The sequence below is a fragment of the Acomys russatus genome, chromosome 7 (genome assembly GCF_903995435.1).
Source record: "Acomys russatus chromosome 7, mAcoRus1.1, whole genome shotgun sequence".
Lineage (NCBI taxonomy): Eukaryota > Metazoa > Chordata > Mammalia > Rodentia > Muridae > Acomys > Acomys russatus.
This window is the reverse complement of record NC_067143.1, coordinates 27,945,489-28,089,667: the sequence shown is the minus strand read 5'-3', so window position 1 is coordinate 28,089,667 and position 144,179 is coordinate 27,945,489. Positions and strand designations below refer to the sequence as shown.

At 40.9% G+C, this 144,179-nt stretch overlaps 2 pseudogenes; one reads left to right on the top strand and one right to left on the bottom strand.

The window, feature by feature from the left end:
* Positions 1 to 37,762: 37,762 nt before the first annotated feature.
* Positions 37,763 to 121,530, bottom strand: LOC127191926 (prohibitin 1-like; annotated as a pseudogene).
* On the top strand, positions 67,468 to 67,573 carry LOC127192520 (uncharacterized; annotated as a pseudogene).
* Positions 121,531 to 144,179: the final 22,649 nt, after the last annotated feature.

Sequence of the window (144,179 nt, the reverse complement as noted above, 5' to 3'; positions counted from 1 at the left end):
GGGCTCCCATACCGTGGGACCATACCCTTGGAAAAGGACCTCAGGACACAGACAGCCTCTGATAGTCTTCAAGGAGTGTCTTTATGCCCAATGTGGACACCATTACAATTTAAGCTGTGATTTGCCACCATTATGGTTGCTACAGTAGGACTTTATGCTTTTTCAAGGCTAATTTATATGTTCTTAAATTTGGATTAGTTTTCTGTTATAACAGAATAGCATAGATTAGTGGTGGTGCTCTCTGTCTCTGTCTGTCTGTCTCTCTGTCCATCTGTCTCTGTATCTGTGTTATAACAATAAAAACATATTCACTTATATTTCTCAGGGGCAGAAGCTCAAAACCAAGGTGTTATTAAGGGTGTGCTCCACCATAGGCTCTGGGGAAAACTTCCGCTGTAGCGCCAAGCATTTGTTGGCTTTTGGTTGCATTACTCAAAGTTCTGTTTCCACCTCCACATGACTTTCTTCTTCTCTGATGTCCATGTCTTTGCCTCTGTCCCTTACAAGGACATTTCTTATTGGATACAGGATCAGTCATGAAAATCCGGATAATTGCATCTGCCAACGATGCCTTTTTTCAAATAAAGTCATAGGTGTTACTGTGGAGACTCATCAACCCATTGGTTCTTCCAGGAGTCTCACACCTGTTGGTGTTTTCTCCCTTTCCCTGTGGTATGCAGGCTCTCCTATAACCACTGCTTCTCAGACTTCCCGCTGTAAACGGAACCGTTCAGAGAGCTGCTTACTCTGTTTTGATGTGATGTGAGCTGGACATTCTGCATGTGTGACTGGTTTCTAGGGGATCCTGTGTTGCTTTGGGGACCACACTTACATACGAGCTCTTCAGCCCTCACCTATGAGCCTGAACTGGTTACTCGTGTGTATGCAGGTATCCCACCCTACCCTCCCCTGCGCTGCCAGGGCTCAAGAGCTGTGGTTTCTTCCTTGCCAAGCACTCTAAGCTAACTGTGTGTGCCAAAAAGCTCATGAGAGTGGATGGAGTTACATTACCTTTGGAATAAAATGAAGGATAATTGCTGCAGTTTGGCTTTGCTGCCTCCCTTCTGTTGCATTGTTGACTGTGCGGAGGGCAGCCTGGTGCTCTCTGCTAACTAGGCCCCCATAACCACTGATATTTGACAATCAAGAGCTCATTTGAAGTATTTTTATTCATGCAACCAAGCTCTCCTTCAGGCAAAAGCAACTATTTAAGTAGATAACATCATCTGGGGGATCCAGGCCACTGCATTTATGAAGAGCAGACATCTTAGTAATGTTTTTGAAATCAAGAAGTGTATTTTCTCCTGAAAACTGATTTTTACTAAGAACATGTGGAATGAGTGGTAAATTCTCATTTCAAGGTGGTCTGCCTTGCTCTATTTCCCAATAGATGTCACTGTTGAGAGGGAGGGAGAAAAATTAAACTCATAAAATAAAACAAATATTGTTATAGGTCCCGCAGATCGCCCTTCCAAGAGACAGGGGTTCCTAAGGGCCTTCCCCTCTGCTGGATGCACTGGAGGAACAGAGAGGGTGTGGCAGAGCTTAAGAAGGCGAGAAGGCAAGATGCACGTCAATAGAAACACCAGCACACTGAGAAGCTGTAAGACTCACGAAGGTGGCCTATGGAGATGGGTGTGACCAGATTGTCTCTCTTGTGCATTAGCACTTGCAGGTCCTGTAATAAGCCCTGGGTTCAGGCAAACCAGGAAGCTTGGCCATCTCCTGCACAGGGAGGGGTGCCATAACAAAGTTTTTAAGTAGTTCGTTTGGTTTCTCCTCTCCTCTCCCTCCCTTCCTCTTTCCCCTCTTCCACACTGAGAACTGACCTTAGGGCTTTATGAAGGTGAGGCAGACACTCTACCACTGAGCTACATCTAAGAACTGGTTCCTTCTCTTCTGAGTTGTCCAGCACCACTGTTCCTTACTCCTGGGAGATATGTGTGTGTGTGTGTGTGTGTGCATGTGTGTGTGTGTGTGTGTGTGTGTGTGTGTGTGTGTGTGTGTGTGTGTGTAATATATATATATGAGACTCCCTGTGGTATCTCAGGGAGGGAGCCTCAGGTACCTTTCCCTGTAATCCAGCCTGAGTGTTGAATGCTGGGAACACTTAAAAGTTTGTGTCTAGAAATATTTTTAGAGCTTCTGAGCACTCCTCCATTTGGTCTTTTCTTCTTCTTCTTCTTCTTCTTCTTCTTCTTCTTCTTCTTCTTCTTCTTCTTCTCCTTCTTCTCAGTCTCTTTTTCTTTCCTTACTTCCTTCATCTTGGAAGTGCTGAAGATCAAACCGAGGGCTTGACTGTGCTAGGAATGCTCCAAGAGAGAGCTACAACCCCAGATCCCTTGGTGTGTTTCTACATGCTGTTTTATTAGCAACATTGGTGTATACTCACATGCAATTTTATTTCCCAGGATGTTATTTGATGTCATCATATTTTCTAATAATTATAACTCCCCATGGGGGAGAATCTGTTGGGGAAGGTGTGGATAACTCAAAATTGCATTTGAAAAATGATAGACTCTATACCGAAGAGAGGGATTGGGTACCTCAGATTCAGGAGTTCTGACTCTAAATTGGTCATGCCCCATTGCCAGTTTAAATGCTCTGCTTTGTATTCACACAGTAGTGCCATTTCCCATCCTTAGGCTTCCTATATTTGAAATTCCAAGTTCTGAATTAACTTAAACATTGCCACAACAACATATCTTACTTATGGTGGAATTAAAATAAATTACTTTCATTGCTTTTATTTCCATCTTTAGAGGCTTCGGGGCTGTTAGACCAATTGGGAGAATTTCCTGTGGAAAATTAAAGAGATTTAGCCAAGAGGTCAAGGCAAGATGGAAAAAGAAGTCATCTAAGCATCCAGCCATGCCAGTGTAGTGCCTGGGAAGGTGTCACGTTGCCTGCCTACAGCCATGAAGACTGAAGGAAAGAGTCAAGCCACTGCCAGGTGTGGCCACAAGGATCTCTTTGGTGGGGATCATAATCACACAGGCTAGAATCCGGGGTTCTTAGTCCATCAGTTCTGCACACGGAAGGCCCTTCCGGGCACGGGTAGGAATGCATCTCGAGAATGTTTAACAACAAGTGAGCTCCAGGTGGATGTGCATTTGCCCAAGCTTTAGCATCTCTAGATCCTAAAGCAAAGGAGTGTCCAGATGAAAGTAAGAATGATTCAGCTGCTGCTTCTCCCTACGTCTAAATTGTCAGTGGCTTGCAGGATATGTTAATTAAAACAAATTTTTGTTCTGACAAGATGCGCTAACTGGTAAGGGTGGCTGACAACCTGGGTTAAGTCCCTGATTGCACATGGTAGAAGGAAAAAGATGATGCTTACAAGGTGTCTTCTGACCGACACAGACACACCCACACCCATGCATGCACGCATGCTCAGCACGCACATGCACACACACATGCACACGCAGGCATACATACACTCACACATACAGGTGTATATACACACACAGGCAGATATGCAGACACACAAAATAAGAATATAATAAAATAATTTCTATAGCTCTCCTATGTAACTCTAACAAAGGAATTGTAAGCATCAGGAATTTTAAATGGAAATTTGACAATCAGCTTTGGAGTTCTTTTTTGTCATTTTAAATCAAAACTGTTACATGTTCTAGCTAATAAAATATTTTTAGAGTATGAATTATTTGGGAGATTTACAAGAAACAGATGGTACATTCAAATTATGATAATTTGAGTAGTGCTCACTACAAAGCCTCTTAAGATATTGTGAAGGGAACACAGAAAAATTGCTAGGAATAAAATTATACTCTGGGCTTGTAATACAGTGGAGAGTATCCTTAGATGCCTAGGGATAAAGGAATTAGTGCCAAGAAATTTTTCTAAAACCAAGGGTTAGTGCACTTGGTGCACAAGTAGGTGCTATCACCTAGGGACAAAGGGTATGACTAGTGTGAGTGACCTCATCAGGAAGAAGTTGGAGGAACACATGCCCAAAGCACATACCTTCCTTCAACTTAATGCCAATGGGCACCCAACATGGATGCCTAAATCAACCCAGGTATGTCTCTCAGGGCAGGAGCTAGAGAGGAGATGCCAGAGTGGAGCCCCTCCTGGCTCTTCTTCCTCCTCTTTTCACTCTTCCATCTCTCTACCTCTTCCTCCTTCTCTTCTTCTTCCTTCCCCACCCTGACCCATGCTCTTATGTGTGGGCTCAAACTAAGAGTTCCCTGCATGCAAGGCACATACTCTACTACAGAGAAAGACCTCTCCTTCATTCCATTGGTACCATGGCTGACTCACCATTGTTTCTGTCTCTGGTCAACTTCAGTATCAGTTGGGCCTTTAGTGAGCATCTCCAGGGTCCAGATTTTGCATCATTATTGTATCATGTGGTTTGTGAAAAACATTTCATAATACAGGACTTGTTTAGTTTTATGATTTGATATTCCCATTGCAGGTAGGTTCTCCTGACCCTTAAAGATCTTTCTGAATTACCTAGCTATCTAATCATGTAAACTGTTTATTCTGTTATTTATATTCTATTTCCAAAAGCAAAGTGCTCATTTTTTTCTCTATGGTCAAGGTATTCCATAAATCATCCAGGCTGGGATGTTTCCACAGTCATGAGGAAGTCGGCTGGTTTTAATGCAGAGGTAGAAGGCATTCCTTTGCTTCTGAATCGGTATGCATGATTTGCATATCCCATTATCTGCTTATTAACCAGAGTGCCTTGTGACAATGGCAGACTGTGAAATATGCTCACATGGGCAGTTAAGCAACAAGCTCTTAGGGGGTTGATCCTGCAATTACATCCCTGTAATGAAGAGGCGAAAAGCAAGGAGGCAACAATGGGATACTCAGCAATGAAATGGAACCAGGATCTGATGTAATGCAACATGACTTGCTCATGGTACAGGCAGAATAGCAAATGATCCGTGAGAAATTCAATCCTTGGTATAATCTTTTTATTATCTCCATTGTTTGCCTATCTGCCTGCATGCATGCCTTGTAGAGCACTATGCAAATTAGGTTTGCATTCTTATGTTGTTTCTGCTCATCTTAATTCAGTTTAATTGTGCTTTCTATATCTTAAGCTACTCTAGGTGAATATATGTCCTGGTAAATTCATCAGCATGGTGCTATATAAAGACTAAAGATACTACTATCACCACCAGACTGTTCTACAGTGTTGAAAGTGAATACAGAGAAACAATGTCTTTGAATATAGTGATAGTTAGAACTAAAAGAAAACATCTGGCATGCACCATGAGTTTTTGGGTTTACCATATAAGCTTTATTCTTGGGGACCACCTGATAAGTTAATCTTTTAGGCCATGTCTGCTCTGATAACATCAGGTGTACAGCAATATCTTCACAGGGGAGAAAGCTAACAGGTAATTAATCACTAAGGGTCAGAGACTCTGATGGGCAATATACAATACACTATCTGATTGGATTTCCATAACAACCAGAGGAAGCCATTCCTCTGCCAGTTTCTGCTCTACTAAAGCTCTTCTCAGCCAATCAGGATATTCACAGGGGACAATGAAGGGGTCTGGAGTATGCCTGTTAGCAAAGTTCTCTTGTCTCTGAGCTACTAGAGCAAAGGTGAATCTGAGGCTCTGGGAGTTCAGATCCTCCTCACTGCTTGGGACATTGCTACCCACTTGAATTTCCAGACCTGCGCCTCAGTTGGTCCATCAAAGAAACGCTTAGTAAGGAGTTGCATTTGCACCATCTGGTACCCAGGTTTACCCACCTCGGTCCATCCATCCTCCGTTATGGTAGACTGGTTTCCCTCTAGCCATCTCCTCACTGTGATGGGATGATGCAACGTAGACCCTGCTTCAGGGCTCTCAAACTATCTCATTCACTTCTCAATGCTGTTCTGAGAAGAACCCATTGTAATGGTTGTGTTAAGTATCAGGACCTGCCTGATCAGGCATTTGGAAACTAGGAAAGCCTTTTCTATAGTAAATAGAGTCATATTAAAACAGACACAGTGTAACATGAATAATTTCACTAATCTATTCACTGTTCTAGAGAATATATTTACTGCCAATAAAATTTAAACCAAATTCTGCCTTTGCTTAGAAAGAAACTTAAGCATGATTGGAAATGAGCCTTTGAAAGAGAGACACGAGCCTCACAGGCCACTGTGCCATTACAATCTGGCTGCTCTGCCAGGCTCCACTCAACTTAGAAGGTCAAATAGTTAACTTATGATAAATGATACTACACTGAGATTTGAGCCAAGGCAAAGAGTGTGGGAAAGCTTATAAGAAAACCATTAAGGCTCCACAATTACTGACCTGCAGGCACTCTGGAGTGACAAAGTAAAGATTCTTGTAATGCGTACTTTGGAACAAGCCAGAGGGCTTGTTGCTGGCCTAACTGAGGTTGGAATCCAGCAACACGACCATTGAAATTTCTCCCAATCCTGTATCTGCAATCCCTCCCTCTGAAATTTCAGATTTGCCTCTTCATTCTTTTTCTTTCTTCTCTAACTGGAGAGATGAATTGCAGACAAACCAAGTGTTGCCTTTTCTGTCTGATATTTTCTTTACTAGGTATTCATAGCCAAATAGTTTCTGATTTGAGCCTCAGATTTACTCTCTATTTGCCCAGTCTTCAGTTTTGTTATTACCAGCATGTTGTCATTTTGGTTTTTTTCTGGTGAAGTTTATATACTCACCAATAATCACACTCTAAGCCAGAAATGCCTGTGGGGAATTTAAAATGAATTCCACCATAAACTTGAGTATTCATATTGTTTCTCATGACCTCAGACTCTGCGCCTGTAATGGAGAGGTGCCACTCTTCTTTTAGAATTTAGTAAGTGTTGGCTACATGTCAGGAGCGGCCCGAATCCTCGGCATTCATACACACACTGTCCCACATAATGTCAAAGTCCTCCTACGATCCAGTCACATGCACTTCATGCAGTTCTTTGGAGGAGACACCAAGGCACAGAGGTATTAAATAATTTGGATAGAGTAAGATGGAAATGTAGGCACTGTGGTAAAGTACCTTCCAGCCTTAACATTGTTTGGATCAGTTTTTAAATATACATACGCACTTCAATTTAGCCATTAACTAAAATAAAAATCATTCTTTTGATAATAGGGGGCTATTTAAATTTTCTCAGGAAAGTGTGACAAGTACATTGATAATAGATATTGAGTTTGTTTTCCTGCGGATTAAGTCCTTCTGTCAAAAAGGAGGTGAGATGCTCTAACCTTTTTGCCTTTCCTCATCAAAGAAATTGCTGAATAACAATAGGACATGTCATATATGTTTGTCACTTACACACAAAAGAATAGGAGTATCAATAAAAACATTAAGCACATACATACATACAAGTGCATGCACATGTACACACACATAATATTTTGAAGTTTACTCTATCAATTCTAGTTATTTGTTTTTATACAGTACAACTGCAAAAACAATATTTATTCTACTGAGAAAATTGCTGCTTTGATTTTATTTAGTTTTAGTTTGAAATCCAAATATTTTGTACTGCTTAATTGAGCTTCTGATAGGAGGAATCCGTAAGATAGAGAGAGGGCAGGGGGGCTGAAGGGCATTCATTTCTTTTGCATTGTACATTGTAAGGAAATGACTGGTAGGTGATGACTTGCTGGGAGTTAGTTGTATTTTGCCATCACCCATGTATGCATTTATCCACTTATTCTGTCCTTTCGTAAAACTATGTTTCCTGCTTGTTGTTATGCTAGGGCTGTGTTGCAGTTTCTCCTGAGATTGAGATGCTCCATCTTGAAAGGAAGCATGTTAAGACAGAAGATCTTAAAAGGTAGATGAAACAGGATGTTGTAAGGGAAAGTGGGACATCCCATGCTGCAGAGAAGCTCCTTAAGCTCAGGAAGTAAACAACTCAGTGGCTTCAGGAAGTCCCTGAAACCAATCAGATTTACTAAGCCCCTCTTTAAACATAGAGAAGCAGTAAGGGGGTGCTCTCATATAAGCTGAGATGCCTGGAAGAAATGGAAAGAAGACAAGTTGTTGGAAAAGGCTTAGACCAACTGAAATACCCAGAAAGAACATTTTACAATCTGTTGAGCTGCCTATGGGCTGTATAGTGTGGTCTAGTTTTCCAGCTTTCTGGAGTTTATACTCATGCTTTGGTGGGTTTTGATGATGTAGCTGTCTTTGAGTTACTTCTGATCCTGTAAGTAATCCCTCATCTATATTCCTGTAGATGTCCCCAATAAAACTCAATTGGTTCACCAACTGGACTTAAGTGTTGTGTGTACTTTGATCTGCCATTGGTCCACTCTTTGTTCATGTCTCCCCCCTGAATAGTGCTGGAGAGGTGGCTCACCAGTCATGGGCACTGGCTGCTCTTTCAGAGGTCCTGAGTTCAGTTCCCTTCACTCACATGGTGGCTCACAGTCATCTGATCTGTAAGGGGATCGAATTCCCTTTTCTGGTGTGCAGACATACATGCAGACAAACACCCTTATACATAAAATAAAAGATAAGTCTTTTTAAAAGTAATAAAAGAATAATGTCAATATTATATAGCACAGCTAAAGTGCCAAAAACAATCCCACCCACATGGCAGTTGTTGGTCTAAAATGTGAGCAGAAGGTTTCATAGGCGTGGGATGCCACTCTTGTAGATACTTGACGAGTTTTTGTAGTCAGGAATGCAGTGTTAAAGCAGAAAGCTGCAAGTATTTTATGAGTTAAATAGCCACAACTATTTCTCCAGTTGTTGCCCTGAATACAATTTTATCTAATTCAGATTGTTCAGTTTTACTGTCTTAGAGGGAAGGAACTGACACTAATCAACGTAACCTTAGCCTAATAACTGATAAGTGCAGGAAGGTATGTTAACATGACTCATTAACAATTCTATTAAGAGATCTAACCCCCCAACTCTAGTAAATATTAGTGATTCAATACTAATTTCAATAATGAGTAAATAAATTAAACTCACTTACAATTTTTCTATTTACATAGAGAATTATATTTTGAAAAATATTTTTGCAATTATTGCTCTGTGGTTCATTCAAAATTCTACTGCATGCATGAAGAATATATAATTTCAGTCTTTGATGTGAAGAAACCTAAGTTGTGAGCTTTGGAACATTCTTCATACTCATCTCTTTGCCCCGGTGCTTCACACCAAACCTGTGGTGCTCAAGTACTCTGCTCTATAGCCAGAAAACTGCACTTGCAAATGTTTCTTGTGCTCTAGTTTGTAGACCACTGTGCTCTTCCATTGTATACCGTTCTAAATCGATATAGACTGCAGGGGAAATCTGGCTAGTTGCAAGCCCTTCATCAATTCTGTCTACTTGGCTGAATGAGGCTATGCAATATCCTCCAAAGGATTTGCTGCACATGTGCTAGTATTTCTCACCAGGTGCCCTCCTCTGTCTCAAGTCACTGATTCCCAACTAAAAAATCTACAGTCTGTTTATCCCAGGAGGGTACAGTGGTCATATTATAAAATGGAGTAAAGAGAGAGGAGAGGAGAGGCAGGGGGAGGGACATAACATATGAGCTAGCCTCTCCATTTTAGCCTACAGTGGGGGTGATGCAAGAGAAAATGACTCCAATCTGGAATCAATTATCCAGCATGATAGATGACAAGCAAGGAACTAAGCAGATGGAATAGGGGGTGAATAAAGGGATAACCCACCTGATCCTGATTACGTGCACCTACACTTGGAAATCTCTTTTTCCAGACATCTTGAATAGCTCAAGTCTAGGTTGAGGCAAGTTCCCAGAAACTCAAAGTACAAATATAAACCTCAGTGGTGAACAAAGGGGTTATGGAAAAAGAAACAGGGGGAGATCAGTACTCAACGAAGGCATCTGGAAGGAAATGTTTGACTTCTTATATTTTTCTATGTGCATGCTTGTGTGTCTGTGTATCTTCATGTATGTGTGTGCAAAACAGAGTGACAACCTTGTGTGCTTTCCTTAGGAATGCTGCCCATGCATTTCAAGACAGGGTCTCTCATTAGCCTGAAACTCAGGACTCAGGCCAGCAATCCTCCCTATCATTAGGGTGACAAGTGTGTGACGACCACACCCTGCACTTTTACATGGGTTGTGGGAATTGAGCTCAGGTCTTTATTTCTTGCAAGGTGAGCATTCTACTGAGAGAGTTATCTCCCCATCTAGACCTTACTTTTATGCCCATATACATGTTAGAGACCTGGCACCTACAAAGGCTTTATTTATCCTACATTTATGCTGCATTAGAAAAGGAATGCTGAGATGCTTTAAAGATACGATAGATGCTACTTAAAACATAAATTCAGGATGCAGGATGTCTTAGTTATTTTTCAACTGCTGCGCACAAAATACCATGACCAAGGCAACTTACAGGAGAAAGAGCTTAGTGAGGGGCTTATTGTTTGAGCATGAGAGCCCACAACCAATACACAGGAAGCATGGTACCAGGCCGGCAGGCAGGCATGGTGTGGGAGCAGCAGCTGAGAGGTTAACTTCTGATCCACAAATAGGCAGAGAGAGGTAATGGAGAATGGCATGGACTATTTAAAACCTCAAAACCCATCTCCAGTGACACATCTTCTCCCACAGGGCCACACCTCCTAGTCCTTCCCAAACAGTCCACTAACTGGAGACCGAACATTGAAAAAGAAAGTGAGCCTTTGAGTGTCATTCTCCTTCAAACCACCACACATGCTTACAGTCATTATTACATTTAAATGTGTTTAACTTGTTCTATTATTTACTGTGGTCCAGGACCTGAGTTGATATGTGGCCAAAGCAGAAGAGCCAGAGAGGGCACAGAATGAGAAAAATGATGGGGAGAATCTGTTGGTGTGTAACATACTAGAAGTTTGGTCATGACCAAAGTTATTTTCATGACTTTCAGAGGCATTTACAGCTCAGAAAATTGAGTCTCATAAAAGTTAGGCAACTAGCCCAAGCTCATCAATACTGCTTCAGGTGATGACACAGACCACAGACATCTGCCTGGCCATTGGTGGCAACACAGGCTACGGACATCAACATGGCTGCAGTAGGACCACAGACCCAGACATGGCCCTCTACAGCAGCACTGATAACAGAAGCCATGTTAATGTTTGTGGGTTGAGGTACCTCTAAAGGCCAAGTGGATGTCCGTGATCTGTGCTGCTGCTTGAATCCGTATTAATAATGACCATGGGCTGGGCTGCCACCAGGGAGCATGTGTTTCCTCAGAGGCCACATGATGTCCTTGGTCTGTGCTGCTGCTGAGGGCTATGATGGTGTCCGTGGCTCATGCTGCAGCAGAGGGCCATGCTGATATCTGTGGACTGTACTGTCTCCAGAAACCATGTGGAAGTCCATGACCCATGGTCCTGTTGACTTTAAAGGCCAAGAAAGCTACTTTTGCAGTAGTGTTGATGACCTCATACTCACAGTTGGAGAAGAGGGACATAGAATGCTTCTGGGACAACCATATCTCCACTCCTTCACCGTCCTCTAAAAAGTAGCAGCCTAGACAGAAAGCCATTGAGTAGAACTCTTAAAAATTGTGATAATGCTGAAGTTTAGTTCTTCACAATTGATGGTTTCTGGTGGGGGTGTGAGTGGGAGGAGTTACGAGGGTGGGGGTGGACCTGGGAGGAGTAGGGAAGACTAGGAAATGAGTGTGTTTGGGTGCATGATGTGAAATTCCCAAGTAATCAAGAATCAATAAAAATATGTTGGAAAAAAAGAACTACATTCTCAATGGCATCTTCAGAGACCAGGCTGCCTAGAGGCACCAACTTTTCAATGTTAGCTCCATAAGCTCCCCCTTTGCTAGTTCATATGCGTCATTCCTGTCCCAACTCATCTGCCCACCAAGGCTTTAGGTGAACAGGCTAATGATATTTTCCATGATCCTGAAGTGCCTGGTTCCAGACTTCAAATTTCCTTAGTAAATCTCATAGTTGTGAAGATCAAGGACATATGTAAAAATTCCTAGTGTCACAGTGAATAATCCCTCAATGATTCTTCTTCCTTGGCGTGCCAATGACTAGAGCCTGTGCATTTATTCATATTGTACAGTCTCTTAGTGGAGAAGGAACTCTGCAGTTCTGCACAATGGCACATATAAGTCTTTATGTGTAGTATGTACTCAGCAAGGGTGTATTAAATGATCCCATGTTTCTATCTTAAAGGCCAGTGAACGGTCTCTGTTGAGGTTAGAACAATGTTAAGAAAAGTCTCCCCCAGTCTGTAGCATTTTGTTCTCCTCTGGCCTGTTGCCCTTGTGAGATTTACCTTTTAACACAAGATTTATATCCTTAGATTTCTCCCGTTTGTGAGTCTCCTGAGAAATAAGGGAGTAACCACATTCCTGGGAACCCTTGTGGAAGTACACGATAAAGTAGAAAAATTATGGCATTTGGGGTCAGAGGACCTGGAATGACTCAGCCTTTTAATTTTTGCCAATGTAACCTGAAAAAAATTCAGTCTCAACTTTGGTTTCTTCAAACTTTACTTGTAAATAAGTAAATAAACAACAAAAACAAAATAATAATAATAATAATAAATAACAACAATGAGAATAATAATGTACAATTTGCTAAGAGACTCATAAAATTATTAATGTTTATGTGACACTAATGCTTGTATACAGTCGTCACTAACTGGGCTGGTTAATGTTGACACATGGAGTGAGAAGTATCCAGAAGACTCATAAAGGATGCCCTTGACTGTTTTTATGAGATACTTTACAGAAAGGGTGAACTGAAGTGAGTCCATCTCCACTGAATATGCTGCTGGGTGGAAAAAGGAAGCCAAGGAAGGCAGCTAACAGATATTCTTTCTTTCTGCCTCCTGGCCTCCATGAGGTGTGCTGCTCTGCTCTCCCACACCCTTGCTGACACCTTGGATCAAAACATATAAAACCAGGATTTAAAGTAAGTATTTTGCTCATATATTTTGTCACAGTATTTTAAAAATTGTATAAACATATTAATTTCTCTATATGCAAATACAGCAAATGTATGAACCACTTTGGAGTTAATGAATTGCATGTCATTAATTACCATGATATATTCTTGTAGTATTAACCATAGTTATTAATAATAACTGTACTCTGTCTGTATTTCAGAAAGTGTCTATGTTACCATGTCTCATTTTCCTAATACCCCTGTCCCACAGAAGGGACTGGACATGCATTTATTTTGTGCAGGATCATGACAGAATTCAATCAGACTATAATTTCTAGAATGCAAGGTTTTTTTGGAAAGTGGAACAGCATTCCTCTTTATAGTAACTGTAGACGGCTGGCGAGAGGGCTTGGCAGGTCAAAGCACTTGCTGACAATCTGAGCTCAATCCCCAGGATTTACATGGTAGAAGGACAGAATTGACTTCTGCAGGTTGTATTCTGTCTTCCACAGACCAGCTTTGGCATGCACATGTACACACAAACATACACACACCACCTCCACCATCAATAAATAAATGTACTAAATTAAAAAACAAATCATTTATGTATACATTAGTGCTTAAGCCTGACATTTTATTATTTGTTTTCTGCTTCCTCTTTTTCTAATTCTTGTTGTTGTCTTCCTGTGGAACACTTGAAAAGAACTTTAAAGCTCTAGTTTGATTTCCTTATACCTTTAAGTGTATCACTTGGCACAACTGCATGGCAATTGACCTGGGAAACATACATATAGATATACATATAGATGTGTAAACACAGAAATTTAATACCACTATTACTGATGTTTTTCCCACCTTCTATTTAGAACTTTATCTCTCCCTTTAACAAAGATAAATGTCCAAAGAACTTAGATATATTGGCCACACATTTCACATTGTTCTAATATAAGTAATATAAAATGTGACTCAAAAGATCACAAGGTGAATTTACTTTTGAAACCTGTAATGATTTTCCTCTATGTATGTTATAGCAGTGTTCTGATTAAATTTTTAAAAAGAATTTCTATTAGCCATTGCTCAAAAATAGGCATGTCTATAATAAATTATACTAAATTCCCTTGATTTAGGAACACTTTTATTTTCGTCTACCAAAACAAAGCTTCTGTGAGAAGAGCACAGGACTAATCTTTGGGTATAAATGTAGGGACTCAGGGGCAGTTCAATACTATGTCCATTAACAAGAACTATGTTCTCTCTCAGGTCCCATGTCCTAGCCAGTCAGGTGTTTTGCCCTGGCTAACAATGTAGGGCACAAATTCCATCTTGTGAAGTGATATTTAAATCTAATCAGAAGGTAGTTTGTTATTCCCACAATGTTTGTGCCTCTGTTGCAGCAGTGGGCATATCTTGTGTTATTTATTGTAGCTATAAGAGTTGACAGGTAAGTAAGATTACTGAACTCTTTTCTCGATCTCTAACATAAGCAGAACCTTTATCAACCTTGTTGCAGAGGAGCTGGGATTTCCCAACTTCCCAGTCCTTTAGCCAGAGAAGGTAGGAATTTCTTGTTTCCTTTTGCCTTTTTGTGTTTTGTTGGTGCTATGAAATATAAGTCCAGAGCATAGCATGTAAGCAGACAACAGTCTCTCTAGCTCGTTGCCATCTTTCAGAGCTCTTACACAGTTGTCTCGGCAATAATTTCCAAGGCATTTATAATAGGAGAATGTTTTGTCATTTACCAGATGTGTATTTCTTTTCAATCTGCCACATTTAGGGGAAAAAGTTTCTTTTCTGCTGAGTGATCTTCTGAGAAAGTGTGGTATGGACCAATCCCATACCTAGTACGAATAAAAAAAATACTTCAGACACATATACAGAGAAATATTAGCAGTAGTAATTTTAATGAGGGAATAAGTGGTGATTTTCAATTTTTAAAAGAGTTAATTATTTAGCTTTTTTCCAACACAACACTTTTAATGATTCTTTGAAAGTTTCATACAATGCACCTGATCACACTTGCTTCCCATTTCTCTGAGGTTCACTTTCTCACTCTTGTGCCTCCACGTTCCTCCCCCCACCCACAAGGAAAAAGAAAAAGAAAAAAATTACACCAAATACGATTTGTGTTGTCCACATACTCACTAGAACATGGTCAAATTCCCAGTGGCCAGCCTCATAAAGATACTGAGTCCTTTCCTACGCTCCCACCAGAAGCCATCAACTTTGAAGAGCTACACTTCAGCACCTTTATCATTGTTTTAAAGACTCTCTTCAACGACTTTCTGTCTAGACTGTTTCTTTTGGGGGAGGGGGAAGAGGTCCTTACAGAATTCTTCAGTGTCTCTCAGTCATCCACATCACTGCAAAAGAAGCTTCTTTGCTCAGAACAGCCAGTGACAGCATTTCCAGAAGCAACGTGGATCATGGCCATCGACAACACAGTCCTTGGTGACAGCATGAACCAGACACCAACATGGTCCCTGGTGGCAGCCCAGACCATAGGCATCAATATGGCCTCCAGAGATTTATTTATTTTTATTGTATGTGTGTGGGTGAGAGCCTGAGTACATATATGTGGATCACATACATGTCTAACAGCGACTTTTTATAAACAGTATTTATGTTTGCCTGTATTTAAAAATTACATTATAATAAACATTGATTTCTGTAGGATAAAAATAAAGGCTGTCTTATTACTTGTCTGGCTTTTAAAGTATTATAATGACAAAAGAATTAAGAATGATCACAGGGGAAAGGGGCTTAGTTTTGACAGGAGTTAGTTCGAGGGAGAGTGATATATTTTAAGTCCTTGAAGAACTGCCTAAGTAAAGAAAATTAAACTTGTGATACATTTCATTCAAAGGCATAATTTAGAATGAGGACACAAATTACAGGGAGGGACCTCTTGGCTTAATTTAATGGAGAATTTATGTGAAGCAAATTTGTTCATCAATATATTATCATTTGTCAAGCGTATTAAATAGCTGTGTGTGACAAAAAGTGCTTCAAGGTGACATTGTATCTGTTTTTCCAAGTGTGTTCTTGGCTCTATAATTATCTAATATAAGTAAGAATGTCACACTGAACTCTAACTGTGGGTTGGAAAAAACATCAATGTCCTGAAAGTTAAGGACTCAGAATGAGCAGTTAGTATGGCTCCTTTGCTATTTGTCCTTGCTTTGAATGGACCTCAAAACCTCCTCTCTCCTCCTTGGCATCTGCTCCTCTTTGCAGGGCTGATGGGAGTTTCAGGAACCGTTTCCTTTCCCCTTCTTCCCATTAGAGAGAAAAACATCAAAATATCACATACTTCATCTTCTGGTTCCTATTTTGTCCAAATCTTAATCCAGTTGGCACCTAGATGGGGATTCCCTTCCTGAGCATCTTTGTATATAAGAGCTTTAGACAGCATAAGAACATGACCCCAGTCACTCTTCCCTTGGAGGCCCTCCTACTCTCTTTCTCACTTTCCTTAATAAATTTTCCTTTGTCCAATAAAAGCTAAACATCATCATCATCATCAGCAGCAGCAGCAGCAGCAAAAGAGTGTGTCCTGAATTTCATAGGTATGAAAGAGGCTGTGGTCTTGGCAATAGAAGCATTGGGTTCAAATGCTTGTGCTATAGGCCGTGCCCTGTATGACACTGAGTTATTTGTGATGTCTCTTCAGAGGCTTTGGCTCTGGTGGACACCGCCCCTCCCCACCCACCACACACAGGGCGTTCAGAAGATGTTTGCTGAAGTAGTGAACACATGCAGCCCGTCGAACAAGCACGACCCAGCTTGTGGGGGTAGTTCTCAAACTGTGCTTGTGTCAACTTAGAGTACTGACAAACTGCTCTGCGGTCCTCTGTAAAGAGAGAAAGTAGTTTCAGTGGGAGCTTTTTCTTCAGTGCTTTGCATAAGCCTGCACACAGGTAAGCCCTCCCGCACAGGCAGCCAGCTTTGATGAGGAATTCTGGGTAGAGACTCAGCTTTTTAGGTGCACCCCAAGGATGGCTTCATCCGTGCAATCTGAAGGGTTTCTCATTTTGCCTCTGAGCGTAGAAAAGTCTCTCTGAAGAGGGACAATACCAAGGCCCTATTTCAGTATCACTAGAAAGAGCCATAGGCCTCCATCAGCCCAGAACATGAAAGGACCTTTGAACTCCCAGATGTTGCCTACATCAAATAAAAGTACTGAGTATTACTGTAAGCACATGTCAGCCTTAAGGACATTTTATTTTTCAAGTTGAGCATAAAGTCACCTGGGAACTCCAAGGGGGTGGAGCCAACTTGTGACCTTGCATATGAAGCAAGCTGCAGGAGAAATGCAAACAAACCCTGGCTGGCCTTTCTCCTTTGGTTTTTCAGGACATCTACCTCGTAGTATCTCCCTCCATTTAAAGAAAAAGTTTCTTAAATGCTAAGGTCTTACTCTAAAACCTATGATAATTTTGACCTCACTATGTAGCCCTGCCTGGCCTGGAACCTTAGGCAATCCTCTTGCCTATGTCCTATCAAGTGCGTGATTACAATCCTATATCACTACACCCAGGGTGGTTTTGTCTTTTCTTCATTTAAATGTAAAAAACGTTTTTGTGGACACAAGAATTCTGGAAAAAAGTCTTCAGAAAGTGAAGTCAATCATAAGAGAGAGAAAGAGAGAGAGAGAGAGAGAGAGAGAGAGAGAGAGAGAGAGAGAGAGAGAGAGAGAGAGAGAGAGAGAGGACTTGGTCAGACTGCAGTACTGGTAGGTATGTCCCTTCTCTCCCAGGCACTGCCCACACCTTGGCTTGATTTCTAATACAAAAGATTAGTTTTCATTCTTTGAACTGTATGTAAGTGGCGTTGTTCAGAGTGTCCTATTTGGTATCTGTCTTTCTTTTCTCTTCATTCTGTTCGTGATTTGTCTATAGAGACAAGCTGTTCCATCCCCTCCTTCTGTGCACACTGTGTGTGTTAGTTACTCTTCTCATTGTGGCTATCAAATACATAACAAAGGCAAATTAAAGAGGGAGGGACTATCTAGGCTCACAGTTTGGTGGCTGAGGAAGCCACCACAGCAGCTGGAGGCAGTTGTTCAGTTAGGAGGCAGGAAGAGATGAGTGCTGCTGTTCTGTTTTCGGCTTTTGTGCAGGCCAGGATCCCACCGGTATTTACGGGTATTTATGGTGCATCTTCTCAAACCAATGGAGGGCATTCCTCATGCGCATGCTCAGAGGGTTACCTCCTAGGTGGTTCCAGATCCTGTTAGTTCAGTTCAGTATAACTATCGAAGCCCCACAGTTAGACCCTGTGGCACATTTGGATGGGAGTGGCTGCGAGTGGTCAGCCATGTCCTGAATTTCTTGTGAATTCATGTCTTGTGAAGTTCTGTTGAGGGCACAACTATGGTGGGATTGCTGGGCTCTGCTGCACAATTATTTTGAACTGAGTTTGTCAAAGAGTTTTTCAAAATAGTTGAACTAATTTGTGGTCTATCAGCAGTGTGAAAGTCTCTTTCTCACAGCACAGTGAGGCTCAGTAGAGTGTCATTTTTATGTTAGACATTTGAATGCAGTATTAGCTATGGTTTTTACTCATAGTTCTCTGATGGTTAATGTATTTGAACATTTATATAATATATATAAAGATATATAACAAATATACAAAATATATTCATTTTTGTATATATTTGTATATACAAAAATATATTAATTTGGGACTCCTCTTTTGTGTAGTGCCTGTTTGATATTTTTCTAATATGTTTTGCCTGTGTTTAAAAATTATGTGAATTTGGCATATGCTTTTAATTCCAGTACTTGGTAAGCATAGGCAGACAGATCTCTGAGTTTAAGGCCAGCCTGGTCTACAAAGTGAGCTCCAGGACAGCTAGGGCTACACAGAGAAACCATGTCTTGAAAAACAAACAAACACTACTCCCCCCCCCAAAAAAAGAAAACCAACAAAAATTATATGTTTAGGTGCTCTGTTTTCATGTACATCTATCTGTGCAGATATCTATGTCTGATGAGTGCAAAGGCCAGAAGGTGGCTTTGGATTCCCTGAACCTGGAGTTACAGACTGTCGTGAGTGACTCTGCAGGAGCTGAGAATCAAGCCCAAGCCATCTGGAAGAGCACCCAGTGCTCTTAATCCCAGAGCCATCTTTCCAGCCCCATGTTTATCTTACACGAACGAACAAACAAAAATTGCTATCAGTATAAGGTGGGAACCCCCATTGTCTCCTCTTCATTAGCACTTGTTTGTGTTGTTATGATTAATTCTTGTCCCAACCTGACGTGTGTGAAACGAAACCCTGCCATTCTTGTAAGTCACAGCTCATTTATTGAGTGAGACTTAGCAAGTTCCCCTCATCTACTATCCATCAGGGTTTCTTTACAAGCTGCTCCTTCGTACATCTCCTACCCTTTGATTAACCTGTCAGTCATCAATGTGAAGGTGCTAAATAGTAAACAAGGTTAGCTTAGAATTGTAGGTTTATTATTCTCACAAGCACTGTTAAAAACTGAAGCGTGGAGACAACAGAACAGGTAGTTACTTAAACATGATTATACCCATTATGGTACTTATTTTGTCTGAGGATTTTTGCTGTTTTAGCTAAATTAATGTGTTCTATATTTTAAGTATTCCTAATTATTTTTGAAAATTGGCCATCATTGATAATTTCTATCTTTAGCTTGAACTTATTGTCCCTTTTTTTCATTTGTTTAATCAAACTAGAATATTTATTATAAACTCTTTGGCAGGGCACTTTATGACATCAGTGTCATGTTCAATTTGTTCATGTGCCGTTAATCATTTCTGCTAGACATTCTAGCTTGTTGATTTCATATATATTTGCCATTTTGGATTGCCAATTACACTTTTTGTCCTTGACACCTGCCCTCCATCCCCCACAACTTCACCTCTTTAAAAAAAAACCCTTCCTACAGAGACAAAGGACAGGAAAAGTTATTTAATTAAGGCAAATTTGAGTAGCACGTGCTGGTGATTTAGTAAAGAGATATCGGTATCACTGAAGTCAGCAAAAACAAAACAACCAAACAACCAAGCCAAACAAAACAAAACAAGAACAACTGGGGTTACAGGCACGCACCACCACACCATGCTTACTACCCTGTATTGTAAAGTACAAATGAAAGGCTGATTTAGTCAACTACTAAACCTTCTTGGCATAGACATACTTAGCCCAAATTCACAGAATGAATAAGTATTAGGTATTTAAATATTGTGATATTGCTGTTATTGACTACACTGGACTATACTTATCACCCTACTCCCCACCCCCCCGGTCCCCACCATCTTTCTCTGTGGTGTGTGAGCATGTATATGGCAGGTGAGCATGAGGGGAGGCCCGGTGCCCTTCTGTATCACATCCCACCACACTCTACTGAAACAGAGTATCTCTGGAGATAGGCAGGTGATTAGCGAGTCCCAGGGATCCTTCTATCTCTATCCTCACCATCACTGGAGTTATAGGTCCACACCAAGTTGCACATCTTTTTTTCTTACAGGTGTGCTAAGGATTTGAACTCAAGCCTTTATGCTTGCAAAGCTTGCACTCTTCTTTTTCTTTTAATGTTTTTTCACATTGTTGTATGTGTGTGAATGTTGTATTTGCATGCATGTAAGTGCGCTTTGTCTATGACTGACAACCATGGAGGGCAGAAGAGGCTGTTGGGTTCCCTGCAACTTAGTTGTGAATGGCTGTGACCCACCATGTGGGTGCCAAGTCCTCTGTTTGAGCAACAAGTACTCTGCACCACCGAGTCATCTCTTCAGCCCCAGCAAGCACTCTTATCCACGGAGCCATCTCTCCAGGCCTTTTTGCCTTTACCCTGGTTACCCCTACTTTTTCTTCTTAGTGTCCAGTCCTACCCACCTATCTCTCAGTGTCAGATCATTAGGCTTTTCACGTTTTACCTTTATTTCTACCTATTGAACCTAATTTACAATATTTTCTTAAGTTCTTCCCTTCTTTGGTGAGGTCAGCATCTTTGGAACATTTCTATTTGTTGAGGCGTAGAATCAAGCTGCTTATCTCTACATGACCGACTGCCAACCTGAATCAGGAATTTGACTAGAGAATTAAATATGGCAACTGTAACATTTAACTGCGTAAGAAAGGCTGTTATCAGTTGATTGGAATAGATGTGTTTACTCCGCTGTTTCCAGCTTGCTACTTATCAGTTCCAAGCTATTTCCAGTTCTAGGATTTTACTGATGAGCAGTATCTTTCGCTGGCTCAGTAACCTTCTTGATAATTACATCGAGTGTTATCAAGCGTTCCAACCAATGGCCTTTAGAATCAGCATTATATTCTTATACTGACTATTACTTAGAGTAGCAGTTATCTTTTATCTATGAAGAACTACAACTTCATAAATATTTACCTTCTTGAAAAAATTGCCCATGCTAAAAAAAATTCTATCATGTGCTAATAAATTTACTGTAAAATTGCTATCAATTTATTCTTTGAGATGGAAAAATTGCTATGAATGTTATGAAACACTATTCACTGCTCCCCAAGCATAATATAATATTTCCTATATCAATAATATTGTCCTGGGTTTTGTTTGCTAAGGCATTTCCCTGAGCTGAAAAATATTCTTTATCTTGTCTTACCAAATATGTCTACTGGTCCTTCATATTTCAAAACAAATATCATCTCCTTCACACAATTTTCTCCTATGCATGAAATCCTGCCATTTGTCCTTTATGGTGGTATAGGTCTCTTGTTAATTTTTTAAAACGCTTTTCATTGAGGAATAGGTTTGAGCAATTATATCTAGGCAATCTGTATTGACTTCATATATCACACTTCTCAGACACAGCACCTTGCGTCTCGAAGAAACCCACATGACAAGGCTCAGAACATTGAAACAGGAAGTACCACGTGCCAATCATGAGGATTATGGGTGACTCACATTCCTTTTGTTTGCTAATGTTTTCAAAATGGTTCTAGATTGGAGTCACGCTTACGGTCAGTTTAATAATCTGTAAGTTGTCCATTACCTGACTTTACTAGATAGGTGGCTTGTTGCTTTGAAGTTATGCCATTCCACATGATCGTGACCTCTGCCTGCATAGCAGGTTTTTATCCCACATCATCAGTTACGGACATCCCCACATGGCAGGAGTAGATGCTGCCTGCTTTAGGTAGTTTCTGATAGCAGTTTCTTTATCCCATTTACAAAGTGGAGCTTTTCAGTTCAGTCATCTTACCCATCCATGAGAGCTAGGATCTTTGTTCCAAAGTTTTCGTGTCCTCTCTGTTATTGTAATTACACACCATACCCTTCGCTTGAAACGCTGTCACACACCCACTAGAGTTAAGGGTCACTTCCCTGCTCTGCTGATGCTGGAATTCTCTGGGGAACCTGTGACTCAACTAGAAGTTATAGGCCTGATACAAGTCATTCACCATATTTGTATGGTTTGGCATGCCAAACCCAGTAAAAGTAAAGTGAACCGGGGTTAACCTGCAGACACGGAAACATGAAAAGCAACATTTCCATTTTGAATCATTGAGATTTTGAGATTGTTATACAACAAAATATTAACTGGTACATCTTCCCATTACTCCTTTGCATAAGGTGTTCACTAGCTTCTCCATGCTCGGAGAACACCATGGTGCTGCTGTGGCCTGGCCCCACCTCCCTCTTCTATAGACTGTAGATTCTTCTTGGTTCCTCGGACGCCACACCTTCTCCCTGCAACTTGTCTTCTGATTTTCTGCAGCGGGGTCTTTGTGTATCTCTCCTGTCTGACTACTGTCTTTTCTCATTTGCTTTTTACCCAACTTATTTTTCATTTTCTTGTTCTCGGTTTTCAAGTTATTCCAAAAATCCTTTCTTGACACAGTCAAAATATAAGACATTTCATGGTAAGTGCTCATGGTTGCAAGTGTCCCACTTTTGTGAGATTATTATAATTGCCACAAGCTGTGTAGCTGTTTAATTAGAGCATGTCCTTATCAATAGTCTAGTTCACAGGGGGAAAAGGTTTAGTTACTTTTGTTTGTTCTTGCTGCTTCATTCCTTTCTGGTAGTGGGATTCAATCTAGGTCTTTGTGCATGCTTAAGAAACCCTGTAGCATTGATCCGCATCAGCCTTCTGCTCACTCTTATCTCTGATGTGGAGCCTGATGCAGGCAGGGACTAACAGATCAGTTAACATTTGCCCAGCAGGTCCAATAGATGAGTTATGCTTCCTGGTAGGCATCCTGTCTCGTTCCTGTCTGCATTCAGCCTCGTGGTCTAGTGAAAAGATCAATAATGGATTTAACATCGAAGATTCTGAACCGTCCTTCAGCTGATAGACTGGGTCCAGATGCCTCACACCCATCCAGTCATGACCAAGTCCGATAAATATATTGCAGCTTTGATAGTCATGCTTAGGTGGGACTTTGGGAGTACTTTCAAAAAAGTAAACATCTTAGATGCAGAATAGTCGTTTGTTTGTTTGTTTGTTTGTTTGTTTTAAAGCCTAGTCTTCTATTGGCTCAAAGGCAAACTTTAGGCAAGTCATTTAGCCAAGGCTCAGTGTTTTCATCTGTTGGAAAAGAGCAGCTCACTTCTGAAGGCCACAGGAAGTATTTCACGGACAAAAAGTAGACAGAGGAAAGTGGGCTGTGGACTGCAGTCTAGGTGGGCTGCTCGCTCTTATATGCTCTTTTCCTAATCTCAGGAATGCTTCTTGTTTCACATGCATTTTTATCCTTATAAAATTGGCTCTTTTTTTTTGTTGTTGTTGTTGAAATAATAAGGGTCTTAAAGGATGGCTTTAGACTGAGAAGATCATGACAGAAATGGGATGAGATGGACAGTGGAGGGAAGGTACAGGAATGAAGATGATCGTCTCTGCTGCTGCAGAGGGATACTCCCAGAACCCTTGCCACTCCCCTAGCAAGAACTAAGGCCTAAGGCTAGTCACCAAAACCCACTCTGACTGCACTGCTGAGTGGCTGCAGCTTGAGCCTTCCCAGGTGCCATTTTTAGTTTTTAATTTTAGACTCCTCGGTGCTTCACCTGTCCCTGAGATGCTCCCCCAACAATCTCCATTCTCTTTCCCAGTCCTATCCCAGCCCCCAGTCCTGCTCTCCCTACACCTGCTGCCCCCTTACCTTCCCCACACCCTCTCTCAGTTCTCACTATCCATCTACTTCAGATGACTATTTTATTTCCTCTTCTGAGTGAGAGTCAAGCTTCTCTCCTTGGTTTCTTTGGTTCTGTCAATTGTAATGTGGTTGTCCTGTACTTCATGGCTAATATCCACTTATAGGTGAATACATAACATGTGTGTCTTTCTAGATCTGGGCTATCTCATTCAGGATGATCTTTTCTAGCTCTATCCACTTGCCTGCAAATTGTTTGATGTCTTTGCTTTTAATAGCTGAGTAGTATTTCATTGTGTAAATGTACCATATTTTTCCCAGAGAGGGATGTCCAGGTTGTTTCCAGTTTCCGACTATTACAAATAAAACTGCTATGAACATAGTTGAGCAAGTGCCTTTTGGTATGGTGGGAAATCTTTTGGGTATGTGCCCAGGAGTGGTATAACTGGGTCTTGAGGTAGATCTATTCCCAATTTTCTGAGAAACATCCAGATTGAGTCCCAAAGTGGTTGTACAAGTTTTCACTCCCACTATCAATGGAGGAGTGTTTGTTTTCCTTTCTCCACATCCTTGCCAGCATGTGCTGTCACTTGAGTTTTTTTGTCTTAGCTATTAGACAGGTGTAAGACGAAATCTCAGAGTTGTTTTGATTTGCATTTCCCTGATGACTAAGGATATTGAGAACTCTCTGTATCCCAATTTTAATTGAATTATTTTGTTTGTTGATGTCCTATTTCTTGAGTTCTTTATATATTTTGAATATTAGCCCTCTGTCAGATGTAGGGTTGGTTAAAATCTTTCCCCAATCTGTAGGGTGTCGTTTTATTGTATTGACAGTGTCATTTGCCTTATAGAAGCTTTTCAGTTTCAAGAGGTCTTGTTTATTAATTGTTGATATTAAAATCTGAGCTGTCAGTATTCTTTTCATGAAGTTGTCTCCTGTGTCAATGAGTTCAAGGCTCTTTGCCACTTTCTCTTCTATTGAACGTCTCTTGAATCTATATAACTGATTTTTTTGCTGAGGTGTTTGATCCACTTGGACTTGAGTTTTGTGCAGGGTGATAAATATGAATCTATTTGCATTCTTCTACATGCAGACATCCAGTTAGACCAGCACCATTTGTTGAAGATGCTTTCTTCTTTTCATTGTATGGCTTTGGCCTCTTTGTACAAAAATCAATTGTCTATAGGTATGTGCGTTGTTTATTTCCAGGCGTGCTTTAAGAAGCTTTCCATCCTCATTGGGAAGGACTCAGTGCTCAGGACAAAAGTTCCTGCTGAACTTTTAATTATAGAAGATCCTTCTCCTTGTCAGTTATTGCTCAGGCTTCCCCATTAATTAATCTTTAATGCAATCAATTGGCTGTCTGTGCAATGACAAGGGAAGGAGGTAAACACTGTTCTCAAATCAATTGAATTCTCATCTGATCCAAGATTTTGTTTTCAGAGTAGGTGGGAAAACAATCAAAAGCCTTTTGCTGGGTAGACTGCCAGTGCCTGGCTGATAAGGTTACTGAACCCCAAAATATTTAGGCAACCACCTCTGCTTGTACACATGTTCATTGGATGCTCTTGTTACAGTGGTCTCTTTGGAACTGGCCCACTGGTTTGTTTTGGATCAGCGATACAGTCAGAAAGCCAATAGCACTGGGTCTCAGTCAGCTCGTTCTCCCCTTCTTTCTCTCACTTACTTTTGTTCATGTTGATTTTGTTGTTGTGGTTTACATGGACCAAAATCACTAAGAGACAATATGGGAACCTAATTGTAATCCATGCAAGGACTCCAAAATCCTCATCAAAATGGAATCAGTGGTGAGCCATTTAGTAGCGGTTATGTGCTATGGCTCCATCCATGGTAGTAGCTTAGTGTAGTACAAACTAGAGGTCCATAGAGTGGGGGACAACATTTCCTGAAATCTCAGTAGAAAGCAAATCCTTGGGACTCACCCTTAACTTCTGAATCAGGAACTCAAGAGCAGCCTAAGGTTTTGGTTTAAGGAACTTTCTAGTGCATTCTGATGCAAGCCAGTGTTTGAAACCCACTGGTGCAAGGCTGGGTTTAGTTCGTATGAGGGCTTTTCTTCACTCAAGGGAATAGAGTCTTGAAGAAAGATGCAAGAGGTGACTTGCTGCAATGCAGTGACTCTGTTTGAGTCCCTAACAAATATGAGAAGTAACTTGTTCTTTCTTGTTCCCGAAAGCCCGTGTATTGTTGGTGTTCAATAGCTTTTGACCTCTGGCTGTAGAAATGATCACTTTAGTTTCTTCAATTCATGTTGTTGTGCCTAGTTTACTAAGATAAATAATTGGTGCCGGGGATTTGTCTCTAAGGAAGGAGGATTGGCCAGCTACTGGAAGCATTGGGCAAGCTACTCCATCCATGTAGAGAAATTTTCCTGGTAACTTGCTAAGGAGAGATGGCAGTGGCAGGTAGGGTGCTAGCATCAATCTTGGAAAACTGGAATGTTTGGAAAAGGAGGTGACAGGGATGCTCTGACTGGTGTTGTCTTGACTCATAGTAGAAGATAGAAAGGAACAGAGCTGGTGTTCACTCACCTGAGGACATGAACACCCATGACCTTCTGCAGGAGACAGGACACAAAGTCTATTATAACCTGATCTTCCTTCAAACAAAATCCCCAGTCTCTAAACCCTTCCCAAGACTTGCTGAGCATCTTAACATTCAAATCTTTGCAGGCATGTCAGGACCCACAGCCAGCATCACATTGGTAATCAGGGAGCAGTCATCCTTTTTTTTTTTTTTTTTTTTTTTTTTTATTAACTTATTCTTGTTAGATCTCAATGGTTATCCCATCCCTTGTATCCTCCCATTCTTCCCTCCCTCCCATTTTCCCCTTATTCCCCTCCCCTATGACTGTTCCTGAGGGGGATTTCCTCCCCCTGTATATGCTCATAGGGTATCAAGTCTCTTCTTGGTAACCTGCTATCCTTCCTCTGTGTGCCACCAGGTCTCCCCTTCCAGGGGACATGGTCAAATATAAGGCACCAGAGTTCGTGTGAAAGTCATACTTCACTCTCCACTCAACTGTGGAGAATGTTCTGTCCATTGGCTAGATCTGGGTAGGGGTTTAAAGTTTACCGCCTGTATTGTCCTTGGCTGGTGCCTTAGTTTGAGCGGGACCCCTGGGCCCAAATCTGCCTTTCATAATGTTCTACTTGTAGGTTTCTAGGACCCTCTGGATCCTTCTACTTTGCTATTCTCCCATGCTTCTCTCTTCTAGAGTCCTCCCCTCTGTCCCAGTTTCCTGGTAAGTGAAGGCTTTTGTGGGACATGCCCCTTGGGCTAGTATGCAGATATAAGTGAGTATATACCATTTGAGTCTTTCTGCTTCTGGGTTAACTCACTTATTATGATCATTTCTAGCTCAATCCATTTGTCCACAAATTTCGGGAATTCCTTGTTTTTAATAGCTGAGTAGTATTCCACAGTGTAAATGTACCACAGTTTCTTTATCCATTCTTCCACTGAGGGACACTTAGGCTGTTTCCATGTTCTGGCTATTATGAATAAGGGTGCTATGAACATGGTTGAGCAAAGTTTCTTGTTGTGTGCTGGAGCATCTTCTGGGTATATTCCAAGGAGTGGAATAGCTGGGTCTTGAGGAAGCCCTATTCCCATTTTTCTGAGATAGCACCAGATAGATTTCCAAAGTGGCTGTACTAGTTTGCATTCCCACCAGCAATGAAGGAGTGTTCCTCTCTCCCCACATCCTCGCCAGCATGTGGTGTCGCTTGAATTTTTGATCTTAGCCATTCTGATGGGTGTAAGATGGAATCTCAGAGTTGCCTGCTTTTGTATACATCTCTGGACCACGTCCAGGTGTGCCACTGCCCACAGTGTGCTGGGCCCTCCCACATCAACCATTTATCCAAAAATGCCCCCACAAACTTGCTTACAGGACAATCTGATGGAAGCGTTCTCTTGGTTGAGGTTCCCTCTTCCCAGATGATCCCGGCTTGTGTGAAGTTGAGAAAACAACAACAAAACAACTAATGTGGCTGCTAAATTCACAGTAGATGTATCTCCCTCTCAACACACATTTTATCTCAAATCCCTTGTTGTCTTCCTTTTTGATTCATCTCTTCCTTCCTTTCTTCCTTCCTCCCTTCCTTCTTCTTTCTCCCTCTCTCTGTTCCTCCCTCCCTCTCTTTTTTTTCTTTCCCTTTTGTCAAACCTAAGGCATTTCACAACTGCTCTGTTCCCACCTTCCATCTTCCTCCTTAGCCTTTCTTCCTCTTCTTTCTTCTTTCTATAATTGCAAAAGCCTTGCATGGATACAAATTGATATTGATGAGGTCTCTACATGAACTCCTTCCAGGAACATACACTGGTCTTGCTTTCTATTTGCATATCTTATAAATATTTCTTCATAGAACATGAACACCCACTTAAAAGCATAAATCAAGTGATAGATGTTTTCATTAATGAAAAGGGAAAAGGAAATTTATTTTATGATAACCCATCTATACCAGGGGCAGCCATTACTTTGCAAAGCCTTTCCACATTAATGGGTACATCAAAATGAGAACTGTGTTCTGTGTAGGGTCCTATGGTAGTGGGTGGTAGCTGTGAAGCTAGGCTGTGGTAAGTTTTTGTCTTCCCGTACCAGTTGTTAAATCAAGGCTATCCTTGAGACAAAGAAAACTCATGCTTGAGCAAGCTCTGGTTAACTAGAGGAAATTTCAATAGAATTTATACTCAAGCTGTTTCCCTCTAGTGTCAAATACGCTCTTCCCACAGTGCTGCTTGGATCATTCACTACATAGAAGTTCAGTCCATTGGCAGCTGTCCATATAGACTACTTTGTGGGAAAGCTTTCAAGGAGAATGATAGTGGGACAAATTACAACCTTTGCCTCCGTGGTTGTTCTTAGGCTACAAGGAGCACTCCTCACCTCCATTCGTATTACCCACTGTGATTGACTTTACCTCTAAAAGCACTCTCTGGCTTAGTTTCCCCAATGAGGGACTCAGACTCATCTCTGAGTGATCAAAACCACTGTCACTATGGCCTTCCCTGGCCATGGATGTTTTTCTTGCCCACTTACTGTCCAAGTTAGGAAGGACAGTATTACAGTGCTCTACAGTGCCACTCAGGCACCCGCAAACTTTCTTCTTACCGACACACTGTAATAGTAACACCCTGGTTTTCTGTGGATTGAGATTGTTATCAGGATGTCAGTGTGTTCTCGCTTCTCTTACTCATTCATTTATTTCATCTCATTAAACCATTTAGATCAAAAGTATCAAGGACATAACATCTTCTGAGTATGAACCAATTGAGGTCTCCTAATTGAGAAAAGATCAGGGCCAAGACGTCTATCGAACAAAGAGACATCTTTTGTTTTTCTGCTTTCTTGGCATGATGAACTTGAAGTGGCAGGCCAGCAGTAAGAGCTGTGTGTATGTGTGTGTGTGTGTGTGTGTGTGTGTGTGTGTGTTCACACATATATGTGTATACAAATGTGTATGCACATGTGTGTGTACCTGAATGCAGAGGCCAGATGTTGGTATTGGGTGTCTTTCCATACCCAGAATTCAAGTAAATCCCAGTTAACAATAATTGATGCATCTTGTAGGGTAAAAGAGATGTAGTGCCACCAGCTTACCACTTGGAGCAGATTGAAGACATTGTATGATGGTGCTATTTTCAAAGTTCAACTTTAGCGTCTGAAGCCACGGATTCATCAGCAACAGTAGTTAGAAGAACACCAATGAGTTATAGTTCACGATTTGGGCTTGTGTGTTATTGCCTCCATTTCTGCTAAATTGATTTCTATTTTGCAGCTCTTATGCCTGGACTGGGGTATGGTTGATGACTTCCTGTCTGCTCTCTATAGGCTTGTTTGTGTGATTGTTTGGTCCCTAACTTGTGGCGTTGTTTTGGAAGGTTATGCAGGCTTCTGGAGGTGGAACATTGCTAGAGGAAGAGACTCACAGGAAATAGGCTTTGAGGTTCAATAGCTTAGCCTCCCCTCCTGTCCACTGGCTTCTTAACTGCTGAAGCAATGTGGCCTGCTGCCTTCAGTTCTTAACACCTATGTGGGTCCTTCATAACAGACTGGATAATTTTGAATTGTGAGCCCAAAGGAATACTTCCTCCATTGGATTGTTTCTTGTCAGGTATTGGATCACAGCAATGAGAAAACTAAAGTCACCAACTAGCTGTCTTTACCCAGTCAGTCTGTCTGCTTGATTGTTTCTACGTTTTCCATGGCATGTGGCTCTGCTTAGCATGAACATGCAATACAGATCTCACCACACTTTGTGTCTAACTGACAGATTTATTTGTATGGCTCTTCCATTTGATCTCCTTGTTCTGGGAGACCACTAACCAAACAGACTGTCATCTCCCACTAAGAAACCCATAGTCCTAATCTCAGGGTCTCACTCTATCCCAGTCAGCATCTAGAACTTAGTTTTTAAAAATTAATTCATTCATATTACATCTCAATAGTTATCCCATCCCTTGTATCCTCCCATTCCTCCCACCCTCCTGCTTTTCCCTACTCCCCTCCCCTATGACTGTTCCTGAGGGGGATTTCTTCCCCCTGTATATGCTCATAGGGTATCAAGTCTCTTCTTGGTAGCCTGCAATCCTTCCTCTGAGTGCCAGCAGGCCTCCCCATCCAGGGGACCTGGTCAAATATGGGGCACCAGAGTTCGTGTGAAAGTCAGTCCCCACTCTCCACTCAACTGTGGAGAATGTCCTGTCCATTGGCTAGATCTGGGTAGGGGTTCAAAGTTTACTACATGTATAGTCCTTGGCTGGTGCCATAGTTTGAATAGGACCCCTGGACCCAGATCTGCCCGTCATAATATTCTTCTTGTAGGTTTCTAGGGCCCTCTGGATCCTTCTATTTCCCCATTCTCCCATGCTTCTCTCACCTAAAGTCCCAATAGGATGTTGTCCCCTCTGTCCCACTTTCCTGATAAGTGTGGGCTTTCATGGGACACGCCCCTTGGGCTAGTGTCCAGATATAAGCGAGTATATACCATTTGAGTCTTCTAGAACTTAGTTTTAATCAATTTTCCAGAGTTCTTTTGCAACTTTTGGAGCTCCATGACAATTATAATTAACTCTGGAGCAGATCCTCAGGCTTTCCTGGCCTCTGGCTACAGCAGATGAGAGTTTCTTTGCACACTGCCAAGGGACCCTTGGCTCCCATGCTTGATTATAAATTAATAACTAATCATTATCAGCCTTCCCTTTGTTTTTCTCAGCAGAAATAGAAAATTCATAAATTTCATTCTTATGATCACTGTTTCTTTAGGAGGCTTCAAGCAACTGAAGTATTATACTTACCCACCCTCCCACTCTCTTTTACTCTCACCCAGTCCAGTTTATACCACGGTAAGTTTTCGCATGCCCTGCTGTAGCATATAGGGCCCACTTATTCCATGCTGTCACTGATTGTCTGCCAGCCAGCAAGAGGTAGAACTACAAAATCCCATTAAAATTCTTTCTCCTAGGGCTGATCCTGGTAGTGCTCCCATCAGTTGGCCTCCTAGTTAGAGAGGCTCTCTCCCATTACTCTGAAAAAAATTTTAGTGGGCTGCTGTGTCAGTAATGCTGTCTGTAAGGGAGTAAGGGAGACAAGACTTGGGCAGAAGCATAGCTCCCCAGAGGAAGAATTATCCCAGAGAAAAGTGGAGGGTTGCTGGGTTATTTACAGAAGCACTAACTGTCCAATCACCATACCTTCTCTAGAAAAATCTTTGTACTTCTTGGGGAGAACATTTATGTGAATTAGGAACTATAGGTTGGCCACCACTTAACAGCTAAAGTAGCCCTGTTTCCTTAGTGGGGACAAGTTCAAGGTGCCTTGTGGACCACCAAAACGTCATGTAGTGTCAGACCCCTATCTACATAACATTTTCTCCTAAATATATATACTTACTTTAGTTTATAAATTAAGTACAACACGAGATTAACAACAACAATCTTATTAAAATAATTAAATGACATAATTATAAAAATACAGCACAATAAAATGACTTTTAAGTTCTGATTGTTTCTGGAATTTTCTTTTGTTCTAAAATTCTCATGAATGTGTGTGTGTGTGTGTGTGTGTGTGTGTGTCTGTGTGTCTGTGTGTGTCTGTGTGTGTGTGGTGTAGTTCTGGGTGCACAGATGCCACGTTGTGTACATTGAGGTTAGGCGATCAGGTGTTGACCCTCATCTTCCACTCTGAGACAGGCTCTTGCTTTCTTACTGCGCATGTCAGACTAGCTTTGCCTGTAAACTTCTGAGCATTCCCCGCCTCTGACTTCCATCTTACCTAAGGAGTGTTGGACTTACAGATGTGAGCTCTGATATCTGGCTTTGGCTGGGCTCTGGGAATATCTACTTGGCTTCTTATTTGTACACAACAAACACTTTAGCCACTGAGCCATTTTCCTAACCCAGTTTTGGAATTTTCTAGTAAGACCAAGGTTGCATCTTGGTAGCTCAAATCGCAAAACATCCAGCGCAGGGAGAGTATTACCGTATTGTTGTGTGCACACTTGTGGCTGATTCGGGTTTATGATTGTTATTGTTGCAGGCGTAGTAAGCCACCCTTTGGGTTTAAGTGGAAGTTAACCGCTTTGAATTGGAGTATTTCTATTTACTTGTTTTTGCTTGCCGAGGAAGCCTCTCTAAGTTAATTATACTTAAGAGAATAATATGCTCCCAGCTGGGGATAATTAGGCAGTCTAATTAACCTTTTAAGAAAAGCAAAACATAGCTTTATGGTGGCCATATCCCCTTCATTAGGTTAGCATGGCTCATCTTCGCTGCTGTGGTTGAGGTTGCTGATTTGCATATCATTCCCATGGTATCTAGCCTGTAGCTTGTAATGAAAGTACGTTTTAGGATACACTGGAGACTGACTTAATGGAATTGGCCACATTGCAAGCAGAGATTCTTTCTATGGGCTATGGTCCCCTCTTCGCATTTGCTGCAAGGCACTTAAAGGTACAATTTAAAGTGGAGAAAGCTTTTTGAGTAATCATTTTTTAATAATTAGTGTAGGAATAATTTGGAAACGCTCCCTTGCAGCACTTTAATAATGTAAAGTATGCTATTTCTAGAATATTTAATGGAAAGAAAACTCCTTGGAGAGTGTGGGGAGTTAAGAGATCTTTAAGGATGGCTATTTAATTGTGGCCCAGAGACTTCTTTCTGTTATTAGGAAACACAGCCATAAAGCAAGATAAGGCCCCATTCAGATTTCACAGCACCACCCACCCCTGCTAGACATATGAGGAGTGGTAGCTAACATAGAACCCAGGTGCTGGTAAAAAAAAAAAAAAAAAAAAAAAAGCAGTGTTATGTTTTGTTTGTTTTTTGTTTTATCACAAATGGAAGGGGGCTGTCCAGTGGTTTCTGCATATAATTGCTTTGACCAAGTGAGGGAATGTGCAACAGACATTTAGAATTAAAAAAACAAACAAACAAACAAAAAAACCAAAAAAACCCACACACTACTAGAATGAAATCAACTAAAATGAGCCTCCCCCCCCCCCCCCCCCCCGACCCTGGGAAAAATCTGTCTTCTGTTGGTTTATCAAAGAAAAAGACTCCCCAGCGTCAATATAGGAATCACACTGGTTGGTACCTCAGTTGTACCTCAGTTGGCACCTGCTTTCTTTTGTCAGAACTGAAGTCCCCACAGAGGCAATTCTTTCCTCTACTCAGGCTTTTCCCATCCCATCTTATTCAGCTATTCTCGCTCTGAATTCTTTTGGAGATCAGCATTCAAGACACATTCTAAGCGTGAGTGGCCACTCTGGTCTTCAGCATGCTTCCTCTATACCCAGGTTTGTGATACGGACCAATTTCTAGAAATCTGATAGCATCACAAACTGTGCTCTCTTCCTTTTGTTTGCCTAAAGCAGGAATCTCTCCTGCCTATTGCCAAGGTGTTTGTGACCTTGGCCTGCCCGTGTCTCTGTTCTGCGATAATTTAGTCACAGGTGGCATCTATCAGGCTAGTCTTATACAGGGCTTCCTGCCCTAAGTAGGTAGGGGCTTTCCTGTGTCAGAAATGCTGCAGTTAATGATCATGGGCTTTACCACGATACAGCAAGCATCCGCTGCTATGGTTTCATAGACAGTCTGTAACAACCTACAATTTCTTCTTACCTGTGAAGGGAAAAAATAGTGAGGGACAGACCTCTCTGCTTAACTCCCTCCTCAATTATTTTAGAACAAAAGATCTGCCTGTTTCTGTCCTGCGCACACTTCTCATCTTTGCCTTCTTAGAGTGTGAGCTTTTCAAGGGAGCTTGTTGGGAATTCGATAATATTTGAGCTTCCTTTCTTCTACTTAGTCTCACTAAGGCCACATTATAAACTAATTAGGGATTTGCTATTTGAAAAAGTTGTAACAAGTTTGCCAACAAGAGCGTTGCCTCATCCCAGTGCAGACATCAGCTGCCGAGCGTATGTGAAATGAAGTTGATTTGCCAAGGCCTGCCTGCCTGCCTGCCTGCCTGTTTTTATCTTTAGAACGTATTTCTCATCATAGGAAGCATTAATGTCTGCTATCTAGGGCTTACTGTAATGTAGATGACACTGTCAGCATCTCTTTGATGGCCCCATGAATGCACTGTTAGCTGGGATCAGAGTCAGACTTAATAGCCTGCAAGACTGATCCCAAACAAATGAAATTGGGTTGAAAATAATTCTGAGCTTGGCTGCAAAGGGTAGATGCGTTGTGGCTGGATGCAGATTTTCCTGGGGGAGAGAGGGTTAAGTGAATCATGCAGAGAGCTGTTACATCACCCACTGCAAAAATACATCAGTGTGTGACCAAGGGCAGAAAGGAGAGTGGCTTGGGAGGGAGGTGAAAGGCAGAGAAGTGAGGTCTCAGGATGGCTCAGTGGGCCAAGGGCTGTCCTGCAGGTGTGAGGACCTGAGTGTGGATACTGGAAACATAGATAAGACCAGATGTGTAGTCCCAGCACTCCTATGGTGAGATAGGAAGGGGAGTCTGGAGACTGTCCAGCTAGCCTGTCATATACAATGGTGAACAAGCACCTTGTCTCAAACAAGGTAGAAGGTGAGGACTGACACATGAGGCTGCTTTCTGACCTCCACATTCACACCTTTACACTCTCTCTCTCTCTCTTTCTCTCTCTCTCTTAGATTTAAAAAATTAAAAAGCAAAACTGCGTATCTATCCATTACCATCAAAGCAGGGGCATAATTGGAAGGCTGTCCCAGGCTATAATTTGTTTTAAAGTCAAAAAAGGTCTATTTTAGTAGTGTTTTGAAAAAGAGAAAATATAAAGAAAGGAAATAGATCTGAGATTGTAGATAGGTGTTCACATGTTCATCCGCTCAGACCGCGCTTAGCGCCTACTGTCCTCCACGTGCTGGCGCTCTCACAGGAAGGCAGCCACCCACCCTTCTCCCTGGAGTGTAGAGTCCATCGAGAGAAAGAGAACTTTCAACTTTCCACTGCTTGCCCGGCATTTAAAGCCTACTGAAGAAGAACGATACAAAGCTAATTATACAGTTGGATATCCTGGATGATTTAGAGTATCTGGTAAAGGTCAGATCAGTATCAACCAAAATAATAAAGTGATAAAATGTTATAAAGTTAGACAATGCGATAAAGGAAAAAACAGACAGAAAGCGGCAAATGGATGCCATTGCCGGTGAGATTATTTCTGCAGAGCAGGGAGCTGCCTCTAAGATTTCTTTTGTCCATATCATGCATTTATGAACCATAATCCATTAAATGAAATAATTAGGGCAAAAGTTTATATTGCTAAAGGGTCTTTGATTAACTGATATGTCTCTTTTAAAAGATGAAAAACTCCTCTAACGAGTACCTTTATTCTTTTGCTTCCAAGACTGAACGTCACAAGGGATTGCAATAAATGCACATGTATCGGGTAGGGTATTCCCCAGAGAATATGATCATTTGTATAGCTAGTGGCGACGCCTTTAGAAACACGCATTTATAACTGCAAAACAGAGCAAGAGCTATACACAGGAGATCTAAAATGAGTTGAGCACTAGCACTCCAGCTGCGGAACTAGCTGAGGTGTGAATGTGTTGCTGTGGTCAATCTGTGAGGGAGGAGTCTCAGTCACTGAAGTGTTATCAGTTCCCAGTACACCCTGCTCATATGCAGATGTGTTCACATTAACATGGAAGTCTTTCACTGAAGAGCAGAGTGAGTCTCCAATTTACCACAGTCAACATAATGTGCTCATGGATCTTCTCAGGGCAGCGAAAGAAAGGCTCCACTTGAAGATCTTGATTGTTCTTAATGAGAAGTAGAAGCAGGTGTGTGACATTGTGTATGGGTTTCAAGGTGCATCCTTGTTCTGACCATTTGGGGAGTCATATAATCCCTATGTTAAATTATCAAAGAAGGTATTATAGTATGTTAACAAATTGGAAAAACATGTCTTAGTTATTAAGAAACATGTGAACAATTCTGTTGTTAATTGAGATGCTTTAAACACAATGACATTTTAGTTTTGCATATATACATATGTACATACACACCACACACACACACACATATATATGTATATACATATTTTTTATTTTCAGGGCCAGTAATGTTTCATAAGCAATTCATTTAATTTGTAAATTATTTCTCAGTCAATATATGAACCTGAAGTAACCACTGAATTAATTTGCAAAAACAAAAATAATTTCCTGTTGGGATAAAAGCTTGAAACCAAAGAAGGTTAATAAGCTGGACACTCCACATCAATGGGAAATGATAACTCATTCTGCGTCCTATGACAGATGAGACAAGTTAATTATTTCATCTTTCCTCTTTCCAAAGCACTCGGGCTTGTCAAATCTTTTTCATACTGTAAAGCAGGCCATGAGTGATACAAGTAATCCAAAGACACTGACGCCATTCATAAGCAGTCCTTTCTCTTTAAAGAATTACCATTATCATTGCTGTTTGTGTGAATACATGATGTATACGCATGGTGTGTATGCGTGCCATGGGGTACTTGTGGAGGTCAAAGGACAACTCTGCGGTGTTGGTCCTCTCCTTCCACTTCTATGTGTGTGAGTTTCAGGGAGTGAACCCAGGCCACCAAGCATTCTAGACAATCACTTTTACCCACCGAGCCATTTCATTGGCCTTGTAGCCATCCTCTCTATTAAGGGCATTGAACAGAAGATGTGGGAGGACATTATTATGTAGTTTAAATAGTGTAAATTAGGTTTGAGTAGGTCTTTTAAGGTTATAAATTCTCTGCAAATGTTGACTGTCCAATTCCCTGTGGGTAGAAAGGTCACTACACTCGTTAGCAAATGGGTTTTGGAGTATATTTGTAGGTAGAGATCCTTCTGGAGAACAGGCCAATGAGCCAAGGCACACTGTGTGTTCTGAGGAGGTTCAACATGATGGGGCACTGTGCCAGAGACAACCTGGTTCCTAAGAAAACTGAGAAGAGTCAGGGTACTTGGCACACACTGAATATTCGTGTGTGTGTGTGTGTGTGTGCGTGCATGTGCGTGTGCATGTGTGTGTGTGTGTGTGTGTGTGTGAGAGAGAGAGAGAGAGAGAGAGAGAGAGAGAGAGAGAGAGAGAGAGAGAGAGAGAGAGAGAGAGAGAGAGATTGAGATTACTTTTATTATTTTCACTCTAAGCTAGTCAGGAAATTTTACATGACTTCTGGGGTGGGGCATAAGGAAAGTACATCCACAAAGATTGGGGTTCAGGCCAGCTTAGCCTGAGGGGTTCAGGCAGGGAAGGCCTCACAGAAGCATATGGAGGGGCAATGTGTACTTCTAGCTCAGGCTACTTGGTCAGGCTGTCACCTGAGGTGGCCTGTGAGTTGGTGAATGGCTCTGCTGCTTTGAAGAAATGGTGGCTCCCTTCTGCTGCTGCTTAGCCTTTTTTTTTTTTTCTATAAATCCAGCCCTCTTTGCTTCCTGCTGAGCCACTTATTTGCCTTCCATGGCTTCTGTGAACTCCTTCCCGAAAACTAAAAGTACCAGGAGGAGTGCAAAGAGGTTGCTGCTTGCTCAGTGAGTTCATTGTTCATGTGCCCGGAGACCAGCTGTCTCTGGGTAATCTGTTCTCTGTCATCAACGTGAGCCAGCGCTGACGTTAGGATCTCAGTGACGACGGACAGCATCACCTGCTCCTCACAGTCTCTCCGATGCTGGTATAGATTCATGGAAGCTGGCTGGCCAGGGGCTGGAAGAGGATCCGAAGTGTGATGCTGACACTCTGCAAATTTTTGTGACCACTGATGACTGGCACCTTCCGGGGTGGAGAACAGCAGTCAGGGATACTTTGTTTTGTTTCTGTACCCAAGCAAGGGATGAGAAAGTGAGTCTGTTCTTCTGCCATGATGCTCTGTGCTTGGTGGAACTAGTCAAAGATGACAGTTCTGTGACCAGTATTTACACTGTAAAGAAGGCGAATATACCAGACCTCCTGCTATCGCAGACAAGACTGAACCTGCCAATGGACTCTTCCACTTTGGCATCCAAGTTTCCTTCTGTTGGACTCACTTATACCTGCTTTCACTCTGACTGCACATCTGAATGTTTTTCTTGAGCTCTTCCATGCGAGGAATAGTCTAGTCCAAAGGAAGCAGTATGAGATGAAACAAGAAAGCATGGCATTCCCTCAGGAGGACTGACCCTTGGGATACTTCCTCTGGCAAACATTCATACTTAGCTTGTTGGAACCAGATGGAGCAAATTTAGGAAAGCATTCTTGACCCGGACAGAAGAACACACAGAAAGCCCCAGGATATGCTGGTGTGATGTGGCAAGCTAGTGCTGGTATGTTGGTCTCATTGGGTTCAGGGAGAAGGACTGAGATAGAAATGGGAAGGCTAAGGGTGTCATGCAAGAGTGAGATGATGAATCTCAAACCGTGCTAGAAGCCATGATGCACACTGAGACCATTAGATAGAAAGGGGTCCCAGGCTCTGGGGAGAAGGCTCCATCTGTAAATTACTCACTTTGGAAGCATGAGAAACTAAGTTCAGATAATCAGTGCCCACATAGAACGGCAAATGTGGTGGCAGGTGCTGGTAACCCCATAATGGTGAGGTGGAAAATGGGGACAGAAATTATTTGCCCACTTGGCAAAACTCCAGGCCAGTAAGCATTTCTGTATCCAAATAAAAGGTGAATGACTCTTGAGATTGCCCCCCTCCCACATAACACACCACACCACACACACATGTGTTTGTGTTCACCCAGACACACACAGCAAATAGAGGAAAGAGAAGAAAGACCTCCTGAATTTTGTCCAGAAAAGTTCCCAGCAAAGCAAAGGCTTTTTAACTTTTTCCCTTTTTTGGCCCCAGTGTGTGTGTGTGTGTGTGTGTGTGTGTGTGTGTGTGTGTGTGTGTACAAACATGCAAGAATGTATACAAATCAAATATATTCTGATAATAAAGGAAAATTATTTTAAAACAATTCATGTAACAATTTATTAAAGAAGAAAACAAGTTTGCATTCGAGAAAGATGGGTGTGCTTACTTAGTTTTACAGAAAGAACTAAATCTCAACCAAATATGTGATACTGCAGGGCTCACAGCATCTTCCACATTTTTCAGTTTATTGACATCTTGATTTTATAACCATCAGTGCTTAGACCTCTGCTTCACATGGTTACACAGTATAAAACAGCAGAAGTATGTTTAGGGCCCTTTGAGAACTTGTTGGAAATTCTGTTCTGATCCCAAGATCCCTTACTTTGATTTCTATTGCTGTGATAAACACCACAAACAAAAGCAAATGGAGGACATTTTGGCTTACATGTCCAAAGTCACAACACATTATTAAAGGAAGTCAAAGGAGGATGTCAAGCATGGCAGGAACTTAGAGGCAGGAACTGAAGCAGAGACCAGGGGGAAAGGCTACTTTTCCTGGCTTACTCAGCTGACATTTTTATTGAACACAGAACTACCAGCCCAAGGGTGGTGTAGTCAACAGTGGGCCAAGCCTCCCCAAATCAATCATTAACTAACAAAATGCCCCACAGACTTGCCTACAGGCCTATCTGATGGAGACATTTTCTCAGTTGAGATTTCCTCCTCACGGATGATGCTATCTTGTGTCAAGTTGACAATAAGCTAACCAGCACACAAGCTGCAATTAATTTAGTGAAATCTACAATTCAAACAGCAATTTTAAAAATCAGATTTCTGAATACAATGCAATTCAGAGGTATACTAAATTTGATACTTATAATCAGAGGAAAGATGAAGGGAAGATATTCAAAGTCTTTGTTTTCTATAATTAAACTATTACTTTTCTTAAGAGCAGAAAATGTCATACTCTACACTTGATAACATGCAATAATCTTGAATGTGAGCCAAAATGTCCAGGCAGCGTTTCGTAGCATTGTATGGCAGGGACATATGCACATTGCTAACTGTGCATGCTGTATGTTCAGAACCACAGCTGAGAGGCAGTTTTGGCCGCACCCTAGGTGAGCACCTCGGGAAACACCTCAGATTCATCACACGTTTCCTTTACAGTTTAATTTTTGATTGTTGAGTGTTCGTATCAATTCAGAAACCCTTTATTATTGCCCATTTTTCTGTGACCCTCTCTCTTGAGTTACAAGCATCCCCATACAGTTGCAACTCATAATTTAAGAATCTGGGTCCTGGAGAGTACCACACTCTGGTAGTCTGGGGAGCCAGTATTATTCATTAATACTAGGAGATATGTGGAGCATGCAAACGAGACCTTGATTATAAGGCCCAGTGCTTTTCAACACATTAATCTGAGAATGCACAGTTCGTTCACTGGGCATGCCACAGGCATGGATGGAATTTTTAAAGGAAGCAGAACCTCCTACTATGTAGCCTTCATATGCTCCCTCAACAAATGAAAAATTAACCTCTTGGAATCATTCATTATGAAAATTGAGTAAAGGAATGATAATTAAATCTCCAAGTGATGGCTTGCTGATTCCTGTGGTATGGGATGATTAATACCAGCTGGTCAAGGGCAGAGTAAGGACTCCCAGCTTCCCAAAGGGGACGCTCTGCTTGGTCCCACCTGATACCTGCTCTTTGGAGATTGTCCTTACGAGACATGGGAGGAATAATGGAACCCCGAGCCCCACTGCTGGGTATGATTTTTTTTTTTTTTTTTTTTTTGCCTCCTTACAGCATGGATGGCTTCAACATTCCTCTAGCGCTTTCAAAGATTCACATTTTCTTTTTTCTATATCATTCAATATATCCCATTTCCTGAGATGCTTGTGCAAATCTGAAGTATAACAGGCAATATGAGAACTGTATAGCCACAGTCACTATGATTCCGAATACAAAAAGAAAAGCAATACAAAGGACTCATCCATTTAATCTTTATTTTCTCTGAGATTACTCACCACCTTTGTCAAGGGCTTTTGTAAAGGCATGAATAGCCTACCTCTCTATTATTCCATAAATCCCCATGAGACAATCCACTTGAATACTTCTCTGGTCTTTTGTGGGCAGGCTATGAAGGAGGAAGGAAAGGCATGCTTTACTGAGCGGCGAGTCTCACTCTGGGCAATTTGTAGGTGCAGAAGAGGGTCTCATAAGCCTCTTAGTAGACTTGACCTCTCTCACTTTTCAATACACTTAGGGTGCAGTATATGTTACAATAACGTCCTCCCTGTTCCACGGGATTGTAAGACTTCTAAGGAAATGGTCAAACTTAACGCTGAATACAGCTGCATGCCACTTAACGATGAAGATGCAACCAGAGAAAAATCAGTAGGTGATTTGTTGCATAAAATCATTGAATGTGCCCACACAAACCTAGGTGATAATAGCCTGTGATACAATTAGGGTATATGAAACACTCCCCCCCCCATAAATAAAAATGCATGTATACGGTATACATGTAGTTTGCTCCTTTTGCTCCCAGAGCCACATTGAATATAAGCATATAAGATTATTCAGCACAACAAAAAATGATGTAACCACGAACCGTGGTCAGTTAGATACGGGAGGCTGCTGAGCACAGGCTTGCTTAAAGAAAAGTAAGTGGGAAGGTTTTTTTTTTTTTCCTGTCCCAGAATTAGAAGTGCACATTAAAATGCAGCATTCCTTCTAAGTCTCCTTAAAAGCATCTTCCATTGAACAGATGGCCAGGAGGGGCAGAGTAGAGCTTCCTCTCTGAGGAGCTGGGAGCCCTTGCTTTGCCCTTGATCATTTTGTATTAATCACTTGGCACCGGGGGAGATGGCACAGCAGTCGAAGCACTTGCTGCACAAATAAAAGGACCAGAGGTGCTCCAATCCCCAGAACCCAAGTAAATGAGGGGAGGTGTCCTAGTTATTGCTCTATCACTGTGCAGATGCCATGACCAAGGCAACTTACAGAAGAAACAGCTTATTGGGGCCTTACAGCTTCAGAGGATGAGTCTGTGACCATCACGGCAGGGAGGATGGGAGAAGGCATTCAGGCATGGCACTGAAGCAATATCTGAGAGTTTCCATCATGAGACACCAACATTAGGCAAAGCGAGCTATCTGGGGATGGTGTGGGCTTTTTTAAACTGAGAAGCCTGCTCCCAGTGACAAGATCACATTCTTTCCAAAACAGTTCTCTCGACTGGGAAGCAAATATTCAGACATAGGGACCTACGGGGGCTGTTCTCAATCCACTCCCTGTCCCTCAGAAGCTCATGGCCATATCATAATGCTAAATGAATTTAGTCCAACTTAAAGAGTCCCCAACTTCACAGTCCCAACACTGTTTAAAAGCCCAAAGTCTCCTGTGAAATTCAAGGCCATCTCTTAATTGTAACCCCATGTAAAATCAAAAGGTAAATTATGTACTTCCAACACACAATGGCACAGAACGTACATTAGCATCCCAAAAAGGAGAAAGAAATTGGGGCCTAGTGAGGAAATGCTGGGCCAAAGCAAGACCAAAGCCCAGCAGTGTAAACATCAAACTCTAACTCCGTGTCTGATGTCAGAAAGACTCCAGGGCACCGCCCTTTCACCTTTGCCGACTGTAACACACTTCACTCTCTTGGACTGGGTCTATTCCCTGTCTGCAGATCTTCCCAGCAGACACCCCACAGCTCTGGAATCTCTAACATCTTGAGGTTTCCAACACAATCCTGGCTTCACATTTACAGCTTCAGACAGTGGCTTCTCAGGCCTCCATGCAAGGATTCCTCTGTCACATACCTGGACTCAGTGGCTTTCCTTAGCCAAAGAGAAGGACTCTACAACCCCTTTACTTCTGTATCTTTGATGATTCTAAAGCCAGACCCATGTGCCTGATGTTGCCAAGTTCCTTCCAGCTTGCTTTGGATAGAGCCGGGCCCTCTCCCTGAATTAGACCTGCAGATGCTTTCCTTTGTTGTTGCTTTCTGGACACAGGAATTTCCTTAAACCTTTCCTTTCACAGAGTGTAGGGTTAGCTTGGTTGCATTGAGGTTGAGACAGGATTGATGGAGCAAGATGGCTGTGGAGTATAGCAATATTGACAAGTTATAGCTCTGGTTAAGAGATTCCATACACTAACCTCTCTCTCTCTCTCTCTCTCTCTCTCTCTCTCTCTCTCTCTCTCTCTCTCTCTCTCTCTCTCTCTCTCTCTCTCTCTCTCTCTCTCTCTCTCTCTCTCTCTCTCTCTCTCTCTCTCCCTCTCTCTCTCTCTCTCTCTCCCTTTCTCTCTCTCTCTCTCTCTCTCTCTCTCTCTCTCTCTCTCTCTCTCTCACACACACACACACAGAGCTTGTATACACATTCACCCACATAACATGAAAACATACATACACATATACCACACATATAATATGAAAAAATGATATGGTGTGAGAGTTAGAGTTGATTACCAAATTGGCAATAGAATCACCTATGGGACCAGCCTCCAGGCATACCTGTGATGGCTTATCTATACTAGATTAATGAAAGTGGAAAGCATCACCCTACAGGAGGGCACTACCACTAGGGTTTGAATCCTAAACTGCATATAAAGAAGGAAGCTCGCTGACTGCAGACACAATGTGACCAGCTGCTTGGAGTTCCTGCTGCCTTCGTTTCTCTGCATACCCTGCGTTCTCTAACCCTGAGCCAGAATAAGCCCTCCTCCCTTGAACATCGTTCCCTTCTTCCATCTCTCTTAAGATGCTTTTACTAGGGTATTTAATCACATCAATGGAAAAGAAACTAAGACATAGCAACTACAGAAACCACCAGTATGGCCATTCATTATCTTTATCAAGCACTGTTTACTGTATGGAATGGTGCGTGCTGTGCTCCCACACAACCTGCAGCGCAGTTGGTCGTTGATACCAGCATCCCTACAGACACATGAAAGATGTACAGCATATGGTCTGCCATACAACAAGCATTATTACAGCTACACGGTTACTAGGCAAGGGAAATTTTGTCAGTCCCATTACAGTGTAATGAGGCCACCTGTCTAAATGCAGTCTGTCATTGATTGACATGTCCTTCTGCAGCATGTAACTGTCAGTTTGACAGACTAGCTGCAACACAGCACCAAAGCAAATGCACAGGTCTGCCTTCTCACCGTCCCAGGGGCTAAGACCTATGTCCAGCACAGTTTTGTCTCTTATGTGTCAGTGGCTTTAGATAGTTCCCTTTGCCTTGCTGCTTCTCTGTCTTCTTATCTGTAAAAGAGATATGTTTGTGGTTAAAAACAACTGCCCTAAAGTGGTGTGGAACTAGGGGAAGGGCTAAAAGAGAAACATGAATTATTATCTCAAGAAATTCTTAATTTGTAAGAAACGAGCTCCAGAAATTACAAGGGCAGCCAGATTTAATCAGGAGTCCCCACAAAGGCAATCAAGATCAAATGAACTGTAATTATGGTAATCAGTTCATGAACTTTCATGTCATGTTCCTAATTTCAAATATTATGAAGTCCTGTATAGTGAATCAATCTGTCACTGCGAAGATAATAAAATGTTCATGTCTGATGAGATGTGGTAAGTTTGAGGGAGAATTTGTCATTCCTTTTCATCAGAAGCTTCATCGAGGTCACCATTTTTAAAATTTTAATTAAAGTGAATGAATCTTGTGAATCTACTTTTTAAAATAAATTTAATATAGTTAGTTACAACTCCCCTTTGAGTTCTTCCATGAAGTCTACTTCCTCCAAGCAGCTGTAACTATCCTCAATGGAATCAGGTACATATCTGTCTGTAGTTTTGATTTTTATGATGGTCTCTTGGGTGTCTGAAAAACATGCTTAAACTGTAAGACTTGAGCAGGCAGTGACAGCTATCCACCTGTCCCATCACGTGGCCCCTTTGAGTTGAATCCTGACTCTGTTTCCTGTGGTCTGTGTGCATCATACAACTTGGCCTTGGTTACCACTCTCTTCCTTTGCTTCTGAATCCCCAGCTTTTTTCCATCCCTGGCTGGCTCTGCTTGATGTTTTCTCTGCCTGAAGCACTTCCTCCGATTTTGCCTGGCCATCTTCCATGGGAAATGTCATCCAAATGTCACCGCTTCAGCACGGCTTTCTCTGATTGAACCTATTAGAATGAGACTCCCATCCCCTGGTACCCTAAATGGTTGTTCCACTGTCGGTTTTTTCTTAGTGTACATGTCACTGTGTGACTCATCTTTCTTAATACATATCAATGTCCAACAAGTGTACGCATTTGTTGCTTATTACCTGTGTTCTCTCCGTGATCTCAAATCTCTAAATACAGTCATCAAGAGCTATAAAGGCCTTGTTTTATAGGTGAGGTGTCAGTACCTGTTATATGAATGTTACATGATCAGTCAATGCTCAAAACTTATATTTCAATTAATTCAACAATGAAGCACACACATTTTATTATAAAACTAGTGTTCAGGTCAGTGTTTTTCATTCGTAGCACCACAGTTTGGCATTGCATAAAGGAGAGGTCTTCTATAGCAAGGGACACTCCTTGAAAAAATAAAACTCCATTCAGAAGTAGGCAAGAGGTACTGGGTCTAAGTGTTCCTTGGTCCCCTAGTTCCTGATAAGGCAGAAGGCTCATAGGGCTCCTGATTTCCTAACTGAAGCCTGTCACTGAAAGTTCTGTCCTTAGAGCCAGAGATATGGGTTGGCAGTTTAGAGTAGTCCTCCAGACAACCTGAGGTTTTTTGCTAGCACCCACATTTGACAACTCCTGTCTATAAAGTCTAGAGATTTAAAGGCCCCCCTCCCCCAATGCAATGTCAGACTTTCCATATGGATTCTTTTAACACGGTCATGTCTGGTAATGGTGCCTTCAATGAGCTCATTACTTAGCTGTGTTTACTGTTGACAACTTATCATTTGACACCATAGGAAGGTTGGTGCTCTGCAGGGAGCCTCTTACAATGCACAAGTCTCTTGTGCCATGGCTGTCTGTCTCTATTTACATCACAGCACTTCTGCAGTCACTCTGGGTTTCCCCCCAATGTATTAGATTTCCACTTTATTGGCACCATTTCAATAAAAACAATGACATATAGTTGGTGTATATTATCCTTCTGAAATCTCTGTCTAAACTTCCTTAAATGAACTTCACAGTTCTATTTTTCTATTTTTATTTTATAAAATGTGTAGATAGCATTAGGAATTGGCATTGTCACACTGTCACCTTAAAGGTATAATATAGCTTTATTGAGATATAATTTTGTTCACTGTGAAAAATGGCCTCACAGAAAGAGAAGTCTGAATTTTATCTTGGGTCCTAAGAGGCATTTTCTAGTTGTCTGCAGTTTCCTGAGTAATAAAGTAATCTTTGTTATTCATATTGACTCCCTCAGCCTGCACCTGTTCTCTTATATTAACGGGAGGATTCCCATACCTTCTGACAACATAAAAAAGATACAAATATATCTCTGTATTTCTCTTTCTTCTTTTATTTTCTTTGCATTCTGTGTGCATGTGTGTGCGCACGTGCCTGCGTGTATGCACGCACGCGTGTGTGAGACAAGTTCTCACAATGCAGCTCTGCCTGGCCTGGAACTGTAGTTGACCTCTAATACACAGAAATTGGCCTGCCTCTGCCTCTCAAGTGATAGGATTAAAGTCCCAGGAAAATATATTAATAGATGAAAAATCCAATTGCTTAACAATCCACCAACACTTGCCATTGTCTGTCTTGTCTGTAGCAGTACTGAAATGGCATCTTTGTTGTTTGGGTTTGGATTGCCTTGGTGACTAATAATATTAAATACCCTTCAAGTGCTTCTGACCACATGTGTATCTTTTTTTGAGAAATGCTATGTATTTTTTCTCAACTATATTTCATTGGGTACTTGTTTTTCCATTGTTGAGTTATAAGAATTTTCGACCTATCCTCTGGAGCTAAATGATTATGAGATACAGGATTTGTAAATATGTTTTCACATTATGTGGATTGTGTTTTCAGTTTCTTGATAATATCCATGGAAACACAATTTCTAAAAATTGATGAAGTCACACAGCAATACACATATAATATACATATATGTGGACATATAAGCATGTGTCATTTAGTAATGGGAACACAGTCTGAAAAACATTGTGAGTTGATTTCATTATTGTGAGAAAATCATATGAAGTAAGTGTACAGACTGAGATGGCTGTGAGATGTTTGATGACAGAATTTCAAACTGTTGTGTGTATATTCTCCTGACTGCCGAATCCTGTTATGTGGCACATGACAGTTATGACTTGTGCTCCAGTGTCACAGCTAAGAACACATTGCCTGGGGCCAACTCATGAAAAATTTCTTTCATTTTTCTAAGTTTTCATAGTTTCAGGTATGATATAAGATCCATTTTGAGGTAATTTTCCCAGATGGTGTGAGCAGAGGTTCCAAGTCATTCTAGTTTAAATTTTAACAACTAAATTTTAATTGGCAAATAAAACTGCACATATTAATATAATCTATTATGAAATATGTACACATGGTAGAATGGGTGAAGTGAGCAAGCACATGCATTGTTTCACATATGTTTTGTTGAAAGCACTTAATTATGCTCTTTCAGCATTTTCAAGGCTATTACACATCATTATCAGCTATAATCACTATGTTGAATATCATATTTTTTTTGATATCTAGTTGTCTCAGCACCATTTGTTGAAAAGAATGTTTCCCTCATTAGCTCATCCTAGCACACTTTTCAAGAATAATTTTACTAAAGTTCCAATTCCTTTAGCATGTTTATTGATAACAGATAAATACAAATATTTGTTTCTGCATTGCAACCTTAATACTGATGTATTTGTGTGCCCTGTTCTAGTTCCATGCTGGAGAGCTCACTGTAGCTTCATAGTAAGTTTTTATTTCATTTTTAAAAGATTTATTTATTTATTTATTTATTTATTTATTTATTTATTTATTTATTTATAGGTATATGCTGCTCTGCCTGCAGGCACACCTGCATGTCAGAGAGGGTATCAGATCACATTACAGATGGTTGTGAGCCACCATGTGGTCTCTGGGAATTGAACTCAGGACCTTTGGAAGCGCAGCCAGTGCTCTTATCCACTGAGCCACCTCTCCCACCCTCATAGTAAGTTTTTAAGCAGAAATGTTTGAATTCTCCATCTTTTTCCAGATTTTGGCGTTTATTTTGTATCCATGAATTTCCAAAAGAGTTTTCGGAATACCTTGTGAAAATTTGAAAAAAAAACCAAAAACTTTTTCTGTGTATGGTGAATTGGAAGATCAATTTGAAAAGTATTGTTATATTGGTAAGATTAGGGTGCTGTGGACTGAGCTTACTCCATAGTAGAATGCCTTCGCAGCAGGAGGCCATGCTCAATCCCCGGCCTCAGCACCAACCAGAAGCAACAGCAGCTGCCACAGGAACAATAAGCATTAAATTGTCTGATATTTGATCATGGAGTACCACTTCATTTGTTTAATTATTTTGAAATTTCTTTCTTTTTTTGATGCCTTGATAAATGTTCTTTAATTAATATTTTAAAGCAATGTTTTAGTATTTCTTGTATATACATTTATATTATTACACATAAATAAAACAAATTACATACAGGAAAAAAAGAACCATGAAACAATTAGGAATTATATAAATGTTACATTCCTAGTGTTTTGGCTGTTTGTATTTGGCAACCTTCAAGAAAGCATCGTTCCTATCTTGGTGAGTCTAAAATTCTGAATGAAAATCAGTATCTATCATATCTCATCTCTATCAACTTAAAACATCAGCCTAGACCTAAAAACATCTTAATCCCTAAACAAGTAAGCTTAATTGTAAAACTAAACTACCTGGTCTTCAAGTCCATCAGAGACTTGAGAAGGAATAAAACTTAATTACCTGAGTAAACAGGAAGTGAAGGTTAGCAGCTTCCAAAATGAGAAAATGACAAAGACAGTTTGCTGCCTGAACTGTAACCCAAAACTATCTGTAACATTGGAAAATCACCTTCATTCAGCCTTTGGGTCCAATATATCTGACTGATGTATTTGTGAGGCAGGACCTATTGCTTACTCTGTCTTGGTAGAGTTTAGCAGTCGACTCTATCTGCTTCCAAGCTTGTCCTTTTTTAGGCAGAATTCTGTCTGTGGCAGAAATGAGGACATTTTGCCCAGTGGCTTGTTTGCCACATTAGAAGCCATCTCCATAAGGAGGTTCTTTGATATTGTTCATCTTTGAGGTAGGCTGGGAGTTAAGCTGTCTTGTTGCTAAAGAATCTTTAAAAGAATAAAAAAAAAAAAAACTTTAAATGCCGTATTCTGTAGGTCTCTGAGGCTTTTGAAGACCTTATCTAACTATTTTACTTTACATATCTTTTTTATGCTTATGTTAATGAGTTCATATTCTTTTTTTATTAATTTATTCATATTACATCTCGATTGTTAGCCCTTCCCCTGTTTCCTCCCATTCTTCCCTCCCTCCCACTTCCCCCCTTCTCCCCTCCCCTATGTCTGTGATTGAGGGAGACCTCCTCCCCCTATATATGCTCTTAGAATATCAAGTCTCTTCTTGGTAACTTGCTATCCTTCCTCTGAGTGCCGCCACGTCTCCCCATCCAGGGTACATGGTCAGAAAAGGGGCACCAGAGTTCGTGTGAGAGTCAGATCTCACTCTCTACTCAACGGTGGAGAATATCCTGTTCGTCGGCTAGGTCTTGGTAGGGGTTCGGAGCTTACTGCCTATATTCTCCTTGGCTGGTGCCTTAGTTTGAGGAGGACCCCAGGACCCAGATCTGCCTGTCATAAAGTTCTCCTTGTATTTACCTTACATATCTATAGAGTCATATCTATCTGTTAAACCCAGCATGCATATTCTTGTGATAAAACTAGACTAGTAGTTGGCATGACTACGATTTGATCAACTACAATTAGCTTGTATTTCTTCATTATCCTAAGCAGTCTGCAATACCACTTTCAAGGTAAAAAATGGTTGTTTTTTGTTTGTTTGTTTGTTTGGTTTGATTTGGTTTTCAGGTTGTTTTTTTTTGTTTGTTTGTTTTGTTTTGTTTTGTTTGTTTGTTTGTTTTGTTTTGTTTTGTTTGGTTTTGTTTTGTTTTGTTTGGTTTTGTTTTGTTTTGTTTGGTTTGGTTTGGTTTGTTTGGTTTGGTTTGGTTTGTTTGGTTGGTTTGTTTGGTTTGGTTGGTTTTGGTTTGGTTTGGTTTGGTTTGGTTGTTTGGTTGTTGGTTTGGTTTGGTTTGGTTTGTTTTGGTTTGTTTTGTTTGTTTGGTTTGGTTTGGTTTGTTTGGTTTGGTTTGGTTTGGTTTGTTTGGTTTGGTTTGGTTTGGTTTGTTTGGTTTGGTTTGGTTTGGTTTGTTTGGTTTGGTTTGGTTTGGTTGGTTTGTTTTGGTTTGGTTTGGTTGGTTTGGTTTGGTTTGTTTGGTTTGGTTTGGTTTGGTTTGTTTGGTTTGGTTTGTTTGGTTTGGTTTGGTTTGGTTTGGTTTGGTTTGGTTTGTTTGGTTTGGTTTGGGTTGGTTTGTTTGGTTTGGTTTGTTTTGGTTGGTTTGGTTTGGTTTGGTTTGGTTTGGTTTGTGGTTTGTTTGGTTTGGTTTGGTTTGGTTGGTTTTGTTTGGTTTGGTTTGGTTTGGTTTGTTTGGTTTGGTTTGGTTTGGTTTGTTTGGTTTGGTTTGGTTTGGTTTTCAGAATGCAAATCATCTCTCGTTGATTTATTCTTAAGGATTTTGGTTGTTGTTCCTGATCATGTTAATAGGATGCTTCCCTGAATTTTATCTTAAAGTTCTTTGTTGCTTATATATAGAAATAAAATGTTTTGCAATTTATTTTTATAACAATGGAGTAATCTAATTTTATAGTCACGGTGCATAGTTTAATGTTTGGAAACCACACACAGACTATAACCCCTTGCAGAAAGCAGGGGCTATGTCTCATTTTGTACTAGGCATGCAGTGACAAAGATATAGTTGCAAATAGAAAACCAGTAAATGTTGAGTAAACAAATATTTGTTGGGTTTCTTTCTCCTTCTAGCACATGCAAGCGTGTGTGGGGAACACAGAGGAGTATAAATGCATACTTTCTCCATTTAGTGTACTAATATGCTCTTGCAGTTAGGGTTTGCTTAGGATCACATCCCCGATAATGCCATGCTTCTCACTGATTAGGAAAATGCACCATATACAGGGGGAGGAGGTCCGCCTCAGTCACAGACAGGGGAGGGGAAGAGGGTGAAAGCAGGAGGGAGGGAGAAATGGGAGGATACAAGGGATGGGATACCAATTGAGATGTAATCTGAATAAATTAATTAAATGAAAAAATAAAATAAAATTTAAAAAGAAAATGTGCCATAGGCTTTCCCACAGCCCAATCTGGTGGAGGTATTTTCTCAAAATGGCATCTTCCAAAATGACCCTAGCTTGTGCCAAATAAAACTAGCTAGCCTATCACATTACAACTTTATTCAGCTTAGGTTTCCTGGTATTAGGTGTGGATTTACAGCAAAACACTGCACCCTTGATAGAATCTTGGATAGTTTGCATTTTTTAAATAAAAAGACCTATGAATAACAGTGCTTAACCCCAAAATTTGAGAGTGGGTTAGGACGGGTGACACTCTTCAACTTGATTCTTTTTTTTTTTTTTTTTTTTTTGAGGAAGTTATCTATCAGTTTTGGAACTATGCAGTGTTATAAACTGCTTGTGACTTGTCAATTTGACAAATATTGACTATATATCTATAGACCTGTCTTCTATATACCTTGAAGTTCATCATCTACCTGGAGTCATTGCAGCAGAGGATATGCCTACCTACTTTTGTTATAATATTGAAAAGTCACAAGCAATAGAGGATTCTTTTATAACTGTAGGATTTTAAAAAAAATGCATGTAGATATATGCATGGCAGATGTTTCTGGCCAGACAGTTGATTAATTTGTTCTATTTAGATAAAAATCTTAATACCTTTCAGAAAAAAGGAATTAGCATTTGAAGAAAATCTTGAAAGGAAAATTATCTTCATTAACTTTTTAACGTGAAAGGCAGATCATTGGGTTGATTAGATCTTTCATACAGTCTGGAATTATTAGGACTAATTTAAATTTTCTCTCCTCGTCAGCGTACCAATGCTTGAAGCCAAAATGTGGCATAATTTTAAATAGGAAATAAAGGCACTGCATTAATCCAATCAGAAGGCACCTTATGCTCTAAGGCACCAAGGAATGCTATTGAAAACATATAAATATGAGCTCCCTCTGAGAGCGACAATAGTGAAAACTCACATAATGCAAATGAGAAAATATGCAACACAATAAATGAGTCCATATTTAAGCAAGTGGGGACATCCTGAAGGAAACTCAAAGCTTTCTGGAAGTCATCTCAGAGAGGTATCTGAATCAATAATAATAATAATAATAACAACAACAACAACATGCTCTTTATTATTTGAAGTCTCATTACAATTCATTCATGTATACTCTTGAAAGCAGGTGTCTCAGCCACAAAAACACAGACAAAGGGGCACCCCAGGTCATTATCTGCATGAAATGTCTGCCATCGTCAGTGTCCCAGCCAAGCCGACTTAAACATTACTCTCCTTGGCCAAATTTTATAAACCTTGGAGTTTCCTCAAGTCTTTATGTTTGAGAAGTAATTCTGTGGTTTCCCTGACATTTTTTGTTTAAATTTCTGATTTACAAGCAGCTATAATTTTTCATTTAGCATTTTATTCTTAAAGGAAGGGGTTTGGAGTCTGAGAATGACAATGCTTCCATTCCTCCCACCACAGGTTTGATACTGTGTCCTGGAATGGTGCACATGGTGAAAGCTTGTTCCCCGGGCAATGTTATTTTGAAATGGTTGAAAGTTTAAGAGATGGGGCTTAGTGGCGAGTTCTTCCATCACGGGGCCAGGAGTCGGTCTCTTCAAGGATGATTGTGTGAACAGTGCCTTTCACTCTCTCCTTTGTATGGTGGTTTGAATGAGACACGTCTTCCATGTGTTCATGTGCTCAGAGATGTGATTCCCAGTTGACGGGTGCTGTTTTGGGAGTGGTTATAAAACCTCTAGGAAGTGGGGCCTTGTTGGAGGAAGTACATCACTGGGAGTGGGCTTTGAGAGCACATGAGTTTCACTCTGTTTCCTGCATGTAGACGAAATGTTATTGGCTAGCTTCCTGCTGCCATGTCATGTCTCACCTGGCACAATGAACTCTATTCTTCTGAGGCCAAAGTTCAAAATAACCCCTCTCTTGTCTGAGTTACTTTTGGTCATGCAATTCTATCACAGGAACAAAGTACTCCAGCTTAAGTCATGGGCATGGCTTCTTACACATACTATTTCTATCATGTGTTACCATTCATTGTCGTCATCAGAGGTCAAACTGTTAAGCTTGCAATATCTGGGATTTTCAGCCTGCCTAACAGTCAGGTAAACTTGGCTTCTTTATAAGTTAGTTAGCTTTAGCAATCATTTTGTGGTCCTATAAGGCTGACTAACAATAGGACCATCTTCAACTAGTATATTGGAATTCTGTTTAAATATGGCTTTGCTCCCAAGAGAGGGAGTCATTCTCAGTGTTCCAACAAAGTCTACCTGATGATTAGATTTTAGAATTCACCTTTTATGTTCTGTCAAAGCCACTCTCTGGCCTTTACCAAGTAGGATTTGATCTCATATTATTCAACTGAACTTTATATCAAAGCAGAAGATCCTGGCAGACAGAAACTGATTGGCTAGGAAAAACTGCCTTCTGTGCTTTTCACTTAGCCCATCTAGAGCAGGTCCACTTTCTCACCAGACAGTCAACATCTGCCAGCTTTCAAAATCTTTTGGAAAGGATGCTGAAGCAGTGCTCGTAACGGTGTCCGTGACTGCCAACATCTTCGGTACCGCCTGGACATATTTATGTTGCTATGCTCTGGTCCAGAATGAATCATATTGGTGCTTTAAAGGTCATCAAGCTGTGTATAATGTGGTGGACATTCAGAGCAGACACCTCCATCCATTATAACACACCATCCGATTCACTGGACAGTGGCATTTTCTTTGCCCTCACCCTGCCCTTTTTGTAGTTGGTGTTTTATAAGTTCTGACAGTGGACTGTGAGTAGAAATAACCCATATTCCTTCTATGTCAAAGCATTTTAGATCAGGTCAGGATCTCATAGCATTCTCTCCTTCTTAATTGAGGAGTCAGTTACTTGTTACCATTGCATAATAAAAATAAGTTAAGTCTAATAAATTTATATAATGTATAATATATACATTATATATAATATGAGCCATGTACGCAATTATGAATTATGTGTCGCAACATCATTAAAGGAAAGTGAACCACATCAAATGGACTTGAATTACAGATAGTATCTAAGCTAACATATCCAGGGCTGAAAAGATGGCTCGGTGGCTAGGAGATTGTGCTGGTCTCCCAGAGAAACCAGGTTCGATTGCCAGATTGACACAGAAATTCACATTCCAGAGGATTCTGTGTAGTCTTCTGGCCTTCATGGGCACTGGGCAGGTACGTGGTGTATATATTCACACAGAGACAAAGCACAAAACCATATAAAAGAAATAAAAATGAAATATTTAAACTAACACAGCCAAAGTGTTTTAAGTTAAACACGGAATCATTATAAAGGTGGTTAATAAAACATCTTACATACTTTTCATTGTAGTAGGGTCTCTGATCCACATTGTATTTTATTCTTATAACACATGTCTTCAAACCAACTACATTCCAACTGTTCAGACTCAACAACTGTCATCTTGGGTGTGGCTGATTGGAACAATACAGTTTTCTAGTATCAGTATGTATATAAATGAAATAAGAAGAAAACTATAAATATGTTATGTTCAGGGTTGCAGGATTGTTACTTTTTTTGAACACGAAGGACACTTTGTTTTGTTAGCTGCAACTTCTTGATCTGTCTCTTTCCTTTCTCATGGCTGTTAGAGCTGTAATGCTGTCCTTGTTGGGCTAATCACAAGCCATGGATCTTCTGAATTGCACAGCATGCTGCCATCTGAAACACTTCCTGGGTGCACGAGGCAGCCACACAGTGCTTTTATACACTGATATGTTAGGCTATTTTCTCTGCAGGGAAGGCAGCCAGGTAACAGCATACAATTTACACAGGCACCTTCCTGGATATTGAGTTTTTACCCATTTGTTCTCTAGAGTTTAAAAGAAATAAAAAGAAGTGAAGAGATAGAAATTCTTGAAATGTTACTTTCAATTTAGTTTAATATGTGTGTCTCGGTTCAGATTTCCTCAGAAGTCTACCCTAAGACTTCATTTAATATAAATAGTTCATTTGGGCTGCGCAGAGGGAGAGTGTGATACCGGGAAGGCAAGGCAGCAAATAGACTGTGCTCTGTGAAGCCAGTCACCATTGTGGACCACTAGTGTTTCATCAAGAGAGCAGGGAAATAATGTTGATCCGAAGGCTGGGAATTATCACAGCTGAAGCAGAGAGATAGGGAGTTTGTTTACCAACTCCTGAAAGCCATTGGCTGGTTATGGGCTACTCCTAAGTGATGCTAGTACCTGTTTTCCTGGCTAACAGCACACAGATATAGAACAATGTACATGGTCCCTAAAAACCCATCCAGATAAAAGAAACAGTGGTCTGGTGGAGGTGGCAAAACATTGATGGGTTAGTTTGACACAACTTTCAGTTCAGCACTGGCTAAAGTCATAGAATTTTAGTGTCATACTGACTGTTCTAGTCAAGGAAGCATGGCTAAGAAGAGAGCATATAACTGCTACTTGGCATGAGGAAAAATTGACATCTTTGAGACAAACATTGCCCAGGAGTGTGATGTGTAGTCTTGGTTGTCAACTTGACAACATCTGGAGTCAACTAAAACCAAATGGCTGAGCATGCTTGTGAAGGCTTTTTCCTCATTGGGTTATTTGGAAGGAGAAGAGCCACCCTACACCTATAGTCTACATGGGTCAGAAGACTCACTGTAAATCTAGCCTGTTGCTGAGGAATTCCATTGTTTATATTAGAACCTACTTCTTTAGGATTCCTATGTAGACTGAAGACTAGCAGAGGTCTAGGAGCCCTTGGGATTCCAGCCCCAGATTATGAGTGTTGAGACATCCAGCCCCATGAACTGAACAACTGCTATATAGGTGGCCTGTTGTTGGGCCGTTATGGAAAGTGGACATTTAGCAGTGTACCACCAAGTTACCATGTGACCTGAGCTGTCCATCATGAGCTGGCTGTTATCTGACCCATGAGGCTGTTAAATAGGACATGCACAGCAACAATTAGCTATCAAATGGAAGCAATATATATGTGATTGGTGCCAAGCTAGTCTTGAGAACACAAGAGAGTGGCATGGAGAAGTAGTCAAAATGGTTATGGTTTCTACTCCTCTTACAATACCTTCTGCTTCCAAGCATGCACGTATAGCCTCATGAGGTGGACCACATGGTTGGTTGACTGAGGAAGAGAAGACTAGGGGCTAGTTCATTGATGATTATTCACACTATCCAGTGCCCTTTCTGGAAAATCCCCAAAAGACACCAGAAGAAATTCTTCACAGTGGCAGAACTTGCAGTACACACAGTCATACATTTTGTTTGAAAGAGATATGGCCTGATGTACAACTGTCCACTGATTCAGGAGCTGGAGCCAGTGGATTGGATGAATGGATAGAGAACTGGGAAAAGCTTGAATGAAAAATTGGTGAGAATGACCAAGAATGGTAAGAACTATGTGGAGCGATCTCTTTGAATGGGTATATGCTGTGAAGATACTTATGTCCCGTGTAAATGCTCATCAAAAGATGATTTCATCAGAGGAGTTCATTAAGCAAATACAGAAGTTGACCCTGAATGCCTTTTCCTCCATCATGGCATTTTACACATTGCTTCTGGCCAAAGAACTCACTTTTCAGCCAGAGAAATGGGACAGTTGACCCACACTCATGGAATCTATTGGATACAATGTTCTCCACCATGTTGATAGAATAGTGGAATGGTCTTTTGAAGACACACTTATGGTGCCAATTAGGAAGCCTCGGGGAGTGGGGGTAAGGTTCACCAGAAGGTGATATATGCTTTGAATCAGTGCTAAACATATGGTATAGTTTCTCTTATAGCCAGAATCCTTGCATCCAGTAATCATGGTGTGTAAATGAAAATGGCTCCACTGACCATCACTGCTAATGACTCATTAGGAAAACGTTTGCTTCCTGGTCCTACAACCTTAAATTCTGACGGCCTAAAGTTTTGTGTTGTTCTTTTTATTTACTTGATTTATTTTGATTACATCTCAATTGTTATCCCCTCACTTGTATCCTCCACTTCCTCCCTCCTTCCCTCCCTCTTTCACCCTATTCCCCTTCTCTAGGTCTGTGACAGAAGGAGACATCCTCTTCCACCATATGGTCACAGCCTATCAAGTCTCATCCTGGTAGCCTGCTTATCCTTATTCTGAGTGCCACTAGACCTCCGCACCAAGGGGAAGTGGTCTAATATGGGGCACTAGAGTTCATTTCCGATTCAGTCCCTACTCTGCACACAACTGTAGAGAATGTCCCATCCATTGGCTAGATATGAATAGGGGTCCAATGCTTACTGCATGTATTGTCCTTAGTATTGTGCATGTATTGTGCAGTAGTTTGAGCAGAGTCCCTGGGTCCATATCTGCCCGTCATGATGTTCTTCTTGTAGGTTTCTAAGATCCTCTGGATCCTTCTATTTCCCCATTCTGCCATACTTCTCTCACCTAGAGTCCCAGTAGGAAGTCCCCACATTTATTCCAATCTCCTGGTAAGTGAAGACTTTCATGGGACATCCCTTTTGGGCTAGTGTCCAATTATAAGTGAGTATATACCATGTAAGTCTTTCTGCTTCTGGGTTAACTCACTCATTATGATCATTTCTAGTTCCATCCATTTGCCCTCAAGTTTCAGAATTTCCTTGTTTTTAAAAGCTGAGTAGTATTCCATAGTGTAATATACTATAGTTTCTTTATATATTCTTTGACTGAGGGACATTTAGCTTGCTTCCAGGTTTTGGTTATTATGAATAAGGCTGCTATGAACATGGTTGAGCATATGTCCTTGTTGGGTGGTGGAACATCTTTTGGGTATATTCCAAGGATTGGAATATCTGGGTCTTGAGGTAGCCCTATTCCTAGTTTTATGAGAAAGTGCCAGATTAATTTCCAAAGTGGTTGTACAAATTTACACTCCCACCAGCAATGAAGGAATGTTCCCCTATCTCCACATCCTTGCCAGTATGTGCTGTCATTTGAGTTTCTGATCTTATCCATTCTGATGGGTGGAAGATGGAATCTCAGAGTTGTTTTGATTTACATTTCTCTGATGACTAAAGATGTTGAGCATTTCTTTCTTTAAGTGTTTCTCAGCCATTTGATATTCCTCTGTTGAGAATTCTCTGTTTAATTCTGAGCCACATTTCTTAATTGGGTTATTGGTTTGGTGGTGTTTCATTTCTTGAGCTCTTTATATATGTTGGATATTAGACCTTTGTCAGATGTAGGATTGGTGAAGATCTTTTCCCGGTCTGTGGGCTATTGGTTTGTTCTGTTGATAGTGTCTTCTGCTTTGCAGAAGCTTCTCAGTCTCAAGAGGTCCCATTTATTAATTGTTGACCTTAAGGCATGGACTGTTGGTGTTCTGTTCAGGAAGTTGTGTCCTGTGGATGGCCTAAAGTTTTGATTCCAGATGTGGGATCACTCCTTTAGAGAACCCATAAATAGTGCATTTTTTCCTTGGTGTCTTAGTTAGGGTTTGTATTGCTGCTATGAAACACCATGACCAAAAAGCAAGTTAACTTACACTTCCATATTGCTGGTTATCATTGAAGGAAGTGATGTTTACCCACTAGAAAGGGAATTTCCTCATCATACAAGGACATTTGCTCAATTATGCTTATAGCACCTTCACTTGTAATAGCCAGAAACTGGAAACAGCCTAGATACTCCTCAACCAAAGAATGGATAAAGAAACGGTAGTACGTTTACACTATGGGATACTACTCAGCTATTAAAAACAAGAAAATCATGAAATTTGCAGGATAATGGATGGAACTAAAAAAAGATCATCATGAGTGAGGTAATCCAGACCCAGACATACACACATGGTATATTCCCACTTATAAGCAGATATTAGGCATATAGTAGAGGACAGCCAAACTACAATTCACAGACCCAAAGAAGCTAAGTAACAAGGAGGGCCCAAGGGATGAAGCATGAAGCTCAGTGAGACGGGCAAATAGAGGAAGTGCTTGAAGAGAGGGAATAGGGTAGGAGAGGGGGTGATGGGAGAAATGAGGGTTGAGATCTGATGTGGGGGGTAAGGGGGGGCAGGGAGGAGGACTGAAGGCTTGCAGTGAGAAGAGAAACTTTGGCATGGGCATCAGAGACAGGCTAGAGACCTACAACAGGGTAGGTTCCTGGGAGGATCTGGAGGTGACTCTAGCTGAGACCCCTATTAGTGGCAGACGTGGAGACTGAAGAGGCCACCCTCTAATTAGACAGGACTCCTAGTTGAGGGAAAAGAACATCAACCCACCCACAAAACCTTTGACCCAAAATTTACCCTGCTTACAAGATGTGCAGGGATAAAGAAAGAGCAGAGTTGAGAGAATGTCCTATTAATGCCTGTACACACCATGAAAGAGAGCCAACCCCTGACACTATTAATGACACTCTGCTATGCTTGCAGATTGCAGCCTAGCATAGCTGTTTTCTGAGAGGCCCCACCCTGTAACAGATAGAAACAGATGCTGAGACTCACAGACAAACACTGGTGGCGTACAGAGAGCCTTGTGGAAGAGTATGTGGGGAGAATAGAAGAATAGAAGGACCCTGAGGGGACAAAAGTTCCAGAAAAGACCAACAGAGCCAACTAAGCTGGGCCCAGGGGGCTTAAGGAGACTGAAACACCAGCCAGGGACCATATATAGACCAGACTTCGGCCTCCTACACATATGTCCCTAATGGGCAGCTTGGTCTTCATGTGTGTCTCCTAGCAAGGGGAACAGGCACTGTGTCTGGCATTGTATCTTTTGCTTGCTTGCCTTTTGTTCATTCTCCCGTGGTGGAGCTGCCTTGCCAAGGCCACCATGGTAGAGGATGCGCTGAGTTGTGACATCACTTGATATGTAGGATGTGTGTGTGTGTCTGTGAGAGAGAGAGAGAGAGAGAGAGAGAGAGAGAGAGAGAGAGAGAGAGAGAGAGCGAGCCATTTTCTGAGGGGTAGGAGAGTGGGGAGAGGGAAAGAGGGAGGATGAGTGGGACTAGAAGGTGATGAGGAAAGGGGTTATGATTGTGATGTAAAGGGAATAAATACATTTTTAAAAAAGAACAAAGAGTTCAAAATAAAATATAGCAATGCCATCCTACCAAAAAATAAGTAACGTCACTAAATCATTATTGTCATATCAGTATGTAAATGGTAAAGAAAAAAAATTTTTTTATTTTAAATCTCTGTAAACTGCTCTCTAGCTTAAGCACCATGTCCTCCCAAGGCCTTGATGGGATTGGATGGGACGTGATGGAAGCAATCACTACTTCTAATGGAAGTCTCCAACACAATCAAGAAAAGGGCTGGACTTTCTTAGACTGCTGATGGGAAGCAAAGGTAGCATGGCAGCCACTGGGAATGTGACTGGAAGGCTTGAATAGATGATGGCAACAGTAACCAGCAGAGACACCTGAGTGCTGTGGACATCTGGAGTGATATTGTACACAGCTGATACCCAGTCCAGTCTATGAGGCTGTAAGAGATACCTGATGACTTCTCCTTGAAATCTTCACTGATGAGAGGAAACATCACAGGAGAAAGGAATTCCTCTTATGAGCTTGTGGAAGCAAGAGCCAATAAAGTATGGCTCCCTATATGCTCTTGGGTAGGTGGATTTGCTGAAGATGGAGGCATAGTTCTCTTTTTCCCATCATTCTCTCCTGTTTAAGTGACTCTGAGATTCCAGCATCCACGGTTTCTCAGTCTTTCTTCCCTGTGGTGCAGCATAGCTGTGAGAGCTTCATTCTTCCTACCTTTATTCATACATAATACCAAAATGAGTGAATGAGCATCACTCACTTGGAGGGAAGTTTTTTTTCACCGGTATCCTGGTTGAGATTGCTGTCTGCATTCATGTTCCAGGGATTATGACAGCCTTGACTTTGTAGAAAATGATGGCAGTCATTAAATCCTGAGAGGATCTTGGGTAAAATGATTGACAGGCCTGTGGGGGGGGGGTCTCTCTGTGCTTGTGGTGGCTCTCATATCTTCGGGGAGAAAAAAGCCTTCTCTGATTCAGGGAAGATACCATAGAACCTTGACATCACTGTGGCTGCCTCTCTATGGCTGTTCAGTCCTGCAGTGTCACCCACTCCTCTCTTCCTTAGTATTCGTTGACTCTGTGATTTTTCTGATGACCCATCCCTTCCTTACATGTTGGTTAATCCCCCTCCCAACTCATTAAGCACTCCAGATAGACCACATTCTGTCCTTCTTCAGGCTGGTACCTGTCCTTCTTTCCATCCCTTAATTAAGTATATAATCTTCTTTATTTTTTGAGCCACCTTATGTATAACAGTGCATAGCAGAGTGATGCAAATGGCTATGGAGTTTTATCATCTTCCTGAAGAGGTGAAACTGAGGCTCTATTTGCAAAAGCTAAGGCACAGAATCAGCCTAAGTGCTTAATAACAGATGAATGGAGAAAGAAAGCGGTGTCTGTGTATGTTGTGTGTGCATGTGTGACACAGGTGTGTGTGTGTGTGTGTGTGTGTGTGTGTGTGTGTGTGAGTGCATTGCTGTATTGTTTAGCTGTAAAGAAGAACCTGATTTTGTCATTTACATCAAAATGGAAGGAATGGAGGACATTAAGTGGAGTAAGCAGCCACAGCAAGAGGTGTGCCTCCTGTGCTCTTTCATGTGTGGAAGCTAAAAATGTCAGCGTGAAAGTAGAAGTGGAATAGTCCTTACTAGAATTATGGGCAGGTGGGGGTGGTGGGAAAGAGTGGTGGGGTTTGATGGAGACAGCACTATATGCATTTGTGGAAATATATCACATCACCACAGCCATGGACAAGTAACACACACTGGTTAGTAAAAAACGAAGTGAAAACCACCACACCTGAGCACTATGAGCCTCAGGAGAGGTGAGCATTGAGAAGGATTAAAGTGGAGGCAGGCTGACCAGTAGGCACACTGAGCCGAATTTCCACAGTCAAGAAAGATACAATGCAGCAATTCTCTGACAGCAAATGAAAGGAGAAATTTTCAAGGGAGAAAAAGTGAGTTCATTTAGCTTGACAATTATTAGCAATTTACAGCAGTGGGTATGATTATAGGTGAGTGAAAATTCATGAGCTAAACAGTTCTTTCAAAGCCCCGGGAGTAGGCATGAGGATTTCTTTCCCTTTCTGCTCAATGACTGATATTAGACATTCAAGTCACTCTTCCTCACGTTCATTATGTGGGGCTGAATAGGTTCGTACAATCCTAACCTGCTGTGCTCGTCTTCTGCTAATCTATTCCAACACCAGTGGAATATTAATGGCTTGGGAGCATAACACTTTCCATAACCTCTGCTGTTTTGTGCTGTGATGAAATTAACCACAGTTCTGCACTTAATTACTTAGCAGTGGGCTTCAGCAGGAAAGAATTCCATTCTGTAATAACAAACTTTTGGGCAGTCGCACGCATAAGCAGAGCATGTTTGGTCCGTTCGTTGGCTATCCTGAGGGTCGGTTATCATTTCTCTCCCCATTTGAAGGAATGTCATAGGTTTAAGGCCACTGCTCACATAGCCTTAATTAACAGCAAGAACAAATGAACTGAACTTTAGGCATCTCTCTTTTTGGTTTTAAGATCTGCCATTTTTTTTTTTTTTTTTTTTTTGGCATTTTGTATTACAGTCACAGGTTATGGTGTCTTTCATTCTTTTCTTCCTCTTCCTTTTCTTTTATTCGACTGTAATTGGAGTTTAGGCAGGCTTTTTCCATGGATATTTTTCTTAGCCAAATTCCTCAGATAAAACTTGCATTCTGCTAAAAGGTGATGCATTTTCTTTTTGTCAAAAAGTGAAATTCTAATATTGTGCTGTTTTGCAGAGCTGAGGGCATAATAAGGACATAGAGGGCCAGGGACAGCATCTCCTTGACCCCAGACTACATGATTATAAGAATGCTGCCATTAGCCATAGAGAAAGCAGCTGGCTTCTTATAGGTATTTATATAGTAAGGAAAATAGAGATAGACAAATTCCCCACCCCAGATGTTGGGGTAAGCTGATATCTCATCTAAATTACAAGATTAGTTTTAGCAATTACTTTGGCGGCTAATAATCCAAGAATCTGGTCTCCAATGTATTTCCTAATACTCATCATTATCTCCCTCCAAGGCCACTCTGAAAGAGAGTTGTGTACATCACAGAGGTCAGAGAACACACCGAGGAATTCTCAGTTCCCAGGAAAATTGCAGGTTTTATTTTCTCCTTTTCTGTACCCACTTCAGTCCAGCAGCCTGACTTTTCCCTGTTGCAGGGAAGGGTTCACTAAAAGAAAGTGCTCTGCATCTAAAATTTTCACTTGAGAACAAACAAACAAACAAAGGGTTTTAAAATCGTCTGTTTTCTAGAAGAACAGTCTAGAGCTCAGAAATGGGGAGCCTCCAGTGTTGGAGTCTAGAGGAGTCATACAGACTCTCTTGGGTTGTATCGTCCATCCTTTGGCACCCACTCATCTCCAGGTAGTCATTAAATCTCAGGTAATTTCAAGAGGCAGCCAAACCAGTCATGTTCATGATAGGAAGGACTGAAGATTGGCCCTTGCCATGTTTATAACCTCTTAGCTTTGCACACAGTGTGCACAGCTTGCTGGGGTCTGCAGCTCAGTCATAGAGCTGCTGGTGAGTATAAGTGAGCTGTTGATTACACTTCCACAGATGCGTAGAAGAGAGACAAAACAAGATGTGTGTACGTGGGGGAACACAGCTTGTTGAAATGAGTGGCAGATAACATCAAGACTAGATCACCCCCATCTCTCAGCTAGTAGTTTAGTTTCAAGGGTTATTGATCCAAATTCCTGTAATATTTGATCCACCCCCTCCCCATTCTAACCCACCCCTTCTAACTGCTAATGCTGTTCCAGAAGGTAGGCTGTGTGCAGCTGGTTACCTTCCCCCCTATTTCCACCCTCTATAGTGTCAGGCAAGAAACACAAAATGCACAAATGCTTATGAATAATTCAAGTCCTGGAGAGAAGGCCACTTGATGACCCAACGCAAACCCTTCCCATCAATCGGCATTGTTAGAAGTAATCCTGGGAAAGCCAACCTCCTTCAGACGTGAGAATATAAGGCAATTCTGATTTGCAAGCAAAGAGGTCCTCAAATAAGAAAATCAATTTAAACCCAAAGTGACATTTCAGTTCTATTCAGTCAGCATTGTCTGGCTTGCATTATTTAATAGGCTGTATCTACAGTGACCTCTGAAGAGTTAAATTTCGCGAACAGCGGAGCCGAATGCTATCTATTATAATTTTGACTTTAATGACCAGAAACATGGGATTCATTACTCCAGAATGTCAGCTCTGAAATGGTTTTCATTGCAGCTCATCTATTAGAAAGGAGTGTGGCCTCAAAGATTTTTCTAGCCTCATTTGGGTCTTGTGACCCATTAGGTTAAGCATTTAAAACTTAAATCCAGGAGGAGCAGCTCTACCATCCTGCCCAGCCGTGGTGGTAGAAAGTGACACTGTAGCCGTGCATTGCAGAATAGTCCTCATCAGAGGCCATAAGCTAATAAGCCTCAGAGGCAACATGGACTCATGTAAACAAAGACATTCTTTCTAGACAGAAATTCTAAGGAGTTTGCAACAGAAAACACACACTTGAAAAAAATAGTCTGCTCTCTCAAAGTCCAGATACTTCCTAAACCTCACTGATAAAAAAAAGTTAAAGCTCCTGTGGTCATTGGGAAGATTCAAAACTCCAATTTAGTTTTGGGGATTCAGCTCACTCTGTGCTGAGTGCAGGGTTACATTTCTCTCCTCAACTACTACTTGATGGATCAGATTACCTATGCATATATGTAAGCTAAGAGAGTACCATTTCTCATACTCCCACTTTTTAAAATTGTTATAACAGAGAATGAAATTTCTATTTTTGTAAAAGACAGGAGTTGGAACACTCCCAAGAACAAGTTAGGTCAGGGTTTGACGGTCATAGGCCAGAGTCTACCTACCAGTTCCTGTAAATAACAGCCTCACAGGGGTATTTTTAGATGTTCTTTGAAGAATTTATATTTAGTTTTAATCATATGAATTTGTGTGTAACGGTGTGTGGGTCTGTGCATGAGTGCAGTGTCTCCAGTGGCCAGAAGAGGGCGGTGGCTCTCTGTGAGCTGTAGTTCCAAGTGATTGGGTTCTGGGAAATGGAGTGTGGTCCTCTGCAAGACCAGTGTGTGCTTTGAACTAATTAAGACGTCTGTCCAGGCCCTCCCTTTCCATTTCCTGTTGCTGCTTTCACTCCACAGTGGTGGGATTTGTCCAAGGTCACGAAATGGAAGTCATAGATAGACAACAAGACATGATCTCACTATGGCTTACTCTAATGCTTAGGCTTTAAAAAAATATTTATTTAATCACTTTACAGCCTGATCTCAGTGACCTTCCTCTCCATCCAGTTCTACCCTCACACCCCTCAGTGGGCTGCCACTGAGGCCACAGAAGGCAAGCCCAGCTAGGGAAAAGGATCCAAAGGCAGGCAACAGGGTCAGAGATAGTTCTTACTCCCATTGTCAGAGGAGCCACATGATGACCATGCTGAACATCTGCTACATATGTACAGGGTGTCTAGGTCTGGCCCATGCATGCTCTTTGGTTGGTGGTTCAGTCTCTATAAGGCCCGATGGGTCCAGGTTAGTTGACTCTGGGTCTTCTTGTGGTGTTTTATCCCCTATAGTTCCCTCAATCCTCCCTCTCACTCTTCCACAAAACTCCCTGAGCTTGATCTATTGTTTGGCTGTGGGTCTCTGTATCTGTTTCCATCAGTTGCTGGGTGAAGTCTCTTAAAAGACAGCTATGCTAGATTGTCTGCAGGCATGACAGAGTATCATTAATAGTGTCAGGGGTTTGCTCTCTCCCATGGGGTGGGTCTCAAGTTGGCCCAGTCCTTGGTTGGCCTGTCCCTCAATCTGTGCTCCATCTTTATCCCTATACTGCTTGTAGGCAGGGTAAATTTTTGGTAGAAGGTTTTATGGGTGTGTTAGTATATCCCTTTCTCCACTGGAAATCCCACTTGGCTATAGAAGGTGGTGAGTTCAGGCTCCATTCCCCCTATTAGGGATCTCAGCTAGGGTCACCCCATAGACTCCCAGGGGGGATCCCCTGTCTCAGAGATGCTCCCCCACTAATTCGGATTTCTCTATTTAGCTCTGTATCCCATAGTTTAATTGAATTATTTGGTTTGTTGATGTTTAATTACTTGAGTTGTTTATATATTTTGGGTATTAGCTCTCTGTTGGATGTAGGGTTGGTGAAGATATTTTTCCAATATATAGGCTGCCATTTTGTTTTGTTGACTGTATCCTTTGCCTTAAAGAAGTTTTTCAGTTTCAAGAGGTCCCATTTATTAATTGTTGATCTTAGAGTCTGAGCTGTTGTTGTTCTGTTCAGGAAGTTGTCTCCCATACCTAGAATAGCTAAAACAATCTTATACATAAAAGAACTTCTGGAGTTATCTCCATCCCTGATTTCAAGTTGTACTGTAGAGCAATAGTAATAAAAACTGCATGGTACTGGCATAGATCAATGGTACTGGTTGATCAATGGAATCTAACTGAAGACTCAGAAATAAGCCCACATACCTAGAGACACTTGATTTTTGACAAAGTAACCAAAACCATATAATGGGAAAAAAAGAAAGCATCTTCAACAAATGGTGTTGGTCTAAACTCAGTGTCTACATGTAGAAAAATGCAAGTAGATCCATATTTATCACCTTGCGTGAAATTCAAGTCCATGTGGATCAAACACCTCAACATAAATTCTGACACACTAAATATATTAGAAGAGAGCATGGGAATCAACCTTGAATTCATTAGCATTGGAGAGAACATTCCGAGCAGTTTAGGCTTAAAAAAAAAACCACCTACATGCATCACAGGTGTGGTTTCTGTGTCACATATGGCAGAGAGGAGAGGCTATGTCTATGTTCAGTGTTATGGCCTGAGAATGTAGAAGGACTAGTAGCCTAACAGTCTCTGAAAAAAAAGTGACCTTGAGATGACCACCAGTCCGGTGCTGCTACACAGACCCAGATGGCCAGACAGATGGGCCTAGGGAGCTAGTTGGAGACTAGAGGAACTCCACCTGGGACCAAGGGTCTTGGGCAGGAGTGAGCCCTAGACAGACCACCCTCTCATGGGACCACTTGGGCAGGCCTAGGAGCATGAGAAACCACCATTCTGGCACTGCACAGGCTTGCGGGTGGGTGGGCAGACGATGTCCAAGATGACCCTTGCCCAGTACCATAATGCACAAGTATGGCATAGCACTCCTGAGACCATTCCTGAGATGAACTTAGACACTCACAGACCCCAGGCACCACAAGGAGAAGCAAGTAAACAGTAGAGAAATGAAAGAGAAAGAGAAACAGAAAGATGTGAGCACAATGAAAAGAAGCAGAACTGGAGACTTGAGGACAGTGATGTGAGCCTGATGTGAGTAGTCAGTGATGCCACCTGGGACCATCGTGGAGTCCTGGCCTGTGCTGCTACCAGGGGCCACATCTGGGTTCATGGCCCTGCAGTAGCAGATATCTGTTACTACTAAAGGCCAGGAGGATGTCCCTGGTCTGGAATGCCATCCAAGGACATGCTGATCTCTGAAAGTTGTGCAGAACTGGCCCCACCACTCACCTGGATATCATAAGAAAGATGGCCCTTGGGGCATGAGAGCAGGAGAGTTGATGCTACTCCTAGCTGACTGCAGTATTAGAGAGAGCAGCCCATTCATTATGGTGAGTTGTGGGTGAGAGGACTTTGAGAATATGAGCCTGGGAGAGCTGGCCCTGCCACTCATCTCCAGAGTAGTGATATGGACAAGGGAAAGATACCCTCCTTCCCCTTCCCTGCTCACTACCTGAGGCAGGTGGGATACCTTGCATGAGAGCAGGAGAGCTAGACCTGCTCCTCAGCAGCTGCAGCACTCAGGAGAGTGGGCCCTACACCTCACCTGTGCAGTACAGTAGAGATAGCCCTGGTGGGGGTCAAGGGCTTTGGGTGAGCTGAATCTGAGACCCTGAGCACAAGAGAGCTGGCCCTGCCTCTTAGATGCTACGTGGTAGCCCAGATGAAGGAGAGATACCCTCCTCCTCTCTCTCCTCCTTTGCCACCTATAGCAGATGGGAGAGGTGGCCCTGGGATCATGAGAATGGGAGAACTGGCCATGTCCTTCACCAGCCACAACACTCTGGAGAGTGAGCCCTGCACACTGCCTGGGCAGCAGAGTAGAGCTAGCCCTGCTTGTGGAGGTTGCAGGTGAGTGGCCCCGAGGGCCTGAGATCAGGAAAGTCAGCAGGCTGATCATCTCAGATACCTCTCAGGCTCAGATCTAGGGCTTTGAATTGGCCTACTCCGACATCTACCCCATTGATGAACTGCTAGAGTGCATGAAGGAGCTGGTCCTACAGATACAAAACTACAGGATCTCCATGACATAGGGCAACAATAGGATATCCAAGAAGAGTCCCACTGAGGTTCCAGTAGAGACAGAATAGCAGAAGCGAGAAAGCTCATACCAGAGTCATTGCAATCAACGAACCTTAGCAAGCAAAGAAGTGTGGATAAAAGGGTATATTGTGGGACACACTATGGCACACTACAGCTTCAATGATGAGATTTTTTTTTCTCTGTTTTGAGGGTGGGGGTGCAAAGGTGGAGGGTGAGTATGACAGGAGGGGGACATGAGTGGGATTGGGGTACATGATGTGAAATTCACAAAGAACCAATAAAATGTTTTTAAAAATTAAGTCCAATTAGTAATTGTTGTCTTGTGTTTGTGCGCCAAGAGGTAGCTGGTCTCTGAAGACTAATGGTCTTCACATTTTACACTTAGCTTGCTGGCCGTGAGAATGAGGCAGCAGGCTGGATTTGGCTTGTGGAACATAGTTTGCCTAGACCTCTAATTCTGTTGTTTAGGTTCTGTGTTTGTAGCCCTCCTTCTAGTTGCCAAAGGCTAATTTGGTCTAATCTACTGGGAAACTTAGGAGGATTTGGAAATACTGACTTCCAGTAAAGCGAAGATAATATGGTTTCCTCCAACACCCACAGTGGAGTATCAATCTGTCCATCCCAGGGCCAGGCACAAGGGTGTACTTAGCATGTTACTAAAAGAATGCTATCATGAAGCCATCTTGTCTTGTGATATCCTTCTTTCAGGACACCTGGACAGACAACTGTTTCCCACAGCAGCACTTCTACTTATGTATCTCTGACTCTAATAAATACTGGAAAATCTATTTTGTAAATATCTGAAAGAGGCACATTTATTGCAGGGCATTGTGTTTATTCTGTATTGTTGCTGATAATGTATGCAGTGTCCTGGCACAATTGGCTTGGTTTGTGGTCAAGCTTTGATCCCATCCTGCCTAACATATGGACTTTTTAAAACTGAGAAACAGGTTAAAATATAAGCAAGCACAACATCAGCTAAATGTCGCAGGCTCATCATCTCTTGTGCTATCTTCCTGCCTTCCCAGTTTTGCTATTTTTCCAGCTCTTTTGGTTAATCTTAGACGTTTATCAAAGAATTTAGCAATTGGATGATAATCTCTCTCTTCCTCAATCCGAGCCATAATATTTGATTGTTTCCATTTCCAAGTGGACTGGCTCACATTGTGATTCCATTTCTTCCACCTCCTGGGTGCACCTTGGCTCCAGCTAGCGTTCATAGCCAGCTCCTGCCCCACCGTGCATATAGTAGCACTCAATGGTCCCTCCCTTCCCTCGCAGATCCTTATGGCTCCAAGCCTCTTGGGAAATCTCCATCAGAACAAGCTTCAGCCACATTAGGACTCTTGGGCTTGCACTCCTCTGCTTTCTATCCTGAGTCTTTCAATTCTTTCCCTTATTCCTCATTCAGGTCATTTACTTTTTCAGCATAAGGCAATTTACTGAAAGTCCTCTATGTTCTTAAAAGCCCATGAAACTTCTATTTGTCTACCATATTCAAGTTATAATTCTTCAATGAGCAACATTTGGGTTTCTGGCTTGTTATACCACCGGAAATAAGACACTACAGTAGAATCATTTTCTTTATTAATGTTAAGTGGTCAAACCTAGGGTCTCCTGAGTGCTTAGGTAAGCATTCTACCACTGAATCACACTCCAGTCCAAAGAAACAAGTTTTGAAGATTTTTTTCACTTGAAAAAAAATGTGTTTTGTAAAACTTACTTACTTTCCTCACTTTACCCAAGAGTATCAACATTTGCAACTAGACATTGCAAGATCTATCTAGATAAATTTGGTAATCACCAATTCTTTACATATTTCCTCATATATAATCTGGCTTGTACAGCTGATCTTGCTCCACAGCAATAGTCATTTAAATTCAATTTACCTTTCTTTCGGAACAGCTGAATTAAGTGATAGGGTCAGTATGGGAAAATAAATATATGGAAATCTGTTTTATGCATCATGGTCCTTTTTGGTTGTTAATATAACAGCAGTGTGTCATTTGGCATAAGTTCAAGGGATTAAAATGAATATTTTTGAGAAATAACATCTTGAAGCCTAAGATGGCAAACAAACAAATTTTAAAAATTACGAATATATAGAGATGGAACAGTCGGAAGAGACCTGTTTAAATTATTGACATTGACACTTATGTTCCTTATATGAATAACAGCATTTTTGCATGAGTGTGTGTGTGTGTGTGTGTGTGTGTGTGTGTGTGTGTGTGTGTGTGTGCATGCATGTGGAAGCTGAAGGTCCATGTTCAATGTCTTTCCCAGTCATTCTCCATGGTAATCTTTGAGACAGTCTCTCTGAGTGAACTTGACACTCACAGATCAACAGGCCTATCTGGTCACTGAGCCACAGGGATCTTTCTGTCTCTGCTTCCCCAGCACTGGGATTCCAGTGCACATCTCTACCTCTGCCTTTTAAATCCGTGGGTGATGGGGATCTGAACTCAGGTGTTTGGCTTTTGCAATGGTCATTCTATTGACTGAGTCAAGTACCTAGCCCTTAGCAGTTTTAGTTTGGAGAAACAATCACTTATTAACAGTTTTTTCTGTTAATAAAAATAATTATATTTTTTGTTAAGTAAAGTTAATAGCTGTGTCAAAAAATAGAAAAATACTTTTAAGTAATGATTTTTCTTTTGAATCTATTACAACTACAGAAACTTAATTAAAGAGAATGCTTTGATTGCCTTATTCACCAACCCCCATATCATGTTTCAGTAAGCCTTTTAACTTAAAGAATTTAATTTGAGTAGATTAATAGGGGGAGTTTTGGCTTTTATTTTAAACCATTTTTGTGACAAAAACTTTGAGATTAATATTAATAATAATAGATTGGATAACTCAATTCAAATATCCTTTAGAAGGCAGGTTGAAAAATACATAGTATTCTTTAAAAAGAAATGCTAGCTGAAAGTAGTTGCCGTGACAGAGCCGGGGCCTGGAGAGAAACTGAGGTCCAAAGGGCTGAATTCTGCTTGTAGGATCCCACTCAGAAACATATATTTAAGTTTCCTTGGTATTTTTTGCCAACACTCCTGGGGGAAAGTATGTGGTTTAGAAGGCTTTAGTATGGTCATTAATTGAGCGTAGCCTAAAAGATGAATATAGAAAGTATTCTGCATTATAGCAACAAAGAATGAAAATTAATACATAGAGATGTATGTTATATATTATATATCAATTAAAGAATTAAATACCTTGAAGTAAGTCACTACTGTAGTAGTCAGGGCTCTACAGGAACGGGACAGGTGGGATGAACAGATGTATGAAAAGAACATTCCTTGGACTGGCTTACCGGATGTGGTCTGAGTAGTCCAGCAATGGCTGCCTCACAACAAAAATGCTGAGACCCTGATAGCTGTTCAGTCCATGAGGCTGGATGCCTCAGTAGTTCCAATCCAGCACTGGAGTACTCAAAGATTCCTGGAAAGCTGCTGGTCTTCGGAAAGTAAAGTTTTCTTCTTCCATGACCTTTTGTATAGTCTGGTATGGTCTGGTTATAGGGTGAGCCTTCCTGCTTCTGATAATCTAATGAAGAGTGTCCCTCACAGGAGTACCCAGCAGTGTGGGTTTTAGTTGATTCCAGATGCAGTCTCATTCACAGCCAAGATTAACCATCACAGTTACCTCAGGTGTTGGTTACAATGGCAGAAAGCTGACTAACACAGATGGACATGTGGACAATTAAGCCACTGCCATAAAAAGAGATCCTGGGAATGGCTTCATGAATATAATGGCAATGACTCACTGTGAGGGTTGCACTTCAGAGTCACGAGCATGAGTGCTGGTTTCCACAAATATGGGAGATACAATTAGGTGCCCATGTGGGAAGACATAAATTATGGTCTCTACCAGAATTGATTCTAGTGGGATGTAGTTGTCCAAATGCCAACAGATGCGTGAAAATGATGCCATCATTATTTATGAGGAAAGGTCATGCTCAAAGAATAGGCTAGGGATAATAGCTGCCAAATTGGTAGATATGCAAACCGCAGATGACACCAAGTCTGGCAAGGCTGTGGATTGAGAAGAATTCTAATGTACTGTTGGTAGAATTCATGGCCATTCCTGAACATATCTTGACAGTATTTATTAAACTTAAACCAGGCAAAGCCTATGGCCCAGAAGGTCTACTGTTAGGTATAAACCCAGAACATAATCACATACCAGGGGCACAACAGAAATAGAGGTGCTTATTTTGTTGTCATTGAAAAAAATCCAACTTGTGAATAATTCCAGTGTTATTGAATGATAAAATAATGATTTGCTATATTTTACAATAATGTGTGCATATACAGTGGAATGCCACACAGTAACGAAAACAGAGAAGTTACATCATACAAATTGCATAAACATTCTAAATATGCTTTAATTAAAGAAGAATGCAGTGTGTAAATAAAGCTTATTTGAATAAAGCTTATTTAAAATAAAGCTTATTTAAAATAAAGCTTATAAAACAGGTAACTACATACTTTGGGTCACATATCAGAAAGAAGAAATGAACACTACTTTATGAATGCAAATATATTGTCAAGTTATCTTTGACAGACCCAGAGGGCTACTCATTGAGATTTGGTATATTGTATGGTTGAGATTGGTAGTACTCTATTAATGTCCTGAGCCAAGTATTGGATTTTTGCAAACTATTGATCTACTCCTCTTGTGTGTGAGCGTTTCAGCAGTATGTATTGTTCTCCACATGGGAAAGCTGTGAGACACAAATGAAGGAGCGTCTGTGTTTTGCTATGATTTCTCTCACTCAAGCAAACAAATACTCTATTCTGTTTTCTCTATGACTTCTAGCTTGAATTATTTTTTGTGTATTACTGTCTAGAGAAGTAGCTCCCTTCCCAAACAGCATCAGCAGCTGGGAGCCAAGCCACTGCTCATCTCATATTCAAACCATGACAGAGAATGAATTGACTGGAATCTTTGAGTTGGAACTGAAAGGTATGGGAACTTCATTCCTATTAGTAGACACTAACTTCAGCTGCTTCTGGGTTTTGCAATAAGATTCATTGTCTGTGTAGAGTATAGGTTATGGGCTAAGGATGGTAGAGTGTTTGCTTAACATGCATGAGGGTCTGGGTTTGATCCTTTCCATGGTATTAACCAGATGTGATATAATCCCAGAATTGTAGGGGTAGAAGCAGGAGGATCAAATGCTTAGGGTCATCTTCTGCTATGTAAGTGTGGTGGTTTGAACAGATATGACCCCCCAAAACCCATGTGTTTGAATGCTTGGCCCATAGGAAGTGACACTATTAGGAGGTGTGGCCTTGTTGGAGTAGGTGTGGCCTTGTTGGAGGAAGTGTGTCACTGTTGAAGAGGGCTTTGAAATCTCCTATGCTCAGGCTCCACCCATTGTGGAAGACAGTCTCATTCTGTTGCCTTTGGATCAAGATGTAGAACTCTCCGTTCCTTCTCCAGCACTGTATCTGCCTGTGTGCCACCATGCTTCCCACCAGGATGATAAAGAACTGTTTCTCTGAAACTGTAAGCCAGCCTCAACCAAATGTTTTTCTTTATGCTTATGGTGTCTCTTCACAGCAATGGAAACCTAACCTAAGACAGTAGGGATGATGGGGTCATCCTCAGATACTCAAAACCCCATCTCAAAAGAAAGTAGGTTATAAATTTGGGAAGTCTGCATATAGATTTAAAGAAACCCAGTAGTATCTCTACTGCCTGGCCTTAGGTGAATCATTGTTATCTGAGCAGCCTGATGGCCTAGTACAGTTGACATTTCATCCACCTTGCAGCACTGTTTTGCAGACACCTGCTACATAGCATTGAGTCAACAAATGAAAGGGTATTATCCATGCTAATATGATCAAACCAATAATTTTATTAACAGAGACCGAATACCCACGGAATAGCGAAAAGTTGCATAGAATCACATGACAGCACTAGATCTTTCAATCCTTCCTGCCAATCTCTTTGCTTTACCACGTCACAATCAGTCCTGGGCCAACAATTTCAAACAGAGAAGAAAGAAAAACAACTGCTTTGCAGCCCACGGTCTCTAAAATGTTCCAGGTGAATTTTATAAACTTAATTGGATTGGCAAGGACAAGATTTGTCTTAATAAGAAAATACATTCATTAAGTTGTAATGCACAACCCCAACCAGGAGACAGCTTGTGACAGATTGTACGAATAACAAGGCTCCGAATGACCGCCTAAGCGCACCTGCAGCCACCCCACCTGGGGCTGTGATTTCATTCCCCTCATAAACCAAGGCAAGGTCAGGCTTAGTCAGACTCCGATTAAGAAGCCCCCAGGGAGAGCCCAGGTGCAGAAGAAACTAATGGAGATGCAAGGAGAGATTGTGAGAAAGTCTCTTTCCTGTCCCAAAGCAGGCCTCACCCCATAGGGGCAGCAGAGGGATGCTGTGAGTGAGGTGGGAGGAGCCACCCCACCCAGCAGGGGGTCAACGTGCAGGAAGTGGGTTACATTTGTCTTCGGCCTTTGTTAAGACTGGAATCAGTGTATGTTTTCGTCAGGCAAGCCTGCCTGGCCTTGCGAATTTGTTCAGGTGCAGCTGTTTCTCTTAGGGGGTGGGAAAATAAACCTGCTCCTTTATTTGCTGGTAAGTGGGCCGTCCTCTGTGAGTGGGTGCCAGTTGGGTGAGAATGGATCCGAAGTTCCCCAGCCTTGGGAATGGCGTGAGAAGCCAGTTGACCTGGCTTTATTTCAGGTCTCATAATTAGATCTGCTTTTCTAAGTGACTCCCGCAGGTTCAGATTTTCCTTCTCAGAGCTGACCATGCAAAATGATCTCTGATGGTGGAGATCCATTCCAATCTTAGTTTGGCAAGCCACCTCACGCTAGATTTGAAACAGAGGTGTTGTGGGACACTCAATGCCACGCTGTCAAGATGTACTCTATATAAGGGGATCTGGGGAATTTAAGGGAAAAGGTGTTGAGAGGGCCATCGTTTCTTTAATGGTTCTGTGGATTTTAGGAAAGTTTGAAGTTTACTTCATATCCTGAAATTGCAGTAATCCCTCAGTGGAAATCAACTAGAATACATTTTGAATGAGAAAGGCTGAAGATGTAGCTCAGTGGTACTTTCCTAGTATATGTAAGGCCCCAGGTTCAGTTCTCAACACATACACACAGAGACAGACAGACAGACACACACACACACACACACACACACACACACACAAGCACGCACATGCACAACCACCACCAGCAACAAAACCAAAAACTCCCTAGATACTTGTCAACTGAATAACAGAATGTAGATTTTGAATAGTGCTGTAATCACGTCGTAGCCTAGAAGCATTTGTATAACCCTGGTACCTAAGGTCTGAAAACTTCTTTCTTCGTGTTGCTAGTCATTTCCCATCATGACTAAGTCAATGTTGGAGCTAGAATGTGGCTTCAACATTAGCTTGATCAGGCCATGGTGAAACAGAAGGGGAAGGGGACTCTTCAGGCTTCCTGCGAGGGGAGAGAGCTGAGTCACGCAGAGAAGTGCTCAGAGATGACTAGATGTGAGAGCTCAGTTGGTTTGTAATATCCACAGGTGAATGGGAAAAAAAGAGAACATGACTGCTGTTAGGTGTGGGGTGAGGAGATGGTTTATTATAGATATGAGGAAGAGCATACCCAGAGGCATCTGGAAGGATCCAGACTGAACATGACCATGAGGGGTGGGTGGTTGTCTTAGTTTGAGATTTCTTGCTGCGAAGAGATACCATGATCATGACAACTCTTATAAAGGAAAACATTTAAATGGGGTTAGCTTACAGTTTCATCATCATCATGGTGGGAAGCATGGCAGCATGCAGGCAGACATGGTGCTGGAGGAGCTGAGAGTTCTACATCTTGATCTGAAAGCAGAAGGAGACTAGATTCCATGGGCAGAGGTCGAGCATAGAAGACATCAAAGTCCACCCCCACATGGATACGCTTCCTCCACCAAGGCCACACTTCCTCCACCAAGGCCACACTTCCTCCACCAAGGCCACACTTCCTCCACCAAGGCCACACCTCTTAATAGTGTAACTTTCCATGGGCCAAGCATTCAAACGCATGAGTCTTTGGGGGGCCATACCTATTTAACCACCACAGTGATGGTGATGGTGGTAGAGAGCAGAGGAACCGGAAGCCAAGATACCAAGAATGAACCAAGAGACCAGGAAGCCAAGAGATGGTGTAGCTAAAATGGATGGGTTTTATAAAGAAGAGCAGCTCTCTAGTAGGCACTGGCAATGCTGAGAGAGACTTGTGGCCAGGATCAAATAGGCACCGCAGTTAGCAGTTTGTCCTGAGTTTGAGACCTAACAACAGGTAAGATACATCAAAGGTCTTCTCAAGAACCAAGCTGCTACCACAAAAAGAAACAGGAGAATCCCAAACTATGGTGCTGAAACACTGAGGTCAGGAGATGTAGGCATGGAAAAGTCAGGTGGTGTTTGACTCTGTTGGGGCACCAGTATTAGACATTTGTCTTTTAATTCTATTTGGTTTGAATTTTGTTTTGATTGGATCCATGGAGCACAAGCATGCCCACTTTGACCTCTTTATTTTTATGTTCTAATCTATGTTTTTATTTTTGTAGGATTACCCAGTCTAATGATTCCAAAATCTACCTTGAGGCTTGCATACTGATTAAAAGTCTATTTTATAAATCTTCAATTTTCTAGCTGATCTGTGTCCATAAACAACTAAAAATTATTTTTACCAAGGTAGAAGAATCTTAAGGGTCAGGTCTCTTTCAGTTTCGAGCTCCCCAGCCTTTAACTTTTCATAAACTCTGATAATGATGGTGATTTCGGTGCCTTATTGGCTTAGCGGGTGAAGCAACTGTTTCAGTTGTTAGAAATAAATCAATAGTCACTGAAAACACACTACGTGAATGTCAGACCCTGTTTATTAAGCAGTTGCCACTACACTCAAGTGAAATCTGGGCAGCCAACACTGGTCCTCCTTCTATTTATTCCCTCTCTTCCCTCCCTCCTTTTCTGTTCCCTCCCTCTGTGTCTTCCACTATCTGTTTGTTTTCTGTCTGTCTCTGTCTCTTTGTCGGTATGTCTGACTATCTGTCTCTGTCTGTTTGTCTTTCTGTCTGTTTGTCTATCTGTCTCTGTCTCTGTGTGTCTGTCTAGCTCGCTCTCTCTCTCTCTCTCCCTCTCTCTCTCTGCATGTGCTGCCTGTGCATGTGCCTGCATGCGTGTGTGCTTGTGTGTGTGTGTATAAAGAAAGGAAGAAAAGGAAATGCTATGCTTAAGTGTCCTATCATTGCCAAGAGATCCTGGCAGCCTCCTGCTCCAGCTCTCCTTGGACATCTTAATCACAGCCAAGAAGTCGTTTGGGAGTCCAGGAAAGGCACGTAACTGAGAACACAGGCTGAGGTGAGGTGTCAGACTGTGGGACTCCCATTCTGGATTCCACAATAATAAGCCCCGTCTGTGCTTTTGGTGGATTATCAGCTTCTTGGTGCTTCAGTTTCTCTCTTTGTGAAATGGGGCTAATGGTATATCTTAGCTAGAGGATTACGGTGAGGATTATGTGAATCAGCGCTTGGGAAGTTCTTAGAAAAGTGTCAAGTGGGATAACTTTACAGTAGTGGTTAGCAGTGATGGTACTTAAGAAGCTGATGAGAGCGATGGACCCTCAGCCCACACAACCACAAGCATCCATAGCCACAGGATCTGGTACATACTGATAATAGCTGTGCTGGGATACAGGGAAGCAGGGCTGTGGTGTGGTGGTGAAAAGCAGCTATATAGTAGATTTTGATCATGTGGCGCTCTATCCTAAGGACAACGACTTTTCAAGAGAAAAACAAAAGTTTACTGTTTTGTTTTGTTTTTGTCAAATATATCACCAAACACAAAATGAGTTCTTTGTGAGTGACCAATGCTACAATATTTGACAAGAGGCCATGCTGGACTCTCATGTTCATTTTTCAGAAACTGCCCCAGAGTCTCCGTAGGCAGGCCTGGTGTCCGTCTACTTGTAACAATACTGTATTCCGCTTGTGTTCACACCTCATTCTTCTTTAAAAGTTTTCATTCCTAAAAGATTCTGTTTCTAATACTGACCGTCTGTTGCTAACAGTGTGGCTACTTTAGGACTGAGGAAGATGTGAGCATTGCATAACTGCTACGTGAACCATGGTGCTCACTTGATTTCACTGTTTTGTTTTTAGAAGAGAGATTTACTCCTTGTAATTATATAGAAATATAAATGATAAATACCCCTTGCCCTATTAAAGAACAAAGAACTCAACCACAAATTCTCATTTTAATTATAAGGCGAATGATTCTGAGGTGTTTTGAGATCTGTGGCTGCTTTTTCTGGCCCCAAGGAGATATAACTTGGTTATTGCAACTAAATTAAGGATAGCTGAACACTACACTGGGTCTGGGCATAAAATACACTTAAGAGCTACTTTTACACTGCCCAGGATCTGATTGAAAACCATGCAGGAAAGCATTTGCCTAAACTGGGTGATAAAGTTTCCAGAAAGAGGTATTTGTGGCAGAAGGCGCCCAAAGGAATGGATGCTAAGGAGTCAGCTTTCTGTTGTTGTGAGAAAATGCCCGAGAAAGCCAAATGCAAGGAGGATTTATTTTGGCTGATTATTGCAGAGGTTTCATTCCAAGGTTGTCTGGATCCATAGCTTTGGCCCCAGACAAAGCAAACACCACAGAGGAGAGTATGTGGTACTGTGGGACTTCCCAAGACTTTCCGCTCATGACCCATTTTAACCTAAGAAAATTCACACAACCCCCAAAACACACATTTTAAAAAAGAGACATGTGAATCAAATGTGTACTGATAATAGGTCACAAAAATTCATTTTAAGGCACTTTTGGGTACAAATAATAATTTTCTCTTTTATCAAAGCACTTTTGAATACTATAGAAATGGATGTACTTGTTTATTTTTATCTGAAAAGTTTAAATCTTGGTTGAATATTTGACACAGCAGAATGCAAGGCATCTTCTTCAAATGTTTTCAGAATTGAGCAAAAGTGTGTGTGTGTGTGTGTGTGTGTGTGTGTGTGTGTGTGTGTGTGTGTACCATGTCTGTAGAAGGCAAAATAGGGAGTTATATGTCATATTCCCTGGAGCTGGAGTTATATGTAGCTTCTATGCTTCCCAAAGTGGTCTCTGGGAATTGAACTCAGGTCCTCTGGAAGAGCAGTAAGCGTTTGCTCTTAGTCTCTGGACCATCTCTTTAGGCTCTTATTATATGATATTTAATGATGAGAATGATGCTTTGCATAAGTACACTGTATAAGATGATAAAAACATGTTGGAAAAAAAATCATGTTGCAATCAGAGGGCAAAACTCACTCATTGGTGGAATGGAGAGATGCCTCAGTGGTTAAGAGAACTTACTGCTCTTGCCCAAGACACACATAAGGATGCTCATACCAGCATGCAATTACACATGTAAGGATTCAGTGCCTGCTTCTAGTCTCCATGGGCTCCTGCACACAGGTGGTACAAATATTTATTCAGACCTACAAATAAATAAGCAGAAGAAACTACAAAAATATTCACTGAGTTAATTTTTAAATGAAACCCAATTCTAACACAACCCAAATGGAATAATACTTATTTGATAGTTATATGCTAAAGAAAGATGCTATTTCCTACTTTCTTGTCTTTTAGATTCAGAACATCAGGTCTTTTGTCAATGCATTTTTGTACAGGGTGAGAGATTAGCATTGAGTTTTAGTCTTCCTCCTGTAGCCATCCAATTTGATCAGCACCATTGTTGAAGACATAATTTCTCCAATTTGTATTTGTTGGCTTCTTTGTAAAAAGTCAGGTGGCTGGAGGACTGTGGGTCTCTCTGTTATTCCATTAGTCAGTGAGTCTTTTTTTTTTAATGCAGTGCCATGCTTTTTGTGTTAGTATAGCTCTGTAATATAAGTCAAAGCAAGGAGGTGATAAGAATTGTTCTGGAAATGTGCTATCATGTTCCTCCCACACTCAGCAGATAGGAATGAGTTTACTGCAGATTACTTATTACAACTGGATATTGTTATTTGTTTATATGCCTCTATGGAAAAATATGTTTTTGCTACATGTGGCTTGTCCCTGTGTTTATATATAGCTTGAGCCCATGAGAACTTTACTCAGGTGATCCTTCCTAACCCTCGGATTATAAATTGTCCGGTGCTCTGAGTAAAGTTGGTGATTGCATGAGACTTTAGTCCACCTCATTTTGGGGCTCCACTCTCCCAGGTTCCAGCATCTCTAGAGCAGTGAAAAGATAAGATATCCATTTTTATACTATTAATCCCACTAATCTGTGAGTGCTGGAGCTCTTTCCTTCTTATTGTGTCTTCTTCATTTTTTGTCTTCAGTGTGTTGAAGTCTTTGTCACATAAACCTTTCACTTTCTTGGCTAGATGTCTTCCAAAAGGTTTTTTCATTTTTTTGTGAATGGTCTTTATTCCCTGAGTTCTTTTTCAGTGTGTTTGTAATTTGCATATAGAAAGGCAACTAAATTTCTCTGTGTTAATTTTCTACCTTACACCTTTGCTGAATGTATTTATCAGATGTACAATTTTTTGGTTCGAGTCCTGACAGTCTTTATGTATAAAAGCAAATTTTATACATGAGTTAATATTTGCAAATAAGCATACTTTGACTTCTTACTTTGTTATATGTATCCCATTCATTGGCTATGGCCCTAGCTAAGACTTCAAGTACTATGCTTGATAAAAAGTGAGGAGAGTTTATATTCATTTCTTGTTCCTGATTTTAGTGGAAATGCTTAGAATGTCCTTCCTTTTTCTATTCTTCTTCAACATGACTCATGAGAAGAAGAAGAAGAAGAAGAAGAAGAAGAAGAAGAAGAAGAAGAAGAAGAAGAAGAAGAAGAAGAAGAAGAAGAAGAAGAAGAAGAAGAAGAAGAAGAAGAAGAAGAAGAAGAAGAAAGCTATGTGTCTGTCTGAATTGTTGACCATCTCTGTTACCACATAGAGACATCTTACTTGGAGATTTTTGTAGAGTCAGTTAATGTAACTGTCAACATCTTCATAAGTCTATGACGAATCCCCAAGTGTAGAACCATCCTGTGACTTTCATGGCTCCTCTTCCGGTAACTTTTCCCAATGTCTCCAACTCCATTCCACCAACCTTGTCCAAGTCTCATGACTTCTCTGATGAGTCTTTCTGTTTCCTTTTGATTCAAACCCCACTTTAACTCAGCCATGTTGATTATTATGGAAGCATGTGTTTTCTAAACCTCATTTATTACTTTTGAAATAACAGTTTCACAAATACAAATTTCTTGGAAGTCAAAGGAAATAACAGTGTCACAGCCATAGGGAAGCTTTCCACTGAGATAGGGCAGAACTCATTTCTCTGGACCCCATACACCACATTAAAAAAAGAAGAATATGCAAGGTCAGATAATGTGATAAGTCAGTTCTTCATCCTCTCTATAATTAACTACATCCCAACAGTCTTTCTCCCCTCAGATGGGCCCCATCCTCTCTACCTTGGGACCCTAACTGTCCTATCTATATTAGAATGTTTAGTTGGCTCTTTTCTTTAACCTCTAAATAAACGGTCCAAGACAGAGATACCTACACTATCTTATAAATCTATCTCTGCCATGCCAGTCGAATTAAGCAGTATGTGGAATGTAAATATTTCTTGAGCATTTGCAGGGGATAGTCACTAAATTCATCAGGTATGTGGTGACACTCTCATCTATTTCACCTTGCTTTGACTCATGAAAATTAAAATACATACTATTTTTAGAACTAAACGTCTAACCATTTACTATGGCTTTTATGGCCAAGGACATTTTGTGACTATTACCTTCACCCACGAAAAAACACTGATGTGAGAATCATAGATCTGAAGCTAGAAGGTGTGTCTTTTGGTTTGATTCTTTTCATGTTACCTTTCATTCGTTTACACATTCATTTGTATAAGGTCTTTGTGGTTGTAGGTTTAGTTTCATTGTCTATAAAAGGAAGATATTCTGGGTCTGAAGAGGGTCTATTTTCTTGTGTGGGGATGGCTCCAGGTCTACTGCCTGTGCCCTAACTGATGATACCACACTTAGGCACATATATGGGCTCAGTATGTTAACAAAATAGCAAAAATAAAAATAAACTTTTGCATGTCATGGGTAAGTGTTCTAAGGCAGGAGTGTTTATCATTTCTTAGTCTCTCATTAATGAAAGAGAAGACGTAAAATTTAGCTTCTGTAGCTGAGGGCTGGATGAAATAGTGGCTCCAATGGGCGTTCTTTCCTTCTTGGTTGCTCATTCTTTTCTCATACACTTCTAGAAGTGTAGATTCCCTTCAGCCGTTGTCACCTGGTAAATTACAGCAGTGAGGAGCCCCTGGGCCATGGAGAAACTGTGTAGACAGCAATGCCTCGGCTAACTGTTTCACTTACCCTAGGGGACAGTGAGGATAAAGTAAGCAAGTGGTGACATCAACAGAAGTCTGCACCCAGACTTGCTTTTCTGTCTTCGTGTGAATACTCTTACTTTATAAACTTTCTTCAGCAAGTTAGAATATAGATGATTAGTAGGAATAATAATAGTTAGTACCTATATGACATTGCATAAGCTTTTAAAGGTTTATAAGTGTCAAATAACACAAACCGTATCTATCATATGTGTGGTTTATCTTGTGATCCAGGTACTCTGGCAGAGAATTGTAGAGTGCCAAATAAGTATGTGTACATGTGAAAACCAGTGCACTACAGATTAACAAATAGGATGCTAACAATCGCCTGGGCTATTTAGATCTATCACTTCCATTGTGGACTCATGGACGACTCCAAGTAGGTGCCATGCCAGGACCAGAAGAATACAGAAGAACAGTCATTTTAGAGACTAGAAAAAGCATCTACCATGTATGAAGGTGTCAAAGCAGAGCTGAATACAGTGTTCACTGAAAAATACTAATGAAACTGGACCACGATAAACAAGAGAAGGGACAGCCAGGAGAAGATTAAAGAGGACAAGGTCCTGAAGGAGAGATAAGCCTGTTTTTTAGGATCCCAAGTGTGGGATTGAAATGGTCTTGTGAGAGAACAGGTGAGGTTAATCCACTAAAAGACCAACCACCTCGTGGGGGAGCTTGATTGCTGCCAGTTGAAAAGATCCCATGAACAGACTCTGGGAGGAGATATATAAATCAGCTGAAAAATGGAGGAGGGACTTTTTGGAGACTTTGGATAGTTTTGGCTATTCATCGCTCTACTTCGAGACGCTCCTAGAGAGAACCGCCCAAGGGAAGGCTTTGTGGCTCCGGCTTCTGCTGAGGTTCTGGGTTCTGGTTACTCCAGGTTCCAGCAGAAAAAAGTCTGCTGGTTATGCCAGGAGAATTGCTCTTCAGAACTGATATTCTTACAGTTTTGTTGTTGTGTTCCTTAATCCTCATTTCCTATGGTTTTGGTTAGTTGGGTTATAAGTGATGTACACTTGGCTAATAAGTTGTTAAGAAAATATATTTATTAAGAAAAATTGAGCCTACAGGGCCCAGTTTATGAATGGCCTTGGTCATGGTCATCACGGTGGATTTAGAGCAGCACCAATCCTGTAGCAGAATGATGTTTGATTTGTATTTTCTACAGATTACCATGAGGCAAGGCACAGATCAGCTAGGGAATGTCCTCGAAGCTTACGTGGGATTTATCTGTTCCCTCCTCCATGACTTAGGGCCAGCAAGAATTCTAGTTTTTGCATTTCTGGGCATCTCCTCATGCTCCTCTAACTATTTGGCCGTAAGTCCAAATTGGTGCATTTATAAGCCATAATGTTTACTCATTTTGTTGAAGTCTTTTCTTGCACTTGCTTTATAGAAAAGTAAATCTACATGTTCAGCTTTGTGTCATCCCAATGTACTTTTCAATATGGCAGAAGAATGGGAGACTATCCACTTTGATGACTGTCTTGGTCAGTATTCTATTGCTGTGAAGAGACATCATGACCCTGGCAACTCTTCTAAAGGAAAACATTTCACTGAAGCTTGATTAGAGTTTCACATGGTTAGTCCATTTCCATCATGGTGAGGGATGGTGCCATGCTGACAAACATGGTGCTGGGAAGCAATTGAGAGCTCTACAGCTATCAAGAAGAGAGTGACTTGGAATGGGCCTTTTGAAACCTCAAATCTCCCCACCACCACCACCTTAAGTGACACACTTTCTCCAATAAGGCCATACTTTCTAATATTTTCAAATAGTGCCACTACCTGGTGATCAAGCCTTCGAGTATATTAGCGTATGGGGACCATTTTTATTTAAATTACCATACGGACTCTTCTGGAAGTGACTTCCTGCTCATACTAAGTGATGCTTTTAGGTGTCCTATGAAATCTCACAGATAAAAAACTCTTCAGCCACCATGCAGAATATGCACTCGAAAAGAAGTTCCCCTGATTTGAGAGAATAGCAATGGTCATAAATGAAAGATTAATAAGCTGAGTTATGTCCTTCTCAGATCTCTCCCTGAAGTCTTTAAGCCTAGTATCCAAGAAACTTGAAGATAATGATTTTAAGAAGTTGAGTTGAAGCACTTAGGATAGAACCTAGTCCAATATCACTGGTATCCTTAAAGAAAGAGATCATTACTGCTGCTCTGTAGTACAGCTTGAAATCAAGGATGGAGATACCTCCAGACAGGAGCACCACAAGAAGACCAACAGAGCCCACTAACCTAAGCCAGGGGTGAGGGGCTTGAGGAGAGTGAAGCACCAACCGAGGACTATGTGTGGGCTGGGGACCTAGGCCCCCTACACAGAGGTAGCCAATAGGCAGCTTGGTCTTCATGTGGGTCCCCTAGTAAGGGGAGCAACGGCTGTGTCTGACATGACCTCTGTTGCCTGCTTTTTGATTATTTTCCCCTGGCGGGGCTGCCTCTTGAAACCATAGGGGAAGAGGATGCATTCAGTCCTGATATGAATTGTTGTGCTGTGATGGGTTGGTAGGAGAAAGGTTTCCCTTTTTTTGAGGAGTAGGGGAGGGGGGATAAGGGGAAAAATGAGGGAGGGTGAAACCAGGAGGAGAGGAGGGAGATGCTTATAATCAGGATCTAAAGTGAACAAATAAATTAATTTTAAAAAATAGATCATGACAAGGACATGTAAAGATGGAGATCACTGACGACAAAGATGGCTATTTATAAGGCAAGTGTTAGGACTCCAGGAAATCAACCTAGATATACCTTCATTTCGAAATTTCATCCTGCAAAACTGAGAAAATGAATATTAATTGTTCAAGTCACCTGATTGAAGCATTTCTTAATTGTAGTCTAGCAAACCCACGGACATATTGATGTCAAGTAGACAAAAGGAAAAAGAACCAAGAAATCTAAAGAGACCAGCACAAAAGCTAACTCCACTTAATATGGTAGGCACTAATGATATGTCTGTTTTCACCTTTTTTCTTTGGAGTTTGATGTAAGACTGATTTTCTTCCCCATTTCTAGATGGTGGTGGTCAAGTGACTTGTTTTGGGCCATGGGATATGAGTGAAGGGCATGTTAGACATTCTATTGTTTCCACTGTGTTGATTGTTATAGATTGGGTAGATTGGTTATATATGAGAAAACATATCCCTTGCTGCTCATGCCACAGAGAGATTAATGTTAACTTCTTCCCTTGTATAATTTGACAAATCGTAAGTGACATGCTCATCCCACTGAGTACCTCCACCAGGTATGAGAGGAATAGGAGTCAGACTCTTCTAAGAAGATGTGCAAGTAGTCCAAGGTTATATTACAGATGTAAACCACATACCCAGCCCAAGCTTTAGCATCCCAACCTAAGGCTCTGTGTGAGATAAGAAGGAACAGCTCAGCTCACCTAGGGATGGCTGCTATCTGTGTGCTACTTGCATTACAGTGTGTTGACCATTTATTACCTGTCTTGAGATAACACTGTGATAGATGGTGTTTATTTGACGGTCCAGCAATAGCTCCAGAATGCTCACATGAAAGTGGACTAGTACAAACTAAATCCAAGCTATTGGTGTGTCCTGAACCTCATGACCAGGGTATGTGCATGCAAAGGCATGCTCAAATATAGAACAAAATAAGACTAACTGAAAAAAAAAAACCCCACAAAATAGGAGGTCCGTGTAAGGAAAAAAGAAGATTTCAATATACTAAAAACCGAGGAGCAAGGCTGAGCCTCAGCAAAAGCACTTCTCAGTGAGACTGAAAGTAGAACAGTGTCTAGTGCTTAGGAGTGAGGCACTCAAGCACTTCATGTGCAAACCAGGCTGATTATGCAAATGACTATGCAAATGATTCATGTTTGTACCCCTTAGAAAATGAACTCAGAGATGTGGGCACTAGGGCACTGGAAAGAGGTTCTGTGTTTGTGGTACCTAGAACAAGGGAGACCAAATTCTGCATACTACAAACTCCATGGCCACTGTGCAAAATATGCACTAGGAGGCAGCAGTAATGGTGCTGAGTGAGAGATTAATATGAGCTCAGATGTCTCCCTCCCAATTTTGTATGCTAAAGTCCATAGCCCTATGGGAACTAGAAGGAAAATCTGAAACATTACTGATATGTAGTATTTATTCACATAGGTGATAGGCATGAGTATACAATGAGTCTATATACTTTTGTCAAAATTAGAATAAACAGGCTAATCAATGGCATTAAATAGATTTTTCTATTCACCCACAAATGTAAATGAAAGAGCCAATCAGACACATGTGCCTAATACATTATTCATGGCAACCTAATGGCCTCAGTGGCAGCGGTGGTCCCTGTGTGGCTGGCTTTAGCTATCCTGCTTCCAGGGATGTCGATATAAGAGAGATAAGCTGCCAGGGTGACTTCAGAGGCATATAGAATTTTGATTTATTCCTTAAATTGTAGAAGTCTCTGGGTCATTATTTTCTAATCTGTCAAGAGACGTGGGGAAACAGAACACAGAAAAAATCCTTTAGAAAATTGAACTGTGTGAAAAGGGGGGTGGGGTGGGGTGATGGCAATGGTGTTGAAACATTCTTTGGTGAGGGTGAGCCAAAGGAGTAGATTATTTTATTTTGTGTCAAATTAGTTCATTTGTCTTGTATATCCCTAAATCCCGAGAAGTGTAAATGATGTCTGTGCTGTTGAAACTTGACTTTTAACTCAAACTCTTCCAAATTGGATTTTAGAGATCCCTTGTGAGAAAAACTGTTAGAAAGACTTTTCCCCTGGATAGTTTTGAGCATGAAATTGTCTTCCATGGATCAGTGGCCATGCTTTGTGCCTAGCTATGGAGTACGTTAACCAAGGGAACACAGACTCTAAAATGAAAAGTATGCTAAGCTCTTTTTTGTTTGCATTGCTTGAATCCACCTCAATCCCTTCTTATTTCAAACTGAATTTTCATTAGTCATATATTTATGGACTATAAAAAATGATACTTATTTCCCTGTGTGATAGGCATTGTTCCTCACTCGAGGGTATGCTGCTGATTAAATAAGACAAAGGTCTTGGCTCTTAAATACTCACTACAGGAGTCAAAACATAAAAAAATAACTGGAAAATAATGAATTACATGGAATAATTTTAAAATGTAAATACTTCAGGGAATAGAGCTTAGGAGTACTAGAAGAGAGGATGATCAGTAGTTTTGTAGAAAGAATCAAGATAAGCTTGACTGTGGCAATGCCATCTGATCAAATTCTGGAAAGTACATTGTCAAGGGGAGTTGCAAGCACAGCAAAGAGCTAGTACACAATCCCCAAGGCAGCCCAGTGTTTGTCCCAACTTGAGAACGGCAGGCTATCCCCAGATAAGAGGGAACAGGTGGGAAGCAGAAGGAGGTAGAAGGACGATGGTCTACCATGATTGCTGAAGACATTAGTATTTACTCTGTGAAACAGAAGGTTAATGCAAGGCCTTATGCCAAGAATTGTTATAAAGATGATGATGATAATGAGGATGATTTTTTAAAAATTCCTGTAGTAGTGTCATGTTGTGATTAGTAGCTATGTTGAGAATGTTAAGTTAATAACTTCTGACTTTAGCATATAGTGCCCTGCTGGCCTAGAAGTTTCTATTCTTCTATCTCAGGCTCTTTCAGTTTGGATACTGTGCTTTAAATGGTTTCTGAAACACATCTGTTGAGACCAAAGACTTTCTATCTTTAGTTTTAGGGGTTATTTGGTGTTTTTTTTGTTTTTTGTTTTTTGTTTTTTGTTTTGAGACAGGTTTCTCTGTGTAGCTTTGGCTGTCCTGGAACTCTCTCTGTAGACCAGGCTGACCTCAAATTCACAGAGATCCGCCTGCCTCGGCCTCATGAGTGCTGTGATAAAAGGCATGTTCCACTACCTCCTGGCAATCTTCATTGCCTTATAGTTGAAAATTACATAAATAAATTGATTGTTTATCCCATTTTTCAAGTGTAAAATATGTGTCTTGCATTTTAGACTCAACAAGATAGGAAAGATGTTTACTTCAAGTTTTCAAAATACGGATAGCCAAATCACTATGAATGTAACGTTTACATGATTCCTGATTGTTTTGTGGTTCTTCCTGCTGTATGTAGTTTTTATATGTGTAATAATATAATGTATATGTTTTAAAAAGAAACATAATGAAGAGATGGAAAAAATAAAAAAAGTCTGTCTTGCAGGTTATAGGTTGCCACATAAAATATAGGCTGTTTAGATATTTATAATTACATAATTATGTGTTTATGTTTCAAAGGTTATTTATTAAATAATAAGTTAACTGGGCACCCTGTGTTTTGTTCACCTGTATGGGTTTTGTTTGTTTGTTTGTTTGTTTTTACCTGACAACTCTGCTCAAGGTAAGCACACAGGGGTTGAGATTCTTGTAGAAATACTGAAGTGAAGTAATGAGAAAGACATAGTAATAAAAGAATTGCAACACTGATGTATGCTAATGAGGGAATGGATCTAGGCCATATTCATAAGAGGTTTCTGTTCCCCAGAGTAAGACGACCAATTGACTTGCACATGCATTCGGTTTCAGTATTCAGGTCACCTTCTTGTTAAACACCTGCCCACCAACACCTTACGCTAACAATTCAACAAACCTGTTACCCATAAACCCTAGTGCTCTTCTCGTGTTAGGAAACCAACAAGAGATTTGAGGATCAAGTTAAGCTACCAATGTCCACTTTAGTGGAAAGATAAAGAGTGGGAAGAAGAGGAAGAGGATGAAGAGAAAGAGAAGACGAAAGAACAGGGGGAAAGAAGGAAGAGGAGGTCAAAAGGGAGGAGAAAGAAGTGGAGGAGGAGGACAGCAGCACTCACGTGATTTGAATTTCTTTTTAGTTGGTGTTTTTGTTTCTGTCTGTACGATTGGTTTAATTATTTTTTTTCAGCATAATAAAAAAGGATAAAGATACAAGATTATTTTACTATATTCACAGTGTTAAGCTAAAACTGGGCTCTAGGCTCTGTGTGTAAGTCAATCTAGGACGCAAAGGGCTAAATAAGATTTCCTCCTTAAAGATACAAGAATTTCAGCTTCCCTTGCATTTAACAAACTTCATAGAACAGATACTGCAGGGAACAAGCCCTTGCTCTCCAACCCAGCTCTCTCAGCAAGAGTGAACCTGGCTGCTATCACATGGTCCCTGTCTCCTCCCCCCTCCACCGCTCCCCCCCTCACCCCCCCCCACCAGTGCTGAGGTATCTGAGGGGCTTAAGAAGGGCACATGGTGCCCCACTGAGGATGGCCATGCAGTGGCAGAGAGCTGTGGCTTAATGACAATGGTAAACACTAGGCTTCCCAGGCCAGGGTGCCCAGGGCTGCCCTGAAGTGTGGCACTGGTCTGGATCCTGACACAAGAATTAAGGCTGGAGATTCTGCCTTGGTTCCCATGCAGTGGGGTGCAGAGTGGATGCAGGATGGGAAGAACGTGATTTCCTATTCAGTATTTTGGACCAAGACAGTGTACTTGCAGATCCACTGTTCATCTGGTGAGAGCAGACCTTGCTCAGCTACACAAAGGAAAGTCACTGGGCTAAACCGTTCATCAGCAGGCAGGCGTGGACAGCCCCATGCCAAGCCATAGGCTGGGACAGATGGCACGTGTGTGGCACTTAGACCTGATCCAGGCTCTCAAGGGAATCCTAGAGTCTACTGAGTCCTGCCCACCTGACTGCTAATGGTGTCTAACCAACCCCCACATACTTGCTCCCATTCACGGCCAGGCCGAGTGCTGCCTCCTACCACAGCCACCACTACTCTGCATTCCAGAGAGAGCCACACCAGCCAGGGTCCTGCGCGGCCCACTGTCTTCCCTTCCTGAACCTACCCTGAGGTGGGTAGTCTGGTTGTCCTCAGACGATGGATGGCTGCATAGAAGCAAGTGGAGGCTCCTGACAGAAAGCGCCTTGTTCACAGATGGAGAGAGGGAAAAAAAATAACAACAAAAATATGTCCTTGTAAACTGGGCGTGGTGCGCACGCCTTTAATCCCAGCACTCGGGAGGCAGAGGCAAGCAGGCAGATCTTGAGGCCAGACTGGCCTTCAAAGCTAGTCCAGAGTCCAGGACAGCCAATCAGAAGTGAAACCTTGTCTGGGGGGTTGAGGGGGACAACCAACCAACCAACCAACCAAAAAACCAAAACCCAACAACAAAAACATTGCCTTTGTGCTTTGAAACCAGAATCTAAAACAAAAACAAACAAACAAAACAAAACAAAACAAAAAACGAACAAACAAAAAACCAGGCCAAATAAAACCAAAATCTACTCCTCCCGTGGAATTTTGGCTGAGTTTTATAGTATTCATGGGAAAAAAGACACAGTTTTCAAATTACTACATGAAAGAAGACAAGTTCGTTCTATGCCTGTGCCTGGATGTTTTACCACAATGAAGTTTTGAGATGAACGTAAAGCTCACAAGGAAACTCAGAAGATGCAAATAAATATGGCAGCCGGAAGCAAAGCTAGCATAGATTACAACATGCAGCTTTCCAAATCACTAGATACACAACACCAGAGGATGGTATTCAGCATGTAAAGAAATGGAAGTACAGAAGGCAATAATCAAGTCGTAATACATTTTGGAACAATGACCTAGAACTTCCACATTTGAAAATGAAAATAAAAATTAGAGACAGAGTCAAGTAATGGCAGACATGATTAGAATCCTGGAAGACGATGCTCGTCAGACCATCTAGGATGCTGTCAAAGAGGCAATGACTAGATGCAACACCCGAAGGAAGTGTTACTAGACAGAAAGGCTGGTACAAGGAGGAAGGGAGACCTTTATTAAAAGTTGCTTGGGAGGTAGGAAATAGGGTAAGGAAAAGTCCACTTCAGGAAGATTACATCAGCTAAATAGCTTTCAAAATTGTTTAAAAGATTGAATGTTAGATTTAGGTAGCATGATGAAATATGAGTAGAATAACAGTTTAATAGACCAGAAAGGCCTAGAAAGGCCTAGAAAGCACAGAAATCAAATAGCTCCAATTCTATACTGTTTGTAAGAAGCAAATTTATTCTCTCTCTGTGTGTTTCTTGTCTCTCTCCCTTTGTGTGTATATGTGTGTGTGTGTGTGTTACATGCACAGCGCACACACACACACACACACACACACACACACACACACACACACACTCCTGGAAGTTAAGCCTAGGGCTTTACACATGCTAAGCATACTTCCCACTGCTGAGCTATACACTCAGCCCCCTAAAAGCATAACTAAAATACAAAGATAAATAAAGGTTGACATTTAAAAAAACAAACAAATGACAAATACTGATTAAAAATACTGGTGAGTTAAATAAATATCAATCAAATAAAGCACCAGGCAAGAAATAGTGTCAAAGACATCTCATAATGCTAAAAGGATCGATTCAAGGGCAGAGTATGAAAATGTAATAACATTTACCTAATATTACTTCACATTACAGAAGAGCAAGTTGGCAGAGAATTAATGTGGGCAGCACCCTGGAGATATTCTGCAGGTAGGCTGAGTGAGAGCTTTGGCCTTTAGGGGGGAAAAAAACCTCCATCTGAAAAGATGATAACTAATGCTTGAGATGGGATGTGTCAATGCCTGAAGAACCTGGACCCAGGGCTGGACCCAGGGTAGGTGTCAGCTTCTGGAGCAGTGAAGCAAAAATGCTTAGAATCACCAAAGAGAACAATGAGAGAGCTACTCAGATGGAAGGAAGGTGATCTCATAAAGAATCTACAGTTACATCTCCTTGGGAGATCAGTATTCTGGATGGTAAATGTATTTTCCAAAGGCTAATTCATAGGGAAAAATTACACAGTACAAAAATAAAGATGAGATATGAGGTTAATGTTACAATGTTTTTGAATTATAAGAATGAGATTTCAAATGTTAATTTATAGAATACTACATTCAATACGTAATGTTAGTTTATACCTACTGAATATTTGTTTATAACTACTAAAATGGTGTAAAATACTATAAAACTAGTGAGATAATAAAGGGTGGTATAAGGAAATCCACTTAATGTAGAGCAAACAGAAACATAAGAGAAAATAGGACCATAGAAGAGTTGAGAAAAATAATAAGAATAAAATACCAAATATAAAATGAATTATAGCAATATTGTTTTTCAGTAAAAAAATGATTTAATATTTAAATTTTTAAAAATCAAAACATTAGGCTAGATTAAAAAGAATTGCATAATGATTTTTAAGAGTTTTGAGCCTCTTTACATGTATGAATTTGTAAAATAAAAGGTTGGAAAATAATTTCATTCAAATTTCAATGGAAAGAGAAACATTTCAGTAGTGCTAGAATAGACAATATGGATTTTAATGTATTGAGTATGTTTAAAGATCAGTTTTATCTCCTCATAACAAAATATCTAGCTTAACAAGAAGTTAGAACGTTCTAAATATTTATGGTCTTAGCCACACAGATTTAAAATATCATCATAAGCAAAATAGAGGGCTAAACACCATTGTTGTAATGTTGGGAGATAGGAACAGACTTCTCTGTAACTGATAGAACAGCAGACACTCATTAAGGGTAAGGAATACATGAATGCATTGTTATCAAACACAATCTAATTTACACCCAAAAGCACTGCAGCCAATATCCACAAACACATAGGGTTTCAAGAGAAGAAGGAAGATTTATTAATAAATAATGTTAAATCATATGCAAGGACAAACAATTGAATTCCTTACAGGAATTTTTCTTACCACAGTGGAAATAAGGTAAAGTCAGCAATAAAAAGAACACAATCTCTATTAAATTAAAGATAAGAACTAGTAAGTTTCAAATACTATAAAATGAGACACTGGAAACTGGGGGTGGGATTTAACTGAGAAGCTGGGAGACAGGGTCATATGGAAAGAGGACAGATAAATGGCATTAAGAATATTTGAAAAACATAAATAAAACAAATTATTTTGTGTTTCCTTAAAAATATATTATTGAATCCCTCTTGGGATGATAATGCTCCCCCACTCCCTCAAGAGCCACAGACTACTTAACAAAAACTCAGTGACAGGCATGGGAAATCTCACTTAAGTTTTTGATCAAAAGTTCAAGAGACTCCCCCCAAACAATATAGGCTATTGCCATTGCTCTTAATTGCCTTCCAGAACTTGAAGTAAGCCCTGATAGCTGAAGAGCCACTCGCAGGACTTGGAGGAACTGAGCTGGACGTGACCAGGTAGTCTCCTCTGAGGACCAACTCTCATAGGATCCAAAGGTGTTATGCAGGCTATCAAGGAAATGAAAAAACCAGATCAGTGGTGTTCTCTGACTGTAAAGCCTATAAATCACAATAGCCAGCACAACAGATATTCTCAGAGGCAATAGTGGCACATAACTTGGCAGCAAGCAACATCTGTCTAATTGCACTTAAGGTCCACTAAATATGAGAGATATCATGCCTGGTACTGCAAACCTAGGCAGCTACTCATGTCTGATGAGGTCATAGATTCTACAGGAGAGCCTATTACTGCCATTTTCCTAAAACTGTTTAATTTCTAACTTGATTCAAAAGATGTAGTCTTATAACCACAGATAAATATAGCTATCGTCAAAGAAGCTTCTTTTTGTGGCAGATGGAAAATATTACAGAAACTCACCCAAAGGGAGAGAACAACTTACTGTTGGATGCCCAACCCAATTGATAGAGCTATGTCCTCCACACCTAAGGCTCAGGGAACATCACACAAGATGGGGAAAATTTTTAAGAGCTAGAAGATCAGTAAGTTTGCTGTGAGATTTTATCTTCAGTATATAATAAGGATCTCAAAAATATGGTCTACTAAACAGCACCTATACAATGATAGTAGAAGTTGAGATGCCAGCATTAGCTCTACGCCTAAATAAAGAACAACACGAAATTAATGGCTGCTGAGAGAGGAAGAATAATTCTCCAGGGATAAGCCCCCTCATAGGTTATCCAATTCTAAGCAAGTATTCTTAAACAAATACACATATGAGCAATACTAAATGTACTCAGCAGGCTGTATTTGTGTGTGTGTGTGTGTGTGTGTGTGTGTGTGTGTGTGTGTGTGTGTGTGTGTGTGTGTGTGTTGGGAGTTTGTGTGGAACAATAACTAAAAAGAAGAAGAGGTCACTAATCCTACAGAAAGAGCATAGAAGAATTTGGAGGGAGAAATAAATAAGGAGAAATTATGTGAGTGCAGTACATATGTATAAAAATTATTTTTACGTTAAAAAAACCCCTTCAAAACATTTACGGATCAGCAAGTTGTGATAGCACAGGCCTTTAATCCCAGCATTGGGAGTCAACGGCAGGCAGATCTCTGTAAGTTCAAGGCCAGCCTGATCTACAAAGAGAGTTCCAGAACACCCAGGGCTATTACACAGAGAAATCCTGTCTCGAAAAACCAAACCAACCAACCAACCAACCAACCAACAAACAAACCAACCAACAAACCAACCAAAACAAACAAACAAACAAACAAACAAACAAAAACCAAAAAACCTTATATAGGATCAAAGTGGAAATCTGGAAATTGCATTGAATTCATTAGTTATGTTTCTCACTGACATACTAGAATTTCTCTGGTACCAACAAATTGAGGAAGGCAGAGTTGACTTGGGCTCATGGTTTGAAGATGTAGGCCATGAAGGTGAGGAGGACATGGTGCTAGACATTGATTACAGCTACAGCACAATGGCCGTGTGCCGTGGCTGGTTACATCGTGTTCATAGTCAGGAACCAGCACCCGGGCGGGAATCATGGACAGGATGTATCCCAACCAATAGATCCCAACGCTCTTGCAACCCTACTTCCTCCAGGGAGGCTCCACCTCCAGAAGCTCCTACAACTTTCCAAAACAGTAGGTGCCAACTCTTTAAACACATGATCTTGTGGAGGATATTTTACATTCCAAGCATAAAACCAAGTACAGAAAACACTTTGAACCAAATGGTACAAAAGAAAAAGAAGGGGGGGAGGGGGACACTATAGCCTTTTTCAAATATTTATTTACAGTCTTGAAATCAGCTATCCAAGCATCTCTCTCAAAGACGGAGAAAAACCTACAAAAAATTTTAAAAATAATAAAATCGTATAACAATGAAGTTAAAATGAACCTGTAACAGGAAGTTCAGCAAAGATTAAAAAATAGTGCTTCCCACAAGGTTATCACAATCAATAAGTCCATAGTAGAACAAACAGGAGAAACAGAAAGATGAGGCACAAACCATAAATACAGGAGTTAAAACTGCTTATTACTGTTTGGATATAATGGTATTAAAAAAAAAGAATTAGAAGAAAAATAAACTATTTTAGAAAATATAATATATCTGTATCCCAATATATTTGAACGTATTTGTTTAATGAGTAAACGTCTAAAGTGAACATTTGCATAATGTAATATCTACTAAAGAAATTGAACTGACTTACTCAAATCATCCTAGGAAGAAAATTACAAACTAAAGAGCTTTGCTAGAATTTGAAATGATACCCCAAACATTTATTAGTGAAATTGCATCAGGATTGTACAAATTCTTCCACGAAAAAAAAAAGGGGGATGATTTTCCTACCTTATTTAATAAAGGTTACTTAAACATCATATATGCCAAATTATATACATCATCATATTCTCCTAGTGAGAATCTATGAGTCTACAGGAACTGCAATAAAAAGAGAAAAAAGTTTCATCTTTTGCGTTAGTATATAAAAATACTTCAAGGTATTAGGATAAAAAATATAGAAATGTATACAAAAGAATATCATGAAAACCACATTTACTGAATCTTAGGAATGCAAGTTTGCCTTCGTATTTGAAATTATGCAACTTATTAGATTAATAGAAAAGTGAAAACCACAGACCAGATAACCATACATATATATTTTATAAAAATATTCATTTTAGAAAAATTAACATAATTTATAATAAGAACTCTAAGGGGTTAAAAATAGAAGAAAAAACCCTTAATTTAAATTACCATTATGCAATGTTCAGATATTAAAAGCCTTTGCTTTTAATGTCCTTCATGGCTATTTTTATTTTCAACTTACTAGCGACCCTAATCAACTCAATAATGGTAGAAAATGAAATAAAAGCTATGGAATTTGAAAAGACAAAACTCACTTTTAGAAGATATGCTTGAGATGTACAGACAATCCAACAACTCTAACATGATATAAATTTCTAGGGAGAATGTTTAAAACTGATAGATACAGTTTGGAGATACAAAACCAATTCTATGTTGAAATTAATAATAAATTATTAATTAAAACATTTTGATTTTACAGCATAATTTGTCACATTATCCAAAATATCATATAAATATAAATATATTGATATATATTTTCTTTAAAATTTTTAAAATTTAATCACTTTACAGCCTAATCCCAGTCCCCTCCCTCCTCTCCTCCAAGTCCACCCTCATGTCCCCCTCCCCCACTCCCCCTTCTCCTTCTTCTCAGAGAACAGGAGGTGCCCAAGGGGTACCAACCCTCCCTGACACATCAAGTCATAGCAGGACTAAGCACATAACAACACATGTTTTCACACTGAGGCCTGACAAAGCAGCCCAGCTAGGAGAAGGGGACCCAGAGGCAGGCAACAGTGTTGGAGACAGCCCTGCTTCTATTATAAGGGGACCTATATGTTAACCATGGTACACACCTGCTACATATATGTAAGAGGTATAGATCCAGTCCATGCATGGTGGTTCAGTGTCTGTGTGCCTTCATGGACCCACGTTAGTTGACTCTGTAGGTCTTGTGATATCCTTGACTCCTCCAGCTCCCTCAAACATTCTTTCCACGTGTCCACAAAAGCCTATTGTTTGGCTGTGGGTCTCTACATGTGTTTTCATCAGCTGCTGGACAAAGGTGTTGACATTTGCTTTATGTCCAAGTATAAGATCAATTTTGGAGATGGTTCTGTAAGGATCTGAGAAGAAGGTATTTTTTTGTGTGTTTGGATAGAATGTAGATAATCTCTTACGTCCATTTGAGCCATAATTTTAGATAGTTGCATTATTTCTCTGTTTAGTTTCTTTCTCGATGCCCTGTCCCTTGGTGAGAGAGAGATGTTGAAGTCTCCCATTATTATTGTGTGGGGTTCGATGTGTGATTTAAGCTTTACTAATGTTTATTTTACAAATGTGGGTGTCTTTGCATTTGGGGCATGGACGTTCAGAATAGATAAGTCATTTTGGTATTTTTCCTTTGATGAGTGGGATGTATTCTTCCCTATGTATTTTGATTTATTTTGGTTGAAAGTCTATTTTATTAGATGTTAGAATGGCTACTCTAGCTTGTTTCTTGGGTTCATGTGCTTGAAAAATCTTTTTCCAACACTTTGCTCTGAGGTAATGTTTATCTTTGTCACTGAGGTGTGTTTCTTGTGTGCAGCAGAGCAATGGATCCTGTTTTTGCATCCATTCTGTTAGTCTGTGTTTTTTTATTAGCAAATTGAGCCCATTGATATTGAGAGATATTAATGACCAATGGCTGTTAATTTTTGTTATTTTGATGTTGGTGGTGTTAATGCGGGTGTGTTTGTATGTGCTTTCCTTCTTTTGTTTTTGCTTGTGTGGAATTACTTGTTTCCTGTGTTTTCTTGAATGTGGTTAACCTGCTTGGGTTGGAGGTTTCCTTCTAGTATTTCTGTAGGGCTGGATTTGTGGATAGATATTGTTTAAATTTTGTTTTGTCTTAGAATGTTGAGAGTGTTCCTAGGTATCGTAGTCTGGGCTGACATCTGTGGTCTCTTAGAACCTGAAAGACATCTGTCCCGGCCCTTCTAGCTTTTAAAGTCTCTGTTGAGAAGTTGAGTGTAATTCTGATTGATCTGCTTTTGTAAGTTACTTGGCCTTTTTCCCTTGCAGTTTTTAATATTTTTCTTTGTTCTGTATATTTAGTGCTTTGATTATTATGTGGTGGAAGAATTTTCTTTTTTGGTCTAATATAATTGGTATTCTGTATGTTTCTTATATGTTTATAGGAATCTCTTTAGGTTGGGGAAATTTTCTTCTATGATTTTGCTGAAAATATTTTCTGGTTCTTGGAGCTGGGACACCTTACCTTCTACTTTCTTCTATTCCTATTATTCTTAGGTTAGGTCTTTTCATAGTATCCCAGATTTCCTAGATGTTTTGTGTCAGGAATTTTTATATTTTACATTTACTTTGGCTGATATATCGGTTTCTTCTATCATATCTTCTACTCCCGAGACTCTCTTCCATCTCTTGAATTCTGCTGGTGATATTTGTGTTTATCATTCTTGTTCTCTTCTCTGGGTTTTCCATCTCCAGGATTCACTTAGTGTGTGTTTTCTTTATTGTTTCTCCTTCCATTTTCATGTCTTAAATAGTTTTATTTATTTCCTTCACCTGTCTAATTGTGTTTTCCTGTAGTTCTTTAAGGCATTTATTAATTTCTTCTTTAAAGGCCTCTATCAGTTGATTATATTTTCCTGTATTTCCTTAAGGAATTTAATAATTTCCTCTTTAAAGCCTTCTATAATCCTTATAAATTTGGATTTAAGGTCAGGTCCCTGTGTGCTTTGGCTGTGGTAGGATATCCAGGGTTTGCTGTAGTAGGCTAGCTGGGCTCCGGTGGTGCCCTGGCTCTTGTTGATTGTGTTCTTATTCTGGCCTTTAGCCATCTGGCTGTCCTTGGTGTTAGTTAAATGTTCCCAAAGCAGGACTCCTTAGGAGGCAGGCAAAGCCTTGGGCCTGATAGTGGAGCTCAGGGAACAGCCTACTGCTCACCTCTGGTAGCTGTGTCTCAGTTGGATCTGAATGTTCTTGGGGTCCCACAGGCCTCCTAGTGAAAGGAGGGAGAGAAGAGGTTTTAACAATGGAGCTCAGGAGACAGCATAGCTCACCTCTGCTGGCCATGCTCCAGGTGGATCAGGCAGGGCATTCACAGAGAGGGCACTACTGATATATGTGGCAGGGGGCGGGGTGGTGGTGGTGTTGGTCGAGCTGTTAGCCCGTAGAAGGCTGAGATCAAACCATATAACAATGAGTTTGTGGTTAGAGACGTGCTGGGATCAAGGCCATGTAATGGGGGGGGGGGGTGATCTCTATTTCTGGCAAATTATAAGAAACAGATTAACCAAAACAAATGACCACTTTACAAGCAGGAAAGAAAGAGACATTTCAGAGCCATGTAGAATAAAATGAAAGAAAGATTTCGAGTTAACATAGGAAAAGATAAACCTAAGAGTAACAAATGGTGAATGAAGTCGGTAAGGGACGAATTCGTGACCAGGGTACCTAGTAGTAAAACTCTAATTAAGAGGCAGCTTAACCTCATATATCTAGACAAAGGGGTTCAGATGAATGATTCTGAATACATGGCTCTTCCATTAAAATCTAATAAGTTCAGAGTACCTAGCATTAAAAAAGAGAGCAAGAGTTAGTGGAAAAAAAAAAAAAAGAAATAAAATTAAACATTAAAAACAAACATACAGCAAAACTACAGATGTGACTGCTGGTGTGGGAAACTGACCTGAGTCCATAGCTTAAACCTTATAAGAGAATCACGTTTTGATGGTGGACTAGTACAATGGGTTATTTGATTCTGAGAAACAAAGCTGATTGGGAAGCTGACTGAGAAAGATTTTTAACCCCGAGGAGGTCAGAGTCTCAGCTGCCATCTTTTAAGTCCATAGAAAAGAAGGAACAACAGCTGGTTGGTGCCTATGACCCGTGCTTCCAGTTACTCGGGAGGCTGAAACAGGAAGTTCACAAAAGCAAGGCCTTTCTGCTTTAGGTGGTGAATTCAGAGTCAGCCTGGGTAACTTAATGAGTCCTTGAAAATAAAATAAGCGCATGAAAAGATGGATAGGGCTACAGCTCAGCTGTTACATGCTCACCTCTCTACACAGTAGCTTGCCTTCAGTCCTCAGAACTGCAAATGAAATAAACAAATAAACAAACAAGATAAAGTTATGAGCCAAAGGCTATGAGAATAAGATACCAAAGAGTGTGTCCCAGAGAGAAGCCTTGGGATACATCATCAGAACAGCTCCAAGACCCTGTGTTCAATGTGACTTTGCAGTTGCCACTGCTGTGTACCCACCTGGTCCCCATCTGAGCATCAATGTTGGCTGTGGCATCCTGTCCTTGTCTGAGCTTGTATATTATGTGTAGGAAACTTGAGAACACACGTGTATGGATATTTGGATCCCATCAGCATCCATGTGGGCTGGGAACCAGTCGCTCCACTGCTCTGGGCCATGCAGTAAAAGGTGATTCAGCTCTCTGTGCTCTGCTTTCCTTGTCTGTCAAATGCGAATTTAAGCAAGCAAGCAAACAAACAAACAGCACTTCCTAATCGAAATAACATTTGCCCAGGGTCTGACGTATAATTAGCCACATAATAAAATGGGAGGGGCTATCATTTTAGTCTCACATGACAGCACTGCAAGTTACAGCTCCTCCGAAAATGCTTTAATTGGTTAGCTAACTAGCTGGCAGGGCAGCTTTTGAGACAGGCTCTCACTATGAAGTCCAGGTTAACCTCAAACTCGCAATTCAACTGTCTCAGCCTCCCAAGTGCAGATATTGCAAGTACACAGCATCGTATCGGCTATTATAATTGTTTCAAATCCAGCAATGATATTTTGAACTAAGCACTGATCACTTTTTACCAGGTGTGGTTGGCCCAAAGCAAGTTCCTTCCCAGCCTTAAGGGTATTCTGTAATTTAACATTGTTTGGAAAGAGCACTCTGGAATTTTGTTTCCTTTGTCCACACTCGAGTGTCACTTTTCCTCCTGCAGCCTCCTGCATTTCTCAAGCTCAGTAGAAAAGTGGCAGCCATTTCTCAAGATGTCATACTTTGCTGCCTTTGTAAGTATAGGTAAATGTGCATGAAGTTGCCTGTGGTTTCAATAATTTCTTTAATATGCATGTTAGTGCCCCCACTCGTTTCCTTTCATGTTTCCCTGGGCTGCAAGCAGATAATGTAATTTAGCATCACATGCCTGTGAGGTGGATGATTCAAGAGACTGCCTGACTGGGGCTCACCTGCTGACTTGAATGAGTGTGTGTGTGTGTGTGTGTGTGTGTGTGTGTGTGTGTGTGTGTGTGTGACCCAGCAGGAAGCAGTGAGGAAATGAGTGCTAGCTGGAAAAATGTAGCCTCTACTAAGAATTCAGGCTGCATTGCTTGCAATCATTGCTGCCTCTCTCAGATTTTGAAATGTGATGAAAGAAAGAGATTGTATAAATCAGAATCTGTAAAGCTCAGACTTTTTAAAATATTAAAACATGTATTTTATTATTTTATGTGCATGAAAGTTTGGCTGCATTTATATCTATGCCACATGCCTACCTGGTGCTTACAGAGACCACAAGAAGAAACTGGAATTACGGACATGTAAGTAGTTACGTGGTTATTGGGAATTGAACTCAGATCCCTGGATGAGCAGCCAGTGCTTGTAACTGCTGAACCATCTTCTCCTCTCCCGATTCAGGGTTGGTTTTGTTTGTTTTTGTTTTGTTTTGTTTTTGCCCGATTCACAGCGTTTCCTTTCATTTTGCTCCATTATGAGGGGGTAAAATGAGACTATGAAAAGCAATGACATTTGTCAAAAAGTTAAGGAGTGCAACAGTGGAAGAAAGAGCCCCTGTCACCAGCATCACTAGTTTCTTCTGTCCTGTAATTTGGAGATTTGTAAAATGAACTGGCTTGCCTTTCCCTTATTAACATTATACAGCTGAATGGAGACTCATCTAGTTAGTGTGTTCAGTGTAGCAACTAACTCAGAAAGAAGGGAAGTGGTTTCAAAATTTGGCCTTTGCGGCTCTGGCTTGGGTTTTCCATAATTGGATACAAATACAAGGCCTGGAAGGGAATTACTGTGAGATTTAGCATGGTGTTATTTAATCATGTATTTAAATGGCGGAATTCTGTGGGTACCAAGAAACCACAGGGTTGGAAAGCATGTGATTACAGAAGCATGGCCTACTACCTGAACATCTGTGGCTGCTCACCTGGAATGTAGATTTGTACCAACTTAAATTTAGTCTCTCCATTCTTTATCAGGATGCTAGGGAATGTGTCTCACATGCCAGGCAGTGTTTGGAGCTAGACCGTGTTTCCCCTAAAGGTAAGTGAGCTCCTAACTCTTGATACCCATGCACACGACCTTCAGTTACAAATAAAGTCCTTGCCAATATAATAGAGATGTAAGTTAAAGTGCCCTCAGCACAAGGACTGTTCTTCTATAAGAAAGGGAGTAGGGAGATTTAACCAGACAGAGAGAAGAGATGCCACATAAAGTATAAAGTTAAATATAGAGAGAAGAGATCTGAGGAAGGCTAGGATAGTGTAGCCCGAAGCTCAGGAAAGCCAAGACATCCAGGAAAAAACAGACCCCCTGCCTACCCCTCAAAAAAAAAAAAAAAAAGATCAACTTACTTTCTTCTGCATAGCACAGAGGAAGCATGGTCCTATTGACACATGACTTTAGACCCCTGGTCTCTAGAACTAGGAGACAACAGATTTCTGTTGTTTCTACCCATCCAGTTTGAAGCACAGATATTCCCCACAAATGTGGGTTGAGGAAGGAATGAACAAAGGAACCAAATAGGTACTGCACAAAAAAGATTCCCCAAACAATGACAGAAATATAGAGGAGCTTAAATTTACTTAGCATTGGAGAAGCATAGATTACAATCACACAGAGTCCCACATCAGAATGCCACATGAGAAAGGATGACATATAAAGGTTCAAAGTGCTGTGAAGAAGCAGAAACAACTTTGAAAAACTCTTCAGCACAATCAATTCCAAATAACCGTGCCTCTGAACCCAGCAATTCCATCTCTAGGTGTGCACTGACTAGAAATTCACAAGTGTGTATTGGTGTGTAAATGTGCTCACGTACTGGTCATGCACAACTGGTTCAACCCAAATACACTAGTTGAACTGTGGTGCTGCATTAGTTAATACTGAACCTAAACTGACAGCATCTAGAATCACCTGAGAGACAAGCCGTGGGCCTATCTGTGGGGGATTTTGTTTTTCTAGATTAGATTAATTGAGGTAGAAAGGCACACCCTAAATCTGGTTGACACCATATGGGGCTTGGGGTCATGTATGGGGGTTGGAGGGAGGCAAAGGCTAGCTAAGCATGAGTATTCATCTGCCTTTGCTTCCTGACAGCAGACACAATGTGACCAGCTTCTCAGGCCACCATGACTTCCCACCAGGATGGACAGTATCCTCACACTGTGAGCCAAGGTTAAGCCCTTCTTTCCTTAAGTTTCTTTGGTCACGTATTTTGTCAGAGTAATGACAGAAGGACCTAATATAACATCTTTGAACCTGGTGAAAGTTGAACACATATTAGGGCAAAATGCATTAAATACATCAAACCTTGGAGACATCTAGTTAAGCAACTTAATGCACCAGCATATCCGTTGTTTGCTATTGTGAAAGGCTGGCTGATTGGTGCTATGGCTCATTGGTTCCCTCCGCATCAAGAGTACCACTCCACCTATCATTTGTTTTGTTTTTTTGTTTTTTTTTTTGTTTTTTAAAGGGTCAAATCTAAAGCACCACCCTAAGGGAGAGTTAGCTTAAATTGAGTCATCACAGGTGAGGCCAGTTCTGCTTTGTTCTGGCATCTCTGAGAAACTCCTGTAGAAAGTGCACTGGATGCCTTGAGGTAAATACAATCCTATTCAGGCTTTTCAATGTCTCCCAGAAGCATGGGGGTGTGAACCAAGATATCAATATCTAAAATAAGACTTGCACTCAGAGGAAGGATAGCAGGCTACCAAGAAGAGACTTGATACCCTATGAGCATATACAGGGGGAGGAAATCTCCCTCAGTCACAGTCATAGGGGAGGGGAGTAAGGGGAAAATGGGAGGCAGGGAGGAATGGGAGGACACAAGGGATGGGATAACAATTGAGATGTAATATGAATAAATTAATAAAATGTATTTTAAAAAATAAAATAAAATAAGACTTGCATGGAGCTATGAACCTGATGTTAAGGAAGCCTCAAAGAGACACTCAAGACTTTACAGGGGAGATGCCTTTTGTGATACATTCCGAAGAATGGCAGAGCATTTGCCTACGAATTACAGATCACAGGGTATAAGTGATTATTCCAGAGATGAAATTCGGATGTTGGAGAGAGATGAGAGGCACTTGGTCAAAGGAGCAGTTCCTACTTAGCATATGAGAGTCTTGAGTGGCAATTTAAGTGAATGTTTTATCAGGCAAGCTAGAGATAGGTTTTACATATCAAAGTCTGGTCTCTAGCTGATGTGCTGAAGATTACTTTGAACTTCTACTCTTCCCACCTCTAGATTCAAAATACAAGGATCACAGGTGTGTAACACCACATCCAATTTATTTGCTACTTGTAGGGCAACCCAGGGCTTCATGAATGCTAGATAAGGGTCCTACCAACCCAACTACATACCCAGCCCCTACTGGCAGCAGTGACTGTATATAGAACATAAACGTATTTAAGTCTCTCAGCATGTGCACATAAGAGCTACTATCATTTACATCAATAAAGAAGCCAGCCCTTGATTTAACCCAAAGGCTTTTCAAATGATGAATAGAAGCAATCACTATGCACTACGATGCATGTCTTTTTAGGATCTAAACTTAATCTCTACCCCCTAATTACAGTAATCCTCAAAACTGAGTTTGCTGTGTAGTCGTCTTGAGTGGATGGCAACTCTTACTTTGCACATGCATCTTTTCTGGAAGGTAAGACCTGCTGCATTGGGCCCCACTGACAGCCACTTCTGGGCTCTGTACCTTTACTGATAATTCCCATTCAACACCCATGGCAGGAATTCAGGTAGGCACTTTGTGTATCTTCCTTCACCACATTGGCCATTTGGCTGGCTTCAGCCTTTTATTTTTTTTCTCCTGTAGGGGTGCATCCTAGCCTTGACTTTAAAATGAATGGATATTGACCTGATTCAAGTAAATATGCTTTTTGACCTATTCCATATGCTTGTAATTTATCAGATGGTTGCAAGATAAAAGGGCACTCTGTAGAAGGAACTGTTTTAATTAATTAATTTAGTTATTCACTTTACATTCATCTGTTTCAATTGTTGTCTCAGAGGCTTACTGCCTCTCATTTGCAAACCTAGGCCTCGCTCTGGAAGTTTCTAATCTCCACACAATCTAACCTAGGCCTACAATGCTTTCAGTCTCTGAGAATTACTGCTTAATAAGCTCACCCTTTCTTGTTCTTTCTGAGCTCATAGTTGGCTGGTTCAACTCAGCTGTTCTGGCTCAAACTCCTCTCCCAACTGACTTATTCAATCTGCCTTCTCTCTCAGCCTTCAAATTGCTCTAGTTGGCCTCAAACTAACTCCAGCAATCTGCTCCAACCTCCTGGCTCCTTCTCATCCTCTGCTCTTTCTATCTTCACCTGCGTTCTCTCTGCAACCACCTGTCTCTATTACTGGCCCAGTAAGCCTGCCTCCTCTCTTTCTCTGCATTGTCCCTTAAGGAGCTTCTCTTTCCTCTCTTTTCTCAGGAGAGTTGGGCATATCCTATTCTGTCAAATCTTCCTCTGATTTATCACTTTTTTTGTCACTTAGTTAAACATCACTTTAAAGTGTGGGTGCTTCCTTCTACCAACTATCTTTACCTTCATTATTTGGGATTAAAGGTGTGTACCACCATGCCTGGACCTAAGTTTTTCTTAGGCTGGCAGATCTGCTTGCCTCTGTCTCCTAGATTAAAGGTGTGTTTGTATTCCAGCTGTAACACACAGACCCAGATGGTCTCTGGATGGTCTTTGCCAGAGCAGCCATGTTCTAAATTAAAATTCCTCTACAGCACTCATTATTCATTACATATGTCAAGTATTTCTTTTATTTCTTAATTTCTTTTACATATTGGCAGATGCACATCTTAGGCATTTAGATATCTTCCCGGTAATGTCTAGTCATAAACAAGTCTATAAAGCATGGAATATCAGCACCAACAATAAACAACTTATCGTTAGGTCTTTCAGCCATAGGTAGGTTAGAATGAATAGCATGGTGTCCTAGCCCAGCAAAGCCTAAGGAGACAAGAAAACTAAATGGACTATGGCCTCTAGATAGGCTCTTGGAAAGGAAAAGGACATTAAGGAACAACCAAGTAAATGTAGCTAAGGCAAGGCCTTTAATCAACAGTTGATATATTGGTGTTGGCTTATTCATTATGACAAATGTACCTCTACAATTTAAGGCATGAATAGCAAGGGAAACTAGATATGTGCCCCATGGGAACTCTCTGTAGCAGCTTTAGTATTTTTCTATAAACCTAAAACTATTCTGAAAATAAGAAAAAAAAAAAATGCAATTGACGCATCAGCCATCACCTTTACATCTGGGTGATCCCTCTGTCCCTTAGGTTGGATTCTTGACTTTTTAATCAGAGATTTTTCTGTTATTTAGAAGGAGCCAAGTTAGATGGCTTGGGGCAGCTTGGATTAGAAACAGCTGAATTCTTGTCCTGGGGTGCCTCTGTCAAATGTGAGAAATTGATGGATGGGAACAAATGAGGAAGGGCCCCTCCTAGAACCCTCCCATGGAAAAGTGAAAAACACGTGAGACTCCTGCCAAGAGGCCTTGAGGGAAATTCCTTCCCCAGATGAAATTTATTGACTAAAATAACTCAATCTCTGTCAGAGATAATCTGAAAAGCAATACTACATGGTGCATATATCACAAAGTCCCCTGGAAGTATTTTCAAGGTGAATATCTGAAGGAGTATTTTTCCCTATTTTTGAACAGAAATTTGTGTTTTTTCCATGTGAAGTAATACCCAATAATTTTTCAAGAATGTGAAAGTACTAAAATTAAAACAATGACAAAAATAAAATGGAATAACAGTGATTTTTTTGTAAAACCAGAAATAATAACTCTTAATATCGTGTACACACACACACACACACACACACACACATACACACACACACACATTAATTTAGATAAGTATTGATTGACAGAAATCTTGACGAAACATAACCTAAAATAAGTTACTTTATCATTACACCTCTTTTTCTTCAGGTTTGTTTCTCTCATAATCCTTGTCCCTCTAATTTATCAGATAGCTGCAAAAAGAAAGGAAACACATTCTTCTGTGCATGTGCTGGCAAATTCTTTTATTCCTAATTTTCTTAGTATATTGGTAGATGTACATCTTGGAGATTTAGGTATCTTTCTGGGACTATCTTGTCATCAACATTTTTTATAATCATGAAAACATGCCTTTAATACATCCTTCTTGATAGGAGTTGCAGATCAGCACCTCCTTTAGAAGTTTCCTTTTCATTCTCTGCCCCTCTAGAGCCATGCTATACGAAGGCATTACTGAAGAGTAAGGGAAGAACTCAGAAACATCACCTGTGCAGTGCCAAAGGATGGAAATTGGAAGCAAAGTGCAGCATGTCCCAGACACCTGTGGAATACAATCTCCCACATGGCCACTGGAGTTTGCACTAGCGGACCTCCTCTGTCATGGACCCCCTTACCACATCTGTCATTCTTTCATTAACATCTGTCTACATTATGAGAGTTTTCCTGGATCTACCTTGAATATCAAAGAGGACTAATTGTAGTGTGTGTGCAGATAGTATTTCTTTAATTTAAGAAAATTGCACGCTAGGAGTGGTGGTACATATTATAATCCCATAAGCCTGGGAGACAGGAGAGTGTCTGTGGGTTTGAGGCTAGCCTGCTGGTTTTCAGGCTCCCCTGTATGATTACGATTCTGAGTCATTGTGGTTCTGCCACCTAAAACTTATATGTGAGTGTGTGGTTTCTGGAGGTCAGAGAACAGCTTTTGGGAGTCAGTTCTCTCTGTCCATCATGTGGGTCCCAGGGATCAGACTCAGGCTTGATGACAGGCATTTTCATCCACTGAGACTCTCAATGGCCCCCAGTTAGGTTTTTTAAAAACACAATGTGTTTATTAGTTCTTTGAGAGTTTCTTACACGAATCCAATATACTTTGATCATATTCACTCTGACTTGTCAGCCCAACTCTTCACAAATCTATCCTCCCTTCACAACTCTGGTCTCTTTACTAATTCCTATTCCTCCTCCTCCTTTTCCTCCTCTTCCTCTTCCTCCTCCTCTTCCTCCTCCTCCTCCTCTTCTTCTTCTTCTTCTTCTTCTTCTTCTTCTTCTTCTTCTTCTTCTTCTTCTTCTTCTTCTTCCTTCTTCCTTCTTCTTTTCTTTTTCTATCATCCACAATGCTCAATTTGTGGACGGATCCATCAGAGCATGGCCAACCTATCAGTGGCATACCTTTAATGAAAACAATTCTTTCTTCTCCAGAAGCCATACATTGTCAAAAGCTCCTATGCTAGGGTGTGTCGCTCAGGAGCTGGTTCTTCTCTCCAAGCTGTGATACAACTGAGCTTATGCAGGTCTCATGCAGGCAACCACAGGTGCTGGGAAGTCATGAGTATGATAGTCCTGTCATGTTCAGAAGATAGTGTTTTGTTCTGGTTCTCCATGGCCTCTATCTCTTACAGTCTTTCCATCCTCTCTTCCACAAATGGTCCATGAGGCTGGGGAGGAGGGGATGCGATATAGATGTGCCACTTGTGGTGGAGCTCCCAACAGATGTTTCTTCTCTGTAGTTAGGCCAGCTGTGTGTTTCTACATTAACCACTATCCACTGCACAAAGAAACTTCTCTGATGATGTCGGAAAACTGCATTAATCTACAAGTGAAGAAATACAGATTTGGAGGGCAGTTTGGAGAAAAATGGGAGACAGTGGAGAGGAGGGTTTAAGTGATGAGAGGGATAGGAGGGTAGAGAGGAGAGAGAGGCATAGCTAAGAATAAAGATATTTTAAAATGCCGTATGGAAACACTTTCGTAAGCTTCATGCATATGGTTTTTTTTTTTTTTTTTTCACATGAAAGGGTTTAATTGGAGTTACTCTACACAGAGGATAGGGCTTCTTCCGGAAGCCACATGTTGGCAAATAAAAAGCTTAGTGGCAGGTATAGGAAAGATAATACCTCTCCAGCTGTTTCTCATCAGCGTCCTAGAGACCCACTAAACAATACAGGGTATTGCCAGTGCTCTTGGTTCCCACCAGACTCAATGGTAAGATCTCATTGTTAAAGATAGCACATACTTTAGTTACAGGGCATGGAGAAATCAAGGTAGTACTGACTAGGAAGGTTCCTCCCTGCTAGCTAGCTCTCATAGTGCTGGAAGGTGTTATACAGACTACTGGTGGTATATGTGTGGGATTATCAAAAAACACTTTTACCAAGCTATAAAAACCCTATAAACTGCAGTCACAACAGCCATTGTTAAAAGATATGCTTGCATGTGCAGTAGTGGTAAAGTTGTTATGTGAGTAACCAGCTACTCTCTGATTGGATTTAAGTTCTGTTCCTCAGGAGGAAATGCATACACGAATAGTGTAAATCTGGCAAGGATCTCATGATTGGGTAGCTCATAGGCCCTGGGGGTTAACTTATTATTATTATTATTTTGCTGGGGGATATAGTATCAGATTTGGTAAATCAGAAAGGATACTATGAGATACCAGAAAAGAGGGCCATTCTTATTTGTATCCTGATTCCATCACTTAATGTCTACAGGTTATTTGGTAAGTTATAGGACTCTGCTATAAGCTGACTTTTGATCTACACATTTCTAGAGTTGTTGGGGTTAAAGTTGGAAACTCTGGTAGCCCTAACAAACTATGTTTAGATGTCTTTCTTTAAGAAGCCAATGAAACAGACAAGCAATAATGAAAATCAGAAAAAAAAAAAAAAAAAAGAGTGGCAACAGGGGGAAAAAGAACTACTAACGAGGTGCAGTGACCCACAAACCCATCTTTGGGGTTTTGGCATGAGGTTTAAGTTTAAATAGAAAGCAAGTGGTAGATAAAATCAAATATTTCTCGTCTACCTGTGGTGTCATCTATCTTTGACTCATTATTGGTCTGGATAGTTTCTTTCCTCAAAGGTGGTCTGAGTAGTTGTGAGAAGTACTTCCTGAGAGACAGGCTCCTCTGAGGGCACCATGTATCAAACCTTTCCATACAAGACTAGGGGAAATTCCAATTTCTTCAGATCCGTCACCTCCATTGTCTGATAGCCAAAGGGCCCAAGTAACACCCTTTCAAATACCTTTGCTCTTGCCTGGATAGTAACAATAATACAAAGATTAAAACATCCACAACACTCATAAACTACTGCATGAGAGAGTGAAGTGACTCTCTCTTCTTAGAGAGCCTGGCATAAACCCTGGCACATACTTGCTGATGAGTAAATGCCAGTTGCTTCCTATTTCCCATCTGCACCCTGCATTTGTCTTTGCTTTGAGCTAACGCTGTCTCATCTTCTCAACCTTTACAACCTCTTCTTTTGTTGACATCATCAAAACGAGGAAGCCAATTTTATTTTAAATTCTATGTAGGGGGTCTTATTTGAGTGCTAAAAATTTTCATTTGAATCTCATTATTTTTTGTTTGTTTTTGAAATTATATTTTAATTGTAACATTTCTTCCTTTCCTTCCCTCCCTCTAAACATGCCATGTGCTCTTCCCCATGTTCCATCAAATTTATGACCTTTTAAAAATCAATTTCTGGGGCTGGAGAGATGGCTTAGAGGTTGGGAGCACTGACTGTTCTTCCAAGGATCCTGAGTTCAATTCCCAGCAATCACATGGTGGCTCACAACCACCTATAATGAGATCTGGTGCCTTCTTCTGGTGTGCAGGTATACATGCAGGCAGAATACTGAATAAATAAATAAATAAATAAATAAATAAATAAATAAATAAATCTTTTAAAAAATTAATTCCTATTGCATGCATACACACACACACACACACACACACACACACACACACACACACCACATATATTCTCAAATATAACCTGCTGAGTTCTCATAATGTTACTTGTATGTATGTTTTCAGGACTGACCATTTGGTACTGGACAACCAATTGATGTGTTCTTCCCTTGAGGAAGCTCTCCTTCCCTGCTCGCAGCATTCTTCTGTTGCCTCCACTTCTTTGTATTGAGTTGAGACCTTGGGTGCTTAGATTTTTTTTTTTTTTCTTGTTGGTTGGTCTTTATTTCATTTGAGTCTGTTTACAGTGTTTAAATTCTATATACCTTTAAAATAATCCTCTAACAGTTTTACCAACAAGCATCCCAAGCTAGACAGTTTAATGGGGAAATAGTTAATCTTTTCAGTTTGACCTTGCATAGATGTAGAAAATCAATGCATTTATTGATTCAGTTTATAATCTGACTGTCTTGGTACAATGCTATTCTTCTTTGCTTTCACTTTATTCTTAGTTACCAGGAATAAAATACAGATATAAAAGATATCTTTGAATTAAAAAGAGAACTGATTCTTTCTAAAGACAGAAGGACCATGTCCCTGAACTTAAAACAGATCTTAAAGGCTATTTACTACTTATGGCCAGTGACGATTCTTACACAAAATGTCAAAATCCTGGTTATCAGACCAGGCTCAGGCAAGGGAAGCTGTCTCACAGCCTGTGTGTTAAGACCTCTTCAGAGTCTGATTGGAGTGTGACCTACATCACATTAAAAATGAGTTTGTGTCCAGGATTACATCATCCCCATGAGAGGTCTCTGGGTTAAGGGTGAGAAGTCATGGAATGCCTTTCCTTTTAAACTATGGGCTTTACTACCTTATAGTATTTACATTTGCAATAGGTGATGAGAGAATTTTCAATAGTCTGTGTACGTCTTGACCCAAACAGGGATTGACTTGAGGAGTCCCTGGCCATATATGAATAGTTACTGTCCATGCCCCTGAACCTATTCATCATGGGACAAGTCTGAGCTCATGTCTGCTTCTTAATATGTGCAGAGTTCATAAATCCAACCATTTCAACTGTGGTCAAACCATTCTTTTTAGTCATTAAATTATATAGGGGATTTTATCATACATGCTTTGGCCTTTGTAATTCATCATTTTGAAGAAAGGACATGCCTACATGTTGTTGTAAAATAACTCCCAAGTAAATATTCTACTCTCAGAAAATACAGTGTTTGCTCTAACAGAAAGCCATAACAAACAGAATTAACTTTCCATTCTTTGATGTATAGCAAATGGTCTTGTCTTTCACTTTTGGAATGAGGTTAAAGGCTTTATATTAATTAATGTTCAGTGGGCTGCATAACTGGATGACCGATAAATTAGTATGCTGAGAGACCTCAAATGGGATCTCATTTTTAGATGATTTCAGGGTGCTGTGATTGTGTGCATCCAGCAGAAGCAGAGGCTGCAGGTTTTGAGAGTTGTGAATGTGGACATGAATGTCAAATGTGTCCTTCTGTTGCTACACTTTGACTACAGCAATCAGTTTCCTCCTCATCCCTTCACTGTGCCTTCGATTCTAAAACTCCAGAGCTCTACAGGGAACTGTAGCAGCCACCCAGGTGCTTTCATGGATCTTGGCAGGAGTGTCTCTGAAATGGTTTAATGGCCATAGAGAATTTCAGCGATGGGGAGTTCTGCCCTGGGACACTCCATTTCCAGAGGGAAGGTTTATTTGAAGAACCAATCACATTGCATGGGACAAACAGCTAACTTATTTGAATTCTGCATTGTGGGGTAGGAGCCTGGTTTACATACTGGGCGTGTGAGTGCTCTGTGGTCTTTGGCGGTTTACAGGAGCACCCAAGTCAAGAAAATTAACCCCACTCCTGCTTGGGTTGAAATAGTTGGATTCTGATCACTTTGCAGGACATTCAAGGTTTTCCGAATCTATCTTCAGTTTATATAGATATATATTTGGTCTCCATTCTCTCAGGCTATCAGGTAGCTTTACATCCTGGACACATTATTTGCCCACATGTCCTGCTTCCTGTGCATTTTCTTTCTCATTGGCTGCTGAATTCCTCTTCATTTGTCAACCTTCTTGTTGGAACATTTTCTCAACTATCTTCAACTCTACTCTGGCCTGGCTGGAAAAATGGCTCCTCTTATAATCCAGGGCATTTCCCTCTTTAGTCCACAGTTATAGGGCATGGGCCCAGAATTTATTAATTCATTGAGTTAGAAGTCAGGTTCTGCTGAGTCCACAACTCCACCTTCTGTCTGAGGGGCGGAGCCCTCTTGGAGGTGGTAGAAAGGGTTATGACTCAATAGTGGTGGCATGGCTGCTCAAGAGAGGGTCTTCCTGCCGTGTCTTTGTGGCGCAGATAAGGTACCTTCGGCCTAGGAATGTAGTAAAGAAACAGTGGTCTACTGCTGTAAAAAGAGAAACTGAATGCAGGTAAAGGATGCAAAGTGTCAAAGAGGGTATGACATTAATTGTCCTTTTAGTTCTAACTTATCATGGATATTTCTCTTCCTTCCCTCCTTCCTTCCTTCCTTCCTTCCTTCCTTCTTCCTTCTTTCCTTCCTTCCTTCCTTCCTTCCTTCTTTCCTTCCTTCCTTGGTTTTCTTTTCTTTTTGTGGTAGATAAGTGAACAAAAATCTATTGGATAGTGAAAGTAAAAACCCAATGTCATTCTCCACAGTTCTCCACTGTATAAGAATTCACTGAGATGTGGAAACTGGGCCTAGTTAATTTTAGCATGAGATTTTTCTCTTATTTACACTCTTGTTACAGTGAAGTTTATAAAGAAAGAAATGGATTAAGACTTGCTAGCAGATTCACTGAATGATAATATTTGTGTAGTTGACATTGACATTTATTTTTTATTTCCACAATAAAGTAAAAGAATTCTACCAGACATATGTTTCTGTTCAATTGTCCTTTCATTGAAGAAAATACAAGGTTTTATTTTATGGGTCCATATTCCTCACTTTTTATGCAATGAATCCAGCATCACGGATTCTCCTTGTGTCTTAGGGTTGCTGGCAACTGCAATACATTGATCATGAGCATCCTACATCCCTCTCCCTCCCCCCCTTCAGGATCTTATATTTCATTTTACTGCATTGCCCCTGTAAGCCTTTGAGGGAGATATTCTTATTTTATCTCATTTTAGAGGGAGAGACGTTTGCAACTCATATCAGATAGGCATCTGCACAACAGCTTAAGACATAAGGAACTTTGAAGAATTTGCCTCCAACTCCTTATGCCTATTGGCAGAAAGAGCAAATGTACTCACTAAAGCATAGGTCTCACATCTTATGCCATGCTGAGAATGAATAATCCTCATGAGAGTCACTCAACCCAAACTTATAAATGCTATCATGTAAGACTGGCATGGAAGCTTATTTAGATAATTTCTACTAAGAATACTATCTAGGAAGTCAATGCCAGGGGTGGGGCTTGAATTCCAAAATATAAACTATCTCTAATTTGTCTCAACTTTAATTTAAATATCTTCATTTTAAAACTAATAATAGGTCTTCCATGTGACCCAACTATACTATTCTTGGGTATTTAAACAAAGGACTCCATGCCAGCCAAGCACAGAGACGTGTGCACATTAGGGTTTATTGCAGCACTATTTATAATACCTGAATTATGGGCCAGACTTAAGTGTTCAACAACAGAGAAATGAATAGGGAAAATGTAACCCCACCCTCTCTCATACATACAGAGGAAAAATTTCAGCCTAGAACCATGAAGACATTTCAGTTTCAGTAAATATACTAAGTGACTTTAGACAATCTCAGAAAAAATGTCTTATCTCACTTATTGTTCCTAGATTTTGTATAGATACATAAATTGTGTATGTGTGTGTGTCTGTGTGCATGACATGAACATAGAAATAAACTAAGAGAACAAGACAAACATGAGGGGAGGACAATGAGGGGGCCTAGGCGAGTATAAGGGAGAATACATTCAAAATATAGTATACATGTACAAAACCAAACCTATGCATTTCAAGAGCATAACTACAGAAAATAAATAAATGTTATGATTTTAAAACTAGTTCAGGCAGAAAAAGATGAAGACTATGATTCTATCATGTGAAGTTTCTCCAGCAGACACATTTACATGGAAAATGGAAAAACAGCTGGCAGAGGTTTCTGGATTTCGTAGGAAGCTAGAGTCTAGCAAATATAAGGTGTCACTTCGGGGAGATGAAAAGCCTATGGAGGAGGGGCGACATGGATCACTTTCACAGTAGTGTGAGCAAACCAAATGCTATGGACTTAAAAATGGTTGAAATGTACCAGGCATGAAAAATCCCTTTTCTAGTAGTTGACCATGAGGGGATCCAAGTTACTCCCCAAGCAACATTGACTATTGCTGTTGCCTTTGGCTGCTTCTCAGCACTTAATGGTAAATATTTACTGCAGAAGAAGACAACCCATGCTTTGGACACAGAACTTGGTGGAATCCAGCTAGCTCTGACCCAGAAGCCAATCCCTTGGACTAGCTTTCATAGTTCCAGAGGTGATATGCATGTTGCCAGTGGAGAATAAAATCAATCAATATGATGCCTACAAGCCATAATGAAGACCAGCATGGCAAGATGGCCCAGTGGTGTTACAGTGGCACTTATATCTTGGCAGTAATCAACAGCTGTATAACTGGACTTAAGACTCACTCAGAGTAGATGGGAATTCATGCCTAGTACTGAAAAAGTGAGCCATTCTAACCACACATTACTGTTGAGTCCATGGACCCTAGTGAAGAACCTTCTACTGCCCCTTTCCCAAACTAGTATAATCCCTTACTACATTCCTAATACTCATCTTAACACCAACAGATGAGTGTAGACCTGACCAGTGATCAATGAAGCTTCTTTTTTGCAGTAGACTGAGAAATCCACAGTTGGTCAAAATACAGAGAACAATCAACTTGGAGGTTCCCAGCTGTAATGGATGTGTCTACACTATAACCCCTAAACCTAAGGCTTGGAATGTCACAGAAGAAGGGATGGAGAGATTGTAGGAGCTAGAGGACCAGGACATGTGCTTTAAGATGGTCTCTTCTATGTATGACAGGGAAAGTGCAGCCAGGAAATCTCAAAATATGGTTGCCTAAACAAGAACTGAACCATGACAACAGTAGGATATAGTGGAAAATCTCATGGGAACTCAATTCTAGCTGAAGAGCTATAGGCAAACAACTATTGATGAGGGCATGAGAATCAGTCTTAGTAGTTATCTAATACCAAGTAATTAGCCTTCAAAACATATACAGAAAAGCAACACTAAATCTGTGCAACAAGCTCTCTTTCTCTCTCTCTCTCTCTCTCTCTCTCTCTCTCTATATATATATATATATATATATATATATATATATGTATGTGTGTGTGTGTGTGTGTGTGTGTGGTGTATTCATATATATAGACATATATGACATATACATGCATGACATATACATATATGACATATATACAATAATAAAGCAAAAAAGAGCATGAATTTGAGAGAAAGTATAGTGGTGGTGGTAGCCTTAAAAGGAGTTGGAGGAAAGAGAGAGAGAAAAAATTATGCAAACGCAGTACATATGTAGGCAATTAATTTCAATTGGTAATGTATACTTTGCCTCAAAAGAAAAAAAAAAAGAGTAAACATTATATTTTTCTGTGTTGGTTCACTGGTAAAGTCAGAAATTGTTTATGAAGGCCAAGGATACAGGCTACAGCATTTGACTCAGAAGCACATCAAGAGCATTTTGCCTCAGAGACAGGGACCAAATAAACACATTTATCTTTTCTATCTTAGACCTTGTTATTCTATTATTTTTATCATAAAAGCCTTTCACAGACAACCCCCTCTTTGAAGCCTCTCCCTTTTTAAGAAAAGAACTATTTATCCTCCGATTATTTAAACCGAGAGCGTTATAAAGAATGAAACATGCATTGCTCAGTGGAAGACCAGTGTGCAGGACAGAGCCCTACCTCGATTTCACTAAAGTGATATAACAGAACCTTGAAGGGAGAGAACTAGAGTGAAGACCCTCTCAAGAAACACGCATCGCCAAGAAATGAGTGATGCAGGACTGGACCGCAGGTGAAGTGAGAGAGCAGGGTTGCAAATAAAGAGCTGGTGCTGGGAGATGAGACCAGTCTTCTGCCTGCATGCACCCAAGAGTGAGGAGCGGTGATTGAGAAGATGGACATAAATGATATGTAATTTATGTTTCCCTTGGTTTTAAATCCAGGGAGACTATTGAACTTCCACTAATTTTGGTTTTTCAGGCCTACGTAGAGAAGTCTTCTAGGTCAATTAAGTAGCAAGCTCACATTGTCTTGGTTTATGACCCGGCCTGCCGGGGTTCGACTTACACTCGGGAGGAGAATTCTCCTGTATAGGGACAGAACACAAGACACGAAGAAGAAGAACAAGTCTTTGATCAAGCTCTCAAATTTTATTTTTCAGGTAGAAGGTTTTATAAGACAGGGGGCAGGGAAGCATGTTGCTATGGCAACCCAGCTACAGGCTATCTCAAGATGCGAGGAATTCCAAGCAGGTCACAACGTTCTGCCATACCGAATATTTTGCTATCTTCATCTAATCTAACTGCTAAACTACAACAGGGTGGCTCCGTCTAAATCTTATCTTTAGTCTAACTGCCGAACCACGACAGGGTCAGCTGGTTTCTGGTAAATGACAGACTGCTGGAGAAATAGGAACCTAGGCTCTGACAAGATGGCTGAACATTGGCCATATGGCCCGTCCCCAACAGGTTTAACTGAAGGCTTGCATGGTTTGGAGAAGACACTGGTTGTATACTGTGGGACTGGCAGTGCCACAGGCTACACGTTGATCTGCTGTGAGTTCCTGAGCCAACAGTAAAGGATGATAAGTAGCACTGTCCCATTTGGAGCACCCAACCTGCACTGTGTCATTGTGTCAGAGAAAACATTATCTGCAGGGCAAGTTTTGTCTAGTGTCCATGTGGCAGGGGAAGGAACTGAGGCCGTGTGAGGAGGCATATTCCAAAGCGTTTGGTGAGAAAGGTACAGGGCAGAGTGTGATTGTGTCTGAGAATGTGGCCACGCCCTGAGGATGTTTTCAAAAAGGATCTAGAGTAGGGCTGATTCTTTTGCATGGAGGTAAGGCCAGCAGGACACAGGCCAGCCGTGAGGGGCCTGTGACCTGCTCTGCATAATGAGCCATGGGGCTGGCGAGGAATAAGGACACTGGCCTCAACACAGTGTGACCTGAAGAAGCTGAACCCTGTCTTGATTAGTGACTGCATAGTACATGAAGCCAAAGAGCATGTCATTTTCTTAAGAAAGACTCTAGGTTTTAAGAGCACCATCAGCAAGGGGCTTACGGAAGAATGGTTTAAAGGCCCATGATTCCATTCCAATACCCTACAGAGTGGGATTAAACATAGGACCCCACGTTTGCTAGGCGAGCACTCTGTCACTGGACTATATGCTCACCCCTCTTTTTTTCTTTTGAGACAAGGTCTCACTTTGCTGTCCAGGCTGGGCTTCAACTCCGTGTAGCCCAGGCTGGCCTTGAACATGTGATCCTCATGCCTCAGCTCCCCCAGGTAGGTAGGACTATATGGCTGCACCATCAGGTCTGGCTTTCTCTTTTGCCTTTTAAGCTTGGACTTTTTATGCTACATGTTAATTCCTTTTCTGGTCATGATGCTCCCCCATCTCAATTTTAGAGAAATAAGTGTCGTAAACTGTGCATAATGGACATGTAGACATGACAAAGCAGCTTTCTCCATCCACGCCTACCCTAGCTTGCTCTTTCAAGTACCGTCTATAGCCTTTGCTGCACACTTTTCATGTAGGTGCCATTTCTAACTCACATGCAAGGGAAACAGGCAAGGATATGAATTTTTCATATTATCGAACATCTTCTGAGTATTTATCATGGATGTTACTCGAATTTCTCCACTCAATTCTCATGAATGTTGCAAAAGGCTATTATTTGTAAATCCTAAAACTAAAAGGAGAAACTGAAGACCCAAAACACCAGTTTTGAGATGCACCACTCAGCAAATGAGTCTCTTTCCTCTTTGCACAGATAGTAAAAGATGCTGAAGACTACAGGGAATAGAATGAGAAAACAACAACAACATTTTTCAGGAACTCAAGAGAGGAAGAGGAAGTGAGAAAGAAAAGCTTCAGACACAGACCGGGTGTCTCCACCCACTGTCATACACAATCCTTGTATATATCTCTGCTAACCTTGTGTTGTATTTCTGTAACTGGAGCAAAATACCAGACAGAATAAACTTAAAAAGAATGAAGATTATTTTGGCTCACAAAGTCAGAGGTTTCGGGCCATGGTCATTTGGGCCTATGGCTTTGTGGAGAGAATTTGGCAGAACAAAGCCCTTCACCTCATGGTGCTGCATTGGGGAGGGAGGGAAGGAGCCGGTAGAAGGAAAGAAAGTGAGGGGTTGGGAGAGAATAGAAAGAGTGGGAGGAGGAAAAGAGAGGGGTTTATAGAGGAGATAAAGAGGAAGGTAAGGAGAGGGTAGGAGGAGAGAGGAAGGGGAGGGAGAGGGGAGGGGGAGAGAGAGGAAGTAAGGGGGAACAGGAGGAGCAGGGTTCATTATCCACTTCAGGGGCGCCCTCACCACCCCCCAACAGCACCACAGAGCAGGTGACTAAGCCTTTACCTCAGTAAAGGGATTTGAGGTCCTTTATGGTCCACACTGTAACATCCCACAATGCATCAGTACAGACAGTCCTGCCTGGCGCCCCTGTGGCTTCACTCTCCCAGGGCTTCAGACTCCTAGCCTCCTCGTCTGGGTGTTAGGCTGCCTTGCCAGGCCCCATCCTGCTGTGGTAAGTCAGCTCCAGATGGATCCCAAGGCTCATCTCTCCTGATCTGTATTCTCTCCCCTCCCCTGACTCCCCCTTAGGTGCTAGTGTTAAATGTTCTTGTCAGAAGCAACTATTTCCAGGCCATTAACAACAGAAAGGATGATTAGGGTGAATAATGCTTGCTGCCAGTCAGCGGCTTTAGTATTCAGAACAGACCTCTTCTCGGAGAGGAGTCGCCGCTGAGGGTATGCCACTTCCGGAATCCCGAATACTGTGAAGAAGCCCTGGTGGTTCACTGTGGGCAGGTGGAATGCATTCCCGTGAGCTCCCCAATCTTTGGGAGAAAAACAGAGGAAATAGGGATTTATTCGGTTTGTTATTCACAGACTTTCTCACCTTCCTTCCCCGACATGTTCCCATCCCCCACTCCCTCATGGGAACATACAACAAAGGTGTTTTAACTCAGGAGGCCCAGTGCAATCCATGCCCAGGTGAATCTCCACATCACCATTTAAATCTAATAGCATCTCCCCTCAAGTTTCTTTGAAAAATAAGGCTTACAAAAAGCGAATGCGTTCAAAGGACTGAGTACATATGCATAGATGCCATAGGCAGCTGTCTCTCTCTCTCTCTCTCTCTCTCTGTCTCTCTGTCTCTCTGTCTTTCACACACACACACACACACACACACACACACACACACCTCAAACACGACCTCTCTAAGCTGGATGTTCAGCTTGCAGACTCATGGAGAAGACTCATGGAGAAGAATTCACCATTAAAAGGAAAGGAGTTGAGATATGCAAATCTTATTAAAAATAAGGTTGTTCATGGGAGGTAAAGGACTTCTGAGATAACTAGGGAGCAGGTGATTTTAATTGTCCAGTGGGACTTGACACACAACTAACCTTGAAGCTCTCTGCTTCTGAGCTTTCAGGACCCATGTTAACTGTGTCTCTGCCAACACTCCTCAGTCTTTCCACTCAGTCTCTGTTCCTGGAATACACTGCTGAAGTGTGCAGTAGGCCTGCATTGTCAGAGCAGTTTGCAAAACTTTTGTCTGAGATTCATTCGCAAAGGAGGTTTCAGCTCATAGTATCCTTTCTAGGACCTGGAACACGTAGCTCTTGTACTTTTTTCTTACGTTTGCTTTTGTGAAGGCTCAAAGGCGTGGTCTCAACTGGAATGTGTCAGGGGTCCCATGGTGATCTGAAGGAGTCTCAGCTACTTTCTCTGTGACTGTGGTAAAACAGTGCAACAAAAGCAACTTCAGTGGGAAGGCCTTATTTAGATAGCGGATTCAGATTACAGTCCATGGGGCAGAGAAACCATGGTGGCATGAGTTGGGGGGCTGCTTGCACTGCGTCCACAGTCAAGCAGCAGACAGCAGCAAGTGCATGCCAGCTGGTGCTCACCTCACTTGGTGCATTTTATACAACACTGGGAATGGTCCCATCCACAATGAAGATGGATCTTCACACACACACACACACACACACACACACACACACACACACACACACACACAGAGCCATATTAGAAAGCTCAAGAAGTCATAGTTCTGCAGTTCCCTTTTTAGCCGTTATTGTAACTGGATACATTCAAGCAGAAAAGAGTGGCCAATAGAAGACCAGCTCAATTTAGCAACCACTGCTCTTTTTCTGAGTCACTTCTCATTGTTGGCATTAGGGAGAGTAAATTAGTCTTATCCCAGGATCCTCTTAATTATCAACTTAGGCAATGTGTCTTCCATATGTTTATCTGTGTCACTATAGAATCAAGAACACTGACTATCTGAACAGAGGAGCGGTTCATACATACTATTAACAGATGGTCTTCGGTAGTGTCGTGAGTTCAACTATAGTCTGCTGTATAGAGATCAAGGGTTTGAGGCCATGGTCCCAACAGACATGTTTGACATGCGTTACACATCTTCATCTGTATCTGGACGTTTCCCAGGCTCTATTTCATATGTTTCTTCAGCATGCAATTCCAGAAAAGGGGGCTTAGAGTTCACAAGTACAAGGGCATTAGTGCCCAGAAGACAATGTTGGCCAGAAGGATGCTGGGATCATTGACCCAGTCGCTTCTACTGCTCCTGGGAGGGCGTCACCCTTTTCATTGCCCTGTAGACTTCTCTGAATGCTTTTGCAATGCTCTAAATGCACACAACCCTTGGTCTAGACCCCTTTGGGAAGCAGGGTGGACTCCAGATTATGACATCCTCCCTTTCAACTTTGACCTTTCACCTTCCTTCTAAGCAGCAAGCATAGTACTTGAGTTAGCTTTCCAGTTCCTTCAAATTGTGTAATTTTATACTCATCTTCCATCTTTAATGCTTTAGCTGTGTCCTCCTCCACACCCATGTCTGCACCTCTTCCTCAGCGATGCAGGTGTTTGTGGGTACCGCTCTGCCTGCTCATCTGTTTGCTAACCCAGCAGACAAACTCATCACATTTTGAGGGATTCCTGATCAACTGTCTTGGTGGGGGCTAGAGCCCTGTTTCATCCTGCTCAGGCCCAAACAAGAAGTCAGTCTGTTGTTGATGGCTCCCAGCAGCTGGAACATGGTCAAATAGCCCAGGCTTACATAATTAGATATTTCTACCTGGGATGGTGAATTAAAACAATGGACACAAAAGCACAGATGTTTCTGTACAAATCTATCTCTAAAGGTGATGTGTCAAAGCTCAACTGAAGTAGCGTTGAGGAAGCAGCTCAGTGCACTCAGGGATCAAGCTCCTATGACTTTGGTTCTGCTTCTGATGTCCAGCCCTTGCTCTTTTATTTTTTTTCCCCTAGGATTCCATCACCCCCACTTTCTTAGCACTGTCCCACTAAAGACTTGTGATCCTAAGTTAAACAGAACCTTGTGACTAAGAACGCTGACCCCTTTCCTCCTAGAGTCTCAGCATTGCTTTGGGCTTTATGTTAAATAATTTCATGGGGAGCGTGGCTTTTCCCAGAGAAATGTGAATTATTAGCTCTTCTGAAATTTCTCTAAAATGATTATTACTTAGCTCTCATCACTGCGTTCTCTCTTAGTAGCTCATGGAATGCTATACACTCACTACTTGTACCCACAGGGGTTGGTTTCTGGAGCCTCTAGGATACCCAACCCTGAGGATGCTCAAATGCCTATGTAAAATGTCTGTAACTAACCCATACATATCCTTTCACACACTTGGAACTGTCTCTAGATTGGTTCCCACACAAATGCAAGGCCAGTGGTTGCTACACTATTGCCCAGAAAACAGTGATAAGGAAAAAAGTATTATGCTCATTACAGACATGTTTTTCCATAATAATTATGAACTGTGTTTGTCTGGATCTTTGGAGTGCTAGGATAGGTTTTATGAGAGATTGGGTAGGTTTTATGCCCTTTCAAAAGCTCTTGCATTTGTCACATACCTCTCTGAGCGATTCCAGTGAGACGCCAGCCCATTAGTGAGTGAGACTCTGCTCACTTTCCAGGTTGCTACCTGCAGAGAAATCTGTTTGGTACTGATCACCAAAAGATGTCTGTGATAAGATGTCAGGTCCCATCCCACGGGAAAAATCGAATCAGGGTTCACCTGAAAGAGGGAGTGGGGATTGAAAGTAGGATACAGCGACGCGAGAAATAACAAATCAAGTCAGGACATTTCTGATCAAGATTCACTTTATTGCCGACTAGCAGGAATATATATAGGACAAGGTCAATAGGATCTATTCTTATCTCGCTCACCCTAGCCCCCGGGCAAGAATAAAATAGCCTAAACTGCTCCCTGTAGAACTTCATAGTTCTCTGAGTAGTTCCTTGTAAGAACTTCCTAGATCCTCTGGGTGGTTCCAAGTTGAGACTTCTCTACTTCTTTCAAAGGTAAATAGTCCAAGGATAGCCTGGAACACAAGACCTCATGGTGAGGTAAAGGTCAGCAACTCGAAGGTCACAGCATACAGCCTAAGCACAGGATTTCTGACATGGAAGAACTTGGCTTGGGTCCCCACATATTTGGCCCGGGTCCCCACAATAAGACAGATAGGCGCTGAAGTTTAGAAGCAGAGGTCAACCAGAGAAGTAGTTATTTTGTACCTTCTGTGTTAGAGTCCTGAAAGCTGAATGAGGAAATTCTTAACAGGTGTGAAATCTTTGATAGAAATCAAAGGCAAAGGGAACATATGCTGTGCTGATTTGTGTCTCCGGACTCCATCTGATCAGTGTCAAAGCATCCTAGTTCCCAGAGTGATCGCTCTGATCACCTTGGTCTGTGCTGAGTTCTTTATCTATCCCTGTGATGTGTAACATGAATCAAGACAAGGCCTGCCCCCTGTGATCACCTGGCCATTTGTTCTCAGGTAATGGGCACAGGTAATAGGGATGCTCTGGCCCCAGCTTTGGGTGGCACCACTCAGTTTCTACTCTCTGTCGAGCTCCCTACCTTGAGACTTCTCTGTGCAAAGCCCGTCCAGTTTCTAGCAGCAGCCTGGAGAAGTAAGGAACATAAAAAGGACATAGGATTAGAAACAGAGGATGATTCCCTGGTTCCTTTCAGTATATTGCACACCTGCAGGTGTGTAATTAATTCCTATGCAAGGAGGAAGCGGGCAGCCTTAAAGGCAGTGAGGAAATTGTCTCATTTGTATTCTCCTTTCTGAGATAAGGCAGAGGTATTTAAAGGCTATTTACTCTCTCTCTAGTACTTGAAGGGGATGGATGGCTCTGTCAAAAGTGAAGATTTTAAGAATGAGTAATAAACCCACTTTAGAAGATAACTACCAGTAATTTGCCCCCCTTTCGTCTAAGATGGATTGATATCACAGGTTCAGGAATGACCAATGACTTGTGCCGCAGGGGGGCAATTTGCTCCTCCATGTCCTGGAGAAAGAGGGTTGACGTCAGGTTGGGCTTTCCCCTTGGTGCCTTACCTCTGGAACTTCTCCAGGAATCCAGAGTTTTCAGAGTTGGTGAAGGGAGTAGGTGATTTCTTCCTCCATGAGTTCTGCTTGTCAGTGGAGACAACCATCCCCAGGGCTGATGTTTTTCATCCTGACTCCAAAGCACAAGTCCCTTGGGGCCCTGTTGTCACTACTTAGTGAAACCCTCTCAGGAGAATTACATGTAAAAAATGTAGCCTCTACGGCTGTCCTTGGAATATTTTATGAAAACATTTTGATGGAATAACTTCAGGTTTATAGCAAATTATAGATGTACAACAATTCATATTTCCTTATTGGTTTTCCTAGTGTTAATATGTTTATTACTGAATGGTAGGGACAGGACTGCCCTGAGAGGTCTTAGGTAGAGCATAGTACAGAGGTCAAGGGTTAAAGGCTGTTGGAGGCATTTATAGAACTGAGGACAAACCGTGAGTTGCAGGACTGTTACAGGGAACAAGGAACATCAAAAATGAACCCAGAGTAAAGTCCTTGTCTGTTCATGAGGAACTTATCCCCGGACAATCTAGCCTTGGGTACCAGAGTGTAAAAGGTGCATAGCCTTTGGCCAATCAATTCAACAAATGGGATTTAAAAAATATTTTATTTTAAATAGTAAGCGTATTCATTAGGTACAAAATCAAATCTATACAGACTGCATGATTTAAATTCTCTCCTACACTTGTGTTCTCTAAAGACCAACTTCTCTTCAACAGTACCAGTGTTTTTGTTGTTTGTGTGGCTATTTTTCTGGAGACATTTACTCATTATAAAAATACACAGGTATGTACCTCCTCAACTTTGTGTGTGTGTAAATATTACATGTGTGTGGAGCATGCATATGTGTATGGGTGTGTATGCTAGTGTATGCACATGCACAGGCCAGAGAGAGGATGCCAGCTATCCCCAGAGACAGAATATCTCATTGATCTTGAAGCTCATCTTTCAGCTATGCTGGCTGGGCAGTGAGCTCTCGGGACCTTCCTTCCTCTGTTCCCAATGCTGGGCTTACAAACACACATGGTCATTCCTGGCTTTTACTTGGGTGCTAGAGATTTGAACTTAGGTCCTCTTGGTTGCACAGCAAGCCCTTTTCCCTACTGAATTAGTTCACTTATTCCTCCTGCTACACCTTTTTAAAAGTATAAGTTGTACCATCTATAGCTGCTCATTTTCTCTTCTGCGATTCAACTAAGGACCCTGCATCGAAAGATACAGAGATAGTCCTGGCCAACACAGAATGCTCCTTTCTTCCTTCCTCCACTCTCTCCCTTCCTTTTCAATTATACAGTAAAACTGGCATGCATTCAGACAGGCGTTGCATAGACCTGTATGATTTACACACATTACTGATTTATGAAGCCACCACTCCAACCGTGACCAGCATACAGAAATCTCACTTGTTCACACCGTTTTCCTTGGTGAACACTGATCTTTTCTCTCTTACCCTGTGTTGCGATAACTTTGTTCTTGTGATAATGTCATAGAAATGGAATCAACCTGTAACCCTTTGAGACTGGTTTTTTGGATTCAGTACCCTACCCTTCATTGCTAGGTGCATCAGTACCTTTAAATTACACTTCCCTTTTTACTGACTAATAAAATTGCTTGTGGATGGGCCATTGTTCTTTATCCATTCACCCATCAAAGGACATTCTGCTTGCTTTACTTCCTAAATTTCAAAATTCAGGAATCTATCATAACCATATATAATTATTTTTATTGAAAAATACTGTTTTTATTTTTTAATTAAAATATCTTATTTGAAACTTTTTTTTTTTCCGAAACGGCAGCATTTCTCTGTGTAGCCCTGGCTGTCCTGGACTCGCTTTGTAGACCAGGCTGGCTTCGAACTCACAGCAATCCACCTGCCTCTGGCTCCTGAGTGCTGGGATTAACGGTGTGCAATCAGAGTATGTTCTATTTGGTTTTCTAGGATCTACTTATTCGATGTGTAGGCCTATCTCATTTATTTCCCCTGCATTTAATTGAACAGATATATCTAAATTTATATGTCTGTCCCATTGTTGAAAAATAGTTACACGCCTTAATTTTTTGTATGTACCTATGAAGAATATTCGTGCATGAGCCAGGCAGTGGTAGTGTATGCCTTTAATCCCAGCATAGGCAGGTGGATCTTTGAGTCTGAGGCCAGCCTGGTTTACAGAAAGAGTTCCAGGACTTTCAGGGCTACACTGAGAAACCCTGTCTTAAAAACCATAAAAGAACATTCATGTATGTGGGTTAAGGGTAGAAGTCTGTGCACATAGATATGTATATATTTTTTCCCTTGAGTAAGGAATGCTGCATCTAAACTGGTTGGCCATGCTTACCTCCTGAGTACCAGCTTATAGAAACTTTGGATATTTTTTGTCCCTGTCAGCAGCTGGTATTACAGATTTTTTTTCAATTTTTGTCAATCAAATACGTACGATATAGAATCTAATTTTGGTTTTATTTTGCATTTTCCTGACTTTGAATGAGTTGGAACATATGGAGGCTGGATGCTTTGACAACTCTTGGTTCCTTTATGTAAAATGATTGTGCAGGAAATTTGTTAAATCCTTTGCTTATGATATGTGATTTTAAAAAGCTTTCATTATTATTTCAGTAAAAATTCTGAATACCAATTACTTCTTGGTTATAAATTTTCATTTATCATCTTCCAGTTCCATTGCTTCAATTTGTATGTCTCTCAAGTGTTTAAAATAAAATGAAGCCAGTTGAGTGGAGAGTGTGATACGACTTTCTCACGTACTCTGGTGCCTCACATTTGACCATGTCCCCTGGAGGGGGAGACCTGGTGACACTCAGAGGAAGGACAGCAAGTAGCCAAGAAGAGACTTGATACCCTATGAGAATATATAGGGGGAGGTAATCCCCCTCAGGAACAGTCATAGGGGAGGGGAATAATGGGAAAATGGGAGGGGGGGAGGAATGGGAGGATACAAGGGATGGGATAAACATTGAGATGTAACAAGAATAAATTAATAAAAAAAAAATAAATAAATAAAATGAAGCATATTTCTAGTGAATTTATGTTTTTCTTGATAGGGCGTGCTCTTTCAGTCTTTTCAAAATTTCTCTACTATCTCAACATCAAGAAGAATATTTTTCATATATTTTTTCCTTAAAGCTATATATTTTTTCATTTAGTCTTTTATCTATCTAGAATTAACAAAGAGATGTTTAGGTCATATTAACTAATAAAAGTTTCCCAGATGGTATTTCTTAAATTGTAGAATTAATAAGTTGTATAGGTAAGTGTTTAAGAAAGGCAGATCATCTGAATTTTGAGTCTCAGATATAGAGAGAATATCTTGTATATTGTATGGAAGCATTGTTTGTTAATTAAAAGACCTATCGGTAGAATAGATGGTGGGACACCCAGCAGGCAGAAAGGATTCTGGGATAGAGCCAGGTGTGGAGATTTGCCCTGGAAAATGTGAAGAGGACAGATGTATGGTACCTGAGTAAAGGTAACCAGCTATGTGGCAGAATGCAGATTACTATAAACATTATTTTAAGTTCTGAACTAGGCAGAGAGGAGCCTAGCTGTATGGCCTAGGTGTGTGTACACCACACACACACACACACACAGACATACACACACAGACACACACACACACACACACACACACACACACACACACACACACACACACACACAGTCTCATGAGTCATTATTCTGGGAGTTTGGGCCTGGGAGGAAAAGAGTTTGGGGCTGAGAGCAAAAGCATGCACCCTACTACTTGCCTACTTGCAGATTTTACTGTTTTCTTGTTGAATTTCCCCTCTGTATAAATTTCACCTTGAGCAAGCCACTTACCTTTGGACTTGGGCTTTATTGTCTGTACACTAAGTTCAATTTTTAAAGCAACTCTTATAATTGTGTAGTCTTGAGTATAAAATAAGCCAATATATATTAAGTACTAGAATTCCGACTAAATCCATAATTTTATATGGTATCAAGTAGGAGCTCAATTTTATTTTTCATAAACTGTTCAATTGTCTTAGCATTATTTTCAAATCTATTTTATTGACTCTAATTCTATATGCTGTACATCAGTTTTTGCACACACAAATACAATTTCTGTATTTCTGCATAAAGAATACATTTCTGCATATTTATTCTTTGATGAGAAGTCTTGATTATGATAATAAAATTTCTCTGCCTTCTGTAGAGATACATATATATTGTATATACACCCCCACATATCTACGCATATTATGCTAATCCTGCCTCTCTACTTGCTGATAAATATTTGAAAATTATCAAGACCCACGAAGAAAAGCAGCATATAAATTAGGATTACATTAAATTCAATAGCAGAGACCTGACATCTCTATGGCAATGAGGCTTACTACCATAAACTGAGCAGCTCTGTCTGTTTATATGTATTGTAGTTGTCATTTAAATGCATTTGCAATTTTCCTGAGAAGGTTTTGCACATAAGACTGATTCTTCATTTCCTTGTTTTGTGTCACCCTGACACTCACTGCTTTACTTAAAATTCAATTTGATGATTGGGTTTAGACCCACGACAAGCAGCTGAGGCACCTGTTTAACCAAAGTGCTCCTGGCTTCTGTGTTCTCTTAGCATCTCTCAGTCCCTTCTTGAACTTCCCAGCCCAGGGCCAGGGCTTCCTCTCTACTAGAGGATTTTTACTGTATAACCCAGACATTTTGGTTCTCCCTCCTGCATTTCCTCTCTTCTCTCTCTGTGTCTCTGTGTCTGTCTCTGTGTCTGTCTCTCTCTGTGTCTCTGTCTCTGTCTCTGTCTCTCTGCCTCTCTCTCTCTCTCTCTCTCTCTCTGTATGTGTGCTCCCACTTTATGTCCCCTCTCCCACTCCATCTCCCTCTGCTTGGTGGCTTCATTGGTGAATCCACCAGAGAGCTGATCCCAATAAACGTCCCTTTATACTTTAATTTGGATTGAACTCACTCATTTTGACCATGGAGAATACCTGCCAATTATTCTTTGCTATATAAACGCAACTGACTTCATATGATGCAACCTGCCTGGAGAATTTTAATAGTTTGTACTTCCATCTTTTTAGTGGGGGCTTTCCTACTTAAGCAATCATAGCTGTTTTCCTAACCATATCTCTGCTTTTTGTGTTTCCATCTGGATGCTTTCCTGTTTCTTGTCCTATTGCATCATCTAGAGTTCCCAGGGTTCTGTGGAGTACAAGGAGTGCTCTCAACCACTGGTTTCATATGAAGGGAAGGGGGTTTGTTCCTGGCTCAGTTGCATTTGCTGTGAAATTATCACCAGCCTCTTCTATCCTGTTTGTTCAAAGAGTTGTCTTTAGTGGTTTTGGATGTGAACAAATACTATTTCTGCACCTGAGGTTGAGCCATCTTTTTCTGTTTTAACTTTTCCTTAATGATTTCATACAGTATTTATACAATTTGTCTCAGGTATTTAGCAGAATTCTTTGAAAACTCTTTTCTTTCTAATGAATTCTCAAAAGTCTTGCTCTTGGTCTATTACAGAAAATCTACAACAGATAGTAACACTTACTTAATATCTATAATGACATTCTTCTTTTAAATATATTTCTTAATTGTGAGATGATTCCCTGCCCCATCCCCACCCCCGTCCCATCCCACTTCCATGGGTTTGTGCATATGAATACTTGGCCCTGGTTGCTTGCAATTGTTTGAGGAGGCGTGGCCTTGCTGGAGGTGGGCTTTGAGATTTCATTCCAGCTTTGCTTCCTCTGCTTCCTGTTTGTGGGTGCTATGGATCCCTCAGCTCTCAGCTTCCATCTCCAGCTACCATGTCTATTGCCTGCTGCCTCCACTCCACCTGCATGGGCTTTAATCCTCCAAAACTGTGAGCCCTACATAAACACCACCTTGTATAACCCGTCTTAGTCATGGTAGTTTATCATGGTAGCAATCGGAAAGTAGCTAATGAAGTGATTTTGATAAAAGTTAGTTCTCAAGGGAACTTTCTGTTTATAGCAGTAGTCAAGTCAACCTTACCATTACGGAGTTTAAAAAATGTTCTCATGTTAATAATTTCTATACATATATGAATATTATTTTTACTTATTTTATTTTTATTTCTGTATTTTTTTTTCATGTTACATGCGGAGCCAGGTCCCTTCACACGTAAGCATATCTCTAGCATTGGGCCTCATCCCACACCCAGCTCCTCCAGTTTTATTTGTCACCTTTACATACCTTGCTCTATTTCATTATTTTATTTATATTATTTCTCCCCAAAGTAATTCTGTTCTTGGCAATTCTCTATATTGTATTTTATTTAATTTTTTTCTCTCATTTCCTTTTGTATACTATTTACGTTTATTTTCTTTTTCTTCTGATTTTTATCTGCTTTGTCTAAATCATTTATTTTGCTTTATTTTAATACAGCCTGTTCAAGTGATAGATTTTTCCGTTAAATATTGGATTCACTCTAATCTCACAGAGTTTAAATAAATATTTATTTGGTCATGTAATTATTGATCAAATAACATATACATCAGGCTGCAGGTAACACACACATCTGGGAAAAGTCACAGAAACAGCTGGGTGGGGATGTAGGCCCCTCTGAGCTGCTGCTCCCCACCACCCAATCCCTTCTGCCTCTAAGTCTACTCCTGACAGTCTAGTAGGGCAGATGTAAGCCTTGGGGCCCAGCCTTGGTTCTCTCCCTCTTGGTACTGGGAACAGGGACACAACTCCTGTGCAATGTGACAGGTCCCATTTCTCAGTCCTTTTTTGACTCTTCCAGGTTCCACGGGAATACCAGTCTCTCCTAGACCAAATCAAGGGGCTTAGACCCAAACTCTGTTTTCTCCCATGTGGTCAGTCTTCACAGGTTTTTTGAGGTCTCCCACAGACCAGCCAATGTTCTGGGCCGTTAGCTGCCTGAATGAGACAAATCATTCTTCCAAGCGTTTTTCTAATTCCCTTTGTGATTTATAATTTGAGTTATTATGGAAATGTATTTTCTAACTTTTCAAAATCTATGTTTGTCTCAACTTTTCATCCTGGAAAATAACAATTTAAAGACAGCTGGGAAAAAATAAAAAGTAGAAGGCTGAGGAGCCGGCTCAGTCTGTAAGGGCGTGCCATGAAAATAATTTGGATCCCTAGAACCCTTAAGAGGCCTGTGCAGTGGTGTGCCTGTAATCCAGGGTGCTGGTAGAGAAGTGGGAGGCAGATTCAGGAGAACCCATCAAGCCCATGGGTTGGGTAACATGCTGCAAAGCAGTGTAACAGCAGAGAGACCATGTCAGCAATGCGGAAGGGCAGAGCCCCAACCTGAGCTTGTCCTCTGGACTCCACAGTATATGTGCGTGCGCATGCATATAGATGTCCAAACAAACTTGTACTTTTGTTAGTGTATTAGTTATATATGAGGCCGAAAGTACAATCATGGATATTGTCAAACATAATTATTAATTACATCAGATAAGATAAAAGAAAACTGTGGCATATTTAACAGTTATCAAGTAGATAGTGTAGTCAATGTACTGTTGTTTTTCCTCATATAGATTTCATTTTCTCCATACAGACTGCTCATACTGTGTGAGGTTTCTTTCTACTAGAATGATTTTTTTTTTCTTTGTAGTTATTTCATGTAGGATCGATGAGTTATTTGTGAATTTTCCCCAGTTTTAACTACTTAAAGACTATCTTGGTCTAAACTTAATTTTAATAGTATTATGTCCCTGGAAATTATATTGGTGGGGAACTCTCACCTTCTTTAGCTCTTTGGGTATGCAGTCCCTCTGCCTTCTGACGTCTCTACTTCTTAGTGAATGCCAGGCATTAATTGTATCGGAATTCCTTTGTGTGTGATTATTTTTCTCCTGTTGTTTTTAAGGTTGTATCATTGGCTTTGACTTTAACACTTTAAAGTGTCAAGGTATTTATCTGACTTGGAGTTTGTTGAGCACCTTGGGCGTGTGGTTGAACATAGATTTGGATATTTCTTTAGATTTGGCTGTGATTTCTTCAAATATAGTTTTTTTTTTCTATAATTCCCTTTGCAGATACAATGTCATACCTCAGTTTATTCTACTATTTTTGGAGTCACCATTGTTTTTTTTGTTTTTTTACTTATAATATGGTATAATCTTTGTAAATATATGTTAAATATATATTTAAACAAATTCAATTTTCTCCCTAATCCACTCAGACAATACAGCTCTTATTCTATTCATTTGCTACCCTAGGGTTTACTGCTCCCAGCATCCTTTGGATCATTTTTCTGACCCTTAGAACTGATCCATAAGTGGAACCAGGATTACAGCATTGATTGAATAAATGTGTAGAAAATCACTGAAGACATCTGTTGCTTCAGAGAATTTAGGAAGTAAATCAAGCATGTCTGAGAGAAATTGGGATGCCCCCCATCATAAATATGAGGCTATTACACAGAAAACAAAATTACCAGAGCTTGATTAGGTTTTATGGAGTTAAATTGAGTATTAGAAAGAAAAAGTAAGGGTCCTTTGAAATCTGAATATTTTTGTGGGAAAAATTTGTTTTATAATACACTGATGGAATTTAATTTCTAATTTTGCCATATACCAAATTTAATTCACCATTTTGTGTAATATTTACATATTAGAGCTATACTTTCAGTTTGATAAGTTCCATGTAAAAAGTGGGGTGAATGAATCAACTATTCTTGAAACCACAGTTTCCCCTCTGAACCTAAATTTATGATAGTTTACTCCCAAAGACCACCCACAGTCAGTCCTGAAGCCCCACTCAGTTTTTATTTGCTGGTTTCAGTTCAGGTGATGTATAATCCTGTGAGCAATAAGGAAAGAGATGAAAACAGTGGGGAGCTATTGCTTTCCAAGAGACAGAGGAGTGCACTTATATTCTCATCAATAAAATGTCGGTAAGGAAGAATCAGCAAATAATATCTAAGTACTTTATCTGGGTCAGAGTATGCATCAGCTCTCTTATGTTGTTACAGTAATCTCAACAGATTCTGAAATGTGTGTTATTAGTCCCACTTTAAAGAAAAGAGACAAGATTCTGGTAAGTTCCATAAGGTAGCTTAAACTAGCTGTCTTTGTTTCTTTGTGTCTTCCTTTGTTTCTTTGTTTGTTTTTTCTTTTTCCTTTTTCCCTCCTTCTCTCACTCTTACCTCCCCCCTCCATCCCTCCCTCCCTTCTTTCTGTCTTTCTTTCTTTTCTTTTCTTTTTCTTTTTCTTTTTTTTTGTTTTTCGAGACAGGATCTCTCTGTGTAGCCTTGGCTGTCCTGGACTTGCTTTGTAGTCCAGGCTGACCTCGAACTCACAGCGATCCGCCTGCCCTATAGTCCTCCCATAGGATCCCACTCTTTGAGAAGTTCTATTACTTCCTGATAGTATCACTAAAAGTGTCTAGCATATGACATGGGGCAGGGGGCTAATCATTGAAACCATAGCATCTGGTGACTGTCTCCTCTGATCTTTTCTCCTATATTCAGTGTTCAGAGGAAATCAAATATACTTGATTTCCTCTGCCCTCCCACCTTATTAATTATTCTTAGCGTGTAGAATATACTCACTTTTCATTTTCCTTGGATGGATATATGATGAGTAGGTGGATGGTTAAATCCCAGTGAACATTAAGAAAGCAGGAAAAAAAATCCTACACAGGTACATCTGAAATCTATTTTATAGTCATTATATTCAACTCACCTATGTAGCTTTTTCTAAGGGGCCAAACTCAGAGTTTTCTGGGTTTTTGAATCTTGGTTTACGTTCAGTAAAATTTACCCTTTTATGATGTACAGTTCAGAATATTTTGAAATACACATACAGTTATCTCCCTATAACTAGACTCTCAAGCATCAAATACTTGTATCCCTTTGACATAGCAAATCACCATCTTCTAAGGCTTTGCCTCCTCCAGAAGGTCACATAAATAGGGTAATATTGAATATAGGCTTTTGGGTCCGTTGTCTTCTCATTGCAGTAACATTTTAAAATCCAGCCATCTTGCTTTATGCATCCCTAGTTTGTCCTTTTTTGTTACTGAGTTACAGTGAAGAAAATGCTATGACTGCTTGTGCCTTCTGCAATGAACAGACATTTGCAATATCTCCAGTGTTTGGCTTTTATGACTAAAGCTTCTATGAACAATCATGTCCAGGACTTTGTATAGACATACATGTCTCTTTCTCTTGAGTGAAATTGCTTGCTTATTTGATGTCCTCTGCCTAACTGCCTAAGGAACTCTCAAAGTGTCTCCCCAAAGGCTACACTTTTTGTATTTTCCCAGGAGGATTTCAAGTGTTGATTTAAAAAAAAAAAAAAACACTACTGAGGATGGGGATATTAGGAGTGTTTTGAATTCAAACATTTTAAAAGGCATCTTATTGATATGATCTTCAGAAGAAATCCTGAGATGAGCCACCAAAATGATACAGTATATGGTCTTGATCACATTCCTTTTCCTTGTTAGAGAATTACAAAGTAGGAAAAAGTTGGAGCAGGTGGCAGCAGAGAGATCTCAAACACTGCAGACAGAATCAGCAGTGAAAGAAAGTTGTTTATTCTGGGGCGAGTAGACACATGCCAATAGCAGAAAGACACAGAAAAGGGCTGTCTGCAAAGCAAATGGATGGGGAGTGGGTGGGGTGAGGGGGAGATGGATGACCGGGCACAGGGACATGACTTTAAAAGCCAAAAAGTCTATTCACTTCTCAAAGATGGGATTTTAAAGTCTCTGAAGAAGTTTCCTCTCCCAATTCAGGGTTGGTCAGTTTGAATAAAGGCAGGAGAGCCGACTGGTCTGTAACAGTTGTGTGACATGTCCTGACCCAGCCCTGAACCTGTTGAGCCAGTCCAGCAATAGGAGCCCTATTGATAGGAAACTGAAGCTTATGAGGCCTTTGTTTTAAGTTGCCAGGCTTTTGTCTCACTCCAGTCAGGAGGGTGAGGAAGAAGTCGGCCATTTTGGAAATTCACCACCTTTATTTCCTAGCTGTGACTCTTTTCCGTACTGCCTGCCAGGGAGTCGGTCTCACTCCTGGTTTCTCATTGTTATGGTGGTTGTTGTTGTTTCTTTGTTTGTTTGTTTGTGGATGAGACAAGGTCTCATGTGTCCCAAACTTGCTTTGTAACTAAGAACGACCGTGAACTTCCGGTCCTCCTGCATCCATATCCCAAGTCCCAACTCCTGGGTTTTGTAGTGCTTGAAACCAAATTCAAGGCGTTGTGCGTGCGGGGCACATATTATACCCATTGAGCTCTGTCTCCGTGTCTCACTGTTGTTAAGTTGTATTTTTCCAGTATCTAATCACACGTTCTTCTTTAGGTCCTTACGCGTTTGTTTTGTGTTGGTTAACTCTTCCTAGGCATGGGCCCTGCCATGAAGGGTGGTTGCTCTGAAATGAGAGTCCACGGGAGAAATCTTGTCTTCCCTTTGTCATCAAGTATCAAAATGGTTTCCAACCCTAAATTTTACTGACCTGCTAATAGCTCTAAGGCATACAATACTCGTGATGTTTTATGACCATGGATTCCATGTTCAGTGCAGTAGGAAGCTGAACTGTGATTGTCACAGGGCTTCTATACAGTGCATGGGTGAACTCAGGACTTTTTTTTCCCTTATTTTACTTTGACTCTAAGCAGCAACTTAAAGATTTTTGTCTCTCTGGTGATCATGTTAATTTAAATATTTTTAATGTATTTTTGACATTATACTATAATCAAATCAGTCCCCCTTTTCCATTTCTCCTTCTAAACCCTCCCATGTACCCCTCCCCAATTATTTCAAATTCATTTCTTTAATTTTCACACACACATATGCATACACACTTCAGTGTGGAACTAATCATAATAATGTTAGTGATGTTACAAGGGATGATAGGAAGGAACTGAGAATTCATTATAATAAAAAATACATATTACAAGGAAAATAAAATAGTATTATTAGAAGGTGGAGTTGTATTAGCAAAAATATATGCTACAAGCTCTGGAATATTACTATTTTTCAAAACTGTGATTGTTATGTTAAAGGAAGAGTAAAAGTGAAACCCTAAGAACTCAAGTAAAACCAAAGAAAGCAGGAAACTAAAAGAAAAAGAATAACAAATGAATGTAACTAATGGAAAGGTATAGGCAGGGGAGGTGTTCTTGCAAGTATATAAATGATGGTTTTAAGAGCGAGTGGGGTTGAGGACAGTGTTCAGTGCATAAAGAAGCTTCAGGACCTGAGTTCAGATTCCCAGAACTGGTGCAGAGCAAGATGCTGCAGTGGAGGCCATAGGCTTCTAGTTTTCAAAAACCTACTTTATTTAGGGTTCTTAAACACTTCCACCTCCCTTCCAACCCACCAACCAGAGGTAGGAGAGAATGAAGGTTAATAGGAGCGGAGGTTGTGGACTGTTTAGAAGTAATTCTTTGGGCCAATTCCACTCTGCATTGTCAGAATACCAGCAGTCTAGTCCAAGAGCAAGTAGCAACATGAATCAGTAGCGGTGGCTCTATCCAGCAGAAACTACAAGGTTCTACTGAATTGGCCCAAGTCAGCTGAAGCATCCAAATTTAGTCAGTAAACTGTTGAAAGCCATAGAAGTGCAAAAGCTTCGTCTCACTGTCTGTGGGATTCTATTTATATTTTTTTCTAAGCATCATGTGCCTTCTCACAGGTCTGTTTTCAGCAAAATATCACATGCCGCCTCACAGGACAGCTTCCAGAAAAACATCACATGACACAACTGAGTTTTTGATGAACCCAGAAACTTCCTCTTCAGCAGGCCTACAGCCCAGGCACTCCTATGGTGTGAAGCTTGTTGGCTAATTACCAGCCTGCTATACATGTATATTTAGTGGCAAAAAAAGACCCTGTTTCAAGCAAGATGGAAGGCTAGGAACAAAATTTGAGGCTGTCATTTGGCCTCCACATCTGTACATACACATTGCTCACACACAAAAAGTCAATTATCTAAATATACCCATTAGACAGATTTTCACAGAGAAGTATAAACAAAATCAAGCAATATATTGTCTGTAAAAATCGTAGTATAGTTTTTCTACCCCTGTTGTAGCTCCCAAATAATGGCATGAGACCTATTACATCTATCACTAAGCCTTAAAGCACTAAGCTGGGCAGACACTCATCTGTTCTGACCTCATCGATGCTGGTCTGGACTATTTCCCAGTCACGTGCTCCATTACCTGTCATCGGGTCTTGCCCTGGCTGTTCCTGCTCCATCTTTGGCCTTGTGAGGACTCCCTCATAGATCCTGACAACCTTCCCCTTCTCCTCAACCTTCTCTGCTCCATCTGGAACCCTGTTCCTGGGATCAGTAGTCTAGCCCCAACTCTCCTGACCAGCTATTGGCTGTTCAGCTCTTTATTAACCAATCAGAGATGATGGAGAACACTTTTTACACAACATCGAGACAGAGTTTCTTTATAGAAATGACAATGCTCACATCTGGACTGCAACCGGATCTCTTGGCACATAGATCAGCATCTGAATACACAGTGCCCAAAACAAAAACCTCCAACAATTGTCTACAAGAAACCTGCCATAGTGGTAAAGACACCGATATTACATTAAAAGTAAAAAGAAAACATGTCTCTAAATGCTATGTATCATGATAACATGAATCAAAAGAAAGCCAGGAGAGCTATATTAATCTATGAAAATGAATTTCAGAATCAAGAAAGTTATCAAAGCCACATGTGGTGGCACACTCCTTAATCCCAGCACTCAGGGAGGCAGAGGCAGGTGGATCTCTATGAGTTCAAGGCCAGCCTGGTCTACAAAGAGAACCCAGGACAGCCAAGGCTACACAGATACATGGAGAAACCCTGTCTTAAAACAAAACAAAACGATAAAAGTCTATGTCTTTTAGGTTACAAAGTAATCCTAAATAGGTCTGTGCTGCCAGAGCTTCTAAATGTGTACACCTAAAACTGGGAGGACAAGTTCGTGAGTATAATTGAAGATCTAAACATTCCTCTCTCATCAACTGGTATACGAAACAGGCAGAAAATCAATAAGGATAAAGTTAGCTTGAGATGAACTATCTATCAACGTCATCAACATCCATAGGCTGTTTCATCTAATGACAAGATGTACGGTCTATTCTTCTGCGCTCACACGGCACACTCACCACATAGACCCAGTTCTACAAAAAACAAAAACAAAAAACAAAAAACAAACAAACAAACAAAAAAACCAAAAATAAAACAGATAGTAGTGTTCTTTAATAAGAGTAATCTTGCAAAATTCTCAGATAAGAATAAAATCATAGTAGGAAGCTGTACCCAAGCCGCCACTCGGCAGCAGGAAATAGCAGCGGTGAGCTAGGCAGAAGAAACAAAAGAAACTTAGCCACACAATTTTAGGATCATGTGAGAAAAACATGTGAGTAGACTCTGTGCGCTTCACATGACAAAAGCTGGAATAGATAACCTAGGCGACAAAAGAAAGCAGACTGTGTAGCTCCGACTGTACAACAAATACTTATGACTCAGCCCTGACAAGCATTGCATAAATTAATGGGCTAAATCCCAAGGACCTGACAAGACCTCCTGCTATCACAAAGAAAAGGCAAAGAAGGTAGCGTTCATTACTATAGACATATGAAATGGCACGCTGCTTATTACGGTGATTTGTAGTTAGATAACTATAGTCTAGTGTCTTGTTCTCTCATGCCTGTACAACTGATGTGAAGACATGTGCTAACACAGACACTTTTTTATGAATATTTATAGCAGCATTATTTTTTAACTATCACCAAAACTGGAACCGGGAGAATTTGTCCTTGATAAATGAATGAATAAACAAACTGCATAACATTATTGTAATGGAATATTACTCATTGGTAAAAGAAATAATTTCTCAATTCCAAAAGGGCCCATTTCCAGAGATGGCAGCATGAAAAGTTCAGTATTATATGACCCAATGGTATATCATTTGGAAAACACAAGATCTCTGTGACTTTTAGGCTGGTGGTTTTGATAGTTCACCAGAGTAAGGTAGAATAGTGAATCGATGAAACAGAGTTTTGTTGGGTCAATAAATCTAAGATCAAAACATTTGGTCCCAAACTATAGACTTTTAGAGTACAAGGGTGGGTGAACCTTTATGTATACAAGTCAAGCACAATGCACTGTGGACCACAGAATGAAACTCAGAAAGTGGCAGAGTCAGACTGAACTGCAAGCACAATCGACAGCATCCCTCCAAGGCATGTCAAAGCCATGGACTATAAAGTGTGGACTGAAATAAAACCGGGAACAAGTGAAGCCATTGAGACAAAAGGCAAATAAAACGCCAAGTTTGTAAAAGAAATTCACAGGAGTAGGTGTTGACAAGTCTGATACCAATACCCAGAATTCCTGGAATTGAACAATGAAGTCAGTCAGGAGTGGGTGGTGGGAGCCCCCTTTCTCATCTTTCAGGTGAGCATTCACAGAGGAGCAAGGGAAACAGCCTAGAACAAGACTGTTACATTGAATTTGAGTTGGTGCACCAGTACGAGCTCATGTATAGCCTTATCTGCATACAGGTGGTGCACTGCCACTCCTCTATTGCCCAGGTGAGTAGGCACAAGAGCCAAGGCAAGACTTTATTTGGGCTTATGGTTCCAGAGGGCTAACGGTCAGCCACCATCACAGCATGGGAGCCTGGAGCAGGCAGGCAAGGTAGCTGGAGCCCTGAGCTTGCATCTTAAACAACAAGCAGGAAGCAGAGAGAGAAAACTGGAAATGGTGTGTGCCTTTTCAAACCTCCAGGCCCACCTCCAACTCCAGGAGCTAAGAACACATTGAAGAAGGAGAAACACAATTTAGGGCTCATGTGAGAATAACGTGTGACTCCAAGGTGTCTAGCAGACTTCTCACTCCTTAAGTGGGTTTTACGTATAGCTACTTTTTGCAAAAACAAAAGTCCTGTGTAGAAAATGTGGGAAAGAGGTGATTTTACAGAGCAGACATCTGACACAACCTGTAAGTGATGTCAGTGTCGATGGAAGTGTGGTATCTTGACAGTAAGCTCCCTTAACACAGTGAGGTGAGCACGGCTTTTATGTCTGTGTTTTTCCCTAAAACATCCATAAGTCAGGTCCTTATTTCATGTGACAGACACTGACCACTAAGCCCTAGCCCCTCCTTATGTGTCTTTTCAGGAATTTTGAGGTCATCGGTTTTCTTCTTTTTCCACATTTTATTTATTTATTGACACGGCTTCTCTATGTGACTCTGCAGGCTTCGTCCTTGCCACCTTCCTGTCACTGTCTCCTGATTGCTCGAATTACAGGCATGTGTAGTCTCCTGAGTGCTAGAATTATATAGACCTGGCACCAAGATTCTGAAAGGTTCAAATTGGAGGTCTAGACAGGTTGGTTGCTTTGGGGGTGTTGTGGGCACATCAACATGGTGATTGTTTGGCAACGCAGAGCTAGCCTCAGGCTGTGGTGAGTCACTGATCCTCTTGTAGTGTGGCTTCCTACATTTGTAAGGATAGCAAGAATCAAAGGATTTCTGGGCTTCCTTTCTTCCTGTACAGCTTTATGTTGGTAGGCCGTGGATTCATTTCTGTAATACAGTTGCCTTTTTCACCCTGGTAAGAATGTGTGAGTAAGACTTCAGTTGTGAATTTGGGTTTTCCATCCAGGGAAGGGTGTCTTTTTTTTTTTTTTTTTTTTTTTGGTTTGGGTAGAGTGAGAGACTTAAGAATTTTCCTTCCAGAGATGTTTTCATTTTGGGTTTAGAGTGCTGGCCAGCTGTCTTGCCCACCAGCAATCAAAGAATAGGATTGATGATAATTGGTCAGTTACAGTAACATCCTCCAGAAATGAGACAGGGAGACAAGTCAGACTGAATGACTGGCCTTCGCCTTGCCCTCTCAGAAAAAAAAAAAAAAAAGCTGGTGAAATGTAGAAATACAGCTGTCTATTCACCCAGGCACTCTACCTGAACCAACAGCTAGCTGTTCGCAAAAGTTTCCACATTAAACTCTCAGTTCCAGTAAAGTTCATGGCAGCCTCGAAAGCCACAGCAGGAGGTGACAACATACATTCTTTTGGGTCTGATGCAGAGCAGCTAAGAGCAGGAGGGCTGACTGTGGCTGCAGAGGGCATGGCTACACAGCTGTGCTTCTACTGCATGCCAGACCCTACACACGCGCGCGCGCGCGCACACACACACACACACACACACACACACACGAATGAACCCTGCTTGGGGCCATAACATTGCCTTAGTCCTAATCCTCCTCCGAACACAACTGCATAAATGCTTTGCAGAAGGGGAAACTGAGGCCTAAGGCGCGTGTGCGCACACACACACACATACACACACACACACACCTCACCCAGCTCAGTTTATTCTGAGGTACTAATCCGCCTGATCACCCCCACCTACTTAGTATATCCAAGTTTCTGTCTCCTAGCGTCACTCTGAAAGTACCTCTGCAAAGCTTTCCTTGACCATACAGGTTATTTCCCTTCCTGTACCTGTTTCCCGTGTATGTCTTATGGTCACACCGTGTCCCCTTCTACAAGTCAAGAAACGTCTGCTGAATGGGGACAGGGCTTTAGTGGACTCCAAGTGAGTCCTCAGTACTGGCAAATGCTAGGTACCCCGGAAATATTTGATCAGCCTAAGTCATAGCATTCACAGTATTCCCAGGCGGCACCAAACCCAGCCCATTCGACATCTAGCCCGAAAGAACGATCCAGTGCCGCGTCATTGCTTTCAGACTTGTAATCGCATCCAACATCTGGATTAGTTTCCTCATAAAAAACCCTTTATTTCCTTATCCGAAGCCTTGCTCAGGGTCTCTGTGAGAAGAGGAAAGGTTTTCATTGTTGTTTATACAAATACTTGTACTTGCTGAAGGCCTACTGGGTGCCATTTGTAGGCCCACAATGTGCCAAACTCCCCTTGGTGGGTCCTGACCGTCTACAGTATAAGTGATGCCCTTAACTCTGCTTACCAATGAGAAAGCTGAGGAGGTGTGCCGGCTGCGGGGCCATGTTATCTCCGCTGGCATGAAAGCTTATGTAGCTTAGTTTTTGGGGGGGCGGGGATAGATAAAGAGCAAAAGAGTTTGGGCAGGTTTTTTTCTTGGACTTTGTTTTCCTTTTTTGGCAAAAAAAGTGAGATGCGCTCATTGTACCGGTATCAGAGGCCCGGAGTTACATTGACTCGC